Consider the following 138,909-nt stretch of genomic DNA (forward strand, 5'->3'; position numbering starts at 1 on the left):
TGCTTTTAAAATAATACAGCAAGAGATTTGTTACTATTAGTTTCATATAAAACAAAATGTCAAATCAAATATTTTATAATCGATTTCTCACTGCAATTTTGTCCCAACAATATCATTTGGGCCACAAACACCACAGAGACTGGAAGAATGCTAGCTGAAATTGTTTCATTTCTTAAGCACACTAGACAGAAGTTTCAGTTTTGACTCATTGCAAAAGAGAGCTCAGTTGTTTTGAGTGTCAGCAATGCACTTAAAAGTTTTAACCAGACTTACCATCACAGAATCTTTCATTTGAAAAGACCTTCACCTTACCTCACTGTGATCTTTTAACAAGATAATACAGACGACGATGATTCCCTTCTTGTAATTCAGTACAGGTTGTAATCAAATGTGACACAAATTGTCTACTTTCAGCATATCTGAGTTAAAGGTTAACTGGGCTGATTGGCAGCTGAGTCTGACTTTTTACTTGTTGGTAAGTAAAAGCGTGAAGTAGACGTTAGGAGTGACAAGGACCTGTGAATTAATGTTGTTAAAAAGAGGAAATCTATATTTAAATCTATCTACTCCTTATTAGCACTGTATTGGACTTCAGAACTGTCTCGGCTCTTCATAGCATAGATTCAACAGAGTACTGGAAACAGAGACTTTGGTCCATATTAACATGATAGCATAGCATAGCATGTTTGCTGCAGAATTATTGGCTGTGCATCGCTATTGTAACTCTCCACCAAATGCTAAAGGTACTCTACTGGATTGAGATCTGGTGACTATGGAGGCCATTTGAGTATATGTAGTGAACTCTAGGCCAATGGCATGCTCAAGAAAACAGTTTGAGATGAGTTTTGTAAAATGGTTCATTATCCTGCTGGAATAGCCATCACAAGATGCACACTGCGGTCATAAAGGGATGGGCATGATCAGCAACAATACTTAGGTACGCTGTGGCATTTAAACGATGTTCAATTGGTGCCAAGGCACCCAAATTGTGCCAAGAAAATATCCCTGACACCATTACACCACCACCAGCAGCCTGAACCGTTGATATAAGGCAGGATAGGTCCTTATTATCAGGATTATGATGCTTTTGCCAAATTCTGACCCTACCATCTGAATTTTGCAGCAGAAATCAAGACTAATCAGACCACGTAACCTTTTTTTTCAATTTTCTGGTGTCCAGTTTTGGTGAGCCCTTGCTCTTCTGCTTTTGTGTTTTACTGTTGGTTTTCAATCAGCTTGAAGCATTCTAACCATTCACTTCTAACTGCTGCCATCAACTAATCATTTTCACCCACAGAATTGCCACTAACTGAATATTTTCTCATACGCAGTAACCCTAGATGTTCTTCTGTGAAATTCCCAGTAGATCAGCAGTTTCTGAAATACTCAGACCAGCTCGTTTGACAACAACAACCATGCTACATTCAAAGTCACTTAAATCATCTTTATTCTTCATTCTGAAAACAATTAAGTGTGAAATTAAGTCGAACTAACCATGTATATGCCTTAATGAGTTGCTGCCAAGTGATTGGCTGAATAGATATTTCCATTGACTAGCAGTTGAACAGGCAAACCAATAAAGTGGCTGGTGAGTGTAGATGATTTGTATGCTGATATTTTTATGTGTATATATATATATATATATATATATATATATATATATATATATATATATATATATTTACCTTTTGTATAGTACAGTATGTGTTTTGAAATTCATGCTTCATAAACTTGGTTCAAGAGACAGAGTGGCGCATGAAGGTTGAAATGTTCGCAGGGGATGACGCTTTAGAATGCTGTCTTCTGCTGACATAGTGAGCAAAAAGGAATTTGCGGGGGTTGTTTTCACACCTTTTTATCTGGTTTCTTTGAACTGTAAAATGTTGACAACTCTGAATGTTTTAGTACTTGCAAAACATTTTTTGTGACTTCATCTTCTTATTTGGGGAAAATGTCCCTAAATCAGAAAAATGTATCACTATAAATAAATAATCACTTGTAAATATCATTGAATTAACATAAAAAGTAAAAAAATATATATAACATAAAAAGCCCCTAAAAAGTCCTTATTATGAGTGGGAATCCCTGGATTTTCTCTGAGCCCAAAGTTACTGAGTTATAGCCATGTCAGTGAAAAAAAAAAAAAAAAAAGAAAAGAAAATTCCAAACATTAACCATGGTGGATACAATGGATGCAGCATTTGTAGTTGATAGTAAATTTGTTGAAATTTATGAAATTACTTCTTTTTATTTTATTTTTATTTCTTTTTTTATTGACAATAACATGAATGCATTTAAATGGTAAATGGTAAAATGGTAAATGGACTACATTTATATAGCGCTTTCAACAGACCACATGGCCATCCAAAGCGCTTTACAATTTGCCTCACATTCACCCATTCACACACTCATTCACACACCAACTGTGGTGTCAGCCATTCAAGGCGCCATCCAGCTCGTCGGGAGCAGCTGGGGTTAGGTGTCTTGCTCAAATTTAAATTTACAATGACATGTTAAGTTGCATGTATAAAATACAATAGTATTTAATGTTAGAATATAACATTTAGTTTACATCATCTTTAGAAATGTAATTAAAAACAATGCAACTGCATTTGTAAAAAGTACATCGACATTTTGCTTTGACCAAAGTGATTTGAATGCACTTAAAGAGATAGTTCCTTCCAGAATGAGAATGCTTTCATTATTTACTCACCCTCAAACAGCAGCGAAGCCAGGATGTTTTCATAGTGGTGGCCAGGGAGGGGCCAGCAACCAGTCTGGGATTGCACAGAAATCTTCTTTATATCCATATAAAAAGGTGTTTGATTATTGTGATGGCCCAGCTCTAATGTGCTGGGTCTGACACTTTCTCCCTTTGTTAGTATGGTATTTTGTGGCTGGTTTTGGTTTGTTTCTGTTCTGGTTTGCAGGAGGAGCTACCTGTTCTGGTTTGCAGGAGGAGGTTGTACCAAGGTGGCTAATTGATGGCCTAATTGGAGGCTGGATAAAATCAGTGCTCTCCAGCTGGCTGGTGCTGGAGGACTGCATTCGCGAGCAGACTCTCAGCAGGGCTGTTGGCAGCCCTGCTTCTTTACCTTTTTGCACTACACCTTCACTATGTTGATTTACACAACATTTTTGATTTGTCTTACATATACTGACTTTATGAATATTTTAGTTAATAAATATACTTTTGTTTAAAATATACTTTGGTGTGGTCTCCTCTTTATGTCGTGTTCACTGTGAGCCAAGTGGCTACGACATATGGGGGCTCGTCTGACGGTTTTGAACTGATTTTGAATTTTGGAAGGTAGGCTACAATTAATTCTCACTATTTACTATAGAAGAGCGTAATGCGAGTAAAGTAGTGCTACGCAATTGGCCGATTGACGTGCGTGTGTGACGTAATCGTGCTGGGCCGAATGTTTAGAGGGGATCCACACTGTTTGTATTGTGTAGTAAACATATATGTCGTGTTGCAGTGTAGAGCTTAGTTCCAACCATTTGGTTTGGTGAAGTGTTTCAGCTTGCGTAGCAGGACAGCGAATTTTTGGAGCGATCATTTAACCCCGTCTTAGAGCGTTTTTCTGCGCTGGGGATTAGGTTGGAGTGTCACTGGTGTCTGGACCGAGGACATCGCCATGGAGAAACGACTGAATTGGCCTATGGTCGGGACAGTACGTCTCCAGCGGTATGGGTGAGTAAAGAGCTCGGTTCTTGGACACAGTGTGAAAATAGGTTAGAATAGTGGGGGTAAATGTTTAGATACGGGGAAGCTCCGTAGTTTGTTTGTCCTGTTTTGCGGGCTGTAGCTATTCACGCAAGTTAAGTTGTTTGGTTGGATAATCTGGAAGACTGATCTTTAGATTGAGTTGAGGGCTTTAGTGTGTTAGAGATTGATTTGATACATTGTTGAAAGGTGGATTAAGTGCTAAATTATGAGTGTGTTGCATGATTTTTTTAGCGCTCCGTCAGAGAGTTTGTTGTTAGCCTTAACAAAAGAGCAATTGTTTAATGTAGCAGATCATTACATGATTGGATTAACGTTGTCTAAATCTGCTAAAAAAGAGCAAATAGTTGATTTTATTCGTGAACATTTAAAAGACAAACAAGTGTTGCCTAGAAATACACCGATAGACACCCGTAGTACAGGGCTATCGTTTCCAGTTATACCTGTGGCAGCAAGCATGTCGTCTCCTGATAGTGGATTGACGTTTGAGCAACATAAAGAGCTGTTACGAATGCAACTGGAACAAAAGGCACAAGAGAGTGAAAAGGATCATTTATTGGAGTTGCAGAAACTTAAACTTCAAGAGCAGGATAAGGAAATCGAGCGTTTCAGACTCAAACTGGTAGCCAATGGTAAATTTTCCTCCAGTGGCAGTGGTGAAAAATCCGGTTTGGCTGGTATGATCAAATTTCTTCCCAAAATCAATGAACGTGATCCTGACGTATTTTTCTCACTATTTGAAAATGTCGCCTCTGATCGAGAGTGGGATTGAGGATAAAATCTTGCTTTTGCAAACTGTATCAGTTGGGAAAGCGCAGGAAGCATTTGTTGCGTTGCCCACTACAGAGAGAAAGAACTATCAGTGTGTTAAAGATGCAGTTTTGAAATGTTACGAATTGATTCCAGAAGCGTATAGACAACGTTTCCGTAATTGGAGAAAGAGTGATAGACAAACCCATGCTGAGATAGCTAGAGAGCTCAGTAGTTTTTTCCATCGTTGGCGTACGGCTGAGGGCATTAGCAATTTTGATGATTTGTGCGACTTGGTGATTTTAGAGCAATTTAAAAACATTTTGCCAGAACGAATTGCCACTTACGTAAGTGAACATCAGGTGAGGACGGCCGCTCAGGCTGCTGTCATAGCGCATAATTTCGTGTTAATGCACAAAAGTCCTATGAGGGAGCATCCGCCAAGACATGAGTATAGTCGTAGAGAACATCGCCCTGATCGTCCTAACACGGGTCCTTTTAATGCGGGTCCTTTTTGGAGGCCCGATTCAACTCGTAACAGTCAGGGACATGGATGCTGACAATAAATGTCACTATTGTTTAGAAATGGGTCATTGGAAAAAAGAATGTCCAATGTTGAGCGCTCGTAATAAGAGTAAAGCAGGCAGTAGCAAACCTGTAGGCTGCGCTTCTAGTGTTTTTGCTACAAAATTACAACACTGTGTTGGGTCACAGGAGGCTATGTTAACCGCGCCCGATCGTCAACAGACGAATGTACAAGTTGGGAAGATAGACGGTGATAAAACAGCAGTGTCTGATGTTGTGGATTATACTCCGTTTATCACAGAAGGTTTCGTTTCACTGGTTGACGATGCTCAAAAAGTCCCAGTTAGAATATTACGGGATACGGGAGCATCAGAGTCTTTTATTAGTGAGTCTGTTCTACCGTTCTCTTCAGTTTCAAACACTGGAAATGTAGTTTTAATTCGTGGAATTGATCTTCAACCATTTTCAGTGCCATTGCATAAGATTCAGTTGTCTTCAGCATTCTGCAATGGAGAGGTAACAATTGCCGTGCGTCCATCTTTACCAATAGATGGTGTCGAACTCATTTTGGGAAATAATTTGGGTGGGGGCCATGTTTGGCCTGAAGGGTCACTACCACCTCGTGTGGTTAGAAGAGACGTTGTACCATCAGCTGAGTCTGACAAAAATCTGCAAGATTTTCCAGAGGTGTTCACTGCCTGTGCGGTGACTCGCGCAATGAGTCGCGCACAGTCGGAGAAGCCATCTGATGCGTCTAAAACGAAACTAAAATTATATATTCCAGAGTTGCCAGCATCACTTTCTCGTAGTGAAATGATTGACGCACAAAAAGACGATCTTGGCCTTCGGAAATATTTTGATTTGGTTTTAGATTTAAGCATGGATAATAACTATTGTGTCCAAAATGGCTTGTTGCTTCGCAGGTGGTCACCGTTTGCAAACCCTTAGGTAGCAGATCCGGTGTTGCAGGTGGTTGTTCCTGAGAAATATCGTAATCTAGTGTTAAAAACTGCACACGGGGAAATGACTGGACATTACGGTGTAAAGAAAACATACAGTCATTTGTTACAGCACTTTTACTGGCCGCGGATAAAACGTGATGTGGCTAAGTTTATTAAGGAATGTCACATCTGTCAAATTGCGGGTAAACCAAATGTGTCTATTAAACCTGCGCCACTACATCCAAGTCCATCAGTAGGTACTCCATTTGAACATCTCATAATTGATTGTGTAGGTCCCTTGCCTGCATCGAAATCTGGCTGCTTGTATTTGTTTACAATAATGTGTCAGGCTACGCGTTACCCTGCTGCATATGCCCTAAGAAGTATAACAACAAAGTCAATTATAAAGTCACTATCACATTTTATATCTATCTTTGGAATACCGAAGGTAATTCAAAGTGACAGGGGTTCAAATTTTACTTCTAGGATGTTTGCCGAGGCTCTAAAGCAGCTGCGCATAAAGCACAATCTAAGTAGTGCATATCATGCACAGAGCCAAGGGGCTCTGGAGCGGTTTCATGCCACTTTAAAATCTTTGTTGCGTGCTTACTGTGTTGAGATGGAAAGGGACTGGGAAGAGGGCTTACCATGGCTATTACTGGCGGCAAGATGCGTTGTGCAGGAAAGTACAGGTTTTAGCCCGAACGAATTGGTTTTCGCTCACAAAGTGCGCTCATCTTTGTCTGTACTGAGCAGTGATCTGGATAATTCAGAGCCACCAGAAAGCTTGACTGAGTATACAAATGGGTTTCGTCGCAAACTGTTTTTGGCCTGGAAAATGGCAAGTAGTAATTTAACTGAAGCGCAACAAAAAATGAAAAGAATTTATGATCGCAAGGCGGAGACTAGAGAGTTTAGTCCAGTTGACCAAGTAGTAGCATTACTGCCTATACCAGGTTCGCCTTTTAGGGCCAAGTACTCTGGTCCTTATTCTGTTGTGCGGCGGGTTTCAGCACTTAATTATTTGGTGTCTACTCCTGAGCGTAGGAGATCTACCCAATTATGTCAAATAAATCTGCTCAAGCCTTATTATTCCCCAACATTGTCGGTGGGGGGTGACAAGGTTGACATGAAACCTGTGGGGTTAGCAGTTATCAAGGAGGTATTGAGCACATCTCAGGTGGCAGCTGAAGATGGGGTTCAGGGTCCAGACGACGCAGTCCTACATGGGCGTTTAAATAACACTGAGTCGCTGGCTAAGTTGGACAGTCTTTTGACTCATTTGGAGGGGAGGCAACGTGAACAGTTGAAAAGCTTAATTTTTGAGTTTTCTTCTTTATTTTCAGACATCCCAACCTGTACGAGTCTAATAGAGCACGACATAGATGTCGGAGATGCACAGCCTATTCGGCAAAGATTTTATGGGGTTTCACCGGATAAACACAAAAGTTTGGAGGACAGTGTCCGGTATCTTTTAGATAATGGTTTGGCTAAGCCTTCTTACTCAAGCTGGGCATCACCATGCTTGTTGGTCAAAAAACCTGATAACACCTTTAGGTTTTGTACTGACTATAGTAAAGTTAACATGGTGACAAAACCAGACTCCTTTCCATTACCCCGAATGGAAGACTGTGTGGACCAGGTTGGTGCTGCATGTTTTGTTAGTAAATTTGATTTGTTGAAAGGTTATTATCAAGTACCGCTTACACCTCGAGCCCAAGAGATTTCCTCTTTTATTACACCATCTGGACTTTATTCATACAACCGGATGAGCTTTGGACTTCGGAACGCACCTTCCACTTTTCAACGACTCATGAACAGAGTCGTTGTTGGGTTGGAAGGGTGCGCAGTTTATCTTGATGATGTGGTGTCCTATGCGGACACCTGGGAGCAACATCTGGCTCGCATTCGTGCACTATTTGAGAAGTTGGTGGCAGCGAATCTCACTGTGAATCTTGCGAAATGCGAGTTTGCCCAAGCCACTGTGGTTTACTTGGGCAAGGTGGTCGGTCAAGGTCAGGTACGATTGGTGAGAGCCAAAGTTTTGGCTATAGATAAGTTTCCTCCTCCGACAACAAAAGAGTTGATGCGTTTCTTGGGGATGATTGGTTATTATAGAAATTTCTGTTGTAATTTTTCAACTGTTGTCTCCCCACTTACAAATCTGCTTAAAAGTTGTTAAGTTTGACTGGTCCCCTGAGTGTCAGCAGGCATTTGAGAATGCAAAGCTGCTGCTGAGTTCTGCACCTGTTTTGTGAAAAAGGCCATAAGTCAACAGTACACATAAATGCCAGAATATAAAATGAGTTATTTATGCATTTAAATGGCATACTTTTCACATGTTTTCTAGTATAAGTGCACTGTGCTCACATTAATCAGTGCATTAATTTATAAATAAAAAATTCATATCAGATTGTCCCTTATTTTGTGATCTCGAATTGCAGAATATATTTTAGTAGGCCCACATGCATTTGAGAGACGTTCTTTTGTGCTGCATATACATGCACAGTTTGCAAGTTTAATCTCCTTTTTGATAATTGTAATGACTTACAAGCTATGTATGCTCACAGGTTCTTGTGCAGGTTATTTATGATTAAGTGATATAGAGCGTGTGCCACATATTTGCATACAGTTGAAGAGTGTGGCTTAGAGCACATTAAAATGGCTAATGGAACAGAAAAGTGTGTTTAACTGACATATATTCTAACAACACCTCATCACACTGCAGTTCACAGTTGTTCTACTAATGCTCATTTGGCTGCTGTAGCTTTTTTACTTGCACCTAATGCTGAGGCGAAGCTGAAGTGCTTGTCTGATAATTCTTCCGTTTGATGTGATCATAAAGAGATAAGGGGGTTCTGCATCTTAATAAATGCATTTCTTGTTAAGTAAAAAAAAGTTTTACTTAACAGTTTTGAGTTGTGGCTATGGCCACCCCTCGCTCTGCCATTGCCCTCAAATTGTTCTAAACCTGTGGGAATGTATTTATTTTTCTAAACATGAAAAAAGATATTGATCTCATGACGAAAATGTAACTGTGGGAACTTTTTTTTGCAAGATGTGAAATATGTAGCGCCATGTACATTTAGTAGCATAATCAATGGGAAATATCTACTGAGTAGCACTAAAAGTGTGGTTTTTTTTTTCGGAATATGATACATTTTATGTGAAGCTGGTTTTGTACGAGTCACAGCAGTTCTGACTTGAAATGACCATTAAGTGGTTCTATTCACCTTTTTCTTCCCCTAAAAAATGGATGCGGCTAGGGCTGTGAATCTTTGGGTAGGCAGTGATTCGATTTGATTCATGATTCGTAGGTTTTCGATTCGATTCAAGAATGGGTGCGTTCGACTTGAAGCTCGGCTACAGACAGCGATTGGCGAGTGGAGTAACCGAATGCAGTCGTGGGTGGAGTTGAAAACATACATAACAGACATCTTCAGCTCCTGTTAGTGACACTCACATGGTGTTTGCATACTTTGTCACAGATGAAGTGAATTTAATGCAGTATTTGTAAAATACATACATCAACGTTTTAGAAATGTTTTCACGAGCAATAGAAACTGTTTTACATACTGCTTGCTTATATTTTTGATAGAAGCAGCACCATATTTTCAATAATAAAGTTCAACATAAACATAGACTATTTAAATACTAATACAGTGGGGCATACATGCTTTTATCAGTGTTGTATGATAAACGGGACTCAATACAACAGTGCGACTACATTTAAAAGCTTTTACCATTCTAAAACCACAGACTTGTTGCCATTATTGGAACTGAAAGGCTTTGACTAACCCGAAAAACACGTGATCATTGTCATGTGGTGAATCTGGCCAATCGTGAAACAGCTGTGTCGTCATCAGCGCTCCTGTAGCCGCTCTGGAGAAACTGCGGCGGCTGAGTCAGCTGGCTGCTTGCAAAACCATCTTGCGCTACTTTGATGCCACACGTGACAGTCATGTGGCGTCGGCGCTATCTCAAGTCAGACTGCGATCGGTTAAGTCGAACGCACTTATTAATTTTTTTAAAATTTAGAAAGATTCAATTGGATTCGATTCACAATTAAATCTGATTCAATTCGATTCTGAACACTTTAAGTGCATTCACAGGATTATTTAAATAATCTCTTCTCCCAAATTCTTTAAATGCTTGAAATAAAATACCTTTTGTCCATTGTTAGATGCTAGCTTAAAGGGTAAGTTCACCAAAATAGCTAAATGATGTCATTAATAACTTACCCACATGTGGTTCCAAACCCGTAAGACCTCCGTTCATCTTTGGAACACAGTTTAAGATATTTTAGATTTAGTCCAAGAGCTCTAAGGCCCTCCATTGAAGCTGTGTGTACGGTATACTGTCCATGTCCAGAAAGGTAAGAAAAACATCATCAAAGTAGTCTATGTGACATCAGAGGGTCACTTAGAATTTTTTGAAGCATCGAAAATACAATTTGGTCCAAAAATGGCAAAAACTATGGCTTTATTCAGCATTGTCTTCTCGTCCATGTCTGTAGTGAGAGAGAGTTCGAAACAAAGCAGTTTGTGATATCCGGTTTGCGAACGAATCATTCAATGTAACCAGATCTTTTTGAAACAGTTCACCAAATGAATCGTTTTTAACGGTTTGCGTCTCCAATACGCATTAATCCACAAATTACTTAAGCTGTTAACTTTTTTAATGTGGCTGACACTCCCTCTGAGTTCAAACAAACCAAAATCCCAGAGTAATTCATTTTCTCAAACAGTACACTGACTAAACTGCTGTGAAGAGAGAACTGAAGAAGACCCTGGTGGGCACTGGAGTACCGAACCCGAGACTACCTGGAGAAGGTGGTCTGAGTTCGATTGCTTCCGAACTGTGGCGCGGTCTGCGTGAATGTACAAGCGCATTTGTTCAGGAAGTAAAGTATCCCGCGCATGCGTAACATTGTCGATATCATTAGGCTTGTTTGAGATGCGCCTTGCCTCGCCTGAAATGTATGCGAGAGTAGGCGGCAGCAGCAAGAGGAGGAGTGAACAAAGCGAAGGCAAGCCGGACAGATCTCTCTTCTTGTAGTGGATAGGCTTGTTTGAGATGAGCAAAATCTGCACAGAACTGATCACCGGTGATCACCGTGAGATATATGCGGGTTAGAAAAGTGTCCGAGTTACATCCGCCTTGCTCTGATGTCATGCTGATGCGAGCGCAAGGCGCACGTGTCAGATTCTGCAGTCGGGCGCAGTTTGCTCTCCACCGACTGCGCTGATCAAAAGCACGATGGGAAACGACTTGCTGATGACACAGCTTAATGCTCATTGGTTTAAACAACTGTGATGTAATGTTCTCTTTTAAAATGTTTGATTTTAAAACTCTAATATCATGTTTTATGTGTATATTTTATGTGTGAATGTTCCCAAACTATCTGACAGTGCGATCTCTTTGGGTTATGTAATTTAATTTTTATAAATAAATAAATAAATGAAAACACATATGTCTGTAGTATTAAAGAAAAAAAAAATATTGATAAACACGTCTTTGGTGTGTAATTAAATGGGTGTCTTGTTCGTTTTATTTATTTATATATAAAAGCAACAGAACTTGAATTACATCCAGTTTATTAGCAACACTGTGAACGAGCGTGAATCCCGCGATATACTAGGCTTGTTTGAGATGTGCCTTGCCTCGCCTGAAGTGTATGCTAGAGTAGAGAGGAGGAGTGAACAAAGTGCAGGCAAGCCGGACAGATCTCTCTTCTCGTAGTGGATCTGACACCTGTAAGATCAAAGATGGCTATCGCAGGATTCACGCTTGTGCACAGTGTTGATCGGTTCTGCGCAGATTTTGCTCATCTCAAACAATCAAACAAGCCTAGTGTGAAAGCAAACCAACGCTGCGGGCGGCGCAGGGCTCAGGCTCGGACCGCAGCAAACGAGCCCAGTGTAAAAGCCCTCTTAGACACTGACATTTCTGCTCCATCCATGCAATATATACGCAGCCTTTGACTGCTCAGGTAATGCCGTTAGTAAGATGCAGAGAGCCATTTAAAAACTACAGAAAAGTAAAGCTACTTCACTTTAGTAGTACTGGTCACAAGTCCTAAGAAGAGATCACATCAGCTGCGTCAGAGACGAACGCGAGCAATCCTGTGACAGCTATTTTTAGTTGTACAGAACCACCCATTTTGCTGCCTGATTTTGAAAATGTGTGTGTCTGATACATTCCCCTTCTGTCTAGGGGTTTTTGAAGGGAAGTTGCAAAGAAAAAAGCATAAACAACAAAAAAATTAAAATAAAATAATAATAAAAAAAAGACTTCCGTCCTCTGTCCCAGACTGAAGATGACACAGACTCAGAAGTATACAAACATGGAAATTTATTTACAAAATAAAAAGCACAATGAAAAAGCACATAAAAAGATAGGGAGCAATAGCTCAGGAGAGAGAAAGGCCTGAAATAACAAACAAAACTATCTAATTTAGGGAGCAGCACTAACTTACCTCTAATTTGCTGTTGCTTCAGGAACTTTCTGGAGAAATAGGACACAGGGTATTTGATTCCATGAGCATCCTCCTGAATCAGGACTGCTTCAGCTCCCAAGGTGCTAGCATATACCTGCAGTTAAAATTTTAGGTCAAATTTTGGGGCAATCAGCACGGGAGCATTACACAAGATGTATTTTGCAGTGTTGGAAACTCAAAAGGGAAGGCCAGGAGACTCTTGGGTATCTTCAGCAGAACTCTTTATTGAGAATGCGCTACATGGCTAACTAAAGCAGTAATACTTTGTCGATTATATCCATTAAAGGTGGAGGGATACATTCAGTAGAGGTGGACACAATCTAACCCATAGCATGCAAATGAAGTAACGGAATCAGCCCGACACTGGCAATTTCCCAGCCTTGATCTCATCAGCATTACAGTGTCATTCAAATCCATAGGTGCTAGTCCAATCAGTCTGTCAGTATCACCATACTGTCACATTATCTCACAGACAAAGGTACAGCTGTGCCATGAGCTTAAAAAGTCAAGTGGTCAGGAAGAGCATAAAACACAAAAGGTCATTATCTTAGAAACCTGGGCTTCCTGATTTGATCTTTTTAGATATCTGAACCTTTCTTTACTTCAAATCGTAAGACACAATGTACATAACTTTTGCAGTTTATATACTATTACATTGGAACCTAGATTTAACATTTTACAAATTTGTATTCCACAGTTCCCCCTTTGAGAGTTTTAAGAACTCTCACAAAATACAAATTTAGACAAAGTTCATTCATGTAAACTGTGATCATTACAGGCATATACCACTTGCTATGTGTTGATTGTCTGTAGTGACAAATGGCATGTTGACACAGAAACAAACATGCAGCTAGGGTCTGTGTAATTCTTACGGGTAATAATCTTTTCTGGTTGGAACTCTCATTTCCCTGTGATGGGAGTGGGTCAGTTGTTGAATTAAACACTTAATACTGTGGACCCATAGATAGTACACCAGTAGGAAAAACAACAGCAGAATTTCTATTTACTTGATCCACAGCCAGGGTTTACCTAACAGGTTTCTGAACCATGAAGAATTGTCTTCAGTCATCTGGTGTTATTTTGCTGAAAGATCAAAAATGTCTTGTTGAATTTTGTTCAAGTTCTCTGTTGGATCCAGTAGCCAGGTGCAGCACTCAGGTCTGATAATGGTACATGCTCCCCCTTGCATTGCAGGAAAGTAATCCAAGGCCAGTCTGTTCTGTAACATCATTATATTGTGTGAAGCGAGAGTGTTCATGAATGTTATATCATTGGCCAGTTTCTGAACAGAATTCGATAAGCTTCTAACTTGATCAAGAGCCTGCATGACACCATAAGATGGGATTAATGTTCCAAGAGTTCTTAACCACCATGTTTGTGCACAAGTGAGTTCTGGAGTGCAGCCATCTTCTGTGTTTGTGGTAGGAGGTATAGCATAGCCAAAACATGCCTGTTGGAGGGGGATCCTGCACCATTGGTTCACATTAAATGGCGTAGAGAAGGATCGAGTTTGCGTAATACATACTTCCACATCCTCATTCTTTTGTTGTGTGGATGATGAAATTTCTGTCTTTAGTGACATTTAAATGCCATTTTATTTCTGAAACCACATGCAGCACTGGGAATTTCCCCCAAATCTTTAAGTATAAGGAAAGCTGTTCAACACACCAACTTTATGTCATTGGTAAGAGTAAGTCATAACAGGTGAGGTTGACATCAGACTGCAGGACCTTAAACCTGGAGTGCAACATGGTGAGGCTTGAGGAGCAGTCACGACATGAGATGTGCTTTGGTTAAAAATTCCATTAGTGACAATGCCAAATGTGCAGGTATCACAGTAAGAAATTAGGTGTGCTATCCATGGGATTCCTGATCCTACCAAAGTTGGATGAGGCATGGAAACGTTCTTTCCAGCAAACAAGGTGTTTCTTGACATATTCATCAGCTGTAAGAATATGTTGTTCCTGGAGTCTATACTTTGTGCAATGTCCATGATGATTACTAGTACGGCAATCTTGATCATGTTGATGGATGACTGAAGTTCAGTATGTGATTCTCTGCATTGTGTATTTAATATTTCTTCCATGACAGTTGGCTCAGTAGTGGGTCTAGTAGTCTTTTAGAGGTGATGGCTTCATACGCAGGTGATGAGGTTGGTCAAGTCAAGTCACCTTTATTTATATAGCGCTTAAAACAAAATACATTGCTTCAAAGCAACTGAACAACATTCATTAGGAAAACAGTGTGTCAATAATGCAAATGGCAGTTAAAAGCAGTCCATCATTGAACTCAGTGATGTCATCTCTGTTCAGTTTAAATAGTGTCTGTGCATTTTGCAATCAAGTCAACTATATTGCTGTAGACAGAATGGAGAAAAAAAAACCTTGGGAGAAACCAGCCTCAGTTGGGGGGGGTCAGTTCTCCTCTGACCAGACGAAACCAGCAGTTCAATTCCAGGCTGCAGCTAAGTCAGATTGTGCAGAAGAATCATCTGTTTCCTGTGGTCTTGTCCTGGTGGTCATCTGAGAAAAGGTCTTTACAAGGGATCTGTATCTGGGGCTCCAGTTGTCCTGGTATCCGCTGTCTTTCAGGGATGTAGTGGTCCTTTCTAGGTGCCGATCCACCATCTGGTCTGGATACGTACTGGATCCAGGTGACTCTAGTGACCTTCTGATCTGGTTACAGACTGGATCTGGTGGCTACGGTGACCTCGGAACAAGAGAGAAACAGACCAATATTAGCGTAGATGCCATTCTTCTAATAATGTAGCATGTACATCGGGTGTTATGGGAAATGCTCCCGGTTCCGGTTTACCTAATTAATGCAGCCTAAAAATCATTTAACGAATTTGGATATTAAAAGCATATTAGTATGTTATGTGTAAACCAGATTATAGAGATGGGTCTTTAATCTAGATTTAAACTGCAAGAGTCTGTCTGCCTCCTGAACAATGTTAGGTAGGTTATTCCAGAGTTTAGGTGCCAAATAGGAAAAGGATCTGCCACCCGCAGTTGATTTTGATATTCTAGGTCTTATCAAATTGCCTGAGTTTTGAGAATGTAGCAGACGTAGAGGATTATAATGTAAAAGAAGCTCACTCAAATACTGAGGTGCTAAATTCAGGGCTTTATAGGTAATAAGCAATATTTTAAAATCTATGTTTGATAGGGAGCCAGTGCATTGTTGACAGGACCGGGCTAATATGGTCATACTTCCTGGTTCTAGTAAGAACTCGTGCTGCTGCATTTTGGACTAGCTGTAGTTTGTTTACTAAGGCTGCTGAACAACCACCCACGTATGGTGCGTATTGGTCTCAGGACAGCCATCAAGTGGTATCTGCACAGAGTAAAAAAGAGAACAAATGATGACACACCACCATTTGTTGTAAAAGACTGCGAACATTAGGGATGTATTCTCTGTTCGATTTAAATATGCCATTGTTGTTTCTTATTTCCCTATTTCTTAATTCCCGCGAGAACAGTGACGTAAGGATGGACAAGTTGGTGGGGGAAGGCCTATGAGGGGGATCTTTACTGCAGGATTGGCACCCGAAGCCTGTTACATTCAGTTGTTTCCTGGGCTCCTCACTGGTCTGTGTGTCCTATCCTATCCCTGTAGGTGGGGGAACAACTTTATAGTGTGAAACATGAGTTAGGTTTTCCTTCCCTGACGAAACACAAAAGCTGCTGTAATCAACATCACTTTTTGTGTCTATGCCACTTAGGCTCTAACAGCTTGTCTCTGAATGACTTTATCATGACCTCAATTCTCTCTCTGGCACTCTGTACTACCTTGGTGAGGTTTCCACAGTAAGTTATCAGGGCATCTGAGGCTTCATATCATATTCATATTCATATCATGTCATATTCATATTCATGTGCATCAGCATTTCTAAGATAAATACACAGTACTGCTGGCAGCACCTCAAACCATGGTACTCCTTTCTGATGCATTTTGCTTAGCCTGGTTTTGATAGTTCTGTTTTCTCGTTCAACTTGTCCTGATGCTTGTGGCCTATAGGGGCAGTGAAGATTCCACTTAATTTTCAACATTTTAGGCACTTCCTTTACTACCTGTCCTGTGAAGTGTGTACCTTGAGTCAATGCAATCTGGTAATCCCCATCTGGGAATGAAATCAGTGACAAAACATTTAGCAGTATGTGCAGCTGTAGCACACCCTGTTGGATAAGCTTCTAACCATCTAAAGAACTTGTCCAATACTAAGAAAACATCAGTTTTTACCTTACAAGGTAAATGATTTACAAGGTAAATGCAATGATATGTAATCAACTTGCAGGTGATGAAATGGTCCTGGTGGAGCTGGAGTATATGTTGCTGCTGTAGCTGCTGCTGGCACATCATTATTTTTATGACAAATAACACATCTCTTGACCATTTTGGTGGCTACATTTCTGAATTTTGGATTCCCCCATTGATTTAAGAACCTGTGATTCATCGTTGCTGGACCACTGTGACCCAAATTGTGTATTTGTTGAGCCAAATATGGCAGCAGGGATTCGGAAGTGACATACTTCCCCTCTTTAGTTCAGCATCCAGATGAATCCACTGTGGCTCCTTTGTCTAACCATGTCCATGCTTCATATAGAGGAACGCATTTGTACAGATCAAAAATTGATTCAGGAGGGAGAATTGTCTTCTATGCTGTACTACCTGAACAAACTTGTACAGTTGCATAGGAACAAGCCTGTGTCACGTTCGGTGATACAGGAAACACAGAGAGATCCAAGTGCGGGTATGATGTTTTATTGAGGGCAAATCCAAAGGGGTAAACAGTCCAGGCAGGGTCAAAACCAGAATATCCAATAAACATGAACACAGACAAGAACACACGGGAAGAGCAAGACTACGGATTAGTATCACACATAAGACAAGGACTCCGTGACACAGACTCAGACAGACCGGGTATAAATACACAGAAGGATGATGAGGGAACTGGAGACAGGTGGGGAACAATCAATTAACTCAAACAAGGAGGAAGGTGACCAAATAAGCGAACAGGAAGTGATAAGGTGACAGACACCATGGGAAAGGAGGACACCTAGTGGAAACCCAGGGAACACAACCCAGACACTGTGACAGTACCCCCATCTACAGAGCGGCTCCCAGGCGCTCCACGACAGACACAAAACAGAGACCAGGAGGGAGACGGACAGGTAGAGGCTCAGGGGGAGGGACGGAGGGCCAGACTAACAGAGGGGAACAGTGACAGGAGTGAACACACAAAACAAAAAACAAACAACAACATGAAGCCCCCCCAGGGCAGAGCAGAAGACCACCACGTCCGTGTGGTGGAGACTGGAGTCCCCCAGGGCGGAGCAGAAGACCACCACCACCGTGTGGTCAGAGCGGAAGCCCCCCAGGGCGGAGCAGAAGACCACCACATCCTCGTGGTCGATGCCAGAGTCCCCCAGGGCGAAGCGGAAGACCACCACATCCTTGTGGTTGACGTCGGAGTCCCCCAGGGCAGAGCAGAAGACCACCACACCCCTGTGGTTGAGGCCGGAGTCCCCCATGGCGGAGCAGAAGATCACCACAGCCGTGTGATCAAGGCGGAAGCCCTCCAGGGCGGATCAGACCCCCTGGTGTTTTTACTGGACTCCAGAAGATCGGTGCTGGCCTGACTCTGCTCGCGAAGATAATTGGTGACTGGCACTTGTTCATGAACACCTGACTCGACTCTGGAGAGTTCACTGGAACCTGACTCGACTCTGGAGAGTTCACTGGAACCTGACTCGACTCTGGAGAGTTCACTGGAACCTGACTCGACTCTGGAGAGTTCACTGGAACCTGACTCGACTCTGGAGGGTCAACTGGAACCTGACTCGACTCTAGAGGGTCAAAAGGAACCTGACTCGACTCCAGAGGGTCAGCTGTGACTGTCATCCTGTGCAGCGGCGCTGGGCAAGCAGCCATCTTGGGCCATGACTCTGGACAGGGGGCCTTCTTGGGTTGTGGTGCTGGGCCGGCGAGCATCTTGTGCTGTGGCGCTGGACCAGTGGCCAATTTGGGCATTGGCGCTGGGTTAGCGGCCATCTTGTACTGTGGCGCTGGGCTGACAGCCATCTTGTGCTGTGGCGCTGGACTGGCGGCCATCTTGTGCTGTGGCTCTGGACCAGTGGCCATCTTGTGCTGTGGCTCTGGACCAGTGGCCATCTTGGGCATTGGCGCTGGGTTAGCGGCCATCTTGTGCTGTGGTACTGGGCTGAGTCCCCCAGGGCGGAGCAGAAGACCACCACCACCACCGTGTGGTCAGAGCAGAAGCCCCCCAGGGCAGAGCAGAAGACCACCACATCCTCGTGGTCGATGCCAGAGTCCCCCAAGGCGAAGCGGACGACCACCACATCCTTGTGGTCGACGTCGGAGTCCCCCAGGGCGGAGCAGAAGACCACCACACCCCTGTGGTTGAGGACGGAGTCCCCCAGGGTGGAGCAGAAGACCACCACAGCTGTGTGGTCAAGGCAGAAGCCCTCCAGGGCGGATCAGACCCCCTGGTGTTTTTACTGGACTCCAGAAGATCGGTGCTGGCCTGACTCTGCTCGCGAAGATAATTGGTGACTGGCACTTGTTCATGAACACCTGACTCGACTCTGGAGAGTTCACTGGAACCTGACTCGACTCTGGAGAGTTCACTGGAACCTGACTCGACTCTGGAGAGTTCACTGGAACCTGACTCGACTCTAGAGGGTCAAAAGGAACCTGACTCGACTCCAGAGGGTCAGCTGTGACTGTCATCCTGTGCAGCAGCACTGGGCAAGCAGCCATCTTGGGCCATGACTCTGGACAGGGGGCCCTCTTGGGTTGTGGTGCTGGGCCGGCGAGCATCTTGTGCTGTGGAACTGGACCAGTGGCCAATTTGGGCATTGGCGCTGGGTTAGCGGCCATCTTGTACTGTGGCGCTGGGCTGACAGCCATCTTGTGCTGTGGCGCTGGACTGGCGGCCATCTTGTGCTGTGGCTCTGGACCAGTGGCCATCTTGGGCATTGGCGCTGGGTTAGCGGCCATCTTGTTCTGTGGTACTGGGCTGGCGGCCATCTTGGGTTGTGGTGCTGGACCGGTGGCCATCTTGGGCATTGGCGCTGGGCTGGCGACCAACCGGTGCTGTGGCGCTGGGCCGGCGGACATCTTGGGCTGTGGAGCTGGCTCAGCAGCCATGACGTGAACCGTCTTGGGAATCTCTAGGATCTTTGACAGCATATCGAAGTAATCGAGAAATGTGTCAGCGGCCATCTTGGGCGTTGGCGCTGAGCTGGCAGCCATCTTGCACCGTGGCGCTGGACTGGTGACCACTTTGTGCTGTGGCGTTGTGCTGGCGTCCATAATGCCTCGTGGCGCTGGGTTGATGGCCATCTTGTGCTGTGGCGCTGGGGTGGCGGCCGTCTTGCTTTGTGGTACTGAGCTGGCGGCCATCCTGTACTGTGGTGTGAGGCTGGCTTCCATCTTGCCTCGTGGTGCGGGGTTGGTGGCCATGCACCGCAGCAGCGCTGGGTTGGCGGCCATCTTGTGTGGTGGCGCTGGACCTGCGGCCATCATGGGCAGTGCCGCTGGTTTTCTCCATCTGCCATGGTGAGACGGCGGCTCTGGTCCCTCCCACATGAGCCCCGAGTCGAAGGGGGACCATGGTGGAAAGCAATGCTGAGCTTCCTTTCACCCACCTCCTCCTCGGTGACCTCCCCTGGTCCTGCGGAACACGACCAGGTGGGTTCCCTCAAACCGATGGCTTCTCTCCCGCTGGGTGGCTGGGGAAGAAGCGTCAACCGACATACCGCTGGATCTCGTTTGTGACGGAGTCCTTCTGTCACGTTCGGTGATACAGGAAACAAAGAGAGATCCAAGTGCAGGTATGATGTTTTATTGAGGGCAAATCCAAAGGGGTAAACAGTCCAGGCAGGGTCAAAACCAGAATATCCAATAAACATGAACACAGACAAGAACACACGGGAAGAGCAAGACTACGGATTAGTATCACACATAAGACAAGGACTCTGTGACACAGACTCAGACAGACAGGGTATAAATACACAGAAGGATGATGAGGGAACTGGAGACAGGTGGGGAACAATCAATTAACTCAAACGAGGAGGAAGGTGACCAAATAAGCGAACAGGAAGTGATAAGGTGACAGACACCGTGGGAAAGGAGGACACCTAGTGGAAACCCAGGGAACATAACCCAGACACTGTGACAGCCTGTTTAGAAGCTACACCAGCAAGAGCATTACTTTTAGCTTCTGTAGCGTTAGTTGTGAGATGTGCTTTCACTTTGATCTCCGCTAATTTATTTGGAAGTTTCATGGAAAACATTAAATCTTTCATTAATCCAGCATGCTTAAAGCGGAAACCAGCAGAAGTTAGAAACTTGCCTAATGACACCAATATCATGAACCACCCCAGAAACATACATGAAATCAGTGTAGATAGCAACTGATCCTGAAGTTAATGTGCATGCTCCAGTTAAGGCTACTAGTTCTGTGGCATGAGCTGAAAAATTATCTGGAAGATGACCTGAAGCTACAACTTCAGTGGTGGAAGTTACTTCATAACCTATTTGTCTGTTACCCTCAATGACTTGAGCTGAACCATCAAAAAACAACCCCAATTCTGCATTCTCTATGGGAGTTTCTGTTATTTCACTTGTAGCTGCGTGTGTAAGCATAACACAATCGTGAGTTATTTCACCTTCATCTTCTAACAAAACTTCAGTCAATGCAGACATCATCATACATGAGGATAAGTTTGCTACTGGTGCACACTGTAAAACAATGTTCGGGGCTGTGAGGGATGTTAACAAATTTCCTCAATGAGATGGGGAGACAGAAGTGAGAAGAAGAATTGTACTGTTGCCCAGTAGGCCAAAGTCCTCTTTTCAGATGAGAGCAAATATTGTATTTCATTTGGAAACCAGGGTTCTAGAGTCTAGAAGAAGGGTGGAGAAGTTCATAGACAAGTTGCTTGAAGTCCAGTGTTAAATTTCCACAGTTTGTGATGATTTTGGGTGCAATGTCATCTGCTGGTGTTGGTCCATTGTGTTTTTTGAAAACCAAAGTCACTGCACCCGTTTACCAAGAAATCAGTGACTTTGGAGCACTTCACGCTTCCTTCTGCTGACCAGCTTTTTAAAGATTCTGATTTCATTTTCCAGCAGGATTTGACACCTGTCCACACTGCCAAAAGCACCAAAAGTTGGTTAAATGACAATGGTGTTGGTGTGTTTAACTGACCAGCAAACTCACCAGACCTAAACCCCAGAGAGATTCTATGGGCTATTGTCAAGAGGAAAATGAGAAACAAGAGACCAAAAAATGCAGATGAGCTGAAGCCCACTGTCAAAGAAACCTGGGCTTCCATTCCACCTCAGCAGTGCCACAAACTGATCACCTCCATGCCACGCCGAATTGAGGCAGTTATTAAGGCAAAAGGAGCCACTGCCAAGTACTGAGTACATGTAAAGTAAATGAACATACTTTCCAGTATGTTCAATATTTTCTTGGTCTTATGAAGTATTCTAATTGGTTGAGATAGTTAATTGGTAGTTTTTGTTAAATGTGAGCCAAAATTATCACAATTAAAAGAACCAAATACTTTAACTACTTTGTGAACTGAATTTATTTAATACACAAGTTTCACAATTTGAGTTGAATTACTGAAATAAACTTTTCCACAACACTCAATAATTTATTGAGATGCACCTGTACTCCACTCTTCATCTCAGAGAGTGAGAGAGGGGGGGAGAGAGGCATCAAATACAACACAGGGCACACAACCAAGCCCACACATTTGGTAAACCAGAAAATAACAACAATAATAACATTATGTCCAAGGACATAACATTTACCCATATTATTTGAATGTGTTACAAACACACTGGTTTATAATGCAAACAGTTTTATCAGTTTTGCAGTTATTAACTGCACTATGATATTCTTCTCGTTATTTCCCTATAGCAGCTAATGAACCCGAAGTCTTGCCCATAGGCTTACTTCCACATTGAAGAAAAAGATGGAAAACTCAAATCCTCTGACATTTAAAAATACCATACATCTAAACCTGCCATGATCAAAAGTGAATGTGCCATGAAAACACAGCCGCAAGCATACCATTTTAGCTACTTTTCTGATCTCGAAATCTTCAAACCTTTTCATCGAACGTCATGTTTTTCCATGGAATTCATACCCAAGGATTCTGCATTCGTAAGTCCAGTTATGTGCCATCTAAACTACCCAGCAATCTTATTACTGTACATCCAGAAAGTGAAACATATGGAGCTGTAATCATAACTGTGTAGGAAAATGATTGCAAGTGCTCTCTGTTTTTACCACCTCTGGTGTTCATTTCTGTTGAACTGCAGTGATATTATACTTATGGGTATGTGTTGCTTGTTTTACGAAAAAGTTTCCAATTAGATTCTCCCTTTGACGTCTATAGTATTTTTTTTCTCTACTAAGGAAGTGAAAGGGGACCATCAGCTACTGTGGACTGGAGAAGATGAAGCTCTTGACAACACACATGGGAGATTGAAGTGCAAATGAAGAAAATGTGTACAATAGTCATTATATTATATACAAATTGTTATATTATATAAAAAGTCATGTGAATTCAGAAAATTACAGTTGAACCACTGAAGAAACAGACTACTTTAGTTTTTTGCTACCTTTCTGGGCCTTCAACGTGAATGTTGCTTAGGCTGTCAATGGAGGTACAGAAAACTCTTGGATTTCATTTAAAATATTGTCAATTGTGTTCTGGAGGCCCCTGTTCTGCCCTGCACCTTTTTTAGGGCCGTTTCATAGTAAACGCATCTGTACGCATACGCGTCCCCGAGGCTACGCATCGTTACGCTTCGGCCGCCATTATGCGTCGGTGCGTAGCCAAATGTGTCATCCTAGTTTTTGATACGCGATGCACCGATTCACGCAATACTATGCGTTGTCGGTGGGGGCGACATTGCAAGTATTGTACATTAATTCAAGTATATTGTGTTTACAGAAGAAGAAGGTTTGAATACAATGGGCGAAGAGGAAAAATTATGCGAACTTATACGTATTCATCCACATGTATACGATAGTTCATCAGCAACAGAATACACTCCTCTTCAGTTGCCATTGTGATCTGAATATCACGCGACCCGACTCTACTAATATCACCCGACTCTACTACCCCCTGTTGCGTGAGTGGTGTATTGCATACACGCATCAACCGTGACGCTTGCGTTCACTGTTTAGACTATGAAAGGGAGCGCGTCGCTCGCGTTGCTTGCTCGCGTTTCTCGCGTTGACTATGAAACGGCCCTTAATGTCTCTTTTATCTAACACACCTGATTCCACTCATCAGCTCATTAGTAGAGACTGCTAGAACTAAACTGGGTGTGTCTGATTAGGGAGACATACAAAATGTGCATGGCAGGGTATTTATTTATTTATTTTCAACTAACGTCATAATTATGACTTCCCAACTCATAAATACAAACTTTCCAGGAAGTCTTGAATGCACAATAAGTGTACACAAATAACATAACATTCATAATATGAATACATTATGTACACTATCTACAATTCAGGATGAACATATTTGAAGAAGTCTTAAGCAAATTGAGGTATAAACTCTTGAGCACAAAATAATGGTAGCAAAGTTTAGATTGCAAAACACCAGCAGGAAGTTATGGCTTGTGGTAAGGATGCTTTTGCTGACTTCACAGAACTGAGTGTCGGGTTAGCTGGCAAACAAAGACATGTTTCTCGACGTATCCAGATACTACAGTGATACCATTTTGTGAAAACAGAGAACTTGATCTTTTGGTGTCATTCACAGATACCCTGCAAGATAAAGTTGTTTGCTTGTGCCAGTGTTGTTAGAAATCCATTTTGAAATGTTCACATGTGTCCCCTGACTGTGTTTTAATTTCATACTTTGGAAACACAGTTCCATGAAAGGTGGTCATCAGTAAAGTTTTCTACATATGGGTTGGCAGCATTGCCATTGTTTGTCATGTGGTTGTCATGGCAGGGAGATCGTATCATCTTGTAATACGCATTCAGGAAATGACCGTTTAACTGAGTGTTTCTACTATTTTTTTTTTTTTTTTTTTTTTTTTTTTTTTTGGTAGCTTCCTGCCAAACAGGCTAGTAAGTGCCATCCACATTCCCCCACGAGGAGGGCTTCCCCAACTTGTGGCTTGAACTAAATTCAGAAGAGCATGGTAATCTTGCTTTTTCTGTCTTGATTCCTCATCTTGCTTTCTTCCTCGAGGAGGATCTTAAATATCTAACTAGAGTTTTCTTTGGCACAATCTGTTTTGGCATGCTCACTGGGGGCTTGTTAAGTTTTGTAAAGCCACTTTGGAAATGTATTGTGAAAAGCATACTTTGATTCACATAGAGTAATATATAAATAAATGAAAAGGTATTTTGCTTGCCCTTTCCCTGAACATATCGTGACAGAAGAATCAACTAATGCAAAAGTGTTGACCGTGATAATTTGGATATGGAACTTTTCGATTTGAAAGGACTTCCCTTGGAGCCATATAAGAGCAAATCAAGGATGAAGATGTAATCCTTATGTAACTTAATAAGATATAAATTGCAATAGCAGAAATGTAACATTTCACATATGAACATTAAAAATAAAAATTTTTCAGTTATTTTAAATAATAATAATATTTGCATTTTCTTTTGTTTAGTTTATTTGTTTGAAAAGCCCCTAATTTCCACATTAATCCAACATTATATTGGTCATAATAACTGTTACCCAAAGTTTGTTGTGTTTAGTCACAAGATGGCAGTAATGCTTCATTATTGCATTTTTAGGATTCAGCAGAATTCAGTCACGTTATACCTTGAGCCAGAAAATATATTTAGTGTGAACATTGATTTAAGCAGCTACATACCTGTCTGTATATGTTAATTTTAAGACAGTCTTGATATAATTTCATAATTTATAAATCATAAACATTGTATAGCTCTATGTGATGTAGTTATTGTCATATGTGCTTATAAAGCAAACTATAAATGTAACCAGAGACTGTTTGGCATAATGAACTAATAGGAAAACTTTTTACATTTGTGTGTGTTTGCATCATCTTTTCAGTCAAATTCTTAAATTGATTCATTCAATTAGAATAATAAATGAAATCAGTATTGAAAAAAAAAATTATCTGCAGAGAAAACACAGAAGCTGCATTAGATGCATTTACACACTGTTTAATGCAGGACATTAATATTTACCCTGCAGTTAAAAATGCACTAATACTGTTTTGATATTTTAAACATAAAATGTTGAATACTGATATTAGAATTTATATATATATATATATATATATATATATATATATATATATATATATATATATATATATATATATATATACAAATGAAAATCTACTTCAAATGTGAAATTAAAACTGCCAGTAGGTGGCAGCAAGTGACTGATAATAAGTGAGTCATTGTGATTGAACCGAATCATCTAAATGGTTGATTCATTCAGGAAGGAAATATCATGGTTATGTTCCACTCCACTTTTAGACATGCACTTGCAAACTTCCCTAGGCACTTCCCCTCGGGAGAATCCACTCCACCGTTCTGAAGTGCGTTCCACTTTTCCACTTCCCAAAGTGGACTAGGAAAGCTTAATGGAAAGGCCCTTGCTAGACCGCTAGACCACAATTCAACATGATTATGATGTCATCGCAGATAGCGCTTCATTTATCCTCACCCCAAAGTCTATAATCTATATTATAAATAATATACAATAAACCTACTGAATAGCTGATTCTAAGTGATCAAGAGTTAAGGACATTCCAATTCAGCCCATTAGCCTGATTCAGAATGGTTAGCTCATATTAATGTTTTCTAATTTGAGTGGTACAGGTAGGTTTTTGTGGGAAATTCGAGCATGGCACTGCGTCATTACATTATGTAAACATAGGGTGAGGGTGAGTAAATATTCAGCAAAAGGTTTCATTTGACATTCTGATCTGTAGATATGATGCCTCCTTCACGTTGTAGATATGTGCAGCTGTACCAGTAAATGATATTTAAAAATGATTCAAATCATATAAGTACAACTACTTTATAGCCATTTTAATTTGAAACATGGCAATAAATTACTTATATCCATATTATTTTGTGTAAATGTGCGAGTGTTTTGAATAATTGAATGACTGTTCATGCAAACCCCATGATTAAGTTTACAGTTCCATTCATTATGTAACCTAATTTTATATTGTTGCCACATAGCTCCAGCAGTAATAGACAGTTCCACTTCTGCATATTCAAATCCTTTTCACGCACAGGTCTCAGTATAGTAAGCTGCCCTTTTGTCTTTAATGATTAATTTGATTAAAGGATGTTGCTTTTCTTATCTCCGAGCATGAATTATAAATGCATTGTTAAAATGTCCAAGAGCATCTTTTCTTGAACTTCTTCACTGCTGCATTTTGCATGTTCATAATATATGTGTTATATATATATAACTTTTGATACAGAAATTGTATGTGTGTTCAGAGTGAAAAGTTTAAACCAAGCTACCCCAGCTTCCTCAAAATCCTTAAGAAAGGATAGCGTTCACATGAGACAAAAGTTGCGAACTTCTTCATAAATGCCCACAGCACACACAAAAATACAAAATAGTTTTTACCAGCACCAATATCAAGGTGGAGATTTATTAGAAGAATTTAATGGTGGTTAGGCTGCATGAAATCATTGAGAGGCCATAAACTTTAGTCAGGACAGACACTATATTGAATATTACAAGGATAAAAAAGGAGTCCTGAATCTCATACTTTTCAAAACATTTTTGAGTTTGTGTCTTCTGCAAAGGGTTTTATTGGAAATACATTATGTTAGCTGAACAACTGTAAGGTTAACCACTGTACAATCTATTCAACACATGTAACTTGTATTCTTTACAGCCTTGTATTCTTTCCTGTCAAACATTAAAGAGGTAGTTCTTGCCATTACTCATATTGTTCCAAACCCTTCATTCTTATTTGGAACACAAATTAAAATATTTTTGATGACATTTGAGAGCTTTCTGACCCTCCACAGGCAGCAATGTAACTGAAATGTTCCTTGATCCAGAAACATAATAAGGACTTTATAGGTCAAATAGTTATTGTATGCACACACATGCATCGTGGTGCTCTCATTAATGCCAGAAGACATTAACTTGGGGAAGAAGAATTGTTGAATAAAGAATTTTTGTTTTCTGTGTGCACAAAAATATTCTCCTAGCTTCATAAAACTACAGTTGAACCACTGATGACACATTTCACATATTTTACCAATGTCCGTACTACCTTTCTGGGAACATTCAGTTGCATTGCTGTCTATGGAGGGTCAGAAAGCTCTCAGATTTAATCAAAAATATCTTAATTTGTGTTCCCAAAGACAAACAACGGTCTTATGGGTTTGAAACGAGATGAGGGTGAGTAATTAAAGACAGTAATTGTTTGACAAACTAATTCTTTAAGTTTGGAACTGACTAAAATGCCTATGACTAATTTGCTAAGCTAATTTTGGTTAAAAAAAAAAAAAACTTTTTTTTAAAAGTAAATTTTTGGGGTTACCTCCCCAAAAATTCTTCCACAGTAGAAATATCTGTATTTCTGTTTGCACTACGGTGAACTAATATGCCTATGTGTGTAAAATCCAAAATAAACATCAACTCAGAAACTAGGACAGGAAATGAGTGATGTAAACTGTAGCAACCCAACCAAAGTTGTTATTTGTGTGTGTGTGTGTGTGTGTGTGTGTGTGTGTGTGTGTTTGTATACCACTTGGTGTGAGTTTATCTGAAACATACGTTAATGGAAGACTGACATATATATATATATATAAAAAAGACCATTTTTATATTTTGCTCTGACTGAGGATTAAAGTATTTTGGTGGACGTGTGAAATCAGCATTATTCACTGACGAAAATGAAGACGAATGTTTACGTAGACAAAAAAGAAATACCACCCACCAACATTGGGTTGAGTTAGGGGTCAGAGAAGAATTAGGGTGGAAAATATTCGTGTGACTTTATTGGTGCAATAAATAAACAATTATAAATGATCCATTTAAATGTAATTTTTATCATATTGTAAATAAGAAGTTTTACATAGATCTGGTTAACTTAACGAGGTACAAAAAATTGTATTCATTTCACTGTGAATGTTTTGTACCACATATTTAAGGAAAATAGAGGATGTTGGTATGTGGTGAGGTTGAGAAAATGTCATTCAATGTTTTTGCTAGATACTGTGCATTTCTAATCGTTGTTAAATTCAAATTATATTCTTTGAACATATATTCTCTACAAAGACAATTTTACCACCCACATTATCTGCCACCTACATCCTTATGTATATTGCAGGCTGCTGTATGCTTGCCACATTCTCCGCATTTTTTTATAGACACGTAACTTCATGGTATACACAACAAAGTCTAGCAAACCACCTGTAGCGGCTAAAAAGACACTTTATGTGCTTGTGGTTACGTTGATGATATCCTGTTCTGAAGCTCAGGTGAAATTAAAGCAGGAAAAAGAACACTACTGCCATGTGTGTGTTTAACACCCACATGCTCCCATCAAACATGTGCTGCCATGCGCTTTTTGGTCCCTGCTGCCCACACAGAAGAGTGTGACGGTGAAGTCATCGCCATTTCGTAGTTACACTGTTTCAGTTGATACGTCTCATATGTCAGAGCTACAAAGAGTGAATCAAGTGGCATGCCATTCTGAGAAACACTGAGATGTGATTTCTGATTATAGATAAATGACTTCTTGTTGTGGCACCCAGTTGTGCATTCCCAAGGGTTGATAACTAAATGGCAAATAAGATCATCAAAAACATTTTTCGCACTTTTTTTAGTGTTGCGTAGGCAGCTGGAGATGATAACTGAAATAAAACGTAACAGCTCGGAAATGAACTCTTTAATTGATATTCAGAGAAAGTTGTTTAGCACAATTGACAGCTACATGGGTTTCAAATTCCCAAATGGAAAATGCCGTTATAGGGGTTTCTCGAAATGTAACACACACTGTGAGCATTTTTTAAGCAAAACACAGTATTTACACAGCAGCTTATGGAAATGTCAATAGGTATTAACATACACCTACATAATAACTCATTCTTACTCAAAATGGTCTTTTAGCCTCCTTGACCTTTATGTGGGACTTTTCCAATTAATTAATTTTCTTAAAGGCTTAGTTCACTCTAAAATGATAATAGATAAGTTCTGTCATTATTTACTCGCCCTCAGGGGCGCTGCACAAGATCCCGGGCCCTATGCATTGGCAGTCCTAATGGATTTGGAACAACATGAGGATTAGTACATGATAATAGAATTTCCCATTTTCGCTTTAAGCCTTTCAATTTCATTTGACGTCAAAGGCAGGCCTACAAGACCAAGTAAAAATATTCAAATCCAATAGCATATTAATCTCAATCTCTCAATTTTGAAATATATTACAAAAAAAAATGAGCCTCAGTTATAAATGCATATGAGTGACAAATGCATGTTAGTTTCATATTAAAATTCCTAATGACCACCAAAAAGCAACATTATATCAGTGATCTTAAGTCAGATATCTTAAATTCACAGAAAATGTGGTCAAAAATCCCAAGACAAAATAACAGATACACCATCAATGATAAGAAATTGTATTCCATATGCTCAGAAATAAAAAGTATGAAACTCTGCACTCTACAGCTATCTAACCAAATTTTCACACGTGTGCAGACATTTCCTCTGCAGTTTGCACCATCATATTTTTCTTCACATAATATTGGCCCTCATGTGTTACTGCTGCTGTTTTCCTGCATGCTCCTTGAGGATGCTGAAACGGAAAGGTAGCTCTTAAAAAGACTCATGACTCTCTGCTTGTACGTTTTGATGGCAAAAAAGTAAATAATAGGGTCAAGGCAGCTGTTAAAGTTCATCATGGAAACGGTTACCTGCAGGGACATTTTCAAAGTCTTTAAGTCCTCACAAGTGGGCTCATTGTACAGCCTTCTAACTGCATACTGAATGATGTTGATGTGGTAGGGACTGAAACACACGCCAAAGCTCAGCAGAATGAGCAGGATCATATTTTTGGCCCTGCTGTTGCTGCCAGACCTGCTGGTCACCGGGTTTTCCTTGGCCGTCTTGGAGAGCTTGTAGCTGACCTGACTGTAGCAACACAGGATGAGTCCCAATGGAATGCAAAACCCAATTATGCAAGCAAACAGGAGAACGTATGCCATCCCGGGGCTATCAAAATTAGAGAACTCCATGCACGTTCGATGACTGGACCTGTATTCCATGGTGTTCTTCATGAGCAGAGGAGACGTCTCAAGAAGCACCACCACCCATACCAGAATGCAGATACCTCGCACAACTTTGTTTTTCCTTAGTCTTTGACATCTCTGACGGTGCAGCATGGCCAAGTAGCGATCTACACTGATGCAGGTCATGAAGGCGATGCTAGCATAGGTATTGCTGTAGAAGATCATGGCAGTCAGCCGGCACAAGAAATCTCCAAAAGGCCAGTCGAAGCCTTGGATGTAGTAGATGATCCTGCCGGGAAGAGCCAAGGTGAAGAGGGTGTCGGAGATGGCCAGGTTGATGATATACATGGTGGTGGAGTTCATCTTCTGCTTTTTCTGACAGGTGATGCAGAGGACCAGGCTGTTACCTGCCACGCTGATGATAAAAACCAGGCAATAGAAAGTGGGAAAGATGATCCGCGCAGACTCCTTGTAGATGAATACATCACAAGTCTGGTTTTTGGAGCTGTCATTCATTGGCATTGTCTGTTGTGGAGTTTGATCTGTCATGTTTCTGAGACTGGGGAAATACAAGACTGTTAAAAAAACCTGTTTAGGAGGAAATAAATACCACAAAAAGTTTAATAAAAACAAAAAATCATAGTATTACAAAAATATATATATAATTTATAATACTGTAATTTTTTTATAGAAAATCATTTGTTATCCAAAAGATTTCACATCAGTAAATCACAATAATTGTCTGATACTCACAGCAGGTTTGATTGTCTCTCTCTCTCTTTCAACCTGATGGTAATGTGACTGAGTTAGTAAGCGTTTTGCTCAATTACTTCGAAAGAAACCCACCCCCTTAAACCTGATTGGTTAAGATCAACTGGGGTTAGATAATGTATCCTGTATGTCTCTGTTAGGGTGAAATAGGCATGAAAAAATATATATATATTTTGCTATGCCCATTTAACATCTTGTTTTTTATTTGTTCTCTCCAGTTTTAATAACTGTCGTTTATATATTTTTATTAAACCTATATTATACAAACACTGTTTGCCATCAACACATTCCAAGAAATTCCAGCTAAAATATACTAAATGTTCCAGTGGTCATGTTAACTGTAGTCTTAAAAGTCTCAATGTATTCAATCATTTTTCATTACAAACAGTCAGAAAAACATGCTCCGATGCCTGTGATAAAACATACCTCTTTTTCTGGTTATAACAGCTCACATACACCACAAGCTCTTATTTTTGCAGCACTGACCCAGTTAACATGGCAACAAATATGTTGAGGTACTTTTGCAGGGCTTAACAACATCCTTTTTCAAAACCATCATCAGGATAAATGTAACACACCCCAGGCACGGGAAGCACACATATTGGAGATTGCTTTTAGACAGAACAACAGAAGTCACTTTAAGCATCAAGTTTAACTGAAAACAAATTATGCGTGGTTGTGCAACTTTGATTTAGTATGAAAACACAGGTAGTCTGCAGTACCCAGCGAGCAAGTCAGGCTGCCGATAACATCTGTGGCTTATGACCGCACTGTGCCTCATCCTCATGTTCGATACATGGCAGCAGTTTCCCAATCACTTGGTTTTCTGTTGATGAAAGTAGTAAAAAAAAAAAAAAAGAACAAAAAGCACTGCCATTCATTTCACAATAATGACAAACGTGAAGGAATGTGCAAGAGACGTTCACTTAAAGATATCCCTGTGGTCTTTATCTTGCACAGAGCCTGGCACTATATGCGCTTTTACATATTTTCTTTTTAACATAACAGCAACTGCTGTGCAACTTGCTACAGATTATATCAACACATTTGCATTAGTCATTATAGATATTCATAAGACTGTAGTTGTTGAATACTTTACAACAGTGGTCAGTTTGTTAAAAGTACTAATCCATGAATGCATGGTATCATAAACTAAAAAATTACCAATAATTTTTTAATCTTGTTTAATGATTAGATAAGCATGTTAGAGTGGGTATAAAGATTGGTATATTATTTCTGTGGCCTCTGAGGCAGTATTACAAAAAGTAATGATTGTTTCCATATGTGTTTCCAAGAACACTTTTCTAATTGTTCTTATAAAAAGCTAGTCTCAGTCAAAATCAATGACATTAGTTCAGCAAAAGACATGTCAGGCCACCGACACAAACAATGTGCCACAAAACCACAGTGTTCACACTTTTCGGGACAAACTAGAGAGACAACTAGTTCTCTGCATATTTGGCTGAGACTGTAGAAAGCACTGAAACACTGAAAATGTATACACTGTAAAAAATCCAATTAACAAAATGTTGGAAGGACAAAATTATTTAAATTGAGCTAATTTTATTGCTTAGGCTTAGTTGAGAGGACATATTATCTTAAGTTTACACAAATATATTTGAAAAAAATTGAGTGAATGGTTATTTTCAAATCTCGCGGTGCGAGCTCCTCCTCTGACTGTGACGTTTCCTTTCCAGGCCCTGACCACTGCTTGTTTCGGCCGAAACGAGCGTCCGGTTTGGGGCAGGGCGTCACGGTGGGCTGTCTAGCCGGTCCCTGATCCTGTCGATGTGCACAAGAAGAGTGGGACCTCACAGACAATGACTGAAGTGAGTGACAGGGTATCACATGGCTCATCGCCTTGGCACGCTTCTGCATCTCAGAGAAATGATCCGTGACCGGCGTCCTTCAGATCAGCTAGGGAAAGCCACAGGTGCATGTTAAGGATGACCATGAACCCCATGGAATGGCCGATGGCTTGAGCAGAGCGCTTAGTAGCCATCAGTGCAAAATCAATTGCTGCGCGAAGATCCCTGATGACGCCAGCATCGACTGCACCGCTGACGAGGGATTGAAGCAGTTTCGCCTGGAATACCTGGAGTATAGCCATGGGGTGAAGAGCAGAAACTGCCTGGCACATGTGAAACTGTCGGGCACAGGTGCGTGGCAACAGTCTCCTCAATGGGGGTCATGCGCACATACCTGTGGGCCTCTGCCTCATCCACGTGCGCGAACAAGGCCTGCGTGGCAGAGTGAGTGCTCGCCGATTGAGGTGCAGCCCACGATTTCACCACGTGCTCGTGCACATCTGGGAAGAATGGGGTTCTTCTCCTCGATGCGACCTGGCGGCGACCCGACTGAGGACCCTGACAAGCTCCTCAAGGAGGTCTGCAGGGCCCTCTTGGTCAGGGCGGTTCGGCTGAGACGCCCAATCATTTTCCGACGCAGAGAGCGGAGAAGCTATCATCCGTGAAGTCGACAGCGATTAACTCATGCTCGCTGTTGCCCGAGCAACTTCTCTCCTGGCCCTGAGTGCGCACACTGGCAGCTCGGTGCAGTGGGTGCACGTGTTATCCGTGAGTGCCGGCTCGCCATGGGCGAGGCCCAGGCAGGTGACACAGAACTGGTGAAGGTCGGGCGGGTCAATGGGACCTGCACAAATCTGGCATATACGTCAATAGCTGAGGTAATGTTGAGTTACCACCTCGATAAGGGAATCAGTCTCCTCTTGGCTTATTTTGAAATCCCCAAAATGTTTTCTTTGGAAATCCTTGTTTTGTGCTTCTAAATTGTACCCAGCATTATGTTTTTTTTTCTCCCCGCTTTTACTAACCATGCAGCGCTGACTAACTACAACATCCGCTTGCACGTCTTCCGATTCGCAACAGTCAGCAGAAGTGTGAAAAAAAGTGTTATTAGGTTTGAAATCTGGATATTTAACTTACAAAAATGCATGGATTCGCTACAGTGGGCCTTTATTCATTCCCCGGAGTGTGAGGGACGTTTTATTACAAATGTGCACACTTTATTTCACATTTTCTGAATTTTGACAACAAACACCCACTTACCCCCGTTGAAAGGCTTGGAAGAGCAAGGACAATATTTAATAGAACTTGGATTCGATTATTCTGAAAGAAGAAAGTCACATACACCTAGGATGATTCAAGGGTGAGTAGAAGATGGACAAATTTTCATTCTTGGGTGAACTTACCCTTAATGTTAAAAGCTGTGTTACTATAATTAATTTTTATTTAATTTTGGCCTGTTTTATGATATTTTTGTGTTTCCGTGATGATAACAAATATGAAGAAATCGCGCAGTCTCTATCTTTTATAAGCCAATGCTAGGCTCTTTTCTAGTAATGGGTCGTTTTTTTTTAACGATTCGTTCATTTTCAACGAATCTTTAATGTAACTCGGGAAGATTAAGTCATCTCTGGGAGTGATTCATTCAGTCACGTGTTCGCAAAATTCTATAGGTTCTGTACTGGAATTAGTCTAATAGTTCAGCTGTTTCAGTCAATGCAGTCTGAGCTGGAAAGAGAATTTATTAGTTCATCTCATGAGTCTTCAGGTTTTTCAAGTCATTTGTTCATCACGTGACAGACCTATAAGTGTAACCAATGCGGTCTTAAGCCGGAAAGAGAACAGATTAGATCATCTCATGAGTCTTCAGGTTTTGCGAGTCGTTCGTTCATCACGTGACAGACCCATAAGCTTTAATCTATGCAGTCTAAGCCGGAAAGAGACTTAATAATAATAATGACCAACCTTTTTATTATCTTTGTTACAACATTCAGTGTATGGAAAAATAACCATCATGACAGAAATTCACACATTTATAAACTGCAAGAAGTAAAAAGTTACAATTTGAGGCCAGAAACTGTACTGTACAGAACTTTAAGAGTAAATAATAATTATAATAATGATAATGATGATGATGATAATAATGACTATGCACCCGTTTGTAAGGAATCTTGTAAATTAATTTCTCAATCCAATGCGGTCACATCACGTGACAAAAGAACGAACGATAGGTTAAAGCCTTTTATACAGTCTTTTTTTAGTATTATTAAACAATTCAAACATTAAAACATGCAGTACACTTAAAATCATAAAGAGAAAAAAAATGTGTTGCCAGGGTAACGACTAAGGTTACGTATGTAACCCTGGTTCCTCGAAGGAACGAGACGCTGCGTCGAGAACGTTTGAACGCGTCCAGCATGACGTCTCTGAATAACATGTATAATCAGTCCAAAGGAAGGGCGAGACGTCATAGGCGGGTGATGTCAGAGACCAGGAAGCATAAAAGCTTGAGCGGCGAAGACGGTAATCAGCCTCAAGGGATGAAGCAAGCGCCAGCCAGAGATGCCGGAAGTGTGGCACTGCGACGCAGCGTCTCGTTCCTTTGAGGAACCAGGGTTACATACGTAACCTTAGACGTTCCTCTTCAGGAACTCGAGCTGCGTAGAGAACGTTTGGGGAACGAGAATGCCCATGCCGCCAGAATTTCAAATCTCTGCCTAGTGTGGAAGAGCACAGCTAAAGCAAGAGAAGGAGAAGGAGCCTGACAGAAATCGGGGACAACCCGTCCAATGGCCAAACTTCAGAAGGAGTGAGTCTTGACCCCCAGGAAAGGGGAGATCAGAGGACTCGAGGCTTAGGATAGCATCCTGATCACCGCTTAGCATAAGCTTCTTCTGACTGGAGGCCTAGCCTCAGCGCACCATGGTGGAAACATGTAACCAGAGGGTTTCTGCTCACTGACTGGCCACCAAGAGGGGCGCGGTAGGCCACCATGGCCGCCACGTAGACCTTCGGGTGGAGTGGGTCAACCCTGCGAAGAGCCTGCAGGAACTCCAGCACTGTACCATCCGAGCAGTTAACTGGGTCGAGCTGGCGGTCTCCGCACCAAGAAGTGAAAAGTTTCCACTTCAAGGCATAAAGTTTCCTCATTGAGGGAGCTCTGGATTGGAGAATGGTCTTACACCCTTGGTTGAGAGATGGGAAGCTAAGAGTTGTGCCTCCTCAGAGACCACACCAACAGACTCTAAGCTCCATGCGGGGGTGCACCTTCCGCCTGCGAGAGGAGATCTCTCCTGACAGGAACCTCCCATGGAGTGCCGTCAAAAAGAGAAATCAGGCCCAGGTACCATTCCCGGCCCGGCCAGAACGGGGCTACTAACAGCAGCCGGACTCTCTCCAGAACTCCCGAGAGCAGAGCAATCGGGGGGAAAATGTACAGATGAAGCCTTGGCCACGTCTGTACCATGACGTCCAGCCCCAGTGGAGCTGGATGAGTCAGAGGAAGCCAGAGGGGACAGTGCGATGTCTCTGGAGTCGAAACAGATCCACCCGAGTCTGTCCAACCTCTCCAACTCTGCTTCATCACCTTGGTGTGAAGCCGCCATTACCCGGGCCTCGGCCCCTGCCTCAACAGGATGTCTGCTCCAATATTAAGATGCCCAGGAATGTGAACTGCTCAGAGCGAGAGGAATTCGTCCTGGGCCCCAGAAAGGATCTGGTACGCTAGTTGTATAAACTGCGTGAGTGCAGACCTCCTTGGTGGTTGATGTAAGAGACCATCGCTGTGTTGTCGGTGCAGTGACCTCTTAGGTCTAGGAGAAAATAACGAAGTGCACGAAGCACGGCCAGCATCTCCATGCAGTTGATGTGCCATGTCAGATGGCGACCACTCCACAGACCGCGAGCAGGGTGGCCACTCATGACCGCACCCCAGCCGGTGAGGGACGCGTCCGTCGCTAGCATCCCGCGGCGACAAGGACCTCCCAGCACCGGCCCTGAGACAAGAACCAAGGCTTCCTCCACATATCCAAGGCACGTAGGCAGCGCCGCGTGACCTTTAGCATGCGAAGTGGGTTTCCCCTCAGGGAGAATGCCTTGGTCTTGAGCCACCACTGTAGGGGTCTAATGTACAGCAGGCCAATAGTATTCACATTGGACGCAGCTGCCATCAGACCCAGCAATCTCTGTGACTGCTTGACAGTGAGTGACCGGCCTTCTCTCACTATCGCGACTGCAGTGAGGATCGACTCGATCCGAGCAGGTGACATACGTGCCTGCATCATGGTCGAATCCCACACCATGCCCAGATAAGTGGTTCTCTGAACTGGAGAAAGCACACTTTCCTTGGTGTTAAGTCTTAACCCCAGCTCTTTCATGTGAGCGAGAATGACACCTCTGTGCCCAACTGTCTTCTGCTCAGATTGAGCTGATATAAACCAATTGTCAATGTGGTTGAGTCGTGAAAGTGTGGGGTGAGAGTGCAAGGCCAGTGGAAGATCCGTATTGGTAGGCTTTTGGCCCCAAAAGCAAACCTCAGGAACTTCCGATGAAGAAGAATGGAGATAAGTGCATCTTTTGATAGATCGTGACACACCAGTCCTCGGGTCATAATATGCTTGTGTAACTGGTGAGCTCATCGACGCCTTTCCACACCAATCTCCTCAGAGAAAGACAGGCAGTGCGTCGCGCCCTCTCATCGGAGAGAAAGTACCGCAAACGCGGGCTTCCGACCCCCGAGAGCGGGCGCCGGATCTGGTGGCTAAGAAAGAAGATAGGGACTTGCCTGTCTTACATTCCTCCCAGCAGATCCGAAAGCGAATCCCGCGAGCACAAGCACTGCTTTGCCTTGGCGAAAGCGCGGCTGGCACCGCGAGAAACACCAGTGAAAGCTCTCTCCTCAAAGAGAGCCTTCTGAGAGTGAAGCAAAGGCTTGCATCGCAGTCGTCAACTCCCTCGAGAGCTGACACTGCGTGCTTCACTCTCAAGCAGACAACACACGAGCTGCGTGTGTCCCTACCCTTTTTTTTTTTTTTTTTTGGCAGGGAAAACACACAGCCTGAACGCTGCCTGCTCTCGCCCAAAACTTCTCTTGATTGAAGCTCTGACAATGGAGTTTATCAGTGGACAAACGACACTAAATAAGACTCACAAACAGATAGCGACTGACACACACACAGAGTGCTTGCTGAAGACACAAGGCTGATTACCGGCTTTGCCAATCAAGCTTTTATGCTTCCTGGTCTCTGACGTCACCCGCCTATGACGTCTCGCCCTTCCTTTGGACTGATTATACATGTTATTCAGAGATGTCACACTGGACGCATTCCCCAAACGTTCTCGACGCAGCTCGAGTTCCTGAAGAGGAACTCCTTTTATGCAGTCTATGGTCAAAGCTTATGGGTCTGTCACATGATGAAGGAACGACTCAAACCGATGACTCGATAGATGAACGAATCAATTCTCTTGCCGACTCAGACTCCATAGCTTAAAGCTTATGGGTCTGTCACTGATGAAAGAACGACTCAAACCCAAAGACTTGTCAGATAAGAGGCGAGGTGAGCTAATCACAGACAGAAGACCCAGGTAAACAATAAATTAATATTTTCTGTTTCTTATAGCATTATAGTTTTATATTATTTGTAGTGTGATCAACGTTTGCATATGTACTAGTAGACATGTTAGTGAACACGTAACATTTTAATTATATTTTGATAAAAAGTAACAAAATTACTCAAAAAAGATTTGTTCATTTTGCTGAACGAGACTCAAAGGTCTGAGTCTGTAAAATAATCCGAGCTTCCCATCACTACTCTTTTCAAATGGGCTGCATTACATTGCGTTTCTGTTCTCGTGAAGGCATTTCGGAGAGGATTTTGTCGTTCCGAATGAGATTAAACAACTAAATCCTTTCAAAAGGCTCTAATCAAAGCAGACTTCATCTCAGTCAGTTCCCTAGGTAGATCGTGCACACGAGTCCATTCACTACTAAAGAGACCATTGCATAATAAACATTGGGACAACTGATTAATAAATTTTTAACCAGTGTAGACATTTCCAGTGTCACTACTGGTATCTATCAACAATAGGCAGGAATATTTTGATATTATTTTAATGGTCGCTTAAAGATATTCCTGTTGTCTTTATCTTGCACAGAGCCTGGCACTGTATGCGCTTTTACATATTTTCTTTTTTAACATAACGACAACTGCTGTGCAATTTGCTACAGATTATATAAACACATTTGCATTAGTCATTATAGATATTCATAAGATTGTAGTTGTTGAATACTTTACTACAGGGTTCAGTTTGTTAAATCTAGTTTTTAGATAAGATTAGATAAGCATGTTAGAGCGGGTATTCAGATTGGTATATTATTTCTGTGGCCTTTGAGGCAGTTTTACAAAAATAATGATTGTTTCCATATGTGTTTCCAAGAACACTTTTCTAATTGTTCTAATAAAAAGGTAGTCTCAGTCAAAATTCATGACATTAGTTCAGCAAAAGACATGTCAGGCCACCGACACAAACAATGTGCCACAAAACCACAGTGTTCACACTTTTCGGGGAAAATCTGCCTACAAATGGCTTTGATATGCAGAGACAACTAGTTCTCTGCATATTTAGCTGAGACTGTAGAAAGCACTGAAACAATGAAAATGTATACACTGTAAAAAAATCCAATTAACAAAATGTTGGAAGGACAAAAATATTTAAGTTGAGCTAATTTTATTGCTTGGGCTTAGTTGAGAGGCCATATTATATTAAAGGTGCCATGTGTAAAAATTTAGGTAAAAATATCCAAAAAATTACCTACACGCATCAAAAGAATGAGAAGAAATAAGGGCGATGATGTCATTAAAAAAATGTCAAGTTATAGTGCTGCAGAGATATCAACCTTAATTAGCTTTAGCATTACTAGCCACGGCCCGACAGGTGTCGTAATACCAGTTTCGGCCATGGGAGGCGGTATGCGGGCAACATAACCACCAGCCAACCTGCAATACACGAATAACTCTTGTGGGCGTACTTGAACCTGATGTCAATCGTGTGGAAAGTACAGCCCACTACTTCATTTCAGTTCAGGGAAGAGAGCGGAAGAATGGCTGAAGCCCTTGGCAAGAGACCCCTTACCACCACCACCACCCACTACAGGAAAACAACCGCGCTCGGAATCACAAATCAAATCCGATAAAAAAAGAAGCCAACTGGAGACAACTGATGGATTTGAAAGAAATGAGGTTCGACTCCGAACTTGCAACATTTCTTTTGGATTGGTAAGTAAGATGCTATTAGTATTTCGCTAGAAGTTTGTTTTATATGTGTAACCGGTGGCTCACGACACCAGTTTTAAAATCACTTTTCTCTGCGTTGTGAAAACAGACACAGGACAACAGGCGGCGGTTTCGCTGGGGTTTACTCTGAGATCTGATGTAAAACAAATAAAAACAGCCTCTGAGTACAATCACCCTTATCTTGCTCTCTTCCATGCAATTACAATGCCAAGAGGAAGAGGAGGGGACATAACAGGAAATTATGTAGGCTCATGATGACATCACAGCAATAAAGGGGAAGCGTACTCAACACACTTAGGCAATCATATCAGGTTCGTGTGAAAAACAATTTTGTGAGAATTATAACAATCAATACATATGTTTTAACAAAACACTTTCTGTACCTGTTACATATGTTTGCGTATTTTTTTCGGGAAGTTATAACATAGAAATGTATCGAAGGCTGTTCGATAAACATGCTAATGTTAGCGATGGCTAACTGTAGCTGCGTTTGATAATTAGCTAGCTATAACTTACCCATTTTTTTATATCATAACTAACCTGCTCTGTCCAGTCTGTTGGTCTGAATGATTTTGACAGAAAGCTGTCTGTCAAATTAATTTAATTCAAATACTGTGTATATATGTAACGGGATAAATATAATAGATGAGTGTTCTTTAATTAAATCCTGCTGTAATGTGATCGCGCTTCCTATTGGCTGCGCTGGTGGCGCTATAGCGCACGGAGTTCGAAAGAACTGCAGCAGAGCTAGAGGGAACTGCTGTGGGTGAGTCGTTTCTGTTGCAGCTCCACATTAAAAGTAAAAATACTGGTTTTATATCGAATGTTAGAAGATGTATGTTAGGGATTGCACACAGTTGACATTAATTGATTTTTGAGTGTGTTTTCTGTTCGTATTTTTGGGTAATTTGATAGTTTTATTTCTGTTTGCACGAACTCCATTATCTTTTAATGTGTGCCATTTTTTCCATGTGCTCTCCAGAAAAATACTTAAATCATTTCTCAAACAGATGGAGCTGTATTAGCGTGACTCACAATTCTCTTCTTTCCACTGCTCTGTGTGCAGGTAATTTTCATAAAGCATTTAAGAATTTACATATGTTTAGAATGTTTATTGTAAACTGTATTTTGTAGAGCTCTCAATTCATTGTTTTACTTAGTTTTCCATTCAATTTTATTCTACTGTTACCGTAAAATGGATGATTATCTCAAATCATCCATATAAATCACAAAACATTACATCTAGAAAGAGTATTGGGAAAAGTGTGTATAATTTCCTGGAGAAATTACATTTCAAAATGTGTTTTACTTTTGTTTGTTGTTTTAAGTACAACAATTTGAGTAAACCGTTATACTGAGAACAGCAGAGCTATAGGGAACTGCTGTGGATGGAGCTGTATTAGCGTGACTCACAATTCTCTTCTTTCCACTGCTCTGTGTGCAGGGAAATAAAGTAAAATATCATCCACAATCTCAGTGTGTGTGAGTGCTGTGGAAGAATGGGGCAAACCGGGCCAGATTAACCAAAGGTCACATATACAACTCAAAATGTAATATGAACAATACGAATATGAACATATTCACTGGTAAAGGTGAAGGGGAGTAGCTTGAAGATGTCATGTTTCAAAATAACTTGACATCACCCAACATTCCTCCGGAGGCAAAACGTCCTCTTAGGCTTCGGCTATGGCTCTAGGGTTTTTGTGAAGGTAGGGGCGAAGCATAGAGACTATGCCGTTTCTCGTTTGTTACTCTAGAGTAGACCAATTCACTTTATTGAGGTATACTGCCCCCATCTGGTATGGAATGTGGAGTATGACTTGATTTTTTGCTAGACATGACGCATGGCACCTTTAAGTCTACGACAAATATATTTGAAAAACATTGAGTGAATGGATATTCTCAAATCTCACGGTGCGGGCTCCTCCTCTGACCCTGATGTTTCCTTCCAGGCCCTGACCACTGCTTGTTTCGGCCGACCGCAAGATGCTCTTAAACGCTCCAGTCACTCCCTCCGGCCTCTTTGGTGATGCCGTGGAGTGGTGGGATGTTTAGCCGGTCCCTGATCCTGGCGAGGTGTACAAGAAGAGCGGGACCTCGCAGACTTGCTCAAGGCCACCTCAGTCATGGTATTGAAGGTGGAGAGAGTGCTGCACATTCACTCTCTCCACCTACAATTCCTGCCAGCCTGAGACTCAAACTTGACATTGACAGTTTAAAAAAAAAAGGTTGCAACTGCTGTTTCATCACAAATCGAATGAACTGGTATTACATTTTAAAAGGCATAATTTATTGTCTTAAAATAATAATTTCAATTGTACTTTATTTTTCCATCAGGGTGTGGCCAAAGACTTCATTGGTGCTTTCTCATCATTACAAGTTTTCAGATGCTGGCCAGTCACTTCTTCCAAGGCTTCAAACACATGACCAGACTGCTGCAACTACACTGTGTGTGTGTACTTTAATCACTAAGACTTAAGGTAATATGTGTAAAAGTTTAGAGGGTTTACTACAATTAAAATGTGCTTTATTGTTCTCATTTGCATCTACGTCATTTGCATCTACGTAAATATTAGACTGTCTCATTCTTATTCCGAGGTCACTGTAGTTACCAGATCCAGTCTGTATCCAGATCAGATACGCCCTTGACAGCTCTGAATGTCAGCTGAGACAAGACAACTAGATGAGCCCCAGAGACCGATCCCCTCCGCCCACATCGCCTAGACAGCCATTGGGACATGACCACAGGAACCAAACCAGTCCTCTGCACAATCTGACCTGTGTTGCAGTCTGCAATTCATGAGTTCACACTTACAGATAATGTACAGGGTAAAGGTTATGCGTATTTGGCGTGCTGTCTGAGGAGAGGGCTCCAAGCGCTCCTCCTGAGTGTTCCTCCCTGTGCTTGGGTAGGAACAGGCTGAAGGTGAGGAGTCGGGGTGGTGGAGGGATACTGAAAGACTAGAGATAATGAAGGTATGGCTGCGTTGATTATTTATAGAGGTTCTCTCTTGGTGTAATTACTGATGATGGACTGGCCGTGTTAATTATCTGTGCATGCTCTTTCCGAAATTTGTTAATAAAACATTACTTAAACTGCTGGATTCATCTGGCCAGAGAAGAATGATGGAGTTTTGGTTCCTTCGACATATGATTTTTCTGTTTAATACTGGAAAGCTGCTTTGACATACCTGTAATCTGTAATAGCCTAGTGCTGGGCGGTATACTGGTTCTTACTGATTACCGGTGTTTATTTTTCTTATGATATGAATTTTTAAAATACCGCAATGCCGGTTGTTTAAATAATGTTCGGAATGCGTTTGAGAGGGGTCTCTTTTGATGTTGCACTGTGGCTAGGACACAGCTGTATGTTACTAAGTGTGAAAGTTCCGAGACTGGGCCGGATCTGGGCCAAAACTGCTTGCTGTCCGGATGTAGAACTTGTAGAACGTGATGACACAGAAGAACTCGTCCACAGTATCCACTGACCGCCACATCCACCGCCTGCTGCCATCATCTCCTGCGCCTTACACACACGAGTGCAACTTCAGCGCTAGATTTAGGCTACATCTTCTTTTATCCGCATGCATTTGAAAACGGCGTTTTCGTTTTAAAACGCTCTCCGTCCGCACTAGCGTTTTCAAGCGTTTTGCAAACTGTCTCATCGACACTCGAAAATGTTACATCATCGAAAATGTTACATTTCTGCGCATGCGCAAATCCTTGAAAAAGCTCACTGCAGATGATACAAAAGAACAGGCATGATAAATTTGTATTCAGTTCTTCTGACAGGATTATTTTATTTACGAAAAGATCCCACCATTCACTGACGCAACCAGGTCGCACACATGATTGTATGTCTGATCTAAAATGCAACTGCCTTCATGTTTTGTTGCAAATAGCAATTGCGAGTAAATTTGCTTTCACCTTTGCAGAACTGTGATATTAAGAGTGTACAAAGTAACACATCTGTAGCAATAGTGAGAAAGTGTATACTGCATAGCACATAACATTCACAATACAAACACAGATATCTATATAATATGCCTCAAATGAATAAAATTGCGTAATCGTTTTCAAAAGCCTCCGTTTTCACATTTATCCACTTTGCAGAGGGTTTTCAAAAAGCTCCATTTTCCTCGACTGAAAACGGATGGAAGGCCAAAAAGGAGAGAAAAAGATGAAAACGTATTAGGGTGGACAAGGCCTTACCAACTTTCAAACGCTTTTAGTGTGTTTTTTCCATGGAATATATATACTGACAAACATAGGGACTTTTTTTTGGGATGAACCTTAGCTATGATTTAGTTGGAAGATGTCGCCAGTGCTGCCCCGCGAGGTCTGACTGCCCTGGCGCAGTGTTGTCTCTCTCGCGGCAGAGAAGCATCGATTTCAACTGGCCCTACCATAGCCGACTCGACAATAAATGAATACAAAACACTGACTGACTGTTTGGAAATATAAATATGAGCATAGGTTGTCTGTTAATATTATGCTCCTTTGTTTGTTTGTTTCTCAGACGCAGGCAGTGCGCTGTATGAGACAAAAAAGTAGGAGGCTAGCCAAAACCACCGCATAGCCGCTCATAAATGAGGCAAACATGCACGAATTAGGGTTGGGAAAATAAACTGATGCATTACGAAACAAGAAATGATTCAGCATCGATTCTGAGATTTTCCGAATGCATCGCGATTCTTTCTTGAATCGATTCTGAGCTTAGCTTTGAACAGCAGATGGCACTGCATGCTTTAGAAACACCCGTACTCTACTCGTTTCCAAATCATTACAGACACTTGAACCTAAAATAATCATTCATAAAATTTAAAAGGTGAAGCGAATTACAAAGGTGTCCACCGTGGGCTGTGTTTACATTAATCTTGCATCATAAAAGCATTCTAAGATGAAGTGAAATTACATGACTCACAAGCACAAGCACCCTTTTAGCACTCTTCTACATGAGCATTTGAGTATGCAGATAAAAACTAGATTAGAGCGCCATCTGATGTTAAAATCTAAGCTCATAATCGATTCCAGAGGAATCGCGATGCATTCTGAAAATCTAAGAATCGATCCACGAATCGATTCTGCATCGATTTATCATCCCAGCCCTAGTGTTAATGGGTCATGTTTTGTCACTATTTAGAGTGGATTTTTTCTACAATCACTCATCATGAATAGGGTATTCAAAGTCAATCTACTGCAGTCTACATTTCCTCTCTCAATCTTGTAGAAAATTTGGTTTACATCCGGTCATGCATGCAACAGGAGAGCTTTGCAACCAAGTCATGAAGTGTAAGTTACAGATGGTTTTTACACTGTAATTGAAGTAAATGGTTTTCAAAAGCAGCGAAAGGTCACTAATCTTCACCAGTCAGTTATGATACAGTTCACACAGGTCACAACACCAGTTCCTCGTGTGGACAGCTTCTCAGATAATAGCATACTGTAGATCAGTAGATTTCACACTTCAGGATAATCATTGCAAAAAAAAAAAAAAAAAGGCTTATATTAAAATAAAAATATTAAATATGTAAAATATTAAATTGCATTTACTATAAGTAAATATGATGCAAGATAATTTCTTATTTCCAGAGAGAGAAAAAGAAAACAAAATTAAGTGCATTTTGCTTAAAACAGGTAAAATTAGCTGCCAGAGGGCTAAGTAAAATATTCTTAAAACAAGAGTATTTTACTTACCCCACTGGCAGATCATATTAATTATTTTAAGGAAAATGCACTTTTTGCAGTGATCAGACACTTCCTGTTGACAAAAAAAAGTGCCTTCTAACTACATGTTGCACAATTTTGTAAAATGTGCAATCAGCGTTGGCACTTCTCCTCTGTCTTTCAGTGCATGTGTGCAATGCAGGGAACAGTTGTCTGATTAGACTAATGCTGGACTAGACTGAGGTACAAATGCATTATCTGATTAAGCAAATAAATAAATAATAATACATTAAAAAATATGCCCAATCTGACCTTTGCATGACACTACATGTTATTAGTCTGACTTCAAAGTGCTTGTAACGTAGTGTGACAGTCATTTTACCACATCGGAATCTTGCACAGTGAATGTTGGAAATTTAGGGTGAAGCTCACAATGGACGGTTACTTGTAGTATAGAGTAGTGGGCGTTGACGGCACTGGCAAGTGACAGAAAGTGTTTTTGGATACTGAAAGTGATGACACAGCGTGAGATACACATGAAAGTCAGTTCTTAGGAGTCTGACCTTTTTCTGTTTTTTCAGAAAGGGGAGGGAGGTTCGGATGAAACTGATTTGGAGGGAATTAGGCATTTAAGTGCAACATCAAGTAAAACTGAAACAAGGCAGTCACCGACTGAAGTGCTGTGTTTACACCAAAGTTTAAATCACTTTGAGCTTGTAATTGAGTTTTTAAAAAAAGGCATTAATGTACTACTTTTCTTTTCACCTGAACAGGATTTCAAAAAAAGGTTTGCAGAAAGCACTCTAAGCAATTAAGAAAGTGTATAATTTAATTATGTTATTCTTTCCTGACAAAATGGGACTTTGCTCATAAAATGCTCCATAACATGTGACATGTAATCCTCCACATTTCTATTCGGGTATTATTTCGAATTTATATGCAGTTATCAGGGGAATGGTCTCAATCATCCACACAGGGGTCCAGCACCTAAGACACAGATGACAGTAATTATTAATGGATGTGAAAATGCCATGCCAAATGCCATGGCTACCAGGTGCCGGCTTTGTGCATGTTATTGATAGCAGTTCGTTTAGTCAGTTTAATAAAGTGCATGCAACACTGAAGATTAAGACTTCTTAAATCACCTCACTGTTTTATATACTGTGAAATAAAGCAGTACTTTCTTTTTAACAGTATAAAACCTGTTCGTTCTTTTCCTGACCACTAGATGGAACCAAATTCTACCAAATCCACTTAAAGGAGTAACTGCCTCATAAATCCATAAACGCATAAGTTGAATAGAAAAAATAGAATACAATATCATCATATACAAATACACAGATAATATATGCATGAATATGCAGTGATAAAGATATTAAGATTTTTATATGAATGAAAGTTCAATTTCTTATCTGCCTCATTTTAACCTCAATTTATTTTTATAGAAGCTAATATTCATTGAACTTGATTTCACAAAGTACATGTTCTTGGAACAACACCCCAATCATCCAATCAGAACTGAGGAATTAATTTACAGGAAATGACTGTTTTATGGTTACATCAAGCGTTCAGTGCATCTGCACACTTGTTATTCAGTTATCATATGCCTCTGATTTTTGGGATATGGGTAGGGTTTAGGGGTAGGGATCGGGATCGGGATCGGGATAGGGTTGGACTGTAATGTTGTTAGTTGTATGTTGTATGTAATACATATTAGTTGATTGATTTATGCATGAAGATGATCAAATTCGATTCACAGATCTGATTTATCAGTACAATTTTAGCAGAATTTCAGCAGAATTTTACTGTTAACACTATATAAGAGATGGCGAAAGACCAAATTGTCAGGTTAAGTTAAAGTTGCATGTAAATAAATGATTAGTACTTTTGAAAAATGTGTTGAAAACCATGAGATGAATACTGAAGTCATAGCAGTGCAATACAAGCTCTTGTTTTATTCTGCCAGATCTGGTCGTCTTGTGGGGGCTGACATGTTGAGATCAAATGACCAGCCGAATACATACAACGGGCTTTACCTTGGTAAACCCCCTATTATCGGGCTCTTTCACCATGCAGCTTTAGGAAACTAATCTATACTTCTAATGTAATGTTGCTCACACATATAGCCTGACGTGACCCATTTACATTCGAGTCTCAGCCCACCTAGGGTAATTATGATATATCTTTATATCTCTCTCATGCAACTGTTCTTTTGATCTTCGACTGTGAATTCATCCAGGCTGAATGATAATGATATGCTGAAATATCACTTTTTAGAGGCTCTCTGGGTGTGTGAAGAAGAAAAGAATGACTCTGGCGGGCTTTGAAGCTGCCCTGCCCCTTTCAGAGCCGTCATCTCTCCCGCCAGCCCTTTGTTGGTAGCGATGCTGGTTCTTTGTCAGTGGTCTCATGTGGCTTGTGTCCATTCCCATCATCACCAATTACACGTGGCTTTCTCGGACGCACATCTCTGGCGGTGTCACTCATTTACACTCGCGTGAAGACATTCTGCGTACCTTTAGCTGCTTGTCAAATTTAGCACTCCGTTTAGCTGCCTCCACTCTCTCGGGAACCGACACTCAGAGTGCATTTTCGAAAGGAAACAAATGTGTAACTAACACATACACGAAGACGGTGAGAGGTGGCAAAAGTGCCCTGCGTATATTTGCGTGTTTGAGTGCACGGTGATAAGGCCGCGGGCCCTGCGTCGCTGTGTTTTAGACTGACAGTGTCTGTCAGGCCTGGCTCTGGGCTGTGTGTAGAGTAAAGGCAGGTCTGCGCTTCTCAATTGCACTCAGCGGGGGACAAGTGCTCGGCTCTCAGGGACGCCACAGCCAGCTGGCTTCACATAGATGAGCCGTGCCCCGACTGTCTGCCCTGAAGTGTGTGTGTGTGTGTGTGTGTGTGTGAAAGAGAGAGAAAAACACTTCAGAGGGAGATAGAGAGCATTTTGCCTATTTATGTGTTTGATTTTTTTTCATTTTGTGTTGTAAAAAGTATTTTTCTAAATTTTTTGTAGGAACTACAAATGTGACAGGAGTGGATTCATTCTGGAGAGATCCTGAAGCTGTTTGCTTTGGTTTTGGTAGGTGGTTTCACAAAGTGTTGGTGGTTTCACAGCACATTCCATGAATATGGTGCTCTCCTGTGAATTCCACTTTGGTTGTGAGACATATTATTTCCGTTTTGGTTGTGAGACATATTATTAGATATTGTATACTTTCTTGTATGCATTTAAAAGTTAAGATCATACAGCAGTATCATAATGTGACATCTACTGAGTTGGAATTTAGTTCATAAAAATCATTTGGATTGAATACAGGTAGCTTTTTTGTTTGTTTGGTTTTACATTATATTTAACAAACGTTGTAATTGTGCTGCAATTAAAAAAAATAGAATTTGAAAATATATCTACATTGACTAGATAAACAACAGACAATATTTTGTATAATATGCCTGTGTGATAGAATGTAAGCGTTTATCTGCTGTGGGTTGTAGTAGGCTGACCAAGATCAAATAAATATGTATTTTTCATCAATTTCATCATTTACTGCATCCCAAAAGTTGCTCCCAAAATGTAGCAAACTGTAGCCCCTACTGAGTGACAGCTTAATTTAGGCAGCATTTGCCTCCCTGTTACCTTCTTCATTCTATCACATATTTTTTTATATTATCTATTTAATGTGTGTTTATTTAAGATTAAGTGTTAAATGTATAAAAAAAAATTTTTTTTTAAAGAGCTGCAGTTTCTATTTTGTACTCATGGTAAAAGTGCCTCACACCAACAGTATGAACACCAAATTCAAACAACTGCATCATTAGATCCTTAATGATTTATGTTGAATTGAGCAGAAGTCTCTCTCTCTCTCTCTGTGTGTGTGTGTGTGTGTGTGCGTGTGCGTGTGCGTGTGTGTGTGTGTGTGTGTGTGTTAAAAATTGCTCAGAGACATCCTAAAACTTGGGTAGAAGAATTTAAATGAAAACATTTTGGATTCATTTTTATTTTTATTTATTTATAAAAAAAATATACATTTTAAATACATACTTTTTATTTCACATATGTACAGGTAACTTTGTAATATATATATGTTTTGTTTATTTTTATTTTTTATTTTATACTCAACTTCTTCCATGGTCTTGATATTGATTTATGTAAGTGGAACTTAGTTTAGTTAGTTTAGCTATGAAATCTATGCAAATTTTGTAAGCTACAGTATAAAACCAATAACTGATCTCCGAAACTGCTTAGCTACTTGAGTAGTTTAAGCCTCTGAGTAGTTTACGATTATTAGCAGGATCCAATTTGATTTTCATTAAATAAATATAAAACAAATATGTAGGGAATCAATACTGATGCAGTTCTGTGTTTGAAGATGTTGTTTTGTACTTGGCCTGAATGGGAGAGACTATTTTTAGGTCATCTGAGGCAAAGCCCATATTTTGGATGTCAAGTTGGCTGTTTTCATATTGTTTTATTCACAGAGAGTGGACTAATTATTCCAGTGGGGCTGCGCTGCGGCTAACAGAGTGACAGTTGGCGTTATTGGAGTGATCAGTCTACTTCTAAGCCTCTGCTTTAGCCATTTGACATATATTAACAGTAATTGGTGCCACAGCCACAATGATGTTTTGTAAACCTTATGCCATTTTCCAGGAGGATGGCTAAGAGGAATGCACAGTGGAGGCTGGTCCGTAAAGACGTCTTCAAAGCCACAGAAATACACTTTTCTTCATGAACCTCTATGAAAACTTGTCCTCCTGCCTTAAGGTTGGTCACAACCTTTTTTTTTTTAATCGCACCAGCAATTATTGGTTTTGTTTTCCTGCAAAGAGAGCTATGTTAAATGCTGGATTTATCTATTCCAGTGGCTTCACAACTGGTGGATCGTTACCCAAAAATAGGTCATAGCTCTGTAATGACAGTCACAGACAATAATGGGAAATGCACACCATTAAGTGCAGCAGTTGTGAATAGCTACTGTAGGACAGCAAAATGAATATAGGAGAGAATACTTCCCATTTTAAATATTTATTTAGATCATCATGTAAGGCTGTGTATCCAATTATCCATTAAACTCTCAACTTAAGGTAAAAGAAAATTCAATCCACTTTTCATATGCATTAATTTATGATAATAATGTTGCTTTTGCAGTTAAAAGTAGCATTAATATATTTCAGAGGACATTTTTGCTTACTTGACAATTTACAATAGACAGTTTTGGTACTTGCCGTCAAATTTACAAATGTATTCTTAATGAAAGGTTCTACACTGGTTGTGGACCGGAAAAAAAAAGAAAAAAGAAAGAAAAATCTGAATACTAAGTCAGCATTTTCCCTCCTCATGTACTGTGTATATGTAAAGGGCACATTAGGTCAACATTAGCTACACTGTACAGATGTGACTGGGCCTCTTAAGGCTTGCGTGCAAATGCTCTCCGCTCTTATTTGTGTGTTTATTTTTTGTGAAACAAACGTAATGTACTCTGAGGTTATTTAATAGTGTAGAGAGGAGTTTCGTGGACTCCAGCAGGTTCTGCAGCTGCCAGACTGTACAAGCGTACGCATCGGAGAGATGTGTGGTGACAGCACGCCGCTCATTAAACCGAATCAGCATCAGGGGGGTGACAACTGGACGACTCGAGCCTCGCCCGGTCACTCGGCCACTCTTTGTGGTCTCCTTGCTGGTATCAGGTCAGCAGCGGGCATGGGTTGTACTCTCCGGGCTGTGCTGGTGATATCTATTTCAATCCACTTCACCACCTGACATGTGGAATTCCACGTGTGCCAGGGCGCTTTCAACACGGTCTTATGTTGCAGCATCTCCTGCGTCTAGATCGCTTAGCCTCCAACGGGCTCGCCCCAAGCCATAGCCAGTCTCATATGCAGAGGCTCAGACACTGAGGTAACAGATGTGTGTTGATCTATTCATAGGGTGGTTTATATAATTCTGTCCGTCTCGGAAGTAATGTGTAATCCCTTTTAGGCTTTGTGGGCCATTACAGATTAATGAAAGTGTTTCAGTTACTCATGCCATCGAAAAAGAGTGCAAATACTTTTGTTGTACTTTAAGTGTGTGAAAGCACTTCATGAATTCAATAAAACAAAGTTTATATCTTACATTGTGTGCTAATCAGATAGAACTCCATAAAGTAACGACAAATAAAAAGCTCTTATATATGTTGGAATTTCCCATGAGTCATCAATTCAAGTGGCTCTGCCCATTGTAGAATCTTAATGGTGCCCGTCCCAATATTATATAATTGAATTCACTTGTCCACTTGTCTATTTACATGACTAATTTTCTGTATTTCTTTTTTTTTTTTTCAAGTGGGCTGAAAAGACATTAAGTGTGTGAAGAACTTTTGATTAAACATTGGGACAAACTTACAACCTAGTGTTGTTAAAATTCAAGCTTTATGTACATATTTTGATTTTCTATTATTTTCAGAGCTTTAATCAAGTAAAAAAAAAAATGTTGCAAACATTTGACAAAATACACATACTTTTGTCTGCACTAAATAAAATGTGCAACACTCCAAATCGTATGTAATATCTAATTTCACTTAAAAGTTTTACTTGAATTCTCACAATAATGAGATACTTTGAGCGTCAAATACTTATCCAAAGCAGTATAAGAGACCGTTGGAATTTAGTGGGAATTTAGGACACTGAGTTTTGGGATATTTCTGAGCTGGGACAGTCTTGCGCAGTTACTGTTGAGTGCATACAAGTGGCCAAGACTGCAAGTGTGGTTATTGGGACAGGCCCATAGTAAACATCAAATCTGTTCTGATTGGCTGTGGTTTTGTTGCTTGGTTGTTGTTGTTGTTTTTTTTTTTTAATGCAGTTTCATAACAAGGTTCGGGAGGAGCACGTCAGATACTTAGCCTAATTAGCACAGGTGGAGCCACTTAAGATAATCAACCTTAGGGTATAAATACAGCTGAATTAGCCTACCTGTCTCCATTGACGGTTTATCAGCATCCCCCCTCCACCCCATCTCCTCCACTAGAGTTCATTTTACACTTTTACATATACGGGGGGTACTCTAGGTTCGGGCCATTCCCGAGCTCGTAGCCCCTTACCCGGACAGCACGCCAAATATGCATTATAATACTTCAGCTAATTATATGTAAGTGTGAACTCGTGAAGTGTAGATTTGAGAAAAAATTGCAACAACTTCATTGTCATTCCTCTTGACTAAAGCCCTTCCAAGTAACATCTTCTGAGGTTTAACCACATGATGTTGTGTTTTATATTATAAACAGACTTCAAAATGTAACATTTTTCTACATGCTGATATTGGAATGAGACTAAACCAGTACCTCATGTTAAAATAAACATTGCAAATTTTTAGACTAACCTAGACTTTTATGTTCGCTTTGCTGTTTCTGTGTTTGGGATAGCATACCGCTACCATATTCCTCATATTATTTCTGCAATATGATTTTTGTTCTGTATGCAGAATTCAAATTTTATGCATGCATTAAAAATGTGCATAGATACATTTGCCAAAATGTGCAGTATGCAATGTACAAAAACATTGTATCCCACAATGCAGTGCTCAAAGTGACCTTCCATTTTCACTCTAACAAATTAACTTTAAAGCTGCAGTCCGTAACTTTGTCGCTCTAGCGGTTAATAAACAGAACTGCGTGCATATTGCTGAATAATGTTGTAGCCGGAGTTACTTTTCTCTGTTTATGTCTATGGCGAATCACACAGGTACTGAGCTACTCCACAGTGGTACCTGCCCGAACCAGTCTAAATAGTCAGAATATAAAAACTTATTTTAGGTGTACTGTAGGGATTCAGGACAAGCCAAAAACTGGTGTATTCGCTTATGATATATATTTTTATTTTTCATAATACCAGACAAAATCTGCTTCTTGACTTCTGCCTTTTAAAAATGTACCCATTATACAAGTTAACTGTGAAGTTAGCAGTACGCTACTATTCTATTCCAGATCTCTGTTTGCTAGTGGACTCTAGTGCTCACTTTTTTTGCAGTGTGTGGACACTCACTGGCATTGATTGGAATGAGAGAAAATGGGAAGAAAATAAATGGTGCCAGATTAAACCCCATCTGCTAAGCTGCTAAAATTTTCTGAAGGGCAAATAGTAAGTGTTGGTGTACATTTTTAACGCCTTGTCAAACTTCTGCCTCCTGAACAGCCCTCAGTGGTGAAAAATGGAAAACAAATGTTCTACTGACAGCTTTCCTATGCCCAGGGTGGGAGGATATTTATATAAAAAAAGGTGCGAATATAAAGAGCTTTACAGACCGGCTAGTCAGTGCTAAGGGTGTATGAGGGGCTCAATCAAATTTGGTACCTTAAGCACTTTAAAGTGTTAATTATGTTATTTTATTAGCTGATGGATGGACACAATGAAAATACATTGGGATAGTGTGAATTGGTCTTTGTTTGGCTTGAGGAAAAGAAAAGCTTCAGTAACATGTAGGCCAGCTGGTGTAAAGTGGTGTACCTTCTAGGTGGAGCAATAGCAAAAAGTCAGTCTTTAATTTAATACATACTTTAAAATATTTTAGCATTAGGTTAACTTTTGTAAAGTTCTTAAAACTGAATGAATATTCATCTAATAATCTGCACATTTGAACACATCTATCATACAAATCGCATACATCCATCTTCCCTTGATATGTGGAAATAAATGCTAATTTGTTTTTATTTAATTTATTGCCAATTTGATTGTTCTTTCAAAGTTTTCTTTCATATAGAGTTGCCAAGTTAATATTAACAGTTTGAAAAGCAACAAATTTAGGCTTTTGCTCCTCTTGTCTTAACATAGTACCCTTGGTTTGAAATAGTTACTTGCTTGTGGTGTTTTTTTGGTGTTGTTTTTTTTTGGTAGAAAAAACTTTATTTATTTATTTATTCATTTTATAATTCATTTTAAATCCAAATATTATAATACTCATTATAATTATACATTTTATATCTATGTTTCTGCCACTGTTTGACATACTATAAAAACCTACCAATTAAACCAATTAACAGGTTCTTATAAAAAAAAAAGTTTTTTTTTTTTTTTTTTTTTTTTTTTTAAGCAGTGACTATATGCAGTTTTATACTTAAGCAGTTTCTGCTAAATAATCACAATTCTTGATCTGAAGACATGATGTTGCGTCAATTATATATTAATACATATGGAGCAGAATAAGCCCTCAATGGCGCCTACAATAATTAGACCCAATTTGTCACATGACCTGCTTTTATGTGTCCGGTGAATGGAGTAAAACCTGTTTTCAGCTTTCCCCTCATCACCGGTGTGTACTTGAGGGCCAATGTATTCACGCTTACCCATGGCTTGGCAGTGGGGCATGTTTCCTTGCCCCAATAATATATTAATAATCAGATACTGCCACCGCATGTCTTGCTGTCGCTGTTTGCTTGTTTTTATAGTTCACGGGTCAGTGGAGTGGCATTTGGTGCATGTCCCCTGTGCAAGTCATGTCTGTACTAACTAGCTAGTTGTGACCACTGTGAGGCCGTGCCGGTGACGAGCCGCTTTCATAATGTTGACTATGTAAGTGACAGGCATGATAGGGAAATGCTTATGCAAAACGGAATATGAATAATGGATGAACTCATATCAATTCATAGATCACATGACCATGGCATAAGCAAACATATTGTCCTTGTCTTTTTGATGAGAGGGGAAGGTCACCAGAGGAACAGAAAGGAAAGAAAAAAAAAAAAACGGAAAAGAGACGACACATGAGAAAAGTGAATTTATCTAAAGAGGAGGTCAGGAGAAATAAATAGAGGCAAGACAATTAATTCTATCTTAAAATATGCAATAAAATGAATGGACATTACAAATGCAGCATATGCTTGTTGACTTCAAACACGGCAGGTGCAGAACTGACTATTTTTCTCATTGCCTCTTTTATTTTCTGTCTGTTTGAAATAGGCCTGAACCTGCTCATTAATTTAGTTAAATGAGGTGAGAAAGTTGTTTTCGAGGTGGATGGGGGGGTTGGGCGATCTTGAAAGCATTTCCTGTGATTCTGTTAATGTGCAGACCAGGTCCACCAACCCTGCCTACAAGCAGCTACTGGGTCAACGACCACAGTCTCGCTCAAAGTCTTTACTCTACTCCATTTACTTTGGGCCTCTAGGGGCTAATGTTTTGTGACATTGCCAGTTATGCTCAAATCACTGAAGTTTGAACGGTATGCCTGGATAGATTTGGTGCAATAGCTTATATTTATTGGTATGCACAAGCCTAAAAACACGAACCCATTGATTTGAAGCTACCGTTATGCTCTAAAAAAGAGCAGATGTGACTGGCATCTCCGGCGCAGATCAATATCGTCGTCTTTGTGTTAGAAAAGCCCACAAGATACCTTCACAGGCATTTGTCTGTTAAAAGCACACATCTGAATTGTTGCTTAACCCAACCAGTGACCCTGCCACTTGCAATCTCCCCCCTCTGCCCAGATTCACCAGCGCACGATCCCCCTCGGAGGCTGGTGATACAGGGTGTGTCAAAAAGGGCCACTAGAACCAAACAGGAAACCTGTGATTCACAAATCCGAAGGCTCGCTCCGTGGCTGCTTACTCATCTGTTAAAAACAGAGTGATCTGGAAAGTTTGTATGGGAGGCCTTTTGACAGAGCCCTGCTGCTCTGTCAGTGCAGCACATGCTCTAGGCACTGGCATCCCCTATTGCCTTCCAGGTCATTGGGTAGCCACAGAGGGGGTCTGCCCCAAGCCCCATGACAAGTCTCTGATTCGCAGCTGGATCCGTAACAAGGTATCATAGTAAATGAGTCGGTAAAACATCACTGAACTGAGGAGCGTGACAAATTGCCATGATATCATTTGTAATACTTAATGTGAGTTGTGGAAGAACGTGGTTTAGCAATGACGGAATTCAGCCTCTGCTAGCGCCACCAAAACTGAGATTACTACTGATGTGAGAAGGCAACGAATAAATAGTCTCGGCATTGTGGTTTTACAGGTTGTAGGTGTTGTGTCCGTGACATGGGTTGTTTGTGACATGTTGCCCTGCTTTAAATTTGGGTTGGGCTCTTCATTATAAATGAACAGTGATAATGTCACAAATTGCTGCTGTCTTGAGTTTGGTCTTTACCACAGCAGAGCAGCACTGTTTTGACAGTTTTTAGAACCCCCAAACCGCAAAAAGCAAAAAAGGTAAATTCCAGATTAATAACTTTGAAACTCAGCTTTGCAGTTGCTTGCCTGTAAAAACACAGCAGTGTGAGGAAACCACTCTAGTGCCACTCTATTGCTACTTTCAGTTTTGTTTGTTTTTATTTTTTATTTTTTATTATTACATTAAATAACATCTTAATGTTAATCTTGTACATCTTTTTAAAATCCTTCATTTCTTTTAAATGTTATTATCTGTCTAAATTTGGACATACTTTATATATATATATATATATATATATATACACACACATATATATAGGAAGAGAGAGAGAGAGAGAGGAAAAGAGAGGAAAAGAGAGCATTGTTCTCAGGGTCCTGTGATTGTTTTCAGTTATTTCACATTATTGGCAAAGAAAAGAAAATATTAATTGCAGTTAATGTAAAATAACTGAACCTACACATAGGACCCTTGGAAAAATGCTCATTTTAGAAGAACATTTCAAACAGCACTTAGAGGCTTTTGCATCTGAACACAGGATATATTTAGTAAGTACATTTCTTTTCTTTCTTTTCTTTTCTTTTCTTTTTGTTATGAATGACAGAATGTTTAATTTATTCATATGCATTATTATTATTATTATTATTATTATTATTTATTTTAGCATTAACTTACATGTGTCTCTGAGAAAATGATAAAAAAAAAAAAACTTGGTGAAAATCACAATGGAGATCTTAGGTCTAAATGTCATGGTTTCATACCAAATCCAGTGACATTTCTGTGATGGGATGTACCCCTAGGTGAACGTTGCCAACACTGGGAAAGCATTGATGGCACTCGTAACGAATCTTTGTGATTTGCATTTATTAACACAGACTCTATAAAAGACATATTCAAAACCAATATTTATCATGTATCAAGGATTTTTTTTTTCTTCTTGTTTTTGTTGGATGTACTGTATATTATTTACTTATTCTTGTTTCTTCAAAGACTCCAGAGATGAAATACAGAATTGGTATCAATTAAACACAATTGCAGGTAATATTATTAAATCATATAGACCAAAATTCACAATATAATATGAAATTGAATGCAAATACAGACAATGTTTTTTATTTTATTTTATTTTATTTTTTACTTTAAATTCCAGAGTTCGATTATGACTTTTTTTCATCCATACATTTTGCCATCCATTTTTGTTCTTTAATCTCCCGCTTCAGGGTTGGCACTATTTCAAGATTTTCAATGAACCAGACATCCAAGACACCAAACCCTGCTGATTCATTGTCCATTTGCACCAGTGTAGACCAAAGAGAACAAAGACGGTCAAGAGCTCCTGTATGTATTCTATATATTCTAACATCAGTTCATAACATTCAGCTTCTTTCAATAGCCATTAAACACTTCCCATGATTTATACTGCCATTAAATAATGCTGGTGCTGTATCAGTTTTGGTATCAAGAGTGAAATGGTCCGATTATGATTTGTTGTGTGTATCTGAGCGACTTTCATCAGACGGCACACAGGCCCCCTTTTTTTGGGACGACCGAACTCTGGCTTCTTTCGGGGGCTATGTGGTTCCTATGGGGAGACCAGAATAGAAGTCGTGGATCTTGCTGTGATCCAAAGAAAGTGTGCCAAATGCTATCAAAACTGGATTAACAGACGACAATTGAGGTTGATGAAAGGCATTGAGCAAGAAAAAGGGAGTTTCCAAGTAACCCATGAATGGAATTTCAAACTATATGCAATATGTTTAATTTGAGTTCCCATTCTACACCTGTTATGTTGTGATATTGTTGCAGGCCATGTAGTCTTAGTTTAGTTTAGTATTTTTTGCAGTATATATATTAAAACATAGACTGCATTTCTCTACTGTCTTGGATATGCAATTTATTTCATACCTCATGTTGGCACTGAATGCTCTAATATGAGAGATATATCTTCTGACATTAAAAAAATATTTTAGATAGAATTTTAACATAATTTTTTTCCCCCAAATATAGTTTTAATTTTACAAAACAATTTATGTAATCTAGTGTGACATGGTTTGCTCATTTATTTTATATTCTAATGAAAATGAATGTTTCGTAGTAGTTGAAGTCGTTTCAGGAAATAATTTGTATTTCTTTTTTTCTTTTTCTTTTTTGGTGGCTCTTACAGAGTTCCTCTCCTTCAAGCAATGCTGTGCACAACCATCGCATAGCCAAAGAAAGGGTTTTTGAAACCTGACATTTCCTCAGAGTCCCCTGCTGACTTAATCATGGCAAATATTGCATGTCATTTGTTTGCCACGCATGGACCTGGCTGATGGTAGTAGTAGTAATTCACCACCGCTGTGCGCCGGTTCCTGGAGTGCACTCCAGTGATGGTGTCGTGCACGTCAGCACATAGACATGACAACCAGGATCATCACCAAACTGAGGCTAAGCTTGGAATGGAGTACTGGCTTACTAGCTCGCTGTACACTTGATGTATCAAGTAAAAGAAAAAAAAAAAATTTTGAATTAGTATGTATAATGTAACTAAATGTTTCAAACATTGTTGATCTCATTATTATAATTAAGTAAGAAGCATTCTTATGTCATTATGGGAATGCAAATAATAATTTCATGATCCAGTTTTATGTGAATAAAATGTTGTAACTCAGTGAGTTAAAATAATGAGTCAAAAGAATTTTAAAATCCAAGGCTGAATTTACTTCCACACTGTAATGGAAGGTCAAGTTTAGTGCATTGTATTGGGGTACAATTCCACAAAGTGTGTTTTAGTTGTATTCTGCAACTCTCTGGGCAAATGTAGGTCATAGGTATTTTATGTCCAAAAATGTGCACAATATTTACTACATACTGCAGAAATAAGAAGTAATGTGGTATTTTCTGAACATTGCCCCCAAACATTTATAGGTATGATAATATACTCCACATTAAAAGATGAAAAGGCTGAGGAATTATTAGGTTAATCAGTTGTAGAGTTATTAGTAGTAGCAGCAGCAGTAGTAGTAGTAGTAGTAATGCTAATATTTCTTACTCCAGAACAAATGCACTTGCATGCGACTTTAAATTAGAAAGAGGCAATTCTTCGTGGACACTTAATTTTCTCTGGCCAATCAAATGTCTTTACTTTTACACATAGCGACGCTGTGAGCCAATAGGAGCATCTCATGTGAGAAAGCGGAAGACATGGCGCTGCGCATAGGACGTGCTTACAGAAGAGAGTCTGTGTTGTAAGTTTGAAGCTACTACAGATTTCTCTCCTCTTTACATTATACATCCTGTATTAATGACACTGGTCGTTTTTTAAGTGCATTTGTAGTATAAGGACGTCCCATAAAACCAAACGTAGAGAATTAAGGGAGAATTTGACCAAACTCTTATTTTATGAGTGTGACATTGACATGTTTCTATGCTTTGCTTTAGAACAATAACAGTTTGGTTGTCTGTTTATTTAAATGATTTGTTTCTGTGTCACAAAAAGTTTGTGTAACCGAAGTCTGTAGTCCTCCATATGTCTCGTTTGTTGATATTTCTTACCAGAGATGTCTAAAGATTGAACAAGAAAGCTGAAGTTTGATGTCCACAACCATTGGTCAAACCTGAGTCCTGTTGCCTAACGTTAGTCAGATGCAGAATGGATGTTTGGATAGTATCCAAAGCAAATTAAATATTGTTTTGAGCTAGAACTATTATGCATCCTGTATGTGTATGTTATTCAGTAATATGTCAAGGAGCATTTGGTGTGCTGCTGATACACCTGTCGGTTGTTTGCTAGCAAAATAGGTTGACTGAAAAAAATAAAAAATAAATAATAATTAATGATTCCTTCATTGTAGTCTTATACTACAGAATAATATATATATATATATATATATATATATATATATATATATATATATATATATATATATGTATGTATATGTATGTATATATATATATATATATATATGTATGTATGTATGTATGTATGTATATGTTGGGTCAGTATGTTTATTTTTTTATTTTATAAAGAAATTCATATTATATTCATTATCTTGAATAAATAATCTTTTAAAATTTCAATTAAAATTAGGAAGAATCCTAGGGAAAAAAAATTTTATAATCGTTTCCACATAAATATAAGCAGCAGAACTGTTTTCAATATTGGTGATAATGATAAATTCAGCTTAGCCATCACCGGAATAAATTACATAATAAAAAATAAATTACAAGAATAATATATAATATATATATATATATATATATATATATATATATATATATATATATATATATATATATATATATATATATATATATTTATTTATTATTATTATTAAATAAATTCAACCTTGGTAAAAATGGGACTTCTTTCAAAAACATTACAAAATATCTCACTTATCCCAAACTTTTCAATGGTACTGTATGTGTACATGTGTAAAGATATAAAGATGCTTGTGATATTTCACAGCACTCTCTTTTATATATACATTTATATTTATATTGGATTAATTTGATTGGAGTAATAATAATTAAATAATACTGAATTAAACTATGAATTTTATATGAATGGATGCTTCGAATAGTTTCCAAATCAAATAAATTTTATTTTTGAGCTTAAATGATTCTTAATATAATACTGAATTAATCTACGTTTTTTATATTCATTTAGAATATATCTGTTCTGTTTACAGAATTCTTGGAATTGTCTTTATTCTAAAGTTTACTAAGAGTGGGCAGCCACAGCAAGTATTTTCTTTTATTATTATTTTATAATTATTATGGATTAATACATTTATTGATCTTTGTTTGCAAGACCGCAAGACCGTATTTTCAGCATTTGAGTAAAGTCACAATTTTGACTTGACCAATCTTAATAAATAAAATAAATAAATAAATGGTTTAGTGATTCTCTTAAGACCATGTTTACATTTTATTTTGATGGTGTGTGTGCAACATTTTCCAATTTTAAAAATCTATGTCCTTCAGACATGAATGATTATTAAATTACATTAAGTTTCGAATCCTTAAGAATTCAACATTGTAGACTTTTCCAGAGGTATTTTAAACAACCCCTCAAAATCGCTAAAGCAAATTAGTACTGTACTTCTACATGCTACATCTGTGTCTAATTCCTCTTGAGAGACTTTAATGAGGGACTTCAAACGGTTTAAATGTCAATTACAAAGAAGGCATGGTTTTAAGGTCCCAGTAATCTGTCCATATTGGGCATTGGTCATCAGGACATGGTGCCAGGTGGCTGTAATTCATAGCAGATGAATTTCCAGAGGCGCTCTACTGATGGGCCAGCTAATGTACAGTGTGAACTGTGACTGTCACGCCAGGGTTTGTCATATTTGCAGTTAGGATGTGAATATGCAGTGCGTCTAATGACAGCTTCGGTGCCTGAGGTCGTCCAGGAGGATGTGTTTAACTCTGTTAATTAAACCAGCAGTTCATGTTTGTTATCCCTTGAAGACAAATCCATTTGTTCAGCTTCTATAAAGGAACTCGCTTCTCACACATTCACTGTTTAATTAGTTTGCCCGGGCGCATGTATAGAGAACCTGGATTATCATCAGCTTTCCATTTTTTTAATAACTGTGAGCTGATGTGTGTTTCTTTTCTTTTTTTTTCTCTCCTGCCACAAAAGCTATAGAGCAAACTGAGGTGGCTTGGAAGGAAATTTGAACACATGGCTAACTGCACGGGCTGGACCCAATTCTGAGGCCCGTGAGCGGTTTGTGTGTGTGTGTGTGTGTGTGTTTTATGGAGAGCCGAGAGCCACTGGCTTGGAAGCAGACTGGGATATGTCACAAACACCCTCATGTCAAAGATGCAACAGCATCCCAGAGGAAACATGGATTGACGCTATGAACTCGACAAGTGATGAAAGTAGCCTAGAGCTTGTCAATTACACTTCCCGCGCTTGGACCCTTTAAGTTAATGGGCAGCTTCCCCTTTCGAGGCCTGCCAAGACTTTATAGTACTGGTTATAAAACCATGAAGTGTAATGTGCTACTATAACTTTTTCGATTAAGAGCAACTGTGCAAATGCCCTCGAATACCTGGAAGCAATGGAAAGCAATTTTAGAGGGGTTTGTTGGCATAAATCAAAGTTGGGGTTCTTTATGCCTTCATTTGCGAAACATTTTAATTAACTTCTTTTGGGATCTGATCCTGATGGGTTTTTGCTTATATTTGTCCATCTTGTTTGTAACGATGAACCTTGTTTTAAATGCTAAATGAGTGCCCCAAAATATCCCACTGTGCCCGTTTCCATCAAGTTACTAAGTTATTACAAGTTACAAACTACTGAAGCATATATACGGTCCGTGTTAAAATTTGTATATAAACTGCGCCGGCAGTGCATGTAAGGGATAAATTACGGTTGTTGTTTTTTCCTGTTCTAATATTCCTTGTGTGTGTGTGTGTGTGTGTGTGTGTGTGGAAGGACTGTGACATTTCCGAACAAAGTCAACAGGACAGGACAGATCATTTGAAATGTTCAAAGCCGCCAATCTCCCCTCATCTGGTGCCTTTTAGTGTAGGTGCAGCCTTTGGCATCCCATAGAAAAATAAATGAGTGCTGAGTAAATAGTGATGTGTTGACAACTCATTTCCACATTGATTGGTGCCGGTAACAGGAGCAGAGGTGTGTGGCCTTAATCCAATTACGATACAAAACCCGAGCCTCACTGTAACCAACCACCTTCTAGAATACGGCCTGAACCGTGTAACCAAAATATGAGTTAGCCGGCTGACCCAGTGTGATCAAAGCAAGCCTGAGGTTGTTTTAGTGTGAAATGAGTAAGCTGGATTCAATGCCGCTCCCTCATAAAGTGTGTTAAAGGTTGTGTTTATATCTCTTTGCTCTTTATGTAAAAAAAAAAAAAAAAACAGATATCGTTTTTGCGCTCATCTTGCTCTCACATTTCAGATCAGTACGTCAATATATCGGTCTATTACCTGTTGTTGACCCCCTTAAATCGGGCCTTTGAAATTTGTTACAGAGCATTAACTTAACACATGTTCTGGGGGAAAAACAAAGGGGAGGTAACAGGATTGGGAGCCAGCTGAGTAAACTGAATGTTAGAGGGATGGCAGTTCGAAGCGTTCTTCTCCCAGAGGTAACTGAGAAGTTCCATACGGCCAACAGATGGAGATTTGTGCTCTGAGTCCCCACCGACCCAAACAAGTGCCTCTGCTCTTGCATTAAAAGCTTTGATCAACGGAGGGTCTCGGCCAGAGAGCGGCTCCTCAGATAGGCCATGGGCTCGCATCTGTATAAACATGGCCTTTCAGGAATGTGTGAACAATGTAACAATAGAATCTTGTTCTAGAGCCAGACCCCTGGACTCGTGCGGTTCACCGATCGAGCTTGTGCTCGGATTAAATGAACAGTTTTGGGAATATTCGCTGTTTTCAGACATAACAGCGATGGGATGTTGAAACTTTGCCTTTGATTCACACGAGTTTGAACGTGAGAGTGGCACAAAATTATGATGGGCTTTGTTTGACTTTTAGATACATAATTAATCATAATATTTTTATATATAAAAAAAAAAAATAGAAAGTGAATTTTTGTGCTTATTAACCCTTAAAGTGTAGTACCTAAATTTTTCATATTATATTAGCTTTTAAAAGGTACTGTACCTTAATTTCCGAATGTTTTGTTTTATTTTTTCTCTTTTAAAACTACTACACAGCTCCATGATTAGTGTAACGTTTACAACGAAACAATAAGGTGTTACATCGGGCGGCTGTTTTTGATAAACACGCTTTGTTGTGTGTGCGACTAAACAGAAGGTACCAGTTCTGAGAAAATGTTTAGAGAGAAACCACTGAGTCACTGCTAGCATCAGGTGAACTGGCTGCAGTGTGGGGTTTGTGCGTTGGCTTGTATGATCTCCTGCCACAGTGTCTGCCACGCTCAGTTCATCATACTGCAGGCAGAGCTCTGGAGAGACACCTGGACTGGGAAGGCCACGCTGTGCCAAGATCAACCGAAATCAACACGCATCTTCTGTCTTATACATCATAATTATTAACTTTAGTGCTGAGTTTACAGCAGGCAGCTGAAGGAATATTTATAGTGATTTCGATGCTCAAGTTTGTGGCAGCAGTTCTCTCTCTGTCCCCATGGTGTCAGTGTTTGCAACGTTTGATTATTGCCCTTTGGTCACACTCCAGGGCCTGCAGGGCCTGCAATTCAATGAAGTTTCAACTTACCATTTTATTGACAAGAATACAGTTGTATTCCTTACTTGTTTTTTTTTCTTGTATTTATTGTTGGATACATTATTTTATATAAACATAAATAAAATATAAGTTATTGCATTGAGTATTATTAGAGATTCTTAGAAATACAGCATTACAATAGCAATAAAATAATTATTGAAATTATTACAATAAAAAAAACATTATAAAATTATAATAATATAAGATAATCTATTAATAATAGAAAAAAATATAGAGGAATGCTACACAGTTATTTGTTTGTTTAATATTGCTTATTTTATATTTTATTTGCTATTTATTTTGAGAGTTATACTCTAGTATTTTCGTACAAATATGGTCCGGTATAGTGTACAACCATCCAACTGCAAAATTTTTTTCATTTTTTTTTTTCAGTACATAGATTATATATTTGAATAAGTGCATGTGGGTGACATGCCAACCTTCCTAAATACTGTCTCTCCACCTCTTAAATCACTAGAGGCTGCTAATTTTATGTAGAAACACGGATCTTAAGTTCTAATTTAAAGGCCAGAGCAAACAGCACTTACAGTGAAATTAGTCTCTGGCGATGAAGCGTGCAATGAAATCATATCCATCCCTTTTTAATGACTGAATGAAATATTAAAAGAACACAAGCAATAAGAGGAGAAATAATAATAGGAGCAGATTTCCCATGGTGCAGCACATGGAAATGGGGAGATAGGAGCCCTGAGGTTGGGCTGGGCTCCTTCTCTCCGTGTCTGTGAGGCTCCACCAAGCCAGCCAACGTTCCACCGTTTCTCATTAGCTTTGGAAATGAGCACATCGTGGTTCAGGCTACGCAGCAGGAGGTTGGAGATCTGCGTTCAGCTGTGTTTGGAAGATAGGTGGCGCTGGGGATCCTGAATATTGCCTGCTTGTCCGTTCTTATATGGCTCTAATATTAGAATAATGTCTGTAGCTTATTTGCAACCTGGGCAAGCCATATACTCTCACCGTGTTTCAAAGTGCTTTGGACTATTAAAACACCGGTTGTAATTTCTATAAATGCTTTTGTAATTTTCATATTGGTTTAAGGCTCTTTTCCCACTGCGTTGGATGAACTGTTGTAATCCCGAATTGAGCATTTGGCTCATGTTGCTTTGGGAGTATGTTTATGGATTTGAATAAGTGAGTCAATGTTAATTTTATAGTAACTGTTAAATGTCAAATTTAGGTTATTGGACTTCTCTTTTCATAATAGGTCTGTAATGCTCTGGATTTGTGTTTTGTGGAGAACAAAGCTCCTGCCTGTGAATTTCTCTTTTTTTTTCCTTCAGGGAATCATCTCTTTTAACAGCGTTTCATCATATGAAAGTAGCACAGGTGTTGTCAGATTCACAGAAATGCTATTCTGCCGGAATGTGTATTTAAAACAAACACACATATAGACAAAATTCAACCTTACAAATTGTCTAATAAAAAAAAAAAAAAAAACAGAGAGATATTTTTCGTATAGTAACCCTATTTATTAAATGTGGCATGATTTTATTTTAGAAAGAAAAAGTACTAAAAGAAAAAAGTTGCAAATTCTAAAATGCTTTTTAAATAAAAGTACTCATGCCAGTTTCAGTAGGTTTTTTTATTTTTTTGCGCTATGAATGCAATACTGTCTCTCCAGTTTGATTTTCAAGGTTTGGCTGAACTTGATTTTTTTTTTTCAGGTATTCACACGTCTGTGGGATTTGGAGGGAGTTAATCAGATTTCTCTGCTTTCGGCAGACATGTGTTAGGAGCACATTGAACCTGAAAAAACCTACTAATTGTGGATATCACCCCTGCAATGATTACAGCTTACTTCCTCTTTCCTATTGCTTCTTTGCTTTTTGTGTCTTTTAGTTTCACCTTTAGGCTAGAAAGTAGTTTGTCCCGATGTCAGCAACCATGTACATCACACTCTTGTATTCAGCACAGAGGATTTGTAACAGCTAGTAATCTGCAAAATCGAGTAGTCAGCAGGTTGCCTAAAAAGCTTGTTTACCTGTTGGAAGGAAACCCTGTATAATTAGCCATATTGGAATCATTTTTTTAAGGGGCAACAGAATGGGTCTTAAAGGCCCATTTTAAAAAAAAAAAAATTTGACATCTTTTTTTTTTTACTGCATCTTGTGAATAGCAGCACACCAAAAAATAAATAAAAATAACAAAAATAAATACATAGATATGTGATGAAAATGGGTAGCTGCATGTTTTTAGAGGGAATTTAAAAAAATACAACTTTTACAAGAGCCTTTTAAAGCTAAAGAACAGCATGCAAAATAAAGAAGTTAATTAATCAATCAAAAATGCATCTATAATATATATATATATATATATATATATATATATAATAAGAGATACCTAGGGCTTGAAAAAGATATTTGTACTCTGAAAGCTTTTTTGATTATTAAATAAATAACTCCACTCTGACCCCTCCTGCCTTTCCGGATGCTCTCTGTGTCGAACGCCTGCTCCTGAAAATCTCGTTCAATGCATCCTGTCCCATTCCCAAAGGGGTGAACCGGTACGGCCTTTGGAGGTGGGAGCACGCAGGCAAGCGAGACCGTTTACTTACGCCTCTTAATGGGGAGCGAGATGGGCGCCTGTTCACATCACTGGGAATAAGGGCAGACGCTGCCCTGCTAGTGCTGCAGCTCATTAGAACAAGGCCAAGATTCTGCCACAAACAGGAACTGGACCGAGCCAAAGACCCCCCCCCACACACACCTCATCACACTCCAGAGAAAAATCTGTGCTCGTAGAATGTGTCTGTCTGCATCACTGACCCCTTAAGGCTCAGCTGCCTTCGGTTCGGTTACAGTTAGTGCCTCCTGAGTACACGCAATATTTGTTTGGTTAGTTTTTGTTTGTTTATTGTTTCCAGATGGCAGCCCTCAACTTTGCCTGCGCAGCTTTCAAGTTCCCAGTGAGCGTTTTATAGTCTTGGCTGGAGTGCTTATCCTGTTTCCTAGACCTCGTTTTATGATGGCACTTTTTCTTTTTTTTGAAACTGGGAGCAACTGTCAGAAGCTGTCTGCACTTTTCTTACGTGAAAAGGTGCAGTGTAGCTTTGTTGAGACGCCACAAGGTTTACCCTAAGTTTAAGGGTCACTTGTGAAGGTAGTGTCCCATTCTCTGCAGTTTAGTTCCTTATTGGGAACCGACCAAATCCCTTTGTTCGTAGAGGTGCAGTGAAATGTGGTCCTTTTGTTATTAGAAGGACTGATGAGGCTGGAAACCTTTTCCCATGGCTGAATCTGGGCACTGTTAAAGCCACGTCACTTATTTACAGGAATACATGAGGTCAGCATCAGCTGTAAATTGGGGGGTGGCTACTGATTTAAAACCAGGGGCCTACTGATATCCTTAAAGGAATATTCAGGGTTTGATACAAGTCAAGCTGAATCAACAGGATTGGTGATTGTGATTTGTTCATTAATCGAATTGTTGATTAAATTAATTGCAACTTGTAATGAAAAAATAGGTCACGTTGGAAAACTCAAAAACAAGAACATTAATTATTTTATTAAAACCGGAGTTATTTGAAAAGCTGTGTAATTCATTTTTACAATTGTTTTGGAGTTAATGGCAGTTGTGTTGTCATAGTGACAAAGTAAATAATATATATATATATATATTTTTTTATAGCATTATGCCATAAATGCTGATGATTGAGCTTGAACCAGAATAAGTCTTAATTTCCACTGATAACTGGTTACTCTTGCATGTCATTCTGATTGAACCACAATTTACATGAATCTAAACGACTGCGTCTCGTTTAGTTGCGACCGCATGTTTACATTGCTAAAGCGACTGGAGACCTGTTTCCCGTTGCACGCAGCTGGTGTCAGCGCCGAGGTGTCATGGTAACTGCACGATGACTGTGTCAGGCAGGGCTTAGCTCATGTCAGTCTTAATCACGGGATCATCGTGTTGTTAAGGTGCTGAGAAAGCTGCGATACAGTATCGCGTGTGGCACTGTAGCACGCTCTGGCCTGAGGCTGACCCCTGGGATGAGGTGTGACCGTGACGTATAAGCTGTGTTTTTTTTCTCCAGACCTTGTTGTCGGTTTAATCTTTTCCCTGACCGTTCGGTGGCATGGGTTGGGAAGAGGACAACAACTCTTGGCTGCACTTTTTCTGAACTGTGTTATCATGTAATACTTTCCTTTAAATAGCAGGGAAGCCTCATGTATTTAAGGTGTTAAAGAAGGGACCTTAAAAGACTAACAGGTTGCCAATGGGAATGTAATAGTGTTGTGCACTAAAAGCTTTCTAAGTAGTACTGTGTACACTATAGTTAAGTGTATTTGCTTTGTTTTTTATGAAATTCTGTTCTTCATGCAAACCTGTTTCTGGGACAGTGGTGTGATACAGGAAGTCCTTGGCGACTGGCCTTTTTTGTTTTCATTTTTGCAATTGTTAGGGTTAGTATGAGGTGAAAGTCTAAATTTAATGAACCAGACTATTTTTCCACTATTTATTCACTCAGTAATCATGTAACATTGAGAAAGGAATCTATGAAGGTTCTCTGTAGAAATACAATATATATATATATTGGTGGAGGTATAAATATCTGTCATATCTTTGGGGATTATTGTGGATGCCACATAATATATCCATAAATTAACGCCCGTATGTGATTTGTGACACCCCTTATGTGATCCATATGTTGCATACCCCATTTTTGCACTTAGTCATCACTGTATATCTGGAGTTAGGAAAGGAGTACAAAGGTTTTCTGGAAAAAAAAAATCCACAATGTACTGTTTTGGGTAGTACATTCTGTTCAAAATCCATTCATTTCTTCACCTCTTGAATGGTGGGCTTTGGGTCAAAAATATTTAAATCTATTGGTGACTTGAGATGCATGTCTAAGTGAAGGTTTACTTGTTACGCGAAACACAGAGGTTCATATGGGACTAGTACATAGATCAGTCAGGCCTCTTCAAACACTTCACTTCTGAACTAATTATCACTTAATAGCTGATGTGCCAACAAACAACTAGGCTAATTATTCTCTGATTTTGCTTCCGTGAGAGCACAAAGTGAATTATTTTAACGCCTTTGTAAATGTCCCCAGAAGAGCGTTCTTTATCAGAATCTGCCCCAGCTGCTAAATGCACCAACAGGTGAGGGTGTCTCAGTACATCTGTGGCTTTTTTGCTGTGCTTGGAATACTCATTTTACCAGAGGAAAAAACTAACATTTGTGACTGGTATTGTTTGGTTTATCGGTAGCTAAGAAATGATGACACAATCTCTTTGTTTGTAGTTACTTCTGAACAAAGAAATGCAGCCTCATGAATTTGCCCATGGCATTTTTTTTTCTATGCTCGTGTCTGAAAGGTTTGAGGGGAACAGTTTGTTTAGCTGAAAAGGTCCTCTAAACGGTTTAACCTTCCTGAGCGGCCCAACAAACAGATAGGCTGAAATTGGTGGTGGCATGGCCGGCCTTTTAAAAAAGCAAATTCCTTTTATTTGTCTGATCCGCATGAATTTGTATTCAGTCGACACGAAGGGCCGTGATTATGAAGACGTGTGAATTACAGACCAGGTCATTTGAAAGTGACGACCTGGGAATGGCACCAAAGCCTTTAGAGGAACAGCCTTTTGAGGCCTTTTCCCTTTAATTCCGGTGCTGGCTTGTCCCCACAAACCCCCCTTAGTCCAGTTGGCACGGCTTTGATCTGTCCGTTTGACAATGAGCCCATCACAAGATTGCAAATTAAGGCAACTGGACACTAAATATGAAATGGAACAAAATAACATTTGGGGGTCTTTCTTGTGTTTGGAACAGACTGTTTGTGTTCACAATTACTGGGAAAACCTGTTGCGGTGTGTTTTTTTGATTCCGTTGAGTTCCTGGTTTTCTGTTTTTTTTTTTTTGTGTGTGTGTGTTTTCCAAGATGTTGGATTTCCATCCTGTGCTGCTGGTAGTCAGGCCACGGTAAACATCTCTCAGACACATCGCCATGGCTTTTAGACCCAGCCGCAGCCATGCGCTTCTTCCTACAGGCTTTTGTTTACCCTCCTGGGCCCCAGCTGTTGGGATAGGTGATAGCCATGCTCCTCGCCTGAGGCCGCCCAAAAACCTGAGTCTGTGCACTGTTGCACCCCAAAACCTAAATAGACGCATTAGACACAGCACATTAAGGGACTGCTGGTGTGGAGGTGGGTGCGTGTCCCAAGAGGCCCTCGTCTCTCTCCTCCTTCACACCTCGCCCCCTTTGCTGTGTCTGGACAGCTCAGGGGCCACGACACTGCGAAAGCTCAACGCTGGCCTTTGTACTTCACCCCCCCATTCTCCCACCTCCATTCACACAGTAGCTTACTGATTTAGATATTTCTCCACCAGTGAGAACGGGTGAACATTGTTTGCCTCTTTTTCTGGTTACACTGTGTTTGATCTGCCATTATGTTGACCTAGAGTCATCTTGATGCCGTTTTTGTGTCCCTGTTGACTTTTCTTTCCATGCTACACTCCCGTCCCAACGTCTTTAGCGCCACATGCATTGGCACAGCACTATAAACTGTGAAAATACCCACAATGCTGTCGGGCTAAATGTGGCATACCATTTTTACTGTGGGCCCGGTGCACTGGGGTCTATCAAAAGTTTAAAATGTAGGCTATTTTTTAAAATAAATTATGCTGTATTAAGGAGGAATAGCGAAGCGCACCGATGACTCAGAGGAAAAGACTCTCAGAAAAAGAAAAGCTGGTAGAAAAGCTGTTTGACTGTACAAAATACAAATATAATCGCTGATACAGACCAGACAGGCCATTATGGAGATAATAAAGACTAAAGGGGAAAGGAAAAAGTAACATGGAGATAAAACAAACTGCCCAGTTTATCCTTACTGACAATTTTCTCCTCTATAATGAAGTGTATTTCCCTGTGGCTCGCGTTGTGCGCTCTGATTTTGTGCAGATTCTGATTGGTGTCATAGCTGAGAGAGCGCGAAAGATTGGATCAATAACGTGGACCCGGGATCAGAAAATGAGGAAACCTGTTCCCAAAATAATGAAAGCAATGATGGTGTCTCTTCACTCGTAATGAACTTTACTACGAGCGTACTTGAGCATGACTTTGTCTCAGAGCAATGCAAATGGAATTGCCCCCTGATGGTTTGGAATGCACCCAGCTGGCCTTTAAAAGGTGATAATTGGAAAATACAGGATACAGCCGTGGTCAGAAAAGGGACTTCTTGTTCGACTGCTTTAACCACTGTGTATTTGATACAGGCTACAGCAATCTTGCTTTGAGCAAGATTTTTAGATTTTTTTCTTAGGCAGGTCACTTTTTAGTTTATTAAAATTTTCCTATAGCATGCAGCTTTTGCTGTTAAGATGTGTTTGTATTTTAATTATTTTCTTTTATTAATAGTTGTATTGTTTTATTTCCTCGACGGATTTTAGTTGGGTTGCACTTAGAAATTAATATTTTTTTTTTTAATGATATTTTACCATAATAAACCCATTTATTATTAATTCTTATTAGACCATTATCACCATCATATGCTTGTCATCTGTTTATCAATCATAAGAGATTTGTCTGGGGTAAAAAAAAAAAAAAAAAACACAATTATTTATTTAATTATTTTTACTTTTATTTTTTTTCAACTCCGCTCAATGCCTGGTATGATTTTTCCCAGGCTTATGTAGCTCTCACAGATGAAGGTACAGTGGGGCATAGAAGGGGTAAAAGCATGCCCCTGACTCGCCTCCTTTCCTCTAGCTTTATTGTAGTCCTACAGCAGTGCATAAAGCCAGACGGCATTCCTCTACATCCACGGAAGGAAGTCATGAGGCCTGGGATTTTGGAAAGCTTCTGTCCCTTACAAGTCTAAATTGAAACCAGTTCGCTAACTCGGGTTAAGGAGGCGCAGACGGACTTCATTAGAGTTGCTCCGTAGTAAGGGCTCAGCTATAATCTGACTCTAACTCTGGCAGTGAATGCTTTCTAAGTTTGATTTGTGTATGTTATGTGCAGAGAGATGCAGTTGTGACTATTTTTGGAGTCCCGTCAAAGCTCAAACAAGACGATAAGTGTTATCATTTGACGCCACGCTTAGGCGAGCTGTTATGAAAATCCCAACATTATCCAAACAAAAAAAGTGTGCATTTGGTGCCAACCCTGCCTGACCTGGGTGTCAGTCTGCTGAAGTTTCCATCATTAGCATACCGATGTGCCGCCTGTACAGGAAAGCTTCTGAAATATCACATGGAACCTTTTCAAATAATTTCCTCTTGAGTCATGAGCCGTGCTGTCAGTGGTTATGTCAGCTGGAGGTGAAAAACCTAGACTCCAGTTTAAGTGCAAAATCATCTTTCTCATCTCATGTATTTGCTTTAATGCGTGACGTGTATTTTCCGTATTGATGTGTATCAGGTGGCAGAAATGTTGTCCAGGTGGAGCGGGGAAGGAAGGGTGGTGGTTGGATGCGGCCCATGGCCAAGCACAACAGCTTCCATTCCTCCCTTTCCACCACCACCTCCCACCCTCCCTCCATCCCTCCCTCCATCATACTGATTATCCAGATTTTATTCAGCGAGATGTGAGAATTAATTTTGTTGAGCTTATCAGCGTAGGAACTGACTGCCAGGAACAAGGCATAACTAATTAAACTAAAAGTAGCAGTCACTAAATTGCATAAACTTTTTCCTGCAGCAGTTATTTTTGAAATCCTCTAAAGACAGGCTTGTTCGTGAAGCTGCGAACTACTAACAAAAAGTAGCAAACTACATTGAGGAGAGATAGCATTTTTTGTATGAATGGAGTTGGTGGCGTTGAATGAAAAAGATGGACTGTCATTTAGTGAGAAAATCTGGGGCACTCCACTTAGCCGTTTGGTGTTAGCGCTAATCTGTCTCTTTAAAAGAGTTGTTTAACTGTATGCCTTTCTCCTTAGGATGAAGGGTTGTTTATCCCCCCCGCCCCCTTTGCTTACACATTGATGTAGGCCGTCTGGATTTACTGCGGCGTTTCTACAGATGCTGTGAAGTTTGCTGTCTGCAGAGTCGAGGCGCCTGCTCTGCCATTTGCATCCACCTGGCAGTTTAGTAAATTCATTAGCCAGAGGCAAGAAAACAAACACGCTGCCCTTTCCTCCCTCCCACCTCCACTCTGCCTTTCCACGTTCGCTCTTTTTATTCCCTGCTGCCCTCCGCTTTGCATTTGTATTCCAGATTCCATTGGATTCTGTATGTTAATACTGTATTCAGTGGTTTTGGAATGTTGGATTATAGCCGTAGCCTTCAGTCATGTTTCCACTGTCACGCCAATTAAACCAAACCTGGTATTTACTTTCGAGAACCGCGCAGCAGCATGTCTGCTTAGCATTTTGAGCTGAAATTTTGTATCGTAAATGCATTTAAATAAGCCTTCGGTTTTGAGAAGTTACAATGCTCATAACGAATGTTCCCGGAGCCGTCGGATACTTAGAATACCGTGTAGACCGCAGATCTGTCTGAGCGATTCCCAACAAGGCAACGCTGGATTTCTAACCCCACATTGGGTGCGATATCGTGGTTTTGGAACTTGCATGCACAGCTCCTCCTCCTGCTCTGTGCTGGGTGAAAATGTGGCAGCGATAAATGTTGATTATCTGAATTTGCTTCTCCTAGTGTAAGTGTTTAGGTGGTTTTTACAGGAAGCCAGATAATTAAATAATAGAGGAAATCAAGTTTTCAGCTGTGCGTTATCACCGTAGATTACAGTTTAGGCCCAGTAGTCTGATCTGTAAGGGTTTGTTATTGGATTGTTGGGTAATGCTTGTTCCGAATGAGCTGAGTATCGTTAAGAGCCTAACGACAGAACCTTGTTATTTTAACTGCTTGAGATGGCCCGCAAGGACCAAAGCCTGTTATTTGAATGAATTCTTAACTAGAATATGGTTGGATTTTAATTACTGTCTTCACAAGGTCTTGTGTGTGAGTGGAGGTGGGCGGCCTCGGTGGATTTGGTCACTGTGTTGTGGAGCAGAAGTAGGTTGGGCTTCAGGAAACTCCCTGTAGTGTCAGAAGCAATCGGGTCTAAGCCAGTATTAATTAAAGGATCTGGACTGGGTGGAAGGGAGGGGGCTGGTGGGGGGTGTTCAGTCACATAGGCTTCTGGGTCACACACGCATACATGCACGGACCACAACAGCCTCAAAAACAGAGTTGTCTTTATTTACCCAAAGAGATTTTTGTATTGATGTTCTAAGGAACACATTTTATTACGAACTAGAAAGGCTGAAATCCCCCCCATTTCATCCAATGATTTTAAGATGCGTCACCAGTAGCACTTACACATTTACACCGTTATCTGGCTAGAGACCGGGTTCTAGCTAAACGTCAGTCATGCATGCCGCATTTGAATGGCCGTCCTGTTGATATTAGCTGTTTAGATGCTATTAGTGCAGGTCTGGTGGAAACATTCATGCCTGAGAGAGTCTGAATCCTGTTTAAATGTCTAATAGTGCTGTAAATGCACACGGTTCATGACAGGTTTCACTGACCCAGGGTCAGCACGAGTGTCACAGTCTCTTTGTTAAGTAATGGCGGTGCTCGTTTCTGTGTCTTTTCTGGGTTCAGGGTGTTTTAGAGGAGAAGGGGACACCCGTGAAAGAGGCACCTCTCATTTGTTCTGTCTCTAACCACCAACTCAAGCATGTGTGAGTTTATCAGGGTAATTTGTGCCCTGAGAAATTTGATTCGACACATTTGTATCGTTTTTCTTTTACATAAACACGTATAATTAATTTTTTTTAATGTGTCAGTCACTCTTTGATCAACCTAACTAAAATCAGTCATGATTTCCCAAGTTTTCAGAAGCACACACAAGAGATGCTGCGGAAACACGTGCAGTACCAGGTCCTACCACTTGAGGGCGAGGTTAACTAATCAGGCTTGTGTTGGGCAGTTTTAGAAGAACTGTTTGGGATTAAATTAGAGTAAACAATTCTATAGTAGGGGTGGCTAAGTCCACTTATTTTAATTTAGATCCAGTACTTTTTAAATGGGCCAATGTTGAATCTGATACTTATACATGAGGGGGAAAAAGTTATTTCTGTGGATAAAGTGAGTAATTATAGCTGTTAACACCTAACTCTAATTCTAAGGGCATTATTTACATTTCAATTTGCATAAACTTTTTTTTTTTTCTTTGAAGCATGATGCACATCAAATGTGTAATAATCATTAATTGCTTATATGTTGAATATACTGTACGGCAGAATATATGTCAATATTATAATATTCAATAAAAATCTATATTTTTCATCTTCTATCTGAATTCAGGGTCATACCAGTGCCATTTCAGTTTGGACTGAGACTCTGGGTAAAATGCAACTGCTCATACTGGCAGCTTCAGTCTACTGGAAAGATGGGTGGTATGGGAAGATCTTACCTGGGTCATTTTCCATCTATGAATTCTCACTATTTGTTCTGTGTTCAGTTGTTCTGTTCAAAGAGACACATGGGCTGCCTTCATATCCACAAAGCTGGAGACAGAGTCTTTCTGACCCGTATCCTCCCTGCGCTGGGCCTCAGCCACCTGTGGTGCAGCTAGACCATCCATCTTTCCCTCACACACACACACACACACACACACACACACACACATACGCTGCTATGGGCTGTGCCCCACAATCATTGCGTAAGCATCCTGACATCTTAATGTAAGAGTTAAAGGAATAGTCTCTCAAAAATATAAAAATTGTCATCATTTTCTCACCTTCATGTCATTCCAAAACTGTATGAATTTTTATGTTTCGTGGAACAAATATAGAAAATATAGAAAGAAATCTACACTGCCCTTGTCCTTTCAGTGAACTCAAAACTTCTTAAGCCATGCGGTAAGAACTATAGCTCTCTCAAATCACTTTTGTTCATATTGATGTTCCAAATCTGGCACATCAAGGTTTAATGCCATTGAAGTCTTATAACAATTGTGTAAAGTTTAAATGTGTACTCCTTTATAGTGAAAAACAATTTAGGGTTTTCTTCACATAAAACGAGTAGAGGACATGTAATCTCTTGGTGTATGAGTTGCATTGGCTACATTTGCGGTACTTTTATGAAGCTTTTTGTTTTTTTTTTCTGCTTAACAGCCTGTAGATTTTTTATGCTTTCTTCTATTGAAAAGATCAGCTTGAACATTCTTTAAAATGTCCTCTTATGTATTCTATCAAAGAAAATGAGAAGAGGGCGAGTAAAGAATTAATAAAAACAGTTATATATTATGAAAATAGTTTTTGTCACGAGTCAGGGCTTTCATGGCACCTTTCTATAACATATTTAATAACATTTATTTAAAAATATATTCAGTTTAAACAAATATGTTGAAAAAAGAATATGAAAGAAACTAGCTATTTCTATTGTTTCTATTCTGCAGAAGTCATAACATGTCCGTCTGGTGTATATAGGTGTTTGTATTTATGTATGTGTGTGTGTGTGTGTGTGAATTGTCCAGATTGTTACGGCAGTCAGATGGCAAGTGTTACGCCGTGTTTAAGAGCCAATCTCTGGCGCCAGCGTGCTCATCCCTGCAGGTCGTAGTCCGCTGGGCTTTAGTCAGGTAGGCCTTCCATAGAGAGATGACTACAAAGGGCTCAGATCTGTCCATATGGCGGAGGGACTGAGCGAGGCGTGTTTTTGAGGTGCTTTGGAGTGCAGCCAGAAGAGTTGAGCGTGGCGTGAAGATGGCAGGGCCTGTCGAGAGTAGAGGTATGACAAAGAAACGCCTGTCTGGGGCTGAGTGAGTGAGAGTCTGTGTGTGTATGTGTGTGTGTGTGTGTGTGTGTGTTTGCTTCCTTTGACATGGCATAAAGGTTAGATTTGTTTAGCCACCTGTGTGTGGGTGCATGCAAGAGTGTGTGGGTGAGGGTTGCATTCTTAAATGCAAGCAACTGCATAATCATAATGCACTCTGGATCAGTGAATGGACAGTTTGGACTGTAACTTGTCTTGAAGCTTTTGTGATGACGACATACTTCAAACACTTACTGAGATGATGTGTTCTGTTACTTAGTTATAGGACTTGGACTCAGCTTGGTAAACCATAAAATGAATAAAAATGGGTGATGCATCGAAATTATTTTTTATAATGAAAATGAAATCGTATTCTCGGGTGATAAATTTAACCAGCCGTAGTAAAGTTCTTCAGCTGTGAGCCGCCTCTCAATATTTTTCCCTTATAAAATGTGCATATTTACACATTTTTACACATTTACACATTTTGGTCATGGTGATAACAGGTAACAGTGTAGCATCGTTTACAGGCAACAATATTGGCTGAATATTGTTTGCCAAAATTTTTATGCATAATTTATGAAAATAATAGACTTCCCTTGGAGGAGGGAACTGAGTTATATCTAGAGTATATAATATCATAGATACCGATAGAAGTCTGTCTGAAATTGAACACTTCCTTGCTAGCAGAATGCCCAAAAATTCATAGTATACAAAAAAAAAAAACGTAGGCAAAAAGTACCCAGATGACCTACGATGTACGCTGAGATTCTGAAGTGTGCATTTAATGGACACTTTACTATCCCATGAGGCCACGGGAGAGGATTTGTGAATAGTGATACAACTGACGGTGGGTCACATGACAGTAACATCATGGCACATCATGGCATCCCAATTTCATTCATACTTCCCATATTCATATTACAATGTACTTTTCTAATAGCTGTGAAGTAAGCTTAAATTCAAATGTACAAATGTAGTATGCAATTTCAAACAAACTAAGGGTGTGATTATTTATGTGGTCCAGGAAATAATCATCTAGCAAGCTTAAAACAACCTAATAACCATCTTAAGCAAAAACATAGAAACACCCTGTCAACCATCTACAATGCCTTGGCATAATGATGATGAGTCTTTTCTGGAGAAAATTAAAAAAATGTCAACATTGTTGGTTCATCTTATGTCTTTTGTAGTTCATTTGAGTGTGTGGGAGTGAGAATAGAGCATGTCAGGCACGCAGAGCTTCTGGCAGCGACTCGTCAATCTTAGCACTGCTGTTTTAAACAAATGCTAATCAGTCAGCCCTCTCAACCTGTGACTGTCTCTCTCTAGCCCTCCCCGTGTTTAAAGAGACAGTCACACTGATCTCTTGTTTCTCTCTTTCCCTCTCCTCACTGCTCACTGTCAGTGAAATAGAATTACTAATATTTGGCTCAACCCATCCAACTATTTTTCTCAGTTTATTTGCATTCATCATATTTCAGAGTAGTCATCTTGTTTTAATATATGTGACCCTGCAGAACAAAACCCAATCATAAGAAGCACAGGTATATTTGTTGTAGCAATGGCCAACAATACTTTGTATGGGTCAAAATTATTTATTTTTCTTTTATGCCACGATTCATTATGATATGAAGTAAAAAAAATAATTTTCCATAAAATATTTTGTAAATGACCTTCTGGAAATATATAACATATTAGTAATATGCTTTGCTAAGGACTTAATTTGGGCAACTTTAAAGGTGATTTCCTTGATATTTCATTTTTTTTTTTTTTGCATTCTCAGATTCCAGATTTTCAAATAGCTGCATCTCAGCCAAATATTGTACTATCCTAACAAACCATACATCAATGGAAAGAATATTATACTCCGATTTCAGATTTAAAAAAAAAAATACCCTTATGATACTAGGGATAATAAATGAATGAATCATCAAGAAATTAATGAATACTCCAGAAAGAATGAAGTAATTGTGAAAAGGGAATGATTTAATCAATTTAATGAATCAATCAAAGCTGTACTGCTAAAAAAAACTGCTTAACACCATGTTTATCAAAACACATTTTCAATACTCTCCTAAATTACTTCACAAGTGATTTTCAGGAACCCCCAACAGGGAAACAAACTTAAGGGAAGTATAATTATTCAAAATAATAAAATATTGATATTGTTAAAGGGGTGGGGGGGGGGGGGGGGGGGGTGAAATGCTATTTCATGCATACTGAGTTTTTTACACTGTTAAAGAGTTGGATTCCCATGTTAAACATGGACAAAGTTTCAAAAATTAAGTTGTACGTTTGAAGGAGTATTTTTGTTCCAAAAATACTCCTTCCGGTTTGTCACAAGTTTCGGAAAGTTTTTTTTTTGAGTATGGGTCTGTGTGACGTTTAATGGAGCGGAATTTCCTTATATGGGTCCTGGGGCACTTCTGCCGGAAGAGCGCGCACTCCCATAGAGCAGAGCGGAGCAGAGACAGTGATCAGAGCGAGAGCGTCGCGAAATGTCACAAAAGAAGTGTGTTTTTGGTTGCCAGGGCAAGACAACCCTGCACAGATTACCAAAAAAAAAAAAACATTAAGGGACCAGTGGATGGAGTTTATTTTTACAGAGCATCGACGGAGTTGTGCAAGTGTTTTTGTTTGTTCCCTGCATTTCGAAGATGCTTGTTTTACAAACAAGGCCCAGTTTGATGCCGGATTTGCGTATCGTTTATTTCTTAAGGATGATGCAATCCCAACGAAAAAGGGTCACGATCATGTGTTGGAACCGCAGGCGGTGAGTAAAATTGCTTCAAATATATCTGTGTGGTTAACTTATATAGGTACTCAAGATTAACAGGATATTGAGTGAAAATGAGCATTTCACCCCCCCCCCCCCTCCCTTTAATGATACACATAAATTAATATTGTAAGCAATCCAGCATCAGTAACTGGTTGACACTCATAGTACGTAGGATGTGTGGCTACGTTGGCCTCATTAAATAATGTCGGAGCTGATGACATCCATTAAAACTGCTAAATAAAGCGCAAACAGTCTACCCACACTTGAATATAGTTATTTTATTTTAGTTTTACTTTAGTAAAAAAACTCTCTCTGCCTCCTCCTGTTTTAAGTGTGATTCATTGACCAAAAGAGTTAAAGATGAATTTCACTAATAGCAATATTGTCTTTCCCCTTAAAATGTCTATAGGTATTGGGATTCATACCGTTGTCCTGAATTCTTTTGGCCATGATAATCATGTAAGGAAAATCTGATATCATGACAGCCTTGCCTTCACCTATCGCACAGTATTTCCCTGCAGCACCTCAGCGAGCAGTCAGAGACGCTCAGCGCCTCAAACAAGCCGACACCTCGCAGCCCCTGCTGTCAGGTTAGTGAAAGGCCTGGATCTATTTGCATGAAATAAATAAAACCGATTGCTCATCAAGCGTGCTGCAGTGGCAAAAGGTTTCTACTCCCAGATGCAGTCTCCATCTGTGCCTCGACCACCCCGTTCTGTCGCCTTACCTCTTAAATAATTTCACAGAGGCAGTACTTTTATTAACACAATGTTTTCTCTCTCTCTCTCTCCCTCTCTCTCTCCTTGTTCTTCTCCTCTCCACTTAAGTTGTGTCCCACTGTGAGGACATTTTATCTTAACATTGGATGCCCCTGATCACATCGGTTTGGAACTATAGGCGAGTTGATGTGGACTAATTAATTAAGTGTTGGATAATGATTGGTTAACATGGCGAGGGGCTTCTCTCATCGTTGTAGCTGATGAAAAGGATGAGGTTTATTAGCGCTTGGACCCACTCAACTTCTCTGTCCCTCTTTTTACTCTCTGAAAACGCCCTGTCTGCCCTCTCAGTTGAGGGTTGAACTGAAGGGATGGTACACGCACCCACACACGCGAGAATCCAGCGCCTCCACTGTGATTTAGAGTGCCTCAGATAATGAAGCCATATAAGCCTGTTATTTGCTGTTTTACAGCTTGTTTTATGAAGGTGAGCTGACAAGCACCGTCCATAATGGTTCCTGTCAGTTAAACTGACAGCATTACCAAGAGAAAAGAGCCCAAAGAAATTCAGCGCTTTAAAGAATAGCCGGCCTCTTTATGTGGGCTGCTCTCCTTTGATGGCCATCAGGCTGCAGGCTATCATTTTACATTTTACGCCGACTGCTATTGTCAAGAGACCATTATTGCTGCTGAACTCTGGTTAAATTCACACCTTGCCTCTAATCAATTACAGCGTTGATCCATTAATCAGCTAAAGTGAAAGGAAAAGAAAGCGACTTGGGTTAAAAGTAGGCTCCTTCTGGTTGCATGGTGCAGTATACATGCCTCGATCGCCAGGACCTTTTGACTGGGAATGTGCAAGTCGGGATGCTGTCTGTCATCAACAGCCGGGGGGAATTCGTAGATCTTATTTAGATTTTTCCACTCTGTGATTTTTGCTGTAAGCATAAGTGACTCTTTGATTAATTTTCTATTTACTGATGCTTGCTAAGGTGAGGATGGTAGTTTTTGAACATACTCTAATCACAAGTCTTAAATGGCCTGTTGCAAGTTTCTCTGTGATTAAACGATTAAACTAGCTGGAAAACTTCCTTTTAGACTTTTCGGGTTTGGGCCTCTCTCTTCGTATTAACAGACCAGGACATTGGGACATGATTCATAATATATTGTTTTGTCTTCCATAGAAGAAACTCAAGTTATACAAGTTTGGACTGACATGAAGGTGAGTAAATGATGACAGAATGTTCACTTACGTAAACTATCACTCTGTTTTTCTTAACAAGTTCCAAATAAAGTAGATGTATTTGCATATCATAAGTTCTAAGGACAGGCACGTGCAGAACATTTCAAACCACGTTATGCATATCTCAAAATTTGTTCTTTCTGTATGCATATCAGCATTAATCTTTCAGACTTGGGCTGTGTGTTTGAGCATGCAAATGACCCGGTGCGATGAGGAGGTGGCCATCGTTTGGAGAGATTTTATAAAAACATGTCAAACAAATCACTTCCCCCTCTCCTCCTCGCCGGCTTGTGTTCAGATGCTCTCAGTCTTGGAGGTGACACGATTTAACTGTAAATGAAGCCCTGCCACCCATTAAAATGGACAACGCATGCTGGTTCTGGTAAAAGAGTCTTTTCTGTTCCAACAAAGTGTCGGGAATAAGCAGGGGAAATGTTAGTGGAGGGCATGATAATTATAGATGAGACTTATTTATTTATGTGTGGAGTCACTAGGGCCTTTTTATCAGGACGAGATGAAGGCGATCAGCTCTTTAAGAGTGGGCCACATGTTGAATAGGCAAGTGGGTGGGGATGAATGTTTCTCCGGGGGTTAAAAGCTAATTGTGTTGATGCACAAAGAGGCACTTCAAAAGTCCTCAAAAAAGAACAGAGTGGAGCATCAGGAATAGTGACGCTGTGACAGAGCTCGCACTGTGGGAATGCATCAGAGATCGAGCTTCACCTTTTAAAGTGCGTAGAGAGACAGAAGCGACTTCCTCCCTCTTATTCTGTCTCTTTCTTCCTGAATAATCCCGTCTTTCCCCAAATAAAACAAGCCCCCTATTTTTTGCATCTCCTCCTGTCAGATTCTCTGATTGTTGCTGTTTTCTTCCCTTTTCTGGCTATACTTTGCTGTCAGTCTGGCATTGTTTCTCTCGCTCGTCCTTTTCCCCTCTGGAACAATCTGTCCCCTCAGCTGACCAGCAGTTCCTTCTGTTTTTTTTTTTTTTTTTTTTTTTGTGAAGTGGGGAGGGAAGCACATCTTGTGTAGATTTTTCGGTTCTTCAGTGTGTCACTTGGCCGTGAGTGCCATTGTCTAAGGCTCCTTTTCTCCATGCCCCTCTGCCGCAACGAGTTGTGTCTTTCCCTCATGATCAGCACTTTTGTTGCCTTTGTTTCTGGCTGTACCTCAGAAGTCCATCTCCCCTTTTATGTCCCTCCCATTCAAGCCGAAGGGAACAGTTGTGCTCTGTTGTGGAGATGTTCCACTGGATTTTCACCAGTGGGGTTTCCTTTCAAACCCTTCAAAGTGCTACAATGGAGCTCCGAAGGCCTGAATGGCTATTGCCGAGTGCACACTCTTAGAAGGATCCCTGATTTTGTTTTCCCAGAGTCAATAAAAATGCTAAGTTAAAAGCTAACCCCGTTGCCCTCCCCACATCCATTGCTTGCTCCCTCCTTTTGATGGACCCTTCTCAATTATTTCTAAAGAAAAATTAATGGGAAAATTTTCAGTGTCATTCCCGCTGTGGATAACAATCGAACTGAACGGTCGGTTTCTCGCATTGGCACAAATTGAAACTTTCAGTATTATGACAGTTATTAGTGCACACATCTGCAGAAGTTCTTTCGGGGCCGGGTAACTTTCGGCAACAGGTCGCTGTTATTATTTTGTTTTGGTGTGATGAATTGGATATAGACGTTCCTTGTGCTGAAGGCAGGCAGTCATGAGTCTTTGGTCTAGGAAACAAAAACACTGTGATGCTTGACAGCTGAGCCGTCTGTAGTCTGAGCCTTTGTGTGGAGAAGAATTAGAGCTTAGAGTTTGCGGTTTGTCAGCCATTGTGTGTGTGCAGCTTTGCGAAAGAGAGAGAGAGAGAGAGCAACCATTTTCCACAAGGATTACAGGTAGAAGCGTAGGCCAGTGCACATAACTGCTATGACTTCACCCTCATTGTGCAGATTAGGGCGTAAAATCCACTCTAATGAGGCAGCGGCAAGGGGAACGATGGAGGAGCAGAGAACGTGCAACTTCTGGGATACTGTTGCCAGGGTCACCAGCCACCAGCTGATCCTGTTACGAGAGGATCAGATGTGTCTGTCAGCCCAGAGAGGGATTGGAATGAGAGGGAAGGAGGGAGGTCAGGTGGCAAAAGAGAGCCGAAAGTTTCATTTGCCTCTCTGACTATCGTCAGTGCCCCACAGTTAATTTGGCCACATATTTTAGCCCCGGCACCTTGTGTCTTCTGACTGGAAAACAAGGCTGATCCCATGCTGAGAAGCAGCTTTTATTGGGATTGTTTTAGCCTGGTGCCAGGAGGAGGTGGGAGGGCAAGACAAGGCCTGGAAATGGGATAAATATTGATGACTCCTTGACCGTTTATTTTTCCACCGTCTTCCGAACTTATTTCATGTTTATGCATCACGACATTGATTTCTTTTTGTTGTTTATTTTTTTATTTAATTTTTTTTAACCTTCTGTTTCATCCACTCCCTCCTACCCCAATCCTAAATTTAATTTAAAAGCCCAAACACGACAGTTCCTGGATATAGTTTGCATATTAAAAAGATGCTGATTATCGCAGACTAGATACACAAATCTTTAATTTTGTGCATTTTAGACACAGCTTCTGCTGTTGCTGCCAGACGCTGGAAATAATTGTGAAATCTGCATATTGAAAGAGTGCAGTTGACAGCGCTAGTATGTGATGTGGAGGGAGTGGGGGTTAAATTGGACAACATATTTATCCATGGTGCCGTGTCCAGGGCTGTTTATGAATGCATGAAACACTCGGGTTCAAAGGCTTAAATTCGATGCTGTAGGAAACAGACAAAACAAAAGAGAAATCTTTGATTATTTTGTTTGGAAAGGGCTTGTGTTTTTTTACAGCATTGTCTAAAAGGCTAGTTTGTTTTTGTTTCCATCATTTGATTTCACAGACCCTTTAAAGTGAGGTTTTAAAGAAGATTTGGCCTGTTGGTTATTTTGTCCACGCGAGTTAAGATGAAATGGTGGTCTTTTTGTTTTATCATACAATGCAGATGCATGTTGCATCATAGGACTGGTGCACTTATTATTTAAAATGTCACCAACATGATTTTACCCAGAGTGAACACAGTGGGCGGTTAAACGAGTACATTCTTAGTTTGTGTGGCTAGCTTACAGTATCATTATGAAAAATATAATAGCTACTTATGTCAGTGTTAAAGTCGTGCAGTAAATCTTCACATCATGTCTCCTGGTTAGCTGGCATTTTGAAAGTGATGGTATACGACCCCATACATTCTTAGACCTCCTACTTGGGGTCTAATCTCGAGTTTAGAAGAGGAAAAGGAACATCTGAGATGAAATGAGAACATCTGAGAAATGCCACTTATCAACATTTCTTTTTTTAAATGCAACAGTGCAGTTTTGTTGGACAGTAATGGAGCTACAGCTGAGCAGCCAACGAATGTCCAACGAAACCACCAGAGGTTTTTGTGTTCTCTCTTGGTCCTCTTATATAGGGAACCCAGACTTAACATTTAATGAGGACCAGGCCTGTCTAGAAGCATATAAAAGCAGCAAAGAGCAGAAAACCTCAGAACTCTCACCAGTAAATCCACTAACTGCTAAGCTAACCACCCTGTTATTTTAGCCTTTCAAGTCCAGAAAAGTGAGGACTGCAGGAATGTTGTCTACATCAGGGATTGCTGAACTTATCAAATGTATATCATAGTTTAATGACAAGGGGAAAAGCTGGACAAATGTAACAATAAAGTGGTCTAGATTGCGTATCTCGTAAGCTCTGTACAGATCTGGCCAGGAAGGCCAGCCCTCTCCAAATGGTTCCAGAGCTGCCATAGTGTCGTAATAACATTTATTGCTGCTTGTTTTTATTGTCCATGGTCTATGTTGCTTTTTATGTGAATTATTGTACACTTAATATTGGCCACTTGAGTTACTTTGGTACATATTAATTTCTGGGTTTTCTTAGCTAAGTGCGGATCCAAATAAGAAGTGGGCAAATCATGTAATCAAATAAATCACTGGGAGATAAGCTCATTTTCCTGCAGTGACTTTCGTGAATGAATTAGTATGTTGAAAGTTGGTATAAAAATCTCATTATCCATTGTTTAACAGGATTCCAGTTGGTTTATAATGTGAGAGTGGTATGCCACAAAGTTTTATTACGTTTAATGGCTAAGTAAGCCAACATTTCAAACTACTGCATTAGCTAATACTAATTACACATGCATTGTTTGCATTGCTGTTATATAGTATCAGTACACTGGATTACAAGCCATGTGGAAAAACATTTAGTTTGCAATCATTTTATTTCAAGAAAAGACAAGATGTAATTTCTATGTGTGATGTGCTTCAGAGTGTCTATGTGAATAAGAACCTCATTCGAATAATGCAGACATTTATATTTTTTTCCTTTGGTTGGTCTCTGTCAATCAGTTCCTCCACCTGAGAATTAAATTCCCAAGTCAGAATGAATTATGATACTCTGTGCTGAATAAAGACCCCTTAAAATGAAATGGATTTGAAATGTGCTAAGTGGACTTCGAACCACTGACCTAAGTAATTTAAATAGGGTTTTCTATGTCTGTTATCTAATTTATATGTTACCCATTAATTTCCATTTTTACCGTAATTATATATATATTTTTAAAGAATAACATGGGAAATCAGCTACAAAATCCAAAACAAGAACTTTAGATTTTCTTTTTCTAACATAATATATTTTTAATTTTAAAATTTGAAGTTTAAAACGCATTCATTTTTTTCAAATTAAAATCCACAAAGAAAAAGTTCATCCAAAATCATTCAAGATCATTCTGTTTTACTCCTACATGTCATTCCAAACTTGTTTGATGTATTTCTTATGCAAAACAGAATATTAGGGCCCTAAAAATAGCTCAGGTTGCCATTTAATTTCATTTTATGGATAAACAATACCTCATTTTTAAAACCAATCTTCTTTTGTGTCTCACAGAAGAAAGTCAGTCATACAGGTTTGGAATTACTTTAGGGTGAGTAAATAATGACAGAATTTGATTTCATTTTAAGGTGTCCTTGTTACATGTACATCTTATTATAACAATAAATTATGCATAATTACATGCAACTAGCCCTAAGCCAAACCCTAACCACATGAGTACATGTATTTAATTAATATTCCTCAGTACTTAAATGTATAATTGTACTGTAACAAGAACACCTTAACCGACTTTTTATTTTTGGGTACACTATTCCTTTAAAATCGATAAATATACTGTAAGAAGAATGAGACCATGAGAAACACATTTGTTCTTCAGACATGATCATCCGTTTGTGTCTGTATTATCGTGCAACTCGTATGAAATCTTTTATTAGAAGCCTGATGGTTATGCATGTATTAATATGACCATGACATGGACGTGTGCGTGTCTACAGCACATGAACACACAGCCAGCGTCCTCCCCTGCTGCACACACATCATCACGCTCTCTCGCGTTAGAGGCCAGCCGCCTGGTTTTCAAAGTGCCACCCTCGGAGAACACCAAAAAACCTTTCCAGAATTTACCGACTTGTCTTTCCCTCCTCTATCTCCTTCAAACATAAAAGAGAGAGTAACAACTAAACAAAGCAAACTCCTCTCTTTCCCCATGGCAGCTAGGTTGCAGCAAAGTGAAACCCCTACTGTGTTTAAAAAGGCATAGAGGGAGAGCAGCGCTGAATGGCGTTTCTCTATTAGACCCCTTGTACCTCCGTCAAGCGATCTGCTCCCGCTCTCTTTCTCTCTCCGATAAAGATCCATCAAGGAAACCCCTCTCTTCCCCCATGGAGGTTTCTTAATTTTTTTTTCCCTGCTTCTTTATGAAATCTATTCTTTAATTACGAGTGCCATCATTTTGTAAGCCTCCTACTTACAAGATAATTTATTTCTTTTTCAAGTACTCACTTAAAAAGGCTTTTTAACATTTTCACCCTGCAGCAGTATGCATTGAATGTAGAAGATTTAATTTGGATCCTCCCTCCCCCTTTTGCCGTACCCATTTCTTCGCCAACCCCCTACACACGTACATGCATAATGCCCTCTACCACCTCTGCAATTGTTCTATCCAATTTCCCTGTTTATATTCTTTATTGCCAATCCGGGTACTGTAAGGTTTGGGGGTCTTGAGTAATAGCAAGTTCCTCCCCTCTCTCTGCTGCATTGAGTGGTTTTGCATATCTCCTCCTCCTCCTTCCCCTTGTTGAGCTAGTGCCACTGACCAAATCTGAACACTATAGTATTTCGAATCCCTGCCGAGACTCTGTGTACTTAGGCCTGCAAAGTGCTCGCAGCCATAACTACCTGAATTGCTTTTAATTGCCTGGTATAGCTGCATCATCTCAGTCGAGAATATGCTTGCTTGGTTCTTGAGGGCAATTGTAAGCGTGAAGGATTGGATTAAGTGGCTATTGAAGTGACTTTAGCTTCTTTTGACAACAAAGAGCAAAAGAGAATACTTCACCCCTTCACTCCCCCCTTAAAAGATTATGCTACCTCCTTCTTTTTGTCAGGGCGGAAAGGAATACAGTCAACTAATACGGTCCCTTCATGTGCAATCATAAGGAACCGACAGGCGAAGACTGTTCCCGGCTGTAATTAGTTGTATGTGATACCAATTATTTGGCGCATTTATTAACGCTAATTGTTTGAACACCCCGACATACCGAAAAAACAATTAAAACGTGTCTGAGCCATAACAGTGGTTATTAGTGTGTGATAAAATGTGGAAATTAAGCCATAAACACACACCTCTATTAGCCCTGACACAGGGGAACGGAAATCTGACAGCTTCTAGAACTCATTTACCAGACAGATTTGTGGTCTTGTCTTTATTTTGCTGTGTTGGGGTATGTAATCTCTCCCAAGTCTCTTTCACATCATACTGGCTTGGCCCTAAATAGATTTATTCAGCTGTGCTTGCTAAGCCATTGTGAATTAGCATTAGAGAAGAAGCGTTTGCTCTGATGTTGTCGGAGATAACAGCCTCAGGTCAGCAGTGCTTATCCATTAGAGGACTGAAAGGAAAACAAACCTTGTTTCTTCAGTTTGTAAAGATTTGGAAGGGAAATTGAAGTTCAGGATAAGTGCCTGAGATTAGCCAGAGGTTTGTTACATGTGTGCAGGCATAAAGAAAGATCAGCAAACTAATGAATGGCTACAACGGGTATCTAGAAGCCAACGCTTCACAAATGACAGTATTTTAAGTTTAAAACACATTATCTAGTTTAAAACGAAATGTTACTCTTTGTATTCATGTTGGTTTTGAAATGCTGTTTCCGAGAAAGATTTAGGCTTATTGACTCTAACCTGTCATGTGGTTTAACTATCAAGCAAAAATTATGATGAAAAATTGTCATTACAACTGAAATACACGCAAAACTATGCATTATAAATGCATGAATTTTTTAAATGCTATAAATTCTATTAAGGTAATTTTTATATATAAGGTGAAATATATATTTTTAAATAATGAGTTATTTATTATATAATTTATAAAATTGTTTTTGTGAAGTATTACCAAATTATTTTACAACATTGCCATGTCATAAAACATCAAATTATCTGATATTTTACTATGCTTACTGACCTTGACACAGTCATGAGTTTTTTTTTTTGTTGTTTGCTTTGTTTCAAGAATTTAATTCTTTAAATTACTTAAATATATATATATATATATATATATATATATATATATATATATATATATATATATATATATATATATATATATATATATATATATATATTAGGTAAAAAACATGCTTCTCATAGGCAAGGTGTAATTGTCCCTTGTATGTATTAAAATAACATTTTTATGAAAATTAATAGATGGGATAGAAAATGTTATATGTCACTGATCAATTTAAAAAACTCATCATAAATGCTTCCATTTTCTCAGGGGGATAAGTCGTCTACTTTTATCTGCAGTTCCCTGGTGTCAGTCGAGCCAGCGTACCCACCATACTCCTGGCACCCCTCTGAAGTACATACCACGCCGCGCCGTCCTGTACGTTCCCGGCAATGACGAGAGAAAACTGCGGAAACTAACTTCTCTGGATGTGGACTGTGCCGTTCTCGACTGTGAGGATGGAGTCGCCCTCAACAAGAAGGTACTGACCGCCCTAACCTCTCATTCTTCTCTTAACACCTGACTCTGTGAGACATAATCACAAAATCCTCATCATTTAAAGCTCTCTTTTAGCCAGGTGCTGATCCTTAATCACTCCAAAGAAAGCTACCTAAGCGCAATGCTTAAAACAAGCACATTTCCGTCCCATTATGTGCCAATAAAGGCAAAAATGCCCCCCTATCACATTCACTTGAAACAAGGTGCCCACTTCACACTGAGCAAACAGCAGGACTTCAGCAGATGCTGCAGGTTAAAAGCATTCTCGACCCACCCACACAGCCAGCCAATTGGCCCTGTTTACCTCTCCATGAAATTGTGATTGGAGCAGGAGCTAAAAGGAGAACCGGTAGAAAGGAGTCAGCGAACAAAGGTTTTTAAGTCATGTTAATAAAGATGATTGATATGGCCAGAGGCTATTCCTGCTGGAGTGGGAAAAACTTTGAGAGGCAGCCTAAACGTTGACCCCTGAAAAAAAGGTGATGGATCCCAATGTTTTCCAACACCCACTAATTTCTTTATCACATCCAAGTGGGTGAAAAGGTTTTAAGAAAGTATCCATTAAAGCTATCTTTGATGGCTTTTAAGTGTCAAAAATGTACTCAAAGGATAAAAACATTATGGCATTGTTACCATGTAAGACCTTAGCATAATGGTATGTATCAATGTTAATGTTGTTCTTAAATGAGAAGTATAAAAGATAAGATTGCTGAGCCAAAATTCAGTTATTCTGTCAGGTTCTGCCCGGATAGGATTATTTTGTTGAGGAATATTAATGCTAGGTGATCTGAGAGGGGAGAAAATGGCATTAGAGAAGGGTCTCGGGTCCCCTCTCGGAGCCGAGTGGCTTTCTTTTCGCTAGCTCATGTTCCTGTCAGAGCTGACAGAATTAACACTCTCTGTAGTCTCCCAGATAAAAATGCTAATAACTCACTCTGGAAAAATAACAATGTACTTCACGAAGAGCCTGAAAAATAATCCCATTGCTCCTCAGCTGTTTGATGGTATAAATCTGTCAAGACTACAAGCACTTACAATCCTTCGTACAAGACGCAGTCAATTTTAAAGACCATATGTTAACTTTAAAGGGCCTGGCATGGTATGGGGAAAGCTGTGATCCATTATTTATTTGCTAGCACGCAACTGCGTAATGTAAAAATGAGTTATTAACTCAATAATAAAACACAATTCTCTCCTCTGCACCCGCACTTTCACTTCCCACACTCTCAGCTGTTTTCCCCATCCTGGCAATTGGAAATCCATGGGGGTTTGTGTATACCTATAGATAGATAGATGTTTTATTTTTCGTGCTACTGAATGAAACTACTCCTGCAGCTCAGTTACTCTTTTATGGGGCGTTGAGGAGGATGGAAAAGGACTGCATACTGTACACATGCACAGGTTCTGAGGACTTTTTTTTTCTTCATCGAGACACTGATTTAACCAAGGTGTTCCTGTAGTACTTCAGTGCTCAAATGCATTCAGATTGTGTCATTATTAAAAATGATTCAGTTGTGTTTAGCTGATCATTGGTAGAATCTTTGCTGTAAAATTCTAAATATTACATAGTTGGACCTTTCGTAAATTATTAGAAAGGGAAAGAAGATGGTATAGGAAATAATAACTAGAGGGTTGGAAAAGCTAGATTCAAACTTGCCTGATATAAGCAAGCATAGGGATGCAACCATACCATTTTTTCAGAACCGATCCGATACCGAAATTTCTGATTATCTGCCGAAACCAATCCAATCCGATACCAGTTTTTTTTCAATCAATGTAGAATTTCTGTACTTTTGTTTTGATCTGATCATCACTCTTTTGTGTTAATCATACACTACTTACATATACACAACTTCATTTTAATGAAAAATAACAAATGAAAAAATATATAATCTTAAGCCATGTTCACACCAAGAACGATAACTACAAAGATAACGATATTAGCATCCACACCAGCGAGCGATATCGCCTGTTTATTCTGAGGGCACGTGTGTCTCCCACTTTAAATCCTTGAGCTCGTTTTAGCAGGATTGATTCTGATTGTCTGTCAATGTTTGTATAGTTCATCAGTTGGAAAACATTTTTTCTGAAAATTATTCTAACAATACCGTTTGTCTATGCCTTCATCGTTACAGTTGTAATGTGGACTCTGCTAATATTTAATATTGAGAACGATTTTTAGAACTATATCTTTATCATTATCTTTATAGTTATCGTGCTTGGTGTGAACAGGCCTTTAATGTGACAAAAATACTATTATAAACTAGGTTAGTGGAAAATTCAGCAGCAAAAGATACTATAGATTCTAGAAAAATCACCGGTGCACAATAATTTAATAAAATCTAGTGAAATATTTTATTTACAAATAAAAGTGAATAAGTCTAAAATCTTGTTAAATGTTACACATTGCTCGGCTCGAGTTCAGTTTGAGTAAATGAATTACTCCAGGATATTAGTTTATTTTGACTCAGAGGGAGTGTTAGCCACATTAAAAAAAAGTAAATAACTTGAGTAATTAGTGGATTAATGCTTACTGGAGACGTGAACCGGTTCAAACCATTCAGTCCGATTAGGTGAACTGGTTCAACCTGTTCACTAAGAAGAATTGGTTAAATCAAATTATTTGTTCGCGAACCGGATATCACTAGTACAAAGGGAAGAGATATTGATTCGTAGTTCATTAAATCCGTGTGTTAGTCAGAGGTGTCAAGTAATGAAGTACAAATACTTTGTTACCTTACTTAAGTAGAAATTTTGGGTATCTATACTTGAGTAACTATTTTTCAGCCAACGTTTTACTTCTACTCCTTACATTTTCACGTTAGTATCTGTACTTTCTACTCCTTACATTTTAAAAATAGGTTCCTTACTGCTATTTCATTTCGGCTTGTTTTCATTTCGGCTTGTCATCAATAAAAAAATTTTAAAAAGTCAGTTTCTCATCTACTGTAAAGTTTTCGCTGTTCACCGCTCATCACACCACAGCTGTTTCCTCCAGCGACAATCTAGCCCTTAAGACTGACATATGAACGAACTCATACTTAAATTGTACTTATTTAAATATACTTCATTTAATCATACGTACTTTATACATACACTACTGTGCAAAAGTCTTAGTCACGTTAGTATTTTCACCCAATAGAATGGTGTTCAGCCAGTTATTTATATATTGTGCTGTAGTGTGTCAGTTTAAAATATCAGTATACATTTCCAACCATTCATTTTACCGTTGTCAGACTGCTTGTGCATTCAAAATCGCACTAGATCATTATTAAAATTAATGGCAAACTGATATTTCTCTACTGACACACAATAGCAAAACATATAAATAACTGGCTTAAAACCCTTTTTTGGGGTGAAAAGGCTAATGTGCCGAAGACTTTTGCATAGTACTGTACTTTACAAACGACATTGTTGCTACTTTATAAAGAATGAGCATACAATAATTCACAGGACTGCTTAAAGACAGTGACAGGCAGCACTCATTTTAACTAAATATCAGAATGATTGACAGAGATACAGTAGAAACATTATGTGTGATTTTGTGTTAAATAATGACCCAGATTGTAAAATACATTTATTAGCCTTAGAGTAAGGGAAGCACAACTTGAGAAATGAGAACATCCAAGGAGCGTGTGCAAACTATGGATTTATTTTAAATATTTGTAATGTTCTTGTAATGGCTCTTTGTTTTTTTAAGTATCGGTTCAGGCACCGTTTAGGCACCAGTAATGTTTTAAAAGTATCGAAATGGCACCGGACCCTACTTAAAAGTTATTATTTCTTACTACTGGCTCATTTACCAAATGGGTGCTTTCTCCTCGTCCTCTGCTAATTAAGCTCCTGTAGGTAGTTCGGTAGCGAGACGTTTGAATAAATTAGCGTTTGACAACGCGATTGACAATGTTGTGATAAGTAGGCTATGCCAACTTTGTAACTCCTTACCCCCCCCCCCCCCCCAACAATGGACATAGCAGACATATGTAGCAAATACAGGAAGGTATCAATCAAGAAGGTATCAGGATTATGAGTTTTATTTTTATTTTTTGATTAATCACTTGTATTAATCATTCATTTTGACAGCACTACTGTTTATTTTAAATAGACAACCATACAAGGGTAATTGTTACAAAGCCTGCCCTGGGTACACCTATGTTCTTGTCCATTGCCCTCGCCGATTCCTGCAGCTAAGCTTGGATGTACATTTACATTCCATTAAAGGTTATTGATGACATGCCTCTGAAGTTTGACTTTTTGCACCATTACAATACTTATAGGCAACTAGTCATCATATCTCTAGTTCTTTAATGTATTTGCATTGTATTAAAGTGCGTTAATTTTCAATGGGCATATATGCGCCTGAAATCGGTAGCCTAGTGCATCCCAAATTTTTCAACATGAACATTTTAATATAACATTATAGTCATTATGGCCTATGGCCTTTAGAAAAATGTTTTTTTGAGGAGGTGGGGTAGTGCACAATAGGCCCCTGTGGCGTGGCCTAAGCTTTTGTTCTTAATGGCATTTTTTTTCCTTACATTACTTTTACTTTTATACTTTAACTAGTTTTGAAACCAGCATTTTTACACTTTTACTTGAGTAAAAAGCTTGAGTTGATACTTCGACTTCTACAAAAGTCTTCTTATACCCTAGTATCTATACTTCTACTTGAGAAATGAATGTGAATACTTTTGACACCAGTGCTGTTAGTTTATTGAGCCTTTTCTTTGAACAGTTTTAAACCTCAGTTACTGTGCGCTCTTGAAGTTTCATCATTTTAACTGTAGTAACCGAACGCAACACGCAGTTTGATTGCTGAATGGAGGATGACAGACAGCCACAGCAGAAAGAAGAGTTTATGTGAACTTGAATTGAATGATTTCAATATTAATCTGTACCTCACATGGAACTATGGAACAGCTTCAGAATCAGAACACTTGAAATATGTGCAAGAAAACGTTTTGGTGCTTTATAATGGTTTTTGTGCTTTTTCGTGGATTTCGTGGAACAATAACACAGATATGTACAATATCAGATTTGGATCAGTCTCGTCTGACGAATACCCGATCCGCAGAAAATGCCAGTATCGGAGCCGATATCGATCCCGAGTATTGGATCGATGCATCCCTAAGCAAGCACCATAGTTTAATGTGTCAGAACATATGCATTAGCCACTAAGCCACAGTTCCAACATCAAACCATTTTATTTCTAAATGAATATGCCTCTCTAAGCCTACAGGTTAGATCGTGAACTAAGTTAAAGGGATAGATCACCCAAAAGTGAAAAGTCGTTAGCTCACCTTCGTATTGTCCCAAAACTGTAAGACATTCTTTTTTAAATGTATAAAATAAAAATTGTTGACACTTTACTTAAAGGTCCCGTTTTACGCGCTTTTTTGAAGCTTTTATTGTGTTTACAATGTGCAATATAACATGTGTTCATGTTTCGCGTGTAAAAAAAAAACAGCATTTTTCACACAATTCACCTATCTGTATACTGCTGTTTTTACTGTCACAAAAACGGGCTGATGACTTCCTTGTTCTATGAAGCCTCTCCTTCAGAAATACGTAACGGGTTCTGATTGGGACAGCGGTACCTGTGTTGTGATTCGACAGCAGCTGAGAGCAGGCTGCCCTCCTGGTAACGCGATTGGGCTAGAATGCACGTGCTGGAGATGTATTTATAGTCACAGGAGTGTTTTTACTGACGAGATGCGCATGAAAACCGCATTCGTTTTTTTGCACAGCCCTAACATCTAGTTAACAAAGCTAAACAGCGTTGCCCTTTGTGTAATAAGTTACAGAAACTGTTAAACGCACCAACTTAAATAATAAAATAAACTTACCGGTTGTGGTCCATAAACAACGCCTTCTCCAGACAAAGAGGGAACTGCTCCATCTTTCAAGAATAATCTTTGTGCAAATCCAGCATTAAACTGATTGAGATTGAGAAAGTTGTCCTCAGCAAGCTGTCCTCAGCAAAATGAGCTGCACATAGTTTTACATGTGCATTATAATTTTCGGGAACCGAGTTAAACATAAATTGTAACCATTAATCTCAAAGTACAGTGTTCCTGGGAAGCCCAAACAAAGATGATTGGACTCAGAGATGAAAAAAAAACAGCGTTTCAACAACATGGCGACAAACATAAACAGCTCTTCCTTCTTCTCCGTCGGAGCGCAACAAGGCCACGTCCCCTGTTTGTGAATTCATGTGGGCAGTGGTTAGTCAAAAAAACTGTTTTAGTGACGTTATTACTGCAGGAACTAGAAGGCTGTAGTCCAAACGGGTCGTTTTTTGTAGGCGAATTCTGTTAAATCAAATATCTCGCTTGGCATTGAACTTTGAGCTTTAGGATTTTACAGATATTATTTATACTCTAACAACAAAATTACACACTAACTAAAGTTTAAAACATGGAATCACGAAGAAGGGGACCTTTAAAGCCTTAATGTGCAAGGGTATAATGCATTGTAATTATTCATAATGTGAGTCGTAATACATTATATCTTGTTGTAAATAGTATAACCAAATATAAAATACATAGTATAACAACGAATTGATAAGTGTTATAATGTGTATAAAGTGTTACTGTGGCTCGGTGGTAGAGCATTACATTAGCAGCGCAAAAGGTTGTGGGTTCGATTCCCAGGGAACATGTTAGGTAAAAAATGTTAGCCTGAATGCACTGTAAGTCGCTTTGGATAAAAGCGTCTGCTAAATGCATAAATGTAATAATGTATTATATGTGATTACCACTATTCATGAGATTGTACATTTCATTATAATGTGCATTACAAGGCATAATTAATGCATTAAAACACTTTTATAATGCATTATACCTAAGGGATTTAAGTAAAGTGTTATGGAAATATTTTGAAGAAAATTGAGTTCAAACAAACAAATAAAAAAAGTCACAAGAAAGTCAGTCATACAAGTTTGGTACGATGTTAGGGTAAGTTAATGGTAACTTAAGTTTTAGTAAATTATCCCTTTAACTGGTGAAATAATTGTTTATTCTAATTCTTTTTATGACATTTGAACTTAAATTAACCAATTATTTATTGAATACACATGCTCTGTTTCAGAACTTACAAAAAAAATGTTTCTTTTGTATGTAATTTTTAGAGTATTGTGCTGTTAGCTTAGCAACATGCTAAAGTCAGACGTCAGTCTTCCACGCAGAGCACTACTTGTGTGCCACAAAGAGTTGCCGCCTATGTAGAGAATTCTGAATTAGTCCCTTATGACTTTTTCTTAGATTCTGGGAAATTTTAGGGTCATTTAGTTATTTTTCATATTGTTGTCGTTTTATACATATAAACAAATGCTTAAGTGTTAGAATAAAAAAACAAGGCACATTTATGTTGAAATTAGGAAATTGATGAATGAGAATTGTTTCATTGTTTTAAATTGATGATTGAATTTTGTCTGTGTGCCATGAGTATCATTGTTGTGACCCCCCTACCCCCCGCCCCCATAGCAAACAGTGCCAATCCTTACCCTGTCCTGCCCGCTTGGTGCCATGTGACAGAAGGTTCAGACTTCTCAGTGACTGCCACTGCCACTCAGGACCAAGGCTTAACTCACACACTTAGTATTTAAAAATATCGCTCCTTGCTGATAAGGAGGGGTAGGAAGTCGTCCTTTTCTCTCCTCCAGCAGGGGCTGATGGCTACACCTGTCTTTTTTTCGCTCCGGGGGCGAGTTTGTTTATTTGTGTGTTTTGTGGCAGAGATGCCCTATAGACTTCAGCTCAGTTTGGGGCATTCCACTCAACGGCTCCTTTCCCCACTCTTCTTCCCTGCCTGCCTCCCCTTTCTCTCTGCGGCAGCCTCGCTCCGCACTGCCCCCTCCCAGCTCCAATCCCTGGAAGTTTGGAACTAATGAACTGACTGCTGAGCTGCCGCCACGGAGCTTGGTCCCAAACTATACTGTACTTCACACTCGATTTATTCTCCAGATGGCAAGACTACGCAGCCCTGCCGGGAGGGGCCACCTCTTCCACTGAAGTGTGAAAGTGGACGGATGTTGTTTTCGGATCCTCTGTGATCAGCTCCAAGCTCCCTCAAACCACCCGGCATGTATGTAGAGAATAAATCCCCCTGCTAACGGGCACACTCGAGCTGTGATGGCTGTCTGTATGTTTGTGTGTGTGTGTGCCCTTGTTGCTTTTGCTGAGGTGCAGTGTCACTGGCATTGGCACTTGTGTTATCTGATGCACTCACCGGGTGGTGGTGGCTGATGCTTGGAATCATGACAGTTATCCCTGCTCTTTTTTTTTCTTTTTTTTATACCTTTCTCTCCCTCGTCTCTACACTCCTACCCTTTTCTACTTTAGTCAGCAGAGCTAGTGCAAAACATCTTGCCGCGCAACAGGTTCACTGGTTCTGCAAAGTCTGATGGGGATGTGTTTGCTTCTCAGAATTTAGATGCTTTGTAAGATCAAGCTGCTTTAAATGATGGATTGGTTTCAAATATTTAACCTGCAGCCAAACTACATTTGAAAAAGATAGGTACATTACAAGCTGTTACTAAAAAGTTAATCAATTTGTTAACAATTTTATATGTATAACATTTTAAAAAACAATTATATAATATTGAGTCCTTTGAAGGAATGTAATTTGACAGAAAAATTAGGAGTTTATGAATATGAATATATATATGAATATTAAATGTGAACCGATAAACTTAAAAACTAGTAAGATTTTTTTTTTTTTTTTTTTTTTTTATCAAAAGTGACAGTAAAGGCATTTATAATGTTACGGAAGTTTTATATTTTAATTTTTTTTAAACTTTCTATTCATCAACAAATCCTGCCAGGAGACCGCAAACTTTTTTCAATAATAATAATAATAATAACAACAACAACAACAATGTGTTTACTGAGCGTCATGCCAGCATATTAGGATGGTTTCTGAAGATTCTGTGTTATACTGATGACTGGATTAATGGCTGCTCAAAATTTAGCTTTGCCATCACATTATTATATTACATTTAGAATGTATCCCAAAAGAATATGGTAATTTAAAATTGTAATAATATTTCACAATACAACAGTTTTTTTTTCTATTTTTGATCAAAAAATTGCAGCATTGGTGCACGTAAGAGACTTTCAATAGCCTAAAATGGTAACGACCCCAAACCTATAAACTGTGGTGTAAATCAAGCTCAAAAGAAAGTTAATAGCACAAAGATATTAATTGACTGTAAGTGTGTGATTTTCTAAGAGCTCAAATGTTTTGACTTTGTCACAGCAGACTGTCATGTGTCTATGTTGTGCCATTTGTTATTTTCCTTATCAGCCCTGGTGGTGGCAGTAGATTAAATGATTTGGGGAAAAGAAAAGTCTCACATGGCTTATATTTTAACATATGCAATCAGCAGTTCATATATCAGTTGTGACTTGCAGTGAAGATCCATAGCAGTGGCTCCCTGTATGAGAACGTTTCTGTTCTCTAGTATACATTCACAAGTGCAGCGTGCATTTTCTGTTTGTTTGGACTGGCTTAAATAATACACTATTGTAGTCTTATATTTCAGTCTGAGCTCATTTGAAAGTGTAATACTTTGGCTTCCTGTCAACATTCCCAATTTACCATAATCTATGCAACCAAATGTTATCTGATATAGAAGCTTAAAATGCAGTGCCGGCATTTTGAAGTAATCTAAGATTTCCTCTGCCACACTCTCACTGGGTCGGTTCAAAGAGGGAGTGCCACAAGGCATTGCAATAGTGTAGATTTAGTGAGCGTTAGTGTACGCCACATCTCAAATACTGCAAAATAATCAAATTTAGCCTTTGAGCTCATTTGAGCTGGGAGGTTGCTGAAGAAAGCTGTCCTGGTGCTCATGGGTGGCTTTTGGTGTGATGATCAAATGTCAGCATTTACTTATCCTCGTGTCGTACAAACCTGTAAGACTTCCTTTCTTCTGTGGAACACAAAAGGAGACGTTCATCAAAATGTTCACGCTGCTATTTTCCACACAGTCAAAGTAAATGATGCCCACATACAGCAAGCTCCAAAATATGTGAGCATGCTTTATGTGAGGAAAAGGCAGAAGTTTAATCACTTAATGTCACATTTGAAAATGTGCATATTAAAATGTTCACTCAAATAAAACTTACTGTATGTTACTGGGCTCTTTTTATTTTTGAACTTTTTGTTATACGAAAAGGAATAGCTGGGAAATTCTGCTAAACGTCTTTTGTTGTGTTCCACGTACGAAGGAACATCGTGCAGATTTTGACTGACATGAGGGTGACTAAATGATTACAGAATGCTTATTTTTGGATGAACTATCCCTTCAAGTAGAGTGGGCTCTCATCAAAGTGCAGCTGAGGAACGTTCCAGAGGAACACAGGGTGCTCTACTGCCAAGAGAAACAAACGGCGATCTGAGGCATTCACACAGAAAATGGATCCCTAGCATTAGTGAACTCTGATAGCCTGTGTGCTGCCAGAAACTGCCTGCCAGTCAACCCTGTGGCATGTGTGTATGTCATACTAGGGTAAAGTTTACTGAGGGGTCAGTGAAGAAGGGTGGTCCTGATTCCTTGGAACTGAATGAGGGAGATGGTGACTGAGGAGGAGATTGAAAGATTTCTTCAACCATCACAGTTCTGACATCATCTTTGCTTTTTTATGTAAATTAAATATTATGACATGATAGGTTGGACATCTGGTTGTGTTTTTGTAAGATCTGGTGTGTGAAATCAGAGAACTAATGAGCACTAATGGGAGGTAATTCTCCCACAAATGAGAATTTTCTCATTATTTGCGCACTCTTATGTTGTTATAAACTGTGTGACTAACTTTCTTCAGTGGAACTGAAGTTGAATTTTGGCACACAACAAAATGAAACAAAAGAATTGACAAATATTTAGAAAGGTAACATAAGCACTATAAAAGCATCATAAAACACATGCATAAGGAACAAAATTTCATTTATTGCCACAAGATGTGACAACCAATGCAGTTTTATGTCATTGCTGTGTCTTGAGGTCCCAGGAGTGAATAAGCACAAGCGCAAATGAGAAAAGACTAATGACACACATCTGTCTTCTGTGAATCCTGTGGAAGGAATCTGAGTAGGCCAGAATAAGCCATAATATCTCATTGTATCTCTCATAATTTGCAGCCATAACATGGAGATCTGTCTTCATGTTGTCACCGTGAAAAGGATGCATGCCAAACATAGCTGCTGTATTATATGCAACCAGACACTTGAATGTTATGCCTGATGCATGTAACTAAGATAAGTCATGAGATATGTGTAACGAGTTTGCTGTGTGTTAGTGATATCTACTTGATCTGGAGGGATTTCTCCGTCTCTCACTATAATGAATGTTTAGGAGAGGTGTTGATTTGTAATGGCTTCATTCAGGATGAATGGATACATGTGCTCTGAGCAGAATAATAACACATGATTGGAGATTGTCTCCATTATAAATGTACAAGTTTACATATGACAAAAACTATGCAAATTGATTTGCGTAGGATCTATTATACAGCATCAAACACTGTTTTTTATAATGCCAAGAGATCATTTAAGTCCTTTACCGAACACAGTAATACAAATTATGTTATTTTATTTTAATCTAATGCAGTGCAAATCAGAAAATGTTTTTTTTTTTTTTTTTTTTTTTTTTTTTTGCTTGACATAATCTGACTTGGTAACACCCTCATTGTTTGTGTTGGATAAATGCTAAATTGTTTAAATCATAACTGACAAATTGTCCAGATGATAAAATGTTTTTTTAATCATGATTTACTGCCGGCCCTCCTAATATTACCACTGTTATCTCCAAATATTTTATAGGCTAAAGGAACGCATGACTTTTGAAGATCCCTTTGTGTTCAGTTTGCAATTCAGAAACTCTTACGATAAACTGTAAGTTGAGGACCACAATGTTAGTTTAGACCCGACTGTCTAGACTGTGTTTTGGTTTTAATCTGTTTTGCTAGTATATCTGCAATGCTTCGGATGTTATATAGAAGATTTCACAGCTTTGGGCTTGTGTACACATTCAGTTTTGTTATAAAAGTGGTTGACGACATTCACTAGATTTACACACATGCTTTAGTTTAAGACTGTTAACCATTAAAATACTATTATAGTTTGTATTACTTTACATTACATTTTCATTTTAGTTATTTTTTTATATATATATATAATAACTGTTATTTAATATGTCAAGTTAAAGAAAATGAAAATAAATAATGTATTGGCAACTATCTGAAGTACATTTTAGTTATAATTTGTAGTTAGCTATATAGGAACCTCTCTGTGATTCATTGTGTCCAATAGCTTAATGTTGTTGTAATTATTATTATTATTATTATTATTATTATTATTATAAGATCTCCCATGCTTCACATGGTACACTTGACATGGAAAGGTGACTTTATAACACTCTGGCAGCAGGTGTGAACAACTCTAATGGCCAGAAAATTGGAAGTCAGTTACTTCCAACACTCCTTGTACCCCATGTACTCCATGTAATGCCACTTTTTAAATCCTAGCAAATAACATGCTCCCTTTAACCTGTTAAATGTCACCCCGTCCCGTATACGGGACGCCTACGTTGACTATACTATATTACAATCAAATTTAATCTAATCTTGACAAACTATATATCATTGGAAAGGTCTAAGACTCCCAAATATATATTATACCAATATTTTTTGTTAAAAATTCTGTAGGAAAAGTAATAGATCAATTTATGACAAGAGTGCACCCTCAGAAATCTACATTACAAAAGGAGCTTTGACCTTTGTTTAAAAAAAAGACTTCCTCGTTGCCTTTTTCTCTATCACATTTTAGAAATCATCAGAAGTTATATATCACTTGAAAACATAAAATCTCAAAATTCATCCTTCAAAACCCATTTTAAAATCAGACATTGCATTACCATGTAAATGGCACATCAAAATCATGTTACAAAATGTTTTCAGTCATGAATTATAAGAATTTAGGTTTGTATCATGCACATTCAAGTCTATCTTCAAAAACGTGAGTGACAGTTAACAGGTTAAAGAAGAAACTGGATAAAAAAATAAAAAAAACCTTTGTGACTGAAATCTTCAGAACATGGCCAGATAGGCATCTGGGTTAATGTTTAAAAGATCTAGATTGTACCACATTTTCAATGAATAAGAAAACTTTCCATGTTTCTCTTACCTGTGTGATTTTCATGATGCGTTATATTCTCAAAAGTATTAGAGATGTTAGATAAACCTTCATCAAATTAAAATAAATCAGAATTTAGAGTATTTTTTACTATTTATATATTTTAATAAACAACAGGTCTAACCCTGTATATAGTGTTGACTGCCTTCGTCAAACTTTTGTTATTGCTGTTTAACATTTTATTACATTTAATGGTGTTGTTTGTGTTGTTTCATTAAATGTAAATGTACTGTTATTGCAACACAACTTAAAACACTTATACAATCGTAATTCGCTTTGAAAAGTTACAAAGATCTTTACTTTGCAATGTTAAGTGTTTTCTGTTCATCTTTGAATAAAACCATTCTCTCAAGAGTTGCTACCTATAAAACTTTGATACAGTACAAAACCCTGAGAAAAAAAACTGAGCGTTTCCCTAGAGGCGCAGAGATCCTTCTGTTCCCACTCGCATCACAGGCTTCGATGTTTTTCCTTCAGCGCTTCAGTAGCAGAAGAGACTCTCACATGCTGCCTGCATCACAAGGCTACACTGTTGCACATTGTTAAGAATCATTTGTTTAAGTTGAAGTTTTCAGTGGCACAGCTATCAGACGTGTCGATTGTGTTGCTTAAAGGGCCGGTTATGATGACCGACATTTCAAGTGCTTTGAGAACTGAAATAAATGGTGCCCACGAACAGCAACTGTGGACGGCAGATGCCGAACGTGACCTGAGGTCCCATCTGAATGCTCCATTACAGTCACCTCTCTATCCTCTTAATTCTGGGAGTCCAGTGCAGCCCAATGTATCACAAAACGCTGAGTTTTGAAGAAAAGCACATATTGTCCCGCTCTCATTATCGAATTACAGCCGTCTGTTTTGATTGGCAGAGCCGGTCAGTAAAATGTGAGCTGCCCGAGCAGCACTCAGAAGTAGTAACAGATCATTGTTCAGCCTCACAGTGTGAGGAGAAGTGGTGATTTTCGAGAGGCTGAGAGAATCTAGCAGCGAGCCTTGCGGGACAGGCTTCCCTCTCATGCGGAACCGGACAAATGCAGAATCAGATGCTGGATCTGTTAGCCATTCATCTGGAATAGAGCTCCAGATGCCCAGTGTGTCACCTGTCAGACCCTGTCCATGAGACATTGTTTGCTTAGATTACACATCTAGGGAATCAAAGGCACCATCTCTCATTTAGTTACAGCTCATTTTTGGAAGATGTTACAAAGTATCACAGTCAGTTGCAAGAAGCTGGGATGAAAAAATAAAAAAGAGTGAGAAACGTTAAAAATGAAAACATATCAAATTTTGTTTCTTTTTGTCCCTTCCTTTCGTATTTCTAATAATTCAAATGTATAAGAAATCATTATACATTTCAAATGACATACAAAGCCCCCATTTTTCCTGCGCTTTGATTAGACACTGAATAATCCAAATGCGGATCCATTGCTTGGCGTATCGCACAGTTGGAGTCCAAATCCTCTAAAAATGCGAAGGATCTGGCCTTTTTTTAAAATGAGAAGTCAGCGTCTACAAAGTCTGTCCTTTGTTTTGAGTGTTTTGTGGACGTGCTGTCATGATACTGTGTTGAGCTTTAATGATGGGCTTGATGGAAAGAATCAAAGATCCCTCAAACCTGCAAATCTCCTGGTCACTCTGTGGGATGCTGGGTGATTGGGGAAGGGTCTTTTTGAAGCAACTAGTTGGACGGGTTTCCATTAATGTAAAACATTTCAGCTTTCAAAGTACTTTTATTCCTGCTCGGAATGGCTGGGTCCCCTCAGGAGCCCGAGATCTTCTCGAGAATGTTCTTTGTCATTTTACTGTGAGGGAAGATGAGTTAGTGAGCCCTTCCCACTGATAGAAATTCAAATTTTTTGATGTCGGGAATATCAGTTCAAAGCAAAATGTAGTGATAAAAAGCAGAGAATCGTGTGGCATGAGGTTTGCTATAACATTACACAATACAGCTGTTATTTAATTGTGATTGGTCAATTTCTAGCTACGCTGTTGACTTTTGACTCTTGACTTGATATAGGAGCCTTTTGATGTTGATTTGTTACACAAAGCCCCGTGTTTTTGTTCAAGAGTGAACGTGATATCAGCCATACAAAGCACATTGTTTAAGACACTGAATCAGTCTTGGATTATACTGGAGGACTCAAACTGGATCCACCATGGAACAGCTTTACGAATACTGAGTTATGGCTTCATAAACCTGTCGGGTCTCCTAATATTACCACTGTTATCTCCAAATATTTTATAGGGTAAGGGAACGCATGAATTCCTTTTGAGGATCCCTTTGTGTTCAGTTTGCAATACAGAAACTCTTACCATAAACTGTAAGTTGAGGACCACAATGTTAGTTTAGACCCAAGTGTCTAGACTGTGTGTTGGTTTTAATCTGTTTTGCTAGTATATCTGCAACTCTTCGGATGTTATATAGAAGATTTCACAGCTTTGGGCTTGTGTACACATTCAGTTTTGTTATAAAAGTGGTTGACAACGTTGTTATTTTAGCTCTAGGTTGAGGGAATATGAATCCAGACCGGTTGTGATTACCAGTCCGAAATGAAGGTTTTATAGTCCAGACTTAACTTAAAAGAAGCTTAAAGATTTGGACTAGAGATTTACCATCTTTTACTTTTCATGACCAGTACTGATGGTTCTTTTTAAGTTTCTGTTACCTAACATGCAGAACCCTTTTTTTTTTTTTTTATATGCGTTTTCTGACGCTGTAATACCTGGATGTCTATTAAGCTAAAATGTAGTATGCCTTATAATATTATAAACTGTATTAATATATTTATAATAATAATAATAATAATAATAATAATAACAGTTTATGAATAATAAAAAGATTAACTATTATTTTTATCATCATTATTATTAAATAAATATATTAATCAAATAAAAAAGCTGATTAACCTTAGGCCAGACCATAACATGAAAAACATTTTATGAATAGATAATAATAATGCTATAATAAATATAACATTAAATTTAGCATGCTATTATTATTATTACTCAACTATTATGTATTTATTTATTAATTCTTTCTTTCCTCCTATTCGTTGTCTCTAAAGTTGATGTAAATGCCATGTATTTGGCCAGTTTATGGCCATTATGGTCTGGGCTAAGGTTCAACAAGGTTCTAAGTTTTGGGGCAGAGGTGTCGGTGGACGGTGTAAAGATGACCTAGGCCAAGGAGTTCCTCATTCAAGTTAAATTAACCCCTCAGCCTTGGCCCCCCCTTCTCTTTTTCTCTTGGCCTTTCTCATCCCTCCTCTGATCTAACCTGACAACTCCTGAGCTACTGTTTCCTCCTCCTGCTTAACTGAGACCACATTTCCCTTCGGATGGAGTGCTGTGTTCAGACCAATGGAAAGCTCTGGATTGAGCTGCATCTGGTTTGAATCTTCTGGCGTGTGCTGCTGTTGTCAAAGTTCGGCCCTGGAACTTGGCTTTAACTTTGATTCTTCCTCCCTCCACTTCCTTTGGTCATGTGTCTGTGGTGTTTTTGTGGAAGACTTGTGTGCAAGGCTTTTCACTTTATGGCCTTTGGTGAATGCGCTGTATGTGGTTGATCCCTGTCGCTAGATGTTTCTCCGCACTGTAATCCCAGGCGCCAACCACCACTTCCCCTGTAAATTCACATAGCCTCCTGTTTATCAGGTAAACACAACTCATGGTCCAGTAGCAGAATAACATATAATAAACTCTGTCTAACCTACTTTCATTCAATTTTTTTTTCACGTTTCATAGCCACAACCCTGTGTTCGTGGTCAAACAGAGTCTGTATTGTGTAACACATCCATTCAGTGTCCTTTTGCAAGCGCGTTATGTGTTTATTACATCACTGAATACTGCATAAACAGTCGGGTCAGTCTTTCATTTTGTGGTCGAGCATGCATTGGGGCATTTCCATTCTTTAATAGCAGCTGTGGTGAAGAAAGTATTTTTTGACACAATGGCACATAACATTTTTATTTATTTTTTCCTTTTTGACAGGATGCAGCACGGAAAACTATCCCAAAGATGCTGGCCGAGTTGGATCTGGGACGTACGGAGAAGTGTGTGCGGGTGAACTCGGTGTCCAGCGGCCTGGCTGAGGCTGACATGGAGGTTATTCTGCAGGCAGACGTGCTCCCCACAGCTCTCATGCTGCCAAAGGTGGAGGATGCAGGAGAGGTGCAGTGGGTGAGTGAGTCTTCTAGCTTTTTAAATGAGTAGTTCACAAAAAAAAATAAAAAAAATAACAACCTATAGCCATAAAAAAAAAGCACTATACTGTATGTCATTATTTACAATATCTTCTATGGAATACAAAAGCAGATAGTTTGAAAAAATTCACTTTTCCATACTTAGAATTTATACAGTTAGCAGCCATGACTGAAAAATATTTAAAAGGAACCATAAAAGTAGTCCATCAACCCATTTTTTTCTACGTCTTACTTAACTATGCCAGCTGTTACAGAGCAACATTTTAGTCTATATTTTCTGAAAAGCATCAATTTTTTTTTTAAATTGTTATAAACTTTTGGTAACACTTTACTGAAAGCCTTTACGTATAATGCATTATAAAAGTAGTTTTAATGCATTAACTATGCATAGTAATGCAAATTTTAAAGCATTGTACAATCTAATGAATCATTTTAACCACAGTTACATTATAATACTTATCAATTCATTGTTTTACTATGCATTTTAAATTTGGTTATAATTATTTACGACTAGATAATGTATAATGTATTGCGACATACATTATAAATAATTCTAATGCATTATACCCTTCAATAACCCTTTAGAATGCATTATACAGAAAGGCTTTAAGTGAAGTGTTTCCAAACTTTCATAATCATCCTTCTTTCAGACTTGAACAGTAGTGTTTTTCCCAAAATTTTATCAGTACATTAGTAAATATTGAATTGTGCATTGAGGATTCTTGTTTCCATATGATTATGGTCATATTATAGGTAATGTGACCTTCTTGATAATTTTATCCCAAAGATGTAAGTCTACCCCTGTTTAATGTGAAAAATGAGAAACTAAAAATACTTGTATTTAGTATTTTCTATCATTTGTAAAGAACACAACACCCTCTGAACTCAAAGGGTAAGCCGAAACCACAGGTCTTTTCAAAGCAATAATAACAATCTTTTCTGTTAGTCTGTACAGAGGACTTGATCCCTGTAGTCAGGCCCAGGGGAAAAATGGGGCTGTATATCTTGGCATCAGCTCAGGAAAGCCATGACATTTTAAAGCTAGCTTCACAAGGCAGATGTCACTAAGTACTGCTTTACCCTGGAAACACAGGGCCTCTTCAGTAGACTTACACTTGGGTTTATTGAGTTTGCCATTGTTCAGATTTTAAAATCAAAGTAGGTGGACACTCATATAGATCTCATTATCAGATGGTTGGCCAGTCAGTCAGTGACATTACAGATGGTCTCAAAGCTTGCAGACTTGGACTGAAAACCACAAAACATGCTTTTCTCCTGATCACCTCCATGTGTGTGTGTGTGTGTGTGTGTGTGTGTGTGTGTTACAAGAGGTGTTGAGGATTCTTCCAGACGTCTGTTCGTCCATCAAAGCAGGGCTTCCTCTGCCAGGCGGCCCTAGGAGGCCCCTGGTGGCCCCCAGCATAGCCAATACACCAGCCCCCAAATCCCTCCAGCTCATTTCCCCCAATGAGCCAACCCAGCCCAAATCTGCAGTATTCAGCTACTCCGCATGACCACTGAAAAGACCTGAAAGAAGCCACAATGTCTTAACTAGGTAGATGAAGGGAGGGAGGGAAGCTGAGAGATGGAGGGGGCCCCTAGTCTGTTGCTCACAGTTAGTTTAGACTAGAAGCAGGAAGTTTTTAACTAGTGGTTTTAATTAGTGCTCATATATTTCCCGGGCTGCTCGATGTTTCTTCCCTTTTTAATTGCTGACAGGTGTTCATATTTTTGTCTCAAATTCTTGCTCACTTCCATTTTGTCTTTAGCTTTCTTCTGAATTGGTTTTCTCAAAAATATTTGGCGTCTCTTGAGCGTAGTACATAAACAACATAGTATATGTAACAAATGATAAAAGAGATTAATATATATTTATATATATATATATATAGAGAGAGAGAGAGAGAGAGAGAGAGAGAGAGAAAATTAAAAAAATGAGAAATTGTTGCATAATGCTGGTTTCAGAAATCATTGCTCACCCTCAAATAAAAATGAACCCATTTCAGATTAAAATTACCTACACCATCAGCCATTCACTACCCACTTAGCCACTCAAAAATCAATACAACAACTACACATATGTCACATTTGGTAATACAGTGTGTATGAATGCATTAAAAGTGCACACATATGTGCTGGGGGTTAGAACATGCTCTCCACATGCTTTGCACACAGCCAAGCTCATAGCCGCAGCAGGGTACGGGAGATTGTGAGCGGAGAGGAAGTCATGTAGCACTGACCTGACATGGGCCCACCGCTTTGAAAGTGGCGTGAGACAAACATGAAAGGAAAGGGTATTTCTCTTTCTCTTTTTCTCCTTTTTGCTGTCTGTAACAGCTCTGATTATTGGACAGTTTGAATATGTTGTCACACTTGGTTATACAGAATCCTTACCAAAACTGCCCATGGTCACATAGCTTCTGTAAATATGCCGTAGTTACTTCAGTTTTGGTTGCTGCAATGTATTTTTGGTATCTTGGTATTCTTGACAACTATTCTCAAAAAGTTCAAATCTATAATTAAGTCATTTGCAGGTTATTTCTTCTCAAAAGGAGTGTGGTTATGTGCCACTATTGGTCGGTTTCTTTGCAGCCTGACATGGCAACACTGACTCAACCAATGTCATGAGTTGTGGGCGGGACCACCTGTTTGGCCAACCAATGGCAGACAAACCAGTTTCCTTAATACTGAATTTATTATTTTTGTAATTCTGTTTGCTGTAATTACAGTCACCTTTAACCAATTTTTGTGCAGAGACTGTGGATACTAATAGTAACTATGGGAAATCTGAACATTTAGTCAAAATAAACTATTTAAAACGGCAGCGTTTTGATGCCTAAATTGGTATTTTTGTATCTACTATCTAATCCAGTGGTGTTCTTACATGTTTTACTGTGGAATGAAAGGAGGAGCATCAAGACATAATGGAGGTTTTTATAGTTAAAACTGAGTACTTAAAAATAAATTTTTATACCGTAAAATAATCACCAGCTATCAAATGCTATTGTGTAGCGTTAAATATCTCTTTTTTTCCTTGTGTGTTTGCGTCTGTGATGAGCAGTCAGTGAGTGTCTAATCCAACACACAACACAAAGTCGTACCACTACAAGCCTGATTATCTCTCTCTCCTCCTCCTCTTCTTCTCATCCCGGCGGCTGCCCCTAAATCCCTCTGTTGTTTATTTTCTTCCCCTTTTTCACGTAGATGAGCAGAGGAACCTCCAGACTGATTTGTTGCTAAAAGATGGACTTACTTGTTTCCTTTTGTGTGAAAATCTTCTACTCTCCCTTTCTATCCTCTCTCTGTGTGCTTGTTTGACTGACAAGGCTTATTGGACTATAACAGGCGTAACTCTTCCCCCCCTCCTCCTATTGTCCGCAGACAATTCTCCCACAGATTCGGAGCCGTGCGCATTCTTTGGCCGCCACACTACTGAATCCTGAAAGGAACCAGCTCGAGTCCCGTCCCTCCCCGTCCGCTCCTAATTCTCCCCCCTTCACCACAACACGGTGAAATGAGCACTTCAGCAGGCCGGAAACATTTAATCTGGCCCTCTTTTGAAGAGAATTAATTGAAACTTATCCACTTGCCGCCTTTTTCGCTTTAGCGGCTCCCTCGCCCCAAAATCCCTGCCTCGTTCCCATCCGGATCATGGCTGATGGGGCCGCCTTGGCACTTGTGTCGTGAAGTGTGGGTTTTTGCAAGCGGCCTACAGGGACCGGAAAAGCTTGTCACCTGAGAGTGGTATTAGCATTTGCGCAAGTGTGGTTTAATGTCGAGTTCCCCTCTGAGACTGTGTAAACATTGAAACTTCAGCACAGCAAAAGCACAGCAATTTGTTGTCATTTGTACTATATAAACGCTTAATTTTGCTGCGGAGTGGCTATTTCTTGCGCAAAAATGCGGGGCCGTTGGAGAGTGGCGTCTGATAAAAGGTGAGGAAATGGAAGGGCCGCCAAACAAGCCCTTCCCTCTCCCTCCCTTTTCTCCGTTCAAGGGGAATATTATGCTAAGCCGTTGGCGTTTTTATGTTGCCATAGCAGCATTACTCCTGCAGGGTTGTGACCTCAGATGATTACAGTACAAAGCTTATTGGGTCTTGAAAACCCCTTTGAAGATGAAAAGTCTTTGATGGTTTATATTTATGCAAATCTCTCAGATATGATTTATCCTACTGAGATTGAATAGGGAGATGATTAAAATTCCCCCATTAGAAAAAAATCCCTAAATGAAGGTATATTCTTTGAGCTAATAAAACAAGTGTGTGTGGGATATTTTAGCCTTTATTTGGAAAACTAGCCTTGACGTACCTGAGGTTATTTTAATCTGCTGTCCCCGATGTGTGAAAGAGAGACGGAATGGGGGGACAGGGAATTACACTTTTCTGCTTTGAGTTTTTTTTTCTCTCTTCCCTTCCCTTCCCTCCCCCCTTCCTTTTATTTTTTTGTACAGGCTTTAAAAGAAAATATCTGACAGAGGGAGCTTTTGTGTGTTTCCAGATGATAGATTTTGGAATTTGGGCAACCCCACTGGCAGTCCACGGCTAGCTGTGAACTGGTCTGTTGGAAAAAATCAGAATGCTTTGGTCTTCAAAGCACTGAACTTCATTTTAAAGCCTTCTTAGGTAAGCTCAAATATTAGCGGGAAAATGAATAGCGTAGAGAAGTGTCGTATCACACGTCGCAAGCCTCACGAGTCTGTCCGCCGGGGGAAGCCATGGCTCTGTATAAAACTGAAATGAAATGCGCTCCCAGACAGCTCAAATCTCATCCTTTCCCTTTTTATATTCAGCGCTCTTTTCTTTGTAAATTCAGACGGGAACCTGTAGTATATCTCGAGGGCCCCTGTGAAAGTCCAAAGACTGTGTGAAACCTGTCAAGTTTTTTGAAGCAATATTTATTTCTTCTTCTTCTTTCTCCAAAGCCCTGAATCTGAAGTTTTTAATATAATTACTCATTGTGTTTGAGTAACGTTGTCTCTTTATATGAGATTTAAAATGCCGTTTTTGACTGTGTGTGTCATTTCAGTTTATCGACAGGTTTCAGCGTTACTTAAAAGGCAGAGAGCTCAAGGAACCCATCCGCTTGGTCACCTTTGTGGAAACTGCTGTGGGTCTGTTGAATTTTAAGGTAAATAACCACTTTATAATTTGAATTAGAAATTATAAAAATTGCCCCCATCAGGGAGAAAATGGCCACAGTCATGTTTTTGTCCTCTTATAAAATATGCAGCTCCTTTTTTCTTTTGATTATTTTTCTTTCCCCCTCCCCCAAACCCTCTGTTGTGCTGGCTAGACGGAATCCCAGAGCCAAGACAGGGGAAATATTGCAGAGTCACAGCAAGAAGTAAAATTAATTTGGAACTCAACAAAAGCATTCAAGAAATTCCATCTGCTCCGTGCCTGACACGGACATATCACATTCCAGACTGTCTCTCACTAGTCCTGGTTCTGGGGTTAGTTACAGCCTTGGACGGTCTTCACAGATTTCTAGATTTCCTCATCCATGGGGACAGAGATGGGCCATTAATTGTGTGTGTGTGTGTGTGTCTTTTTTTATATCTGATATAGTTCCATTTCTAAACACAATATAAAGAACAGAAGCATGGACCGCGATTAAGGGAGTTTTGGGGAAAATTAGAGTCGTCTGACTGGGTGACTTGATTAAGTGCCAAAGTACACGCACGCACACACGCGCACACACAAACCCCACACAGCTCTTCATTTTCTCTTTCTCTTGAAGGCAGTGTGTGAAGCACTTCGAGATCTTGGGCCAAAGGCAGGTCTTCATCATGACGGAGTTGTCTTCGGGTCAGATGACTTCTGTGCGAGCATAGGTCTGCTATCTTTTTATTTCACTATTTACTACCTTTTTTCTTCCCTAATTCACTTATTTGCTGAATGACAGTACCACACACAATACAATTTATTTTAATTAACTGATAAAAAGATGTATTTTTGTTATAATCTATCATTAATATCCCTTCAGACTGCACATCTTCATCTAATATATGATGCTTTTTGTAAAATTCTGGTGTTGGATCTCTTTTAACCTGTAGGAGCCACACGCACTAAAGATGCTAAAGAACTCCTGTATGCGCGACAGAAAGTGGTGGTCACCACCAAAGCGTTTGGTCTCCAGGCGATCGACCTTGTTTACATCGACTATCAGGATGTGGAAGGACTGAGGCAACAGGCCAGAGAGGGTGCGCTTATGGGCTTCACTGGTACGCTGACTGCTAAATCACATCAATTTTGTTTTCTGTTCACTTACTGTATGACATACGGGCCTGATCTTCCAACAAAATGCTATTTTGGACTCACTTGATTAGGATTTCAATGAAAATACAGCCACTTGCATATAGAGCATATTCTGGCATAGATGGGGAAAAAAATGTTGCACAAGCAAAATATGTAAGAGAACATATTATTGGCTGAAGAGCTTGAGAGCAGGTTTTTGTGTATTTTTAAGTATTCTCTCCCCTACAGCTTTGAGTTCCTCTGCATCACATTTTACCTTTTTAGTGCTGACTTAGTTGTTATATTTAAGAAATTGATGCTTCTTTTTTAAGTTCATTTTCATTTTTATTATGCTGTCTATATTGCATAGATGATTTCATTTTATATCTGTGCTTTTCATAATTTACTTAACATATATGAAACTTCAAAGAAAGTTACCAGCATGTGTTTATCAGTGTATGCATGCATGCATGTCTCTTTATTTGTCTGTGTGTATGTGTATCCACTACTTGCAAGTGTGTTTGTGGGAGATAGACGTATGTTTGCAGCTCAGCGCTGTGTGGGTTTGTAGCCAGGCAACGTGTGTGTGTGTGTGTGTGTGTGTGTGTGTGTGTGTGTGCGTGTGTGTGTGTGTGTGGAGTCCTGGTGAGCGGGTAACTGGCCACGGGAGGCCAGACACAGCCCTCCTCTGAGCCTCCGCTAATGAATATGTAATTGCTGTTTGCAGAATACACACTGTTCTCCCTGCACATCTCTGTATACACTAGGTCTACCATTCCTCTAGAACATAGCCCTCCAATGCTAAAGATCACTCGCTTTTCTCCCGTCTTGTTTTCCTCATGCCAATTATCTTTTTACTTTTTTAACATCAAAATTCATCAAACACATTTAATCACTGGTTTTATTTTAAAACAGCATTTTATTATAATTTAAAAACGCTTTTCATACGGAAACTATTTTAGTAGCACTTATTTGACTAATTGAAAGGTAATAACAACTATTATAAAATAAATTACCATTGTAACCATAGTCTTTCCAAATTGCCATAATATTATAACTCCTGTAAAATCATCATAAATTATTATTGGATCTTTTTATAATTATTTTATGATTTGTGGCATCCCAGGATATCTCTGGGGTTGCCACTGCAAGGTTGTTTGTTTTTCTTTCCCCAGCAGCCAGCCTGCGAGTTGATCATGCCACGTTGCAGCCCATCAGCCGGGCGCTCTGTTCAGCAGCCTGTCATTAGGCAGGTGGGGTCGGGTTTGATGACTCTCTTCTGCCTCTCGTGCGAGTATGAATTGGAGCGGCTCCTTGTGTAGCATGCGCTGAGCTCACCGGTGTTCAGTTTGCCACTGCTAGTCTGAGGTCCCTGTGTCGGGAGGCCTACAGAAACACCGTTTACAGTTTACACGCTCAGTGTGAAGTGTGTGTGTGTGTTTGTGAGCAAGTGAGTGTGTGTTTGTCTGTAGGCAATTGAAATTGCATGCAGATAAATGTAGTTTAGCTAATAATTATTTTTATTTTTATCTTTTGCACTAGACTTCTATCTACTGAGCAAATCTATCACTATTAATGCAAATACAGCTATTGGGGTTTCCGAATGCTTTTTATAAATATAAAGTTTAGTTGAAATTACACTTTTTGTATTTTGAAAATTTATTTCTGATTTTAATGTTTTAGAATTTAAATCGGAAAATTTAATTCAGTGAGCTCTTAGATAAAAGCGTGGCAGAATAATTTCAAATGGTTTAATTATTTAGGAATTTCATTTACTTTAAAGTATTTATATAAAATATTATATTTCTGTCAATTTAACAACTGGGCAAAATACTAAAACAGGTATATCTTTATCAACAGACAAGCAATTAAAAAAAATCATAAAGGCCAGAAAGTTACAGATCTACCATAAATTTTATCCCCTCTTCTTTTATGCGTCACTGCACACATTGTGTTCTAAGCATTATTTCCCTCACCTGTGATTTGACCTTGGGCCATGTTTATTTCTTTGAAGACCTTTAGTTATAACTACATAGATATGGTGTTGTGTAATGAATAAGAATATTTTTTATTGTTCTCCTAGAATGAAAATATATTAAAAGGGGTAGGTCATTTTTTCCAGTATATTCATTTAGACATCAGAACATTTTCTTCTTAATTTTAAGCCTTTTTGACAGATTCCGTCCGTCTATGTGAGATTTTGAGAATCATCTGACAGTGGCACTCTGCTAAATGGTAGTGCGCCAACCAGACGTACCCAAACCAGATGGCACCTCGTGATTGGCTGAATGGCTTTGGGGAGCGATAATGATGCACAGCAACTATCCAATAGTGTCGCTGCGTAAGGGCTCACCACGCCCACTTTGCTCACTCTGTCACTAGCTGTCTCAGAACAGACAGCTCCTGAACAGGTGGCAGTCTGGGGAAGGGGCATATTTTGTTGATGTGAGGGAACTACCCCCTGCCAGTCTTTTCTGGGATGGGCGTCACAAACATGGACCTTGAGCCTCAGCTTTAGGGTGTTGATCCAACAGGCCGTCTCCTCCAGAGCAGCAGAGGGGACAGTACACACACACACACACACACACACTGGTGATTTTTCCGTCTGCAGCGCTGTTGGCTCAAAAAGAAAACACAGTCACCAAGCTGGTTTGCTTTATTTACATCGAAGCGCATGCTTAGCTGTCATTGGTTAACCTGAAGCCTCATTCACTCCCAGCTGCATCATCAGATTGTGTCGTGTCTTGCAGCATTTGGCTTCGGCGATGTGTAAAAGATGCAGAAAGTAACACCTGTGCCGTTGCAAGACTGTGTTAACATATGACTGACATTACGCTGCAATATGTAACATTGTGTGCTAAATTATGTGGGAACTCAATGGATAACACATGGCAGAGGCTGTTTCAGAGGGGTTAACTGGGGTAAGAGCCACAGATGGAGCTAATGGTTTTCTCATGTATTAAATTCTACGGCTGTCAGCTAGCTACCTTTCCGTATTTGTTTTAAGAGACGCGCTGAAGCAAAACATAACAGATATTTTTCAAATTAAGCCTCATCACCCAGAAGTTTGATCTGGGAACATGTTCTTGATTATTATGGTGCAGGACAGATGTTGTTTTGAGAATAAGGTTTCTGCTGTCATGACCGTAATCCGTTTTAGCTTCTTAGCTGATGCTGCAAAGCAAGGAGGAAAAAGAAATGCATATTTGAAAAAGGCGTCCACATTGTTTTAGATAGACCTTACATAAGTAATAATAATAACTGAAAATTATTAAATCAATAATTTTAGTTAATCAGATTATCTTTAAGCATTTTTTTATGGTTAAAGTAGTTGGTAAGTTCATGGATTCCTGACTTCAGATCATGGATCATTTTATGGTCATCTGTTGTAGTCATCTCCAATTTTTCACCCCAGTGTTGGAATATTAACACAAATAGCTGAGCTTATAAAAGGTATCAGTTGTTGCTGTCCATGACATCTGCTCTTAGATAAAAGCGTGGCAGAATAATTTCAAATGGTTTAATTATTTAGGAATTTCATTTACTTTAAAGTATTTATATAAAATATTATATTTCTGTCAATTTAACAACTGGGCAAAATACTAAAACAGGTATATCTTTATCAACAGACAAGCAATTAAAAAAAATCATAAAGGCCAGAAAGTTACAGATCTACCATAAATTTTATCCCCTCTTCTTTTATGCGTCACTGCACACATTGTGTTCTAAGCATTATTTCCCTCACCTGTGATTTGACCTTGGGCCATGTTTATTTCTTTGAAGACCTTTAGTTATAACTACATAGATATGGTGTTGTGTAATGAATAAGAAAATGTAAGAAATAAAAGGTATCAGTTGTTGCTGTCCATGACATCTGTATCTGGGTGTAGTGTGTGTGTAAATGAAGGTGTGTGTTGAGGTGACTGTGTGTGTGAGGCTCTCACACGGGCCTGTAATAAAAGCAGCAAGTCAAGTCTCACAGAGGCTGCCTCAGATTGGAGTGTAACTAAGCGTGCAGTAAAGTTTTAGAGTTCAGCGGGACACGATGCGAAAATCGGGATGACACCCATAATTCATAGCATCCTCTGTCCCTGCTGTGTCCCTTAAATTCATTCTTGGTCAGGGAGCTGTACAGGAGAAAGAGAGGAAAAATACCCACCAGTGCCTTTGCTTCTCTGGAGCAAAGCCCTTTAAACGTGGAGGAATAATCCTAGATGATTTTTTATTTATTTTTGTCTCTATTTTTACTGAGCTTTGTATTGTATGTGAGTGGGCTACTCTGTTAATAGTACACTAAAAATAGAAATAAAAAGGTTAATACTTAAATGTATTTTTATCCTAAATGTGGGTTGACCTTTAAAGATCACATGAATGCTACCAACTCTTATTATTGGAAACTGTTGGTTGTAGAATGTTTAGGCCTGTACATGTTATGATTGGTGTTAAAAAAAATAATACTGAAGGGTGTCTAACGATTTAAAAACATTTTATGTCTTTATATGTTATTATCTTTGGAATATTTATTTATTTTGTGTTAAGTTGTTAGGGTTTAATTTTGTCACTTCTTTCTAGGAAAACAAGTGATTCACCCCAATCAGATCAAGGTTGTTCAAGAGGAATTTGCCCCCAGTCCAGAGAGAATCAAGTGGGCCACGGAGCTGATCGCGGCATTCGAGGAGCATCAGAAGTTGGGAAAGGTGCACGTTTAGTAGTTCCTGAGTTCCCACCCAGAGATCTGTATTATTTTTCCAGCCTGATATAGCATCCATGAGACATGCTGAACTGTAGCTTTTGTCGGAGAAAATCAAATGAGGTGTTGAATATTATAGTTCCTAATTTAGTGCATCATTGAGTCCTGTGTTTTCTGCTCAGTAGGGCTGTGCGTGTCTGAGATGTGCTAGTAATGTACAATCTGCCAGTAATTCTTACGCTAAGGATGGCCTGGGGGTACGTCAGCGACACTCTCCCCATTCGGCTCTTTCCTCACAAACTGAGATTCCGGGACACAGTTGCTCGATTTATTTTGCGTTTTCCTGTATATTTATATGCCCTCTTCAATCTCCTTGCCGATTTGTTACAGAAAATGTTTGTAAAGTACGCACCTGAGGTTTTCTGCCTCTCAACATGTCATTTTTAGACACTCTGCTGCTTAGGTGCATATTTAGTTTATTTTATGCATATGTCATTTAATTATTGAAACTCAATGAATAGGCTTTTTTAGCATGCAAATAAATGAGTTCCAGCTCTTAATTCCAGCATCTGTCAAAAATATTTCAATTTTCATTTTCATGATTCTTAAGCTGTTTTTTTTTTCCAAATTAGCAAATTCCCAACCAACTTGAATAAAACGCACACTAACAGGACGTTATTGATTCACTACATTATAAATAACAAAAGCATTTACACAAATACTTGCCTTTTAAAGGAATTTTATATATATGTGTATATGCATGTGTATATATATATATATATATATATATATGTGTGTGTGTGTGTATATATATATATATATATATATATATATATATATATATATATATATATATATATATATATATATATATATATATATATATATATATATATATATATGCATGTATGTATTTATGTATGTTTATGTGTATGTATATAGAATGTCATTATATGTATTCTATATGTGGGCTCTCTCTTTGGTGCTTTTCTTGGTTTTCTCTAGGGAATTTATGAATAGCCATCCTACCCTTCTTTGTAGTGTCATATATGCATTGCTGCTATGTAGTAGGGTATGTTCTTTCTTGACAATTTCTGCCTTTATTTTTATTCAACCACAGTTCTGTTCTCTTCTCTTCAGGGGGCTTTCACCTTTCATGGCAGTATGATTGACATGCCATCTCTGAAGCAAGCTCAGAACATTGTCACGATGGCTTCAACTGTTCAGGGAAAGTGAGCCAAACCTGAGTTCCTCAGACATCAAAATCCACACCATGCTGGCTGTGCCGTGCACTTCTCGTCAAGAGCTAAAAACGACTTGTGCATTTGTTTAACCAGCAACAGAGATGATGTTCTAGTTTATGTGTTGATTTCAGATTAATTGACTGATAATTTTTTCTACTGAAATTCCTGGTGCATTACCATTTTCTGCATTAGTTTGCATTTGTGTGTGTGTGTCATGCCCGCCCCCTGCCTCTCTGTGTCAGGGCAGATGATTGGCCGTGGTAAAGGTTGTGTGCGCCCAACGAAAGGGCAAACAAACAGAGCTGCCCTGCCGTCGAGCTTCCATTCAGCCTGAAGGCTCCTCCAGGCCCCGAAACATCAAAGCGCTATTTGCCAAGAAGCGGCCGCAAATTTACTAAAACCAACATTGAGAGAATGAGCATGTGAGCCCGCTCTAAATTGTAGGCCTTTGTTTCACGGGACTCAGCAAGCCAGTTTGTTCTTCAAGACAAGGCTTGAATGCATCTGCAGCCTGGCGTGTGCTCTATGCGGCGTGCCACGCGCTCACTCGCAAACATGTACACAAAGGGCTCCACGAGGGCTCGCTCTATGTAAATATCAGCATTTTTCCATGGCTTTGTTCCCCGGTCAGTGGTTCCCATCTCCATCCAGCTTCGAAGTCACCGTGAACATGGCTAAGTGCTCAAAAGATGTGCCGCCGATGTCCATTTCACCAGTGTTCCTCACACACACTTTGTCAAGAATGCCTCTTTTGAAATAAAACTCCAGGATGTCATTCCCAATGAATGACCATCCTTTCCACCCTTGAGGGCATTGTTGTTGTTTTTTGTGTTGTGTTTGTCATGAATACATTCTACAGTATGCTACGTTCCCGCTCCTTGCTGCTGGTCTCCCATGAGCTGATGACATATTTGGCAGAAATGTCTGTGGTGGATTTGTCTGGGATGGGGGTGGGGGGAATGGTTTATGGTTCAGTTGGTCACTATGGAAATAGAGGCCTCTGCATAAAATGGGAATGAATATGGTGTGATCAATAGTGTCTGTAGCGAGCGACTCTGCCCAAGCTCTGTGCCAGCCTCGGGATGCAGACAGAAAGATGGAGGCTGCTGCTGCGAGCGGCCCAAAGGGCCCGACAGTAAGCTGACGGCCTGGCACCCGGCCCACACCTCTCTGCACCCCGCCCCCCCCATGCTCTCTGCCTTTTGCACTCATTTATTTTTCATTTTCTTTGGAATCGTCTTTTTGGACTCATGTCAGACAAGCCCTTTTGCTGTAAGAGCTCTTTAAGCATGTCTTCAAGACTCTCAGTCAGAGCTTGAGACTGTAATGTCAACAGTCCAATTAAATGAGATTCATTTACAGCCATCCTGCATTAATTAGCTAAAATTTGCTTATATTTTGTTCAAACGCAATTTATAGGAACAGAAATATTGGGCTATTATAGAAAAGTCCAACTAAAAATTATAACCTTTTATCTTTATTTTGCATACTTTTTTTTATCTATCTATTTGTGTGTGTGTGTGTGTGTGTGTGTGTGTGTGTGTGTGTGTTTGTTTTTTTTTTTTGTTTGTTTTTGTTTTGTTTTTTGGACCCAAATTGATCTTCAATTATGAGGACAAAAACAGCTGGAACATTCTTCAAAGTATTTTCTTTTGTGTTTTGCAAAAGAAATAAAGTCATAAATGTTTGGAGGGTGAGTAAATGGTGACAAAACTTTTTATTTGTTGGTTAACTTTTCCTTTAGCACACCCATGCAGACAAAAGAGCTCAGATGATAACCTCAGAACTTCATTCAGTTCATCCTTTGTAGAAAATTAGTGAGATAAGATACATGATTGTCGATTGATATGAAACTAAAGCTATTTTGACTGCCCCTTACTTCGTGGGTTTTGTCCCTTTATGGTGTGTGATCAGTTTCTGTGAAGTGACATTATTTTTAGCAACGCAGTTAACCCTGATCCATGCACTAAAGGGGCCATTAATTTTATTAATTATGTTGAAAGTGATCTGTGTATCCAAAGATTCGAGGTTTAAAGGATTTACGGACTCTACGACATAGATCAGCGAAATACTTCCTCCCACTTCTTTGTAATTTTTCATGACATTTCTATTATGCCCGTAAGTTGACATAATCATTTCAGCTCACAAGGCGGAATTATTTAAATACATTTACTAGTATTCCCAAAGAGAGTACAATACAATTAACACGAATAGGACCTTACCTAATCTTGACAGCACTCAATTAGGCTTGAAACACAGTCCTGATGGTTATGTGCTGAGATTGCTCTCATAAATTATCTGATATCAACCCAGCAGAGAAAATGCATGTATGCAAAGTGCTTTCAGAGGAAAATTAAAAGGAAACGTTTTACATATTTTTCATTAATCTCAATGGGACCCGTGTGGCAGGGAGGATTTTGCTCGCCTAATTTCTCGCCAAGGGATCTCCCAATAATGACTTCATTCTTTTACTAGACAATATATGACAAACTCATTTCAACAAAGATAATTCCCCTGCAATAAAACGAATCGTTTACAACAAGAGCAGCCAGGAACCATTTTGGAAATAATGTGTAATTGAAATGAAATTGAATTTATTGACATTGGGTGCAATGAGTGAAAATTGAACTCTTGTAATGTTGTAAAATGTCTGGCGTTTTGTGCACCTATAGGCTAACTTGACTTCTGAATTTGCTGGAATAGGCTATCATTAACAGAGAATAGTTTAATATATGTAGCGACGCAAATGCCTAGCTTTCAGAGATATTTAAGAGCAAAAAAATAAATAGGCCTATTATAGACTACCTTTAGCTCTTTTCAGAAAGTATTACAAAAAAAAACATTGTAGTTGGGATATACACTTACTGAACATTACAATTTATTTTATGAATGATTATAAAAATGGTAGTAACTTTAATAACATGCGTAAATTATGCTGTAATGTCCACGTTTTTGTTGTGTTGCTCTCATGTCTGCATTTTATCAGTTTAAACAAGACTAGAAATATTTGTGCAAACTTTATTTTATTCCTTAAAAAATGCACCCAAGATAGACACTTAAAAAAAATATTTAGGCTAGTATGTGTAATATATTATGCTTTTTATTTGTTTTTCTTTATTTTAAGTGCAGATAATATAAAAATATAATAAGTTATTAAATTATTTTAGTTTTTACTTTTATATATGAACCAGAGACAGTCAGAACTCTTGGTTTAGGTTAATATTTTATTTTTATTTTATTTTTTCCCTATAGCGCACACCTTGATTTCACAATCCAGCGTGAGTTTGTTTATTGTAAAATAAATGCACTTAAATGACTTTTCAATAATTTTCTATTTTCATTCATTTTCCATATTTCCTAATAATCCTTTTTCCTTTCCATAAGTTGTTTTTTCATGTGTGGTATATTGTAAGCTTAAAGTTCGGCCAGAATACTGAATGTGTGCTTGAGTGAAGGATAGTTTTCTCTGAATAACCGGAGACTTTGAGCTGACTCTTTATTTGAAATGGAGACAGATCAAAGGACAAACCCCAGTAAAGCTCCGCCGGTCTTTGTCTGCGGTTGCTATGGCTTCGAGTCGAGGGGCCACGTAAATCAGACTCGTTACAGTGCGGCAGAAAGCTCTTCAAAACTTTTTTTGTTTTGTTTTCAGCTGACTTGACCTCATGTATCTTTATTCATTATTAATCATTCATTTTATTTTTATTTTTATTTTTTTGTGCATTGTTGTATATCGCTTGTATCATTAATTAAATCTAATAAAATGCATAATATTTGTTATGGAGGTAATAATAATAACTTACCATGAAGTGTACTCGTTTTTAATACAGGTGAATAACTCATATATTATAAAGAAGACCATTTAAAAAGGATTGCCGTTTTTAAGCAATATTATTAAAATAATAATAAATAAATAAATAAAATATATATATATATATATATATATATATATATATATATATATATATATATATATATATATATATATATATATATATTTCATATATCTTATTGTAATAACATAATCTTCGTCAGGGTTATAGAGAACTATGAGCAGATGCAATTTCCACCTCACTGTTAGTAGTATCTAGGAACAGCCCATGGGTGGATTCCCCAATTATAAGCCCATGGCAGCCCCCCTTCAAATTGACTTTTCCTTCTGTTGTGACAAAATGGTGCAATTGTCGCGTAGCCTCCAGGATAATCAGAGCATCATGGTTTTATGTATATTATGGCGGCTGGCTCATTATCACACAACTGCTCATGAATTAGAGAGAAATTAAAACAATTCCACTGTATCTTTCATGGATGCGATAAAAAAAATAAAAAAGATACGCTTTTGAGTGCTGGTGATCTTGCTGTGTGACTTGACTGCTTGGCGCAGCTTGTACCATCTCACCCACTGGCTTTCTGATGAAAGAAGAACAGAACTTTAAGAAGTGTGCCGCCGGAAACTGTCAAAATTGGGGGCAGGAAGAGAATGGCTGTTCATAAAGGCGACATTTATTGCTTCTTGGCTGTTAGGACTTTTGCAGTTGAACCCCCTATAACGGTGCAGATGCATACAGACAGAGCAGTCGAGAAGAATATATGATCTATCCGCTCTTACAGTCTGCTGTCTGCTCATCTCTGTACTTGCATGAAGTTATGAGTAGTAACAGGTGCATTGGGAATTAAAGTCGATGCTCATTTACAACTGCAGGCCGTTAAAATAAATCAAGCTTTGCAGCTTTTAAGCTTTATATAGCCTATATATATATATATATATATATATATATATATATATATATATATATATATATATATATATATATATATATATATATATATAATTAAAGACGTCATGCATTTGCGTTTTTTTAGGGTGTCAGTTAAGTCACATTTATTTAATAACTCTTTAAACGTTATTTTAAAGCAGCTTTACGGTGCCTAGAAAAATATATAGCGAAGTCAATTATAACTCCGCTATGGAACTGGAAACTATTCAAATTCTGCTGAAAAAATTTCAGTTAAATAATAAAGTAAATGTTATCAGTTTTGAAAAGAGTTCAATTCAGCTAAGCAAGTTTCCTGTTGTCTCATAGTTTCGGGGGCGGCAAGTGAAATCAAGTTGATATTATGTTGTTCTAGAGGCCTCTACACTTTGGCTATGTCGTGGAGAGACCCTATAGCAACCTACACATGCTTGCATCTTTTTCAGCTCACTTAATTGTCAGGTATTGAGTCATGGGAGCACGATCAGCTTCCCTTCACACAGGTCTCTGTGAGTGGTCTTACCCTGTCCACCCTGTGTCTGGTATTAAACAAGCCACGAGAAACACTTAAACCTTTAAATTACTTATTAGATTGTTTCTTTCCTTGGCAGGAACCTTTTTAGGATAATAATAATTACAAACATTACAGAGGCTGAATGGTGCTGAACAGGTCTCGAATGTACATTCAGCTAGTTAGAAATGTGATATTTCTAACCTTATCTCTTAAAAATATTAACAAATAATATATATAAACCCGTGTAATCAAAAATTCTAAAGAAATAGCGTCACATCACAACATTAACAAAGTCAGATTATAAATAATATTATAAACAATGTGTAGGAGGACGATATAAACATGATCTGTGTTTAGTTTCTATAATGGTTTGCAGTTAGTTAATTACTCTCTTCAAACGTAATTAATTTGAAAGAAAGTCCAAAGCATTTCATTATTCTATATAGGTTTTTTTTATGTTAATTCTATCTTTTTTTTAGGGTTCTGATCTGTTTTTTTTAATGTAAATTCTAACTTTGATTGATTGAAAATTAAATTGTCAAAAGACTGAACTTAAACTTGCTCGTAATCGTATGGTATAAAATGATTTACAGTAACTTTCATATTCGTATGCTCCTAACACGTCCAGCGCGTGCCTGTGTTTGCACAGTCAAGCTCTTTAATTGTATTTTATGACATCATCTCTGCTAATCCAATTAAACATGTTTGTCCTATAGACCCAGAACTTTGTGAAGAGTGAATACCGCTGTTTAAGGCAGGCCAGCCGACAACTTTGAATTGGATAAATACATTTAACTGGTTGAATTTGATTGGAAGAGGGGATTCTTTAATGCTTTTTTATGTTTAGTAAACATGCATAAATGTATTAATTGCTTTATAAATATCCATCGCAAAAAAAAACTTTTTAATTTTGCTAAAATGCATTTGAAAGATACCTACTGAAATTAGAGTTATCGAATTTTTAAAAAAACATCTTACTAGAAAGAAGAAATAAAGTGATTGAGTAGCTAACCTATTCCTAGAGAACTAAGCTATTACAAGAAATACAGCAGGGTGAGAAGAATCTTCCAAACCTGTCGGAATGGTTATTTGAATAAAGGCAAAGCCGAAATTTATAAGCCATAATTCCGCAGAGAGAAACAGCACAGCATTCTCGACATTTTTACATTCAATTTCTTAATAGTTTATGTCGTTTATGACAAGTTTTGCCTGTCAGAAAAGGCACATTTTTAACTCGACTGCAAGATTTTATTTTTTTATGTTTTGAGTTCGTTCAAAGACTTCAGATTTGATTTTTTTTTAATGACTCAATCCGTATTAAGAAAAGATTTTTTTAGATAAACGAAAATGTTCTCCTAAATTGAATTTTTGGTTTAAAAAAAAGTATCTACTTGCTATCTTCGAGAGAGCTTTTACTATGCAAGAAAGTCCTACCATTTTAACACGTCTACCCAGATGAGTTCCATCTTAATTATACTTAATTGTTTCCTTCGAAATTTGTTTAATAAAACAGCCTCAGCTGACAAATATAGCCTAATCAACACATTTCCGGCGCAAAATGTTGCATCTCCACCACACTTTTAATTACCGAAGTCACTTGCTTTATGCACCGATCTATCCACCTGACTTATTTAAAGATAAGAATATCAGAGTTTATTTAATCATTTCGACTCTTAAATAAATACATGATAATTAATGTTTTAAATAATAATAAATTAATTATTGAGAACACTGAACTGAATCCTACCAGCATGTAAGGAACACTTGGCACAGTAAAGCAGGATAGGGGCTCATGAATCATTTTATCATGCCTTTTTTCTTTGCACAGTATGACAACCTTTATTTCTCACTTCAAGATGAATTGTGAGTTTTCAGTTCAACATTGCCTATAAATGCTAATGATGTTGGCCCTCCTTTTTGTCTACGCTATTTATTACTTTTATATTTGTAGCCTTCCGAAAGCTTTTGTGGAAATAATTATTTTATCAGCTCTATTTCAACTATATATATATATATATATATATATATATATATATATATATATATATATATATATATATATGAGTTATTGATCTATTTCTTTCTCCATATGCATAACCGCGTAGTTGTCAAAGCATCTTATGCATATAGCTAATATAAAACGTGGGAACCACATGGAGGGATAAAACCTCACACCTCAAAGCCCCGCACGCTGCAATGGCAGCTGTATTTGAATATACATAGAGCATAAACACTCCAGATTATAACTCAAAGTAGATTTAAACAAACAAAACCTGACACCGAACGGTGTCTCAAGTCAAACTAAGTGCTGTCATATACTCCTAGCAAACGTGAGACAGCGACATTTCACGGGAAGGTATTTTTATCATGTCTGTGTTCCAGCAGGCTGTAGTTGAGCGTGAGCTGTCAAATCAGGTTGGTGAAAGCGGGTATGTTGTTGGCGTGTGGAAGCAGTGATGCTCCGGTAAGGAGCCTCTCTTCTCTGAACCACAGAACAGCTGACTGCTCCAGGAGCCAAAGTAATGAGGGTTCCGCTGGGGGCCGCCTGGTTGGAGAGGTGGCTTAACCCTGCTTGGACGAGGCAGGAGCCCCGGCTCTGCTTTTTCAATCGGAGCCCCTTGCGGAGCACGCGGCCCGCAAAGAACATTTTGACAATGCCGGTGATGAGCACGAGGTGATGAAAGGAAGCTGTCCGCGAGGGCGTTTCTGTTTTGTTGTTTGATCATTTTTCATACGTGAATAAAGAATTGTGGGTTTCAAAACAAGCCAAACGCGCACAGATTTTAGTGCGACGATTCCCAAGTGATTCTCAAAAACTTTAAAACAATAGAGAAAAAAAAGTGCTTTACATTAAAAAAGGACAACTCTGTCTTATTCTTCCTAAACTTAATCCATTCAATGTATTCAAGCATAGTACACTGCATTTTATTCATAGATTCTTTGAATATTACTAATGCAAATTACTGTAGTGTTTAAATAATTTGCTTTTGATTCATGCAGATCTCTCAGACTCAAGAATCATGATCATCTTTATAATCAAATGCAATGTTTCCCTTGAGCCCATATTGTCATTTCCATGGGATTTCTCAAAACCAGACAATTAATACAACTGTAAAGAGAATTCTGCGTGTGTCACCAAGATGAATTTGCTCAGTTATTTTAGCAAGATATGCTGTCATTTACCATTGGAGATGTCAAGAAAGGGGCAAAGGTGGCCATCCCCTAAGACATGCGCCTAATTATATAATTTGTCTTGTGAGTGGGACAGACCACTGTAAGGTCTCCACTGGGATCACTTCTTCAGCAGCCTGAGCCTATCATCAGTTTCATCAACCCTCATTTATGTAAGGGCACAGCGAGTGAGTTCATTTATCTCTTTTTCCATCCACAGGAACTGGACATTCAGCAGCCAACAAGATTCAGATTTTAACAATAAGACATATACGATGACCTGACAGTGCTGTGAGCTTTCTCTGAGATGGAGCGATGGTATTTGAACCACCAGGAGCAGAATTGGTCTGAAAAGACTTTTAAAAATCTATTTTATTAGACTCTTTAAATCCTATCAAAGTACATAGTTCTAGTGGATTTTATAGCTTTTTATTATTATTATTATTTATTTTTTTCAATTTAATTGCCATTATTCGTTGCGATACATTTATTAATTTACCAGGCACTTTTATGATTTCAAAATAATAATAATAATAATAATAATATAAACAGAAGCAACTGATCCAAGGGAGACAACAATAATGGCATATGGTAGTTAGCTATATTAAGGAACTGGCAGTGATTTTAAAGCAAATGTCACCACTGTACAATCACTAATCTTTTGTGGTAATTCTGAGTTTGTGTCAACACTGTAGTGAGCTGAAATGCTTATCAAGGCTGGACATATGCGTGGGCCCGGGCCTATACTTATTCCGGGATGCGTAAACACAGCACTGTAAATCGCAGACTATGCAGCTCAGATTCGCACCTGCTGAGGGGGAAAGGAAGCATTGCATTCTGGAGATATGGCCTGTGAGCACGCCTAGCATACCTTCACAAAATGTCACAGCAGTTATGAAAGCAAGTCATTATCAACTCAGGGGGACCCTTGACACTGGTCTATGAGAGATAGTTCCAGTAGTTCAAAGCCACGTCTAACGGCCATTCCAAGGTCAGCTTGAAACAGAGAAAGTGGCTTGTGATGTTTAAGAACATCTACCACCCTTGTGAGTACATTGGGGGTTCTGATGGCTGGTGATGCACTAGGGGTAGTGCAGGGGATTCTGTAGGTGAGCTCATAGTTTTTATTAAGCATGGATTAGGCCTTTACTGAAAAAAAAAAAAAAAAAGACTGTATACTTAAGGTAGGAGACTTTTAATCTAACCATTGAAGTTGTAAAGTAAAGTAAAGTAATGTAGAGGTGGACTGGCTTTTTCAGGGTTTGACTGATCTTCTCTCCTACTCCTTACACTTGAGAGTTGTATATTTGTACTTGCTTTCTCTTCTTTTCTCTTACGGAGATGATCCAGCACTGTGGTTGTCCAGCTGTGCAGGATGATTTCCTCTCACTGAATGTTGACCTTTTCCTCTATGAAAGATGAGGCACGACTCTGATGTGTTGCTCGTGGTAGTTCGTCAGATGTGGAATGGATCAGCATCTACAGGACGTAAAATCAAAATGGGAAGCCAATGCTGTAAAGATTGTTACATGTTAGATAATGTTTTACTGCATATATATGAATATATATATATATATATATATAGTTTTTTTTATGAATATTTTTATTCTACTGTACATTTAACCTGTGACATCCCACTACCCTAAAAGCCTTTTTTTATTTACAGTTGAGAAACGGTCTATTAACTTTCTAGAATTTTTAACTTAATTTGTTTTGAATATTTAGCGTAAGCAGTCATAAAATATGGAATTGTATGGTACAAAGTCCTCTCCTTTTTTCTTTATTTTTTTTTATTTTTTATTCATTCATTTTGCCTATTTTGCAGTGTATATCAAATTATCTAAAATACTTAATATTACAGAATAAAGTAAAATAACTTTTGCATCACTCATAATTTTTCAATGTAAACAACACTTGTAAACAGAAAATTCAAACCTGTCTAAAGTAGTTTTACATTAACTTTGTCCTTGTTATAGAAGACTGAAGAAGACATGTTTTTTTTTTTTCAGATCAAACTGCTTTTATATAAGACATTGACATCCTTTCATGTCAAAGCCCAACCTGCAAAAGCTTCTGAACATTTGCCACATGGATGGAGTGTTTTTCTATTAGAAGTCCAGACCTGCGTTTAGAGCCATTTAAACGGGACCTGTCAAATACAAGGCAAGCAGAGAAGTGGTCGCGTGGCTCTGAGGTTTGGTTCATGTGCTGCATAGGCTGAACAGACCAGGTGTAGAGCTCTGGCTCCTGGACATGTCCGTGGACGACCTTGCTCTCATCACCAAGTGCCTTGGAAAGCCTCCCAATCCTGGGGATCCATATTTGGACCAGCACCAAGTTTGGAGGCCCACAGATGTTGAGGAGAGGCCAGATATTATGACAGTTGTCTCATGCAGACAGGCAAGATTATTCATATGTGCTAAGGATGAAAGGGTTAATCTCTGTTGTACATGTGCTGAGGTTTGAATTCAATTTTTATCTTGTAGTTTCTAAAGATTTTTAATCTTTTATTTTTTCCTTTACACATGATGTGCCCACAAGATAAACAGTAAACACTGTAAAAAAAAAAAAAAAAAAAAGTCATAATGAAAAAGTAATTGCATGAGCAGTAATGTCACTAATATCCTAACCCGGAGTAATGCAATCACCAGAACTATTTTCTTTACTACATGGCTGTCAGTTTACTTTTATTATTATTATTATTTTAACTACACTAAGAAACAAGCATTGACTAATTTCTTACAATATGTATTTTTAAAACAAACCTTTGCAGTCAGTTCACATTGATACTTTGCTTTTGGTTAATCCAAAATTATACTCTTTGTTATTTTAAAATTTTTCCTCTAAATTTACCGGAATATTAAGACATGTTACTAGTAGAACCGGGCATGCATAACTCACTAATACAAAAACAATGTTACGAGAGCTACACAAAATTAAATCTTAACCGTGAAAGTAAGTGTCCTCAATGCAGCAAACAAATCCTGCATTACAGACCTTACAAACTCTTTAATAATAACAATAATAATAATAATAATAAAACTAATAGGCCAACATGTTTTTAAAAATGTATGTAGGATAATTATACTGTCGCAAAAATGTGTAACTCGTTATAATGTTTAATTATACGAATATAATATTAACAAACATCGTTCTATTGCCAAACAAATCATTAGAAATTTCTCCAACTTTGATTCGTGTATTTTTTTACATTTGTATTTAGCTACCTGACCTGTAAAGAGTTTTGTGATCATGTTTGTTAATGACTTCGTCGTGAAAGTGTTAGCAAATAATGTTTTTGAGCGATAAGTATGAATAAATGATGATGTGCTCGTGGAGTAATTGATTTAATGAAGTTCCTATGAAACTCTTAAAATCGAGTGGAGGTCAGGCGAGCGGCACCCCTGAGCGCTCATGTCAGATGTTTAACTCAAGCAATCTTTTGGGAAAGACATCGGGGGTAATAGGTGAACTCACAGCTGTCTGAGTCGGGCTCGAGCTTTCAGAGCAAATAGCAAACAACTACTCATCCGGCCTCTAACTTAATGGGACGGCAAACTTTCTCAACAGTCTCTTCTTTAGACGCATGCACGAAGGACAAGCACAACACCTAATCAATAAGTGCGCTAAACGACTCTTAGTTACAACGATAAAAGCATGCAGTACGAATTTTTCTTCAGAGTTGAGCTCATAAAACATGTACTCACGTTGCACTGTATAAACACCATATGAGTTTTCGCCCATGCGTCAAAAGTTTTCTTGTCCGTGTTTTAGAGTTCAGTCTCGGAGTGCAGGGAGGAAACATGCAGCCCTGCAGCTGCAACTGGATTGTGTTTTCTCACTTATTCGGGAAACTTAAGATAGTAGGCAGGTAGGGTGCTTGGAAGAGTTTGGCAGAGTGCCTGGAGAATGAATATGTGCCCAGTTTTCTTGCTCTTCAAAGCATTCTGTGGTCAAACACTCAACGGATGTTTATAATACCTCGCATACTTCCAGTTGTTATTATTTTGGAATGGTCTGGAGGGGTTAAGTTGAGTTCTTTTAAAATGTTTATTAGTGCACCTTTTTTTCCCGAATGACTTAATATTAGACTAATATTTTAACAATGTCTCAGTTTTGATTTAATAATGTGACTTAAAGTTGTTTAAATAGCTAAATAAGTTATAAAAGGTCACATCGTTTTATAAATAAAATGTTATGCTCAGTTATGGTTTTATTTAACTTTTAGAAATTATTATAATTGTATTTCACAATATTTTAGGATAGTTTAAACAAGAAAACATCAGATCCTTTTTTTACACTGAAAAAAAAAAAGAGATTTAATCTTACACCTGGTTGACAAGTGTACAATTTTAATTATCCTTAGCTTGGAGGTTGACCAAACTAAAAGAGGAATTGTAACAACCATGTGCAATTCATTTAATACGATTTTGGAATTATATTTGTGTCATTTAATATGTATTGCACTCTCTCTCTCTCTCCCTCCCTGCAGACAATCAAACAGCATGGCAAATATTCCATTAGTGCAGTAATATACCTCTGAGACTTTGCAAGCTCGCAGATAAAATCTTGCAGTGTGAGTTTGAACATAATAAAGGTGCTTCGAAAGGTTCTTCACACTGATGCCATAGAAGAACCATTCAGTCAAAGGATCTTTAAAGAACCATCTCTTTCTTACCTTTTTGTAATCAGAAGTACCTTCTTTCCCCACAAAGTACATTTTTGTGAAACAGAAAGGTTATTCAGATTTCAAAGGTTCTTTATGGAACCGTTTAGACAAAAAGTTTCTTCTATGGCATCGTGAAGCACTTTTATTTCTAAGAGTGTATGTGCGACGTTCAAACAGATCAAGAGTAAAGCGCACTTTTGCAAATGGAGAAAGTATGGCAAAATGCAATGTTTTCTTTTCATTGCAAGTGCTTCACATGCTCTCGGTGCATCTCTTAAAACAGGGTGCACAATGACTCGGGTACTTTGAACCCTCGTCAAACGCATAATGAGAAGCTGACGGTGTGAAATCTGACTAGACTGTAGTAAACAGCCTCCTCTGATGTGATCGTTCTGTCCAATAAAGGCAAAACGGGAGAGAACTCGCTGCGTTTTCACACTGACTTCTTCTTTGTCTTTTGAAAAGTGGCGTCTGAGAGTCTGACTCTTGGAGTTTACTGATTTGCAGGCTGCATGTTAAGGTAGACCATGTAAGTGATTTCCACGGGCATTGCACTAAAGGAGAACAAATCGCTGACAAAGGGGGTAGCTTTTCGATTCAATAGCGTCGTTAGGACGACCGAAAAGTATTCCTCAGATAATAAGTTCTACTTCAAAGCGTCTCCCATTCAGCTGTGACTGCTGCAGCTTTTATGAAGTCCCCCCTTTTCAGTCCGAGGGGACTATCTCTTTGGTTATTTTTCACCGTGTTTATTTTGCACCATTCAAAGGGCACTTGTTTTTAAATAAATAGAAGATCATTCTTTCCTTGAGCAAATAATAGTTCGTGGACAAAAGCTGGGCAGAGCGCGCGCTTATTTCCGAATTAAACGTTAATGCGCGCGAGGGATTTCTAAGATTTGGAAACAAAAATATGAGCGATTTCCGATGAAGAGCGAATTGACTGCTCTAACGTAGCATGAAACTAAAGGTCAGTGCGGACTGTATCTTAATAGAGTGTTTCCAATTGAAGTGGCCTTTTTTTCCCCAGTGCCCGGTAAACACACACGCGCTTTATGAAGCGCCCTTGAACTTCACACTATTTATGGGGCGTTTCACTGACACAATACGTTAGATTTACAATCTCCAACGAGTTACCAACTTGTGTGCTTTATTCCGTAGGGGTTAGAGTGATATTCATTAGCATGAACATAAAAATTTCACTTTCTTTAGGAGACGTTTTAGAACTTTCTTGGCACACATTTTCCCTCCACCTTATGAAATGTCCAGGATGCCTGTATCTGCGTTGATATAACATGTCGAACACGCCGATTTTAAGGCACAAGACGGTTCGTGGGAGAGGTTTTCTGCTTTGATGATTGACCATTTAGAGGCAGTTAGTAGTTTTTCTACCATAAATATTCAAATGAGCCCCATAGAAATCCTAACGCGCCGTGCAGTCTTCCGTTCTGTTGTGGAGCTCTTTGAAGTGGTGCAGAACTTGCGCTGGTCAATTCTGAGACTATAGTCTGGGACAGGGGCACTTTGAAACTGTTATTGTGCGTTTTAATGAAGGAAATTAGACGGGGGACTTTGTTTCATATTCTCCATACAACTTTCTTCTTATTGTCGGGCGGCTTTTATGTTTTATTTTCCCATGAATGAGTCATGCATTGATGGCTTTGTGCTATTCTGCTTTTAATAACGTGCACTATTAGTTAGGTGATAGTTCCATTTTGAAATGACAATGAATGGCCAAGGAATATTTTCATTCAGGAGCATAGAAAGAAAGAAATGTTTAGAAAGTGTTTTATAGAACTTTGCTGTTTCGTTTGGTTAGCTTTACTGTCCCGATTTTTACAGAAAATTAAATTAAAAAAAAGATTGATTGATTGCATGATATACGCACACTGATCAAATAATGAACCAATGCCTTTTTTTTTTACTGAAAAGGCCATATTTACACCTCCTGCCTTTTATTCAAGTCTTCCATATATCTATACACAAACATCACATTACTTCACGACCTTCTTACGTTTTTTTTTTTCCATCAACACCATCATGCACCTCAACAGAAAGAGTTACTACACGGTTTCATGCGAATATTCTTCACAATATACAGCCTATTCAAGTAAGACCTTTTTACAGAACACGATAAAAAGCATCACTTCTTTTCACCAAAATTATATTATTCTTTGGTGTATCTGTACTCCCCAGACCAACATTAATACCAGCAAATAAATTACAATGTACAAAAACTTGATGAGACGCTACGAAAACATTCACAAGCATCAATACCACATACTATTTACAAATCAGTCAGGGATGGCCTGTCAACGATACATTATTTAGGGTCTCAGTGGACTTATTTCATACTCTTTAATCAGAGTTACATTGATTTGCATAAAATATAGGTTTAAATATTTTAAATATCACAAAAACCGTCCTGACCACAGTTAGTGTATAAACTTTAACAAAGACTCCACCCATTCACTTTTGGACACTCACAATATACAAGTAAAAACTTAAAATTATTGTCACTGCAATTTTTGCCCCTCCAGACATTTAACGTGTAAAACGATTCTGTATAAAAAGATTTCTGTGCAACAAAATGGGTGTGATATTAAAAAAACAGCCGAAACATAATTGATAAATCTTTTGAGCTCATGTTATGTGATCTCGACAAGTCAGGTAAAATCTTAAAAAAAAAATGTACAAGTCGATTTTTCATGTGGCAAGTTACAACTGCTTATCATATGAAACATAAATTGCATCATTTGCTCTGAGCATGTTTTTTAAGGGCAAAACGGGGGGCAAAATCTCTTCAACCACTGACATCCATAGGTGTTCCACTTCTTCGAATTGCAACTCTTGAATTTGATGTTTTCTTTTTATTCTTTTTTATTTTCATGTGGACCGTTTATAATGAATGTATTCCTTGCAGTTCACATCAGAGCATTGCCCTTGGATCTGTGTGTCTGAAAGCGTCCTCGTCGTCGGATTCCGACGTTGGCACATCACTGGAGGGGGTGTGTAGATTGTTTGGTCCAGCACTCCCTTGGCACACGTACCATTCGTTTAGGTTGGTCACCTGAGGCGAAAGGTTGGACGAACGGTTCCTGTGGGGCTCCAGGTTTGGTGAGAGGGGCATCACCGATCGTCGTGGACGAGGGATGGTAAGAGGAGCCCGTGTTGGCGGAAGGGGGCGGAGGAGACTTGCAGTGAACCTTCATGTGTTTGCGCAGGGAGCTCGGGTGTGTGTACGACTTGTCACAGCCCCTCACTTTACAGAAGTAAGGCTTATCGCTCGTGTGGACGTGAGAGTGCTTCTTCCTATCACTGCTGTTGGCGAATTTCCTGTCACAGCCATCAAACTCACATTTGAACGGCTTCTCACCTGGCAAAGGAGAAAAAGCAATTGGATATTAAATCACCCCATATATATTTACAATTTTCTTGTTTACATGAAAAATAATAGTTAATGGATAATCCATTCTCAGCAAGAACTAGTTATAGATGGTGAAAATCACAACATTATCACTGTAACCCCACAGTACTTATTTTCTGCTATTACATAGCCTATGGAATGTTCAGGCGCACCACATGACTTGTGCAACCACTATGTAAACGCTCTCATTTTCTCTGACTGAAGCTTGAATGCTACTAAATGTGCAACTTAGTCAACTACTGAATACATTTCGTCATATGCATCAGATTGCATGGAGTAAAAGAGCTGACCCGGCTTTATAAGATATCCAAATTGTGTCAAAATTGCATTACTCGTTGCACTGATCCACTGTGTCATTCCAGGACTTGTTACAAAAATAAATATCATAGGTGACTGTTACACATATTCAATGATTATTTAAGATACCACCATGTTACGATGCTTATAAATATACTCTAGGTGGGTTTGACACGCTAGCCTACATATTCAGGGCGCAATTTACGTCAGCACGTAATGAGAGCATAACGTGATACAGTTATACAGTAAAATAACCTAAACAATACCTGCAACTTTTTAACAACTTGCAATAACAAACTGTCAAGTGAGTGCATATTTCAGTACCTGGAAGAACATATTTATATCTATTAAATAGGCCTACCATAAGATTAAATATATATTTTAATATAATGCACAGCACACACGCATATCATTTTGTTAGAATACATCAGAAGAACATCAGAAGTATAGGCCTCCTTTGCTCTACTAAGATATCACCATAGTTTGGTTAATCACAGTGTAGTAAATGCCCATATCTGACCCATTCTCCATATTTACTTTAGTATGGATCTATCCAGACTCTGATTGTAATTCCCTGTGGCTTTAAAGGAGACAAACACGTGCCGAAATCATCGCGTTACTATTTTTTTTTTTGTGGAGTCTATAAAATAATTCGTACTTTCCCTGTTTTGCACGTTATTTTTTACGTTAAACACGTAGCATTCAAATGCAATTGCAGCCTGATGTCTTCAACCATAAAGTTTTTGCATCTCTCTTTGATAAAATTGCAGGCATCATAGAAGAAATACGCAAAAACACGGGTCTGCTCAAAGCAGCGTAGTGTTGGAAGGGATTTTTCCATATGTACAAGCAGCAACAACATGCACGTTGATCTCTCGCTGAATTTTCAAAAGTAGCCTAAGTGTATGACGCTTAGCGACACCAAGGGATACTTTTGCTTGGCAAATAGGCACTGTAAACAAACAACATCCTTAACCTTGTTTCTGTATGAATGGATGATATTTGTGCATGAGGCGGGGAGACAAAATGTGATTTTCCCCTCCGTAGTAGGCTAACTAACGTAGTCTACATAGCAAGAGAATTCGATTACCCGCCAAGTTGCGCAAACACGTTCAATAACAGACCACTAAAGTTTTTCAAAGAATCGGTAGACTTTTCACTAACCTGTGTGTGTCCTCTTGTGAATCTTGAGATTTTCGAGCGCGCGAATACTTTGCCACAACCGGGAAAGGGGCACGGGAACGGCTCTTCTCGCCCGTGTGCACGCGTATGTGATTGATTAGTTTGTACTT

General features: G+C 39.0%; 2 protein-coding genes, 2 long non-coding RNA genes and 1 pseudogene across 4 annotated transcripts; 3 read left to right on the forward strand and 2 right to left on the reverse strand.

Moving 5' to 3' along the window:
- Window positions 1-30,062: 30,062 nt before the first annotated feature.
- On the reverse strand, window positions 30,063-31,476 carry LOC113073310 (G-protein coupled receptor 183-like). Its single transcript, XM_026246211.1, has 2 exons — window positions 31,470-31,476; window positions 30,063-31,275 (listed from the first exon to the last, which is right to left on the reverse strand). The coding sequence occupies exon 2, from the start codon at window positions 31,263-31,265 to the stop codon at window positions 30,240-30,242; it is 1,026 nt and encodes a 341-aa protein (XP_026101996.1). The 5' UTR covers window positions 31,266-31,275; window positions 31,470-31,476; the 3' UTR covers window positions 30,063-30,239.
- A 9,850-nt stretch (window positions 31,477-41,326) lies between these two features.
- Window positions 41,327-42,296, forward strand: LOC113073311 (uncharacterized). The gene is made up of 3 exons (XR_003280481.1): window positions 41,327-41,350; window positions 41,595-41,650; window positions 42,029-42,296. It is a non-coding gene; the product is annotated as an uncharacterized LOC113073311 (long non-coding RNA).
- Window positions 42,297-58,352: 16,056 nt separating this feature from the next.
- LOC113073313 (uncharacterized) lies at window positions 58,353-59,910 on the forward strand. The gene is made up of 3 exons (XR_003280482.1): window positions 58,353-58,431; window positions 58,614-58,731; window positions 59,558-59,910. It is a non-coding gene; the product is annotated as an uncharacterized LOC113073313 (long non-coding RNA).
- Window positions 59,911-60,567: 657 nt separating this feature from the next.
- On the forward strand, window positions 60,568-121,597 carry LOC113073317 (citramalyl-CoA lyase, mitochondrial-like). The gene is made up of 8 exons (XM_026246216.1): window positions 60,568-60,620; window positions 90,991-91,201; window positions 108,403-108,591; window positions 113,642-113,743; window positions 114,356-114,449; window positions 114,672-114,839; window positions 119,425-119,549; window positions 120,683-121,597. Exons 1-8 carry the CDS (start codon window positions 60,577-60,579, stop codon window positions 120,776-120,778), a joined length of 1,029 nt encoding a protein of 342 aa, XP_026102001.1. The 5' UTR covers window positions 60,568-60,576; the 3' UTR covers window positions 120,779-121,597.
- A 15,060-nt stretch (window positions 121,598-136,657) lies between these two features.
- LOC113073312 (zinc finger protein ZIC 5-like) lies at window positions 136,658-138,903 on the reverse strand (annotated as a pseudogene).
- Window positions 138,904-138,909: the final 6 nt, after the last annotated feature.

The sequence above is a fragment of the Carassius auratus genome, unplaced genomic scaffold, assembly GCF_003368295.1.
Source record: "Carassius auratus strain Wakin unplaced genomic scaffold, ASM336829v1 scaf_tig00011901, whole genome shotgun sequence".
In the NCBI taxonomy this organism is placed as follows: domain Eukaryota; kingdom Metazoa; phylum Chordata; class Actinopteri; order Cypriniformes; family Cyprinidae; genus Carassius; species Carassius auratus.

Bases quoted from the DNA above. Each gene is read 5' to 3' on its own strand.
- LOC113073310 (XM_026246211.1), bottom strand. From the start codon at position 31,265: ATGACAGATCAAACTCCACAACAGACAATGCCAATGAATGACAGCTCC.
- LOC113073317 (XM_026246216.1), top strand. From the start codon at position 60,577: ATGGCGCTGCGCATAGGACGTGCTTACAGAAGAGAGTCTGTGTT. The intron at 91,202-108,402 runs GTACTGACCGCC...CCTTTTTGACAG, and splicing joins GAGTCGCCCTCAACAAGAAG to GATGCAGCACGGAAAACTAT. The intron at 108,592-113,641 runs GTGAGTGAGTCT...GTGTCATTTCAG, and splicing joins ATGCAGGAGAGGTGCAGTGG to TTTATCGACAGGTTTCAGCG.